Source organism: Ahaetulla prasina, chromosome 6 (genome assembly GCF_028640845.1).
Source record: "Ahaetulla prasina isolate Xishuangbanna chromosome 6, ASM2864084v1, whole genome shotgun sequence".
NCBI lineage: Eukaryota > Metazoa > Chordata > Lepidosauria > Squamata > Colubridae > Ahaetulla > Ahaetulla prasina.
In genome coordinates this window covers 33,009,689-33,153,867 of record NC_080544.1, presented here as the reverse complement: position 1 = coordinate 33,153,867, position 144,179 = coordinate 33,009,689, and the positions used below count along the sequence as shown (strand labels likewise).

Sequence of the window (144,179 nt, the reverse complement as noted above, 5' to 3'; positions counted from 1 at the left end):
AATGGGGCAAAACCCACTTAAGCAATTTCTCACTTAGCAGCATACATTCTGGGCTCAATTGTGGTCGTAAGTCAAGGACTACCCGTAGATAACCTGGAAGTCCTGTTCATTAGAACAGCCTTAAATTTCAAGCACTTCAGCTTTTTCTTCGAAGAAGAATTCCAGGGCAACATGTTGCAAATCTGCAATATAACATATAACGTTGTCACTGGTGGTAGAAAAATACGTTAATAAAAAACATAAATAGTCACTCATTTTGTGAGGTAGATGGCTATGTAAATTTGAAAAATAAATAAACATGAAGTTAATTATTGACTTGTGGCTAAGGCTCAGTGGCTAAGATGCTGAACTTGTCGATCGAAAGGTCGGCAGTTCAGCGGTTCGAATCGCTAGTGCAGGGGTCGGCAACCTTAAACACTCCAAGAGCCATTTGGACCTATTTCCCACAGAAAAGAAAACACAAAACCTTTTTGACATCTAAAATGAAGATAACACTGCATATATTGTTTTTTACCTTTATGCTATGTATAAAAAAACGATAGTGTGTTGCATTTATGAAATCAATGAACTGCTACAGAGAAAACAATTTTTTTATTTCTGCATGCAACAAAAACATTTTGAACTCCTAAAAAAAGATGGGTTGAAAACCTCAATAAATCGCATGCTAGCAGGTATCTCACATTGGCAGTTGTGACGCATATTTTAAGCGACAGGGAGCCGCAGCAGAGGAATGAAAGAGCCACACGCCGCTCCAGAGCCACAGATTGCAGACCCCTGCCCTAGTGCCATGTAACGGGGTGAGCTCCCGTTACTTGTCCCAGCTTCTGACAACCTAGGAGTTCGAAAGCACATAAAAAATGCAAGTAAAAAAATAGGGACCACCTTTGGTAGGAAGGTAACAGTGTTCCATGCGCCTTTGGCATTTAGTCATGCCGGCCACATGACCACAGGAGACTTCTTCGGACAGCGCTGGCTCTTCGGCTTTGAAACAGATGAGCACCGCCCCCTAGAATCGGGAACAACTAGCACATATGTCCAAGGGGAACCTTTACCTTTAAGGCTACAGTATGATAGAAACTGCTGAATCTGCATGGCTTATGTATAGAAATCATTGTTGCAGATAGAAACAAAGTGGGTTTCATTTGATAGATGTGTGTCGCTTAAATTTCTACTGGGAAGAATTGCTTTTTGAAACCTGTGCAACCCTGATGAATATAAATTCAAAAAAAAAAATTCTGACTGGCTTCACAATATGTTAGTTCTTTTAGCAACCTTAACTATCACAGCATAATGTTTTACTGTCACATTAGATATCATGTATCCCGTCTTAATTGACTTTTGTCTTCAATAATCAAGATATGTACAAGTTCTGTTCAAACAAAGTGAGAAAAGCTTTGACAAACTGCCCCTAGCCTTTTATTAATATTTATTTTTGTTAAAATATCAAATATCTAACTAAATAAATATACTTTTATCTTCCCTGTCAGACATAAAATACAAAACATGAAGCATGCATGTTAAACAAAACAGCGGCATTAGAAGCTTATATTTACTACCCCACTATGCTGGTCAGTATTTAAGAAAGCAGCATGAAATCGGCAGAACCTGTTGTCTCTCTCAAAATAAACCTGTCAGTGCTCTTCTTTTTTCTACTTTGTATTTTTATTCAAATTGGATTGCATGGAAGCTTTTTCAAATCACCTTTTGACTAAGGATGAGGTGGAGGGAAAAATATTGCTTTGTATTTTGATAGAAAGCAATTTCACTGACAAATCCCAAATTAAAATCCCAAGCTAGAATCCATTTAGTCTTTGGTTTACACACCTGTCTAAATGTCGTGATGCAGTTATAAGATCAAAAAAGGCACAACAGACATGGGCAAATTTTCAGTTTTATTTGCAAGTGAGGAGGAAAATGTGTTCCTCCTGAGTAAGAAAAAAAAACATTATAGAAAGCAAAACATGCCTTGTTTTCATTGCTATGAGCTAATAACTGAAGACTAATATACATACATACCTGGTCTCTGTGAAGAACAGAAAATAAACAGAGGTCACAAAATTATGTGTTGTCCACAAGGAGAATTAGCTTGCTGGCTAGGGAATTCAGGGAGTTGACGTCTACCCATTTTAAAGATACCATGATTGAGAAATACTGGACAGGACTAAGGTTAATTAAAGAAAATACAACAACCCTTCAACACAACTGCCTATAGTAGTGATCTCTCGATCTCTCTCTCTCTCTCCCACTCCTTCCCTCCCTCCCTCCCTCCTTCTGCCGCTCTCCATTTAAGAGTTACTTTCAAATTTAATAAAATTTGAAAAAAATAAAAATAAATTTAATAAAAATTTAATAAAATAATAAAATGAATATGATGACTTAACTCATATAGATTTCACAGAAGATAACGTTGAAAAATCTCTTCATAACTTGAAACCATCGCTATCTATTGGACCTGATGGACTATGTGCATATTTCTTAAAAAAACTTTCTACTAATATAGCAGAACCCCTAAGCATAATCTTTGACAAAGCTTTCACTACCAGTTCCCTTCCCAAACTTTGGTCACTAGCCACAGTCATCCCTATCTTCAAAAAAGGAGACCCCAGCTTAGTTGAAAATTACAGACCGATCTCTCTGTGCTGCGTCACCTGCAAAGTCATGGAATCAATCATCAACCAATCCATTACCTCACACTTAGAAACTAACAACCTACTCTCCAATAAACAATTTGGTTTCAGGAAAAAATTATCATGCAACTTACAACTTCTCCACTGTAAAAACATATGGACTACAAATCTTGATCAAGGCAAAACAATAGTTGCAATCTACATAGACTTCTGCAAAGCTTTTGACTCAGTAGTACATGATAAACTTCTCCTAAAACAAAAATCCTATGGCATTTCAGGACCCCTTCACAAATGGTTATCTGCTTTTCTGTCTAACAGACAACAAGTGGTCAAAATTGGCAATGCTCTATCAAATCCTGTTCCTGTCAAGAGTGACGTTCCTCAAGGCACTGTCCTTGGACCAACACTCTTCATACTATACATTAATGATCTTTGTGACCATATCGCAAGTAATTGTGTTCTCTTTGCTGACGATGTCAAACTATTTAACACCACAGACAATGCATCTATCATGCAAAAAGACCTTGATCATCTAACCACTTGGTCTAAAACTTGGCAACTCCAAATCTCAACTAGCAAATGCTCAGTCTTACATATTGGAAAAAAGAACCCAAACACTAAGTACATACTTGATGGACATTACCTTACAGATGACCCCCACCCCGTTAAAGACCTTGGAGTTTTCATGTCAAATGATCTAAGTGCCAAAGCCCACTGTAACTACATAGCAAAAAAGGCTCTAAGAGTTGTAAACCTAATCTTGCATAGCTTCTTTTCCAAAAACACTACACTACTAACCAGAGCATATAAAACATTTGCTAGACCAATTCTAGAATACAGCTCGCCTGTTTGGAATCCTCATCACATCTCTGACATCAATACAATTGAACGAGTTCAGAAATATTTTACAAGAAGAGTTCTCCATTCCTCTGAAAACAACAAAATACCTTATCCCACCAGACTTGAAATCCTAGGCTTAGAAAACTTGGAACTCCGTCGCCTTCGACAAGACCTAAGTTTAACTCATAGAATCATCTATTGTAATGTCCTTCCTATTAAAGACTACTTAAGCTTTAATTGCAATAATACAAGAGCAACCAACAGATTTAAACTTAATGTTAACCGCTTTAATCTAGATTGCAGAAAATACGACTTCTGTAACAGAATCATCAGTGCTTGGAATACTTTACCTGACTCTGTGGTCTCTTCCCATAATCCTAAAAGCTTTAACCAAAAACTTTCTACTATTGACCTCACCCCATTCCTAAGAGGACCATAAGGGGCGTGCATAAGCGCACAAACGTGCCTACCGTTCCTGTCCTATTGTGTTTCTTTTCTTATATATATATAAGAAAATATAATACCTCCTAATATTTACTCATATATATGTTTATATACTATATAATTTTTTTATATGATGTTGTGACAAAATAAATAAATAAATAAAATAAAAAAGTACATTATTTAACAATGATTTCTGCTTCAACGTTTTCTGTAGTTTGGGATTTGGAGTGATATTTTTATTTTTAACCTAAATTCAATGACTGTTTTTTCTTCTGAAGTTGAGCTGTCCAACTACTCTGATGTGGGTTCCTGAAATACTTTCATCAATATACATACACAAGTATGTAGTGATTTCAAACAGGCACATAGCCTTTAGAACAGGTTTTCCATTATTGGTCTTTTTTATTGTTCTTTTTATTGGTCCATTATTGTCCTTTTAAAATCTGCTTCAACCTGTTCTTTTCTTTTCTTTTCTTTTCTCTTCTCTTCTTTCACAAACAGATGAAGATGATGTTCAGTCATTGCCCTTCCCTTTATGACCAATATGATGGGTAAATGTGAGACAGTTTACTAAAAGGCCTCTTTGACAGCTCTCATTCCTCAAAAGAAAATGTTTGTGTACATATATGAAAAATTACTATGAATGATTGATTTTCAAACTGCTTTAAACAATGATTTCAGTTGGTGTGCAGCAAAGCAAGAACATACATAAAAACAACAATAAACTAACCAGACATGGCCCATCTGACTGAGCATGGTGTCAGCCTTACCAGGGAGACAAGAGAGGAAACATGATCAGATAAGCTAATTCTACTTTATTGTAAAGCTATATTAGTAGAATCTTGCAAGTCTGAAAAGATGAACTTCCTGCATCTCCTTTACAGTCTGATAACTTAGAGAAAGTCCCTCCTGGGCCTCTTGCTATGCCCACTATGAAGCTGGGGGATATGATGTCTCTTATCTGGCCATCTGTATTATCTGATCATTCCAGAGGAAGCTGTTGTGGTCTGCCAGCAGCCTGTGAAGCTAGCAGCAGAGTCGGACAGTGAGGAGGCTGGGGAGGAACATGAGCCAGTCCTGGAATTCTGGGAAGGCCCGGACGAGGGGTCTGCGTCGGAGGCAGATATGGGGCCAGGGCCATCTGGGAGTGATGCACAGACTCCGGAGCTCCCAGAGTCAGACAGCAGAGAGGCAGAGGAACAGGAGGAGCCTGTTCCTAGTGCACGCATGCGCAGAGCTGCCAGCAAGAGCAGCTATAGCAAAAAAGAGGACTCGGGAATAAGGCCAGGAGATGATTGGCTCCCTCCCATAAGGCTTAAAAGAGAAACAAAGGCACTTAAGCCTTTTGCAAGAAAGCAATGTTGCTAATTCTGTTTCCGGTTGGCATCTCTTGTTTGAACTTTGTGGGGCTTCGCCAAGTAAGGCCTTTGGCAGGGTGTCAAAGAAGATAAAGGTTGATGGTTATCTCGAAGGATTTCTTCCGAAGGATTTTTTTTGCAACTAATTGGGATTCAGCTGGGAATGATCGTACTTCTCAGCTGTTACATTAAAATATGGATTTTTGGGGACTAATTGTGTATCAACTGCAGTGATTCACTTCACAAATGTGACAAGAAAGGTCGTAAAATGGGGCAACATTCATTTAGCAGATGTCTCACTTAGTAAGGGAAATGTTGGGCTCAATTGTGGTCGTAAGTCAAGGACTACCCATACTTTCTTTTGCTACTAATAGAATTCAACTATGGGTTGAACAGCAACATTTGCTATTAATAGAATTCAACTCAAGTCCGAACCAGCCATGAAAGCTGAGAAGATGACTTTGAGCCAAATACTAGCTTTCAGCTCAGCCAAATTCTCCGATTTTTGTAGTGGCGGGTAGAGTTTTAAGTATACTTCCTTGGATTGGTGGAAAAGAAAAGGACACAGCAGTGTTGCATTTTTTTTCCCTGTGAGTTTTGCCAAAGTTCTGACTTACGTAACATGGTGAAATGTTTTTGTCCTTTTGTTTTAAATGTATTCCAAAAATTCCATGGCTCTGAGACTTTGAAAATAGGTAAATGCAGTTTTGAGCATGCAGATAAAATAAAATAACATTGTAAAACAAACAAACAAACCAGGAAGTAGAATGCAGGAGCATGAGATAAAGATAAGAACAGGAAGCAGCATGCAAGAATGTAGAAAGAAGGAGGAAGATGAAAATATCTATGTGACTTACTAAATTTATTCCATTTGGATATGTGGTTTTTAATTGATGCTGCCAGATTGGTTTTTTTTTAATGACCACGAGTAGTTTTCATTCACAAAGTCTGTGAGAGGAAATTGAGAAATAATGAATGTGCTCATTATTTCATATTGCTTCAAAGACCTGTGACATCTGCCATTTATGAAGAAATTGATGGGTTGCGGTCTGTTCTTTAAAGTGTTGCAATGCCATTCTTTCTTGCAATACTGTTTGTTCATTTTTCTAGCCAAACCTTTTGCAGTAGTAGTAAGTTGCTCAGGAATTTGAAGAGCAAAGGATTACTTATAGGGATGAGCTTTAATAACTTTTCATAAAGTTCAGTTCTTTGCTGCTGTTGTTATTATTCATTATGTTATAGGTTGCTAAGCAGCATGGTGGGTTGTGTTACGGGTTGGAGGTTAGCAAGCCTGTGTTTGAGACCTGAGTGCTTCTGTGGGATGGGGTTGAGTTCCTGTCCTTCGCTCCAGCTCCTGCCCGGGACTGTCAAGTTTCCAGAAAAACCTCTTCTGCATGAAAAAAACTCTGAAGCCATTGTCTTTTAAAGTTCTTTACTAGCATAAGGAAACTGGCACACGATGAGTGAAATTCCAAAACTGAAACTTCCAGATTCTTTTCCCAGTTATACAAACCCCAAGAGTCCCACCCCCCTAAACCCTTTGCTGGTCACATGGTCCAACGTTCTTCCACTTTATTCGAAACCTCTTCTTGCCACTCCTTCTGCAGATGCGAACACAATCCGACCTTGACCGCTTGAAGAATGTTACCATACCCATCAACCCCCCTTCTTCCCCTCAGGGGAGAAATGTGGCAGCGTCTGGAAACCTACGGCCTAGTATGGTTTCCAGGCCTGACAGGGGACATGAAAGGAGCCCCTTACTGGGCATCAACCTTGGCAACAGTGATGCGACTGGATAATCTTTTCAAGAAGGAAGTGACTCGGTGCTTCTGACACAAGTGCTATGCTTTGTGATGAAAATGGCTCTTTGAATATGTGGATATTAGTATACATTTGTGACTCTCATTTCAGTTTACATTTTTTATTAGTTTACATCAGAGGCATCAAACTCGATTTCATTGAGGGCCATGCATCAGGTTTGTGTTTGACCTTGGGGGTCCAGGCTGGGTGTGGACAGGGTGGGCATGGCCAGCTCGATGTCACTCATGTTGGGGTGCCTGTGGTGGCCCGAGCGCTGTGCCACTGAAAATGGGCTCCCAATGGGTGAAATGCTACTGGTTTGGGCTGGTTCATCTGAACCGGTAGTAAAAAATGCTACCGGTTCACCGAACCAGTAGTAAAAAAATGTAAAAAAAAAGTTCCAACGATCGCGGTTGCTCAGCTGATCTTCGGAACTTTTATTTTTTACTTTCTAAGCATTGTTTTACTACCGGTTCTCAATCTGCAGTCTTGTGAACAAAATTTGGGCATTTGGCAATGTACCTTTCCCTTATGACCAACTGCAGGGACACTGCAGCTGCCCCCACCTGCCTATGTCCCCCCAGCTGGTTCAGTGCCTGGAGCTTATCTAATATCTGGCTTGGTCCCCACCCCAAACTTGGGCCTGCTTCTTGCCCCACTGAGTCCCACATCCTTGGGCCTACTCCCACCCCTATCACATCTTGCCATACTTGCCTTTCCTGAAGATTGCCTCTGGAAAGGAGAACCAGCAAATCCGTGGTGTGGCCTTCCTATACAAATAGCACTGGCACTTAAACTTATATACTGCTTTATAGTGCTTTACAGCCCTCTCTAAGCAGTTTACAGAGTCAGCATATTGCCCGCAGCAATCTGGGTCCTCATTTTACCGACCTCGGAAGGATGGAAGGCAAATGCCGCATAGTGCCATCCCAGAAGCAGACGCCATTTTGGAAGCCTCTGCAATTCTCACCATTTTGGGAATGGCAGAGGCCATTTCATGCTGACCCAAACAGGGCTTCACCTTGGGAATTTATATTTTGGTGGTTCTTCAGCACATCTTCAGCATCTTCAGGCAGCAGATGTGAGATATGGAGAGAAGCAACTGTAGCAGTGGCGAAGAGCAGTGGAGAATGCTAATCTGTCCTGCACACTCTGTGTTTCTCAACCTCAGCAACTTTAAGATATTGGACATCTACTCCCAGAATTCCCCAGCCAGAGTTTGCTATTTTGGAAGTAGATGTCCACACATCTTTAAGTTGTTGACGTTGAGAAACACTGCTCTAACAAAACCTTCTCCATAAATGGTGAAGGACCAATTCCTTGTCCTAAGAGAGAAGGCTCCTATGCTATTTGAATACAGAAATGGGAAGGACACCCATAGAATAGAATAGAATAGAATAGAATAGAATAGAATAGAATAGAATAGAATAGAATAGAATAGAATAACAGAGTTGGAAGGGACCTTGGAGGTCTTCTAGTCCAACCTCCTGCTTAGGCAGGAAACCCTACACCACTTCAGACAAATGGTTATCCAACATCTTCTTAAAAACTTCCAGTGTTGGAGCATTCACAACTTCTGCAGGCAAATTGTTCCACTGATTAATTATTATGTCAGGAAATTTCTCCTTAGTTCTAAGTTGCTTCTCTCCTTGATTGGTTTCTATCCATTGTTTCTTGTCCTACCCTCAAGTGCTTTGGAGAATAGCTTGACTCTCTCTTTGTGGAAATCCCTGAGATATTGGAACACTGCTACCATATCTCCCCTAGTCCTTCTTTTCATTAAACTATACCCAGTTCCTGCAACCGTTCTTCATGTTTTAGCCTCCAGTCCACTAATCATCTTTGTTGCTCTTCTCTGCACTCTTTCTAGAGTCTCAACATCTTTTTTACATTGTGGCGACCAAAACCGGATACAGTATTCCAAGTGTGGCCTTACCAAGGCATTATAAAGTGGTATATTAACACTTCACATGATCTTGATTCTATCCCTCTGTTTATGCAGCCTAGAACTGTGTTGGCTTTTTTGGCAGCTGCTAGCTCATATCTAAATGGTTGTCCACTAGGACTCCAAGATCCCTCTCACAGTTATTACTATTGAACAAAGTACCACAAATATGGTACCTGTGCATTTTATTTTTCTTGCCTAACAAAGCTGCAATGAAATACTTGTTTCTTTGATTTGCATTCCACCTTTTATTCAGGAACTCTCTTCATATTTTCCTCCATAACAACATTTCTCTTTTTCTTCAGTCACTCCCCGTTCTGATGCAATCCAGATTAAACAGGACCATCTGCTCCTTGGAAAGGTTCTCTGTGTATGGAGCAAACAAATACCTTTAAGAAATGACTTATATAACCAGATTTATGGTGGCAGAATGAACTGGGAATAATTGTCTGTGTTTAAAGTCCAAAGATACTTACACACACACAAAAAAAAGACTTATGACCATTTTTCACATTTATAACAATTGCAGCATCAATCCCAACAGTACGGAAATTTATGGTAATAATTATGATCATTACTACTAATAGAGTAGGCTTCTCATCTGTGAGCAGGTCTGAAATCTCATTTGTCATCTAATGCACTTTTGGCTTTAATGGACACACCTTCCCTCCATTAGAGCCCAAAGAACTAAGAACGACATGTGGAGTTACTGTTGAATAAGTCTTTATTGTTGTTCGCCTACAAACAGAATCTTGCCAATGAAGCAACTATCTGCATAACTATTAGAAATACTCTGTGAATTGCTAGGGAGGGTCCACTTTCGACCTCTTCCTGCCTAGCAGACCTTCCCAGCTCTCTCCCTCCCTCCTGGACTACAATCTACTACAATTAGTCTATTAAATTGGGGGTTTACAGTATATGGATTTGAATTATCCTTTGTTGAACCTGACTTTCACTCTTTCACAGTTTCTTTGGGGCATAAAATAATCAGAAAAAAAGTTTGATAAGCTTCTCGCCAACTTCAAGGCCTAATGCAGTGTTAATATTCCAAAAATATTAAATATGGACTGTTTTTTTGAAGTTTGGTTGCCCTTTACTCATATGGAATTAAATCTATAATGTCAAATATGATAATGCTTTGTAGATGAATATGGAAGGTATATAAATATTAACGCAATGGAAAGAAAATTACATGCTTTGAACAACAAACGAATAAGTGGAACGACTTGCCTGCAGAAGTTGTGAATGCTCCAACACTGGAAATTTTTAAGAAAATGTTGGATAACCATCTGACTGAGATGGTGTAGGGTTTCCTGCCTGGGCAGGGGGTTGGACTAGAAGGCCTCCAAGGTCCCTTCCAACTCTGTTGTTATATTATATTATATTATATTATATTATATTATATTATATTATATTATATTATATTATATTATATTATATTATATTATATTATATTATATTATATTATATTATAAGAATATGTATTTTTATTTCACAAGAGTGAATTTTTAAGAAGACAAAAAAAAATTAAGAAAAGATCTAGTTTGCTTCATGTTTCCTTTTGAAATAAAGAACAAATCTCCTGAGTTTATGAAACACTTAATAGTACAACAGATGATCTGTGTTAGAACAGAAAAATGTTGATTTGAAGGTAACTGCCTTGCAAATAATACTATAAATGAATGGTATTCCAAGGCATATTTTCAGTTGAAGTCAGTTTGGGGTAGCAGTTAAGCTACCAAACTAGAAACTGGGAGACTGTGAGTTCTAGTTCTACCTTAGAAACGAAGCAAGCCGAGTGACCATGGGCCAGTCACTCTCTCTTAACCCTAGGAAGAAGACAATGGAAAACACTTCTGAAATCTTGCCAAGAAAACTTCAGGAACTAATCCAGAGTCACCAGAGATCAATGCACACACAGATATATTTTTGGTTGAGACATTTCAGGAAATATTCTTTGATTATTTTATCCAATGGAATATGCTGATGCTCATGTAAGAGCCAGGGCCAAGAAAGTTAATAACCTAAAGTTTATTTTCTGTCTATCAGAAAATGTCTTGTAGCAATCTGGTAACTTCATATTTTTGATATATTCTAATTCTCCCCCTCTGATCATTTTTTCTCCATGAGTAGCCCAGAGTAACTTTTGATGCTCTACAATTATACCATCAAATCTGTGGTATTTACAATGTCCTCGATCCTCAGTTATAGTTCTATTTTTGTTTCTGTGTGAACTGGCCAAGATAAGTTCCTGATTTCCACTTTGGGAAGATCTTTTTTTTTGGCTGAAATCATAGGCACATGTCACACAATCTGTTATTAATATTAAATGGAATGCTTTAGGAAATCTGTCTTACTCATAAGACAAACTACAAATTAATCTGATGAAGATGGAGAGCAATGTTGACGATTTTCAGCATTGTGTTGTGCTCAGAATATGCATCGTTGCCCTCTGCAGGATTTTCAAGGAATTATCCATTCAACAAATGGCAAACTACGAAGCCAGCACACTTTCTATGATCAGATCCAATGTGGGTTGGTCACTGGGAACAGAGGTTTTGTCTTCTGAGCTTTCGGATTTGTGCTGGAGCCCATCTTTGGGGAATTTTTCTCTGGCAGAGTTTGTGCTGTTCTGTGTGTGATATTTACTTGGTGCCTGTTGTATGTAGCTTCTTAGATTTTGATTGGGGTGTGTTGATGGCTGGCTATTAAGTTATTGGTTGTTGTTTGCTTGTGCTGCCCAGCCCTTACCTTCTAAGTAATACTACACACAAAATAGCACACACACTGCTGGAGAGAAGTTCCCTGAAGATGGACTCCAGAACAACTCCAAAAGCTCGGAAGACAAAACCTCTGGACCAACCCAGATTGGATCCTACAGCATTATCGTGGGATATGTATATTACACTTTATATTATTCATATTGAACTGAATCTTTTCAATTCTGATGCATAGAAGAACTCATGTAATACACTAGTGGCCAAAATTGTGGAAACCTTTTGGGAAAAGTGTATTTTTTAGGTTTGATGGTTAATAACACCACTTTTTTGGCGTAGTACCATAAAATTATACATCAATGGAAAGATAATTTAATCAAGAATGTAATGCAACAAAGTTTCTTCAATTATCTTTATTCTATAAAAAGTTATAGCCAAATAACCAGAAAAAGGAAGTACAACTTGCTTAGGTTGATCTCAGGTAGCTTTCCTTCATCTGATTGTAGCCAATGAGCATGATGAGTATTTAGAGAGCCAATCAGGTCTCATCTTGTTTTGGCAATGAGTCAATCAGATCACAGTAGGATTCAGTTATTGATGTCATATATTGAAGCTGAGAGGAGGACATTTGTCAGTGTGTTTTGTGATCACTATCAAGTTGGTTGGGGTTTTTTGTGTTCTTTCATTTAGTGAGCTTGTCAAATGTAATAAAATTAAAATAATGGTGCAAAGAGTTGACTGGCTGTCTCAAAAGCGATGTAAAGTAGTATTATTAAGTGAACAAGGCTACAGTTATAAAGAAATTAGAAGAAAAATCGGTGGAAACTTAACCAAAGGTGGTATAAGGAGACTCGGTCACTACAAAACCATACTGGTAAAGGCAGAAAAAGGTGCACAACAACAAGTGATGATAGAAGAATTAAGAGACTGTGCCTACGTGACAGAATAGAATAGAATAGAATAGAATAGAATTTTATTGGCCAAGTGTGATTGGACACACAAGGAATTTGTCTTGGTGCATATACTCTCAGTGTACATAAAAGAAAAGATACGTTCATCAAGGTACAACATTTACAACACAATTGATGGTCAATATATCAATATAAATCATAAGGATTGCCAGCAACAAGTTATAGTCATACAGTCATAAGTGGAAAGAGATTGGTGATGGGAACTATGAGATGATTAATAGTAGTGCAGATTCAATAAATAGTTTGACAGTGTTGATGGAATTATTTGTTTAGCAGAGTGATGGCCTTCGGGAAAAAACTGTTCTTGTGTCTAGTTGTTCTGTTTTGCAGTGCTCTATAGTGTCGTTTTGAGGGTAGGAGTTGAAACAGTTTATGTCCAGGATGCGAGGGGTCTGTAAATATTTTCATGGCCCTCTTCTTGATTCGTGCAGTATACAATGGAAGGCAGGTTGGTAGCAATTATTTTTTCTGCAGTTCTAATTATCCTCTGAAGTCTGTGTTTTTCTTGTTGGGTTACAGAACCGAACCAGACAGTTATAGAGGTGCAAATGACAGACTCAATAATTCTTCTGTAGAACTGAATCAGCAGCTCCTTGGGCAGTTTGAGCTTACTGAGTTGGCGCAGAAAGAACATTCTTTGTTGTCCTTTTTTAATGATGTTTTTGATGTTAGCTGTCCATTTTAGATCTTGCGATATGATAGAACCTAGAAATTTGAAGGTTTCTACTGTTGATACTGTGTTGTCTAGTATTGTGAGAGGTGGAAGTATGGAAGGGTTTCTCCTAAAGCCTACCACCATTTCTACGGTTTTGAGTGTGTTCAGTTCCAGATTGTTTTGGTTGCACCACAAGGCTAGTCGTTCGACCTCTTGTCTGTATGCAGATTCGTCATTGTCTCGAATGAGACCAATCACTGTTGTGTCATCTGCGAATTTCAGTAGCTTAACAGATGGATCGTTGGAGTTGCAGTCATTGGTATACAGAGAGAAGAGAAGTGGGGAGAGCACACAGCCTTGGGGGGGCCCTGTGCTAATTGTACAGGTATTTGATGTGATCTTGCTTAGCTTCACCTGCTGCTTCCTGTTTGTTAGGAAGCTTGTGATCCACTTACAAGTCTGTTCCTGTACCTGTAGCTGGTTTAGCTTAGTTAGAAGAATGTCTGGAATGATGGTATTGAATGCTGAACTAAAGTCTACAAAAAGGACCCTTGCATAGGTCTTTGGAGACTCAAGATGTTGTAGGATGTAGTGCAGAGCCATATTAATAGCATCATCTGTTGATCTATTTGCTCGGTATGCAAATTGCAAGGGGTCTAACAGTGGATCCGTGATGGTTTTCAGGTAGGAAAGCACTAGCCTTTCAAAGGTTTTCATGACTACAGATGTTAAAGCAACTGGTCTGTAGTCATTCAGTTCCTTGATGGTGGGCTTCTTCGGCACTGGGATGATGGTAGGCGTTTGAAGCAAGAAGGAACATAACACATCTCTAGTGATTTATTGAAAATATGGGTGAAGATGGGGCCAATTGGTCAGCACAGACTTTTAAGCAAGAAGGAGTTATCTTGTCTGGGCCTGGAGCTTTTTCTGGCTTTTGTCTGTGAAATAGGTCCTGCACTTCCTTTTCTGTGATCACTAGGGGTTGTGAACCCAATGAAATGGGGTCAGTTGTAGGAGGCTTGGCTGTTGTTGGTGTGTCTGAGATGAGGGTTGTGGAGATAGGTGGCTGTAGTTTCCTTTCAAACCTGCAGTAAAACTCATTCAGGTCATCTGCCAGTTGTTGATTACCTTCAGCCTGGGAAGGAGGTTTGCCATAGCCGGTGATATTTTTAAGAGTTTTCCACATGTTTGCTGGTTCATTTGCTGAAAACTGATTCTTTAGCTTTTCAGAGTAGCTTCTTTTTGCGGCTCTGATCTCCCTTGTTAGTGCATTTCTGGCCTGATTGTACAGCATTTTATCACCTTTTCTGTAGGCTTCCCCTTTGGAATGTCGTAGCTGCTTAAGTTTAGGTGTAAACCAAGGTTTGTTGTTACTGTATATTCGCAAGTTCCTTGTAGGTACACATAGGTCTTCACAGAAGCTGACATATGATGTTACAGTATCTGTGAGTTCATCCAGGTCTGCAGAGGTATCTTTAAAAATATTCCAATCAGTTTTTTTTCCTTTTTTCTTTTTTTCTAGATTTTAATTGTAATTCCCCCTTTTCCATACAAAGAAGTTCTTTATAAGTAACTACCTCCATCTTTTGATATAAAAAAGATGGGGGAAGAAGGGAAAAATTATACATGGTTCCAATATGGACAACTACAAGCTAGATGGAAATTAGATCAAAAAATAGGTGTTAAGCAAATTGAGGATAATTTGTTAAAACAAATGAGAGATCAAGGTCAACAGCATATTAAGAGGTTGTATAATGTATTAGTAGAAATAGATTCAGAGACTGATTTGGTTAAGGATTGTATGATTAAGTGGGCACAAAATTTTCAGCAACCAATAATGTTGGAAACTTGGGAAAGAATTTGGGTGAGGAATGTTAAATTTACACAAGCGCAAAATATGAGAGAAAATTTTTATAAGATGTTTTATAGATGGCATTTAGACCCCAAAAAATTGTCATGTATGTATCCTAATGTACAGGCTAAATGCTGGAGATGTGATTGTGAAGATGCTACTTATTATCATATATGGTGGACTTGTAAAAAAGTTAAAGCATTTTGGATTAAAGTATGGTGGATCATGCAGAATATTTTGAAAAAGAAGATTAAGTTTACCCCGCAGTTCTTTTTACTAGGAATAATTATGGATTGTACAGCTATAGAGACTAAATTGATTCTGAACTTAATAACAGCCGCAAGACTTTTGATTGCTCAATATTGGAAGAAAGAAGAATTACCTACAATTGAAGAATGGACTTTTAAAGTATCAAATCTGGCAGAAATGGCAAAAATCTCTGCTTACTTGAAAGACTATACACAAGAAAAATATATTTTAGAATGGAAAATGTGGATTGATTATATTCAAAATAAGTATCAGATAAAAAAATATCAAATAGCATATGAGTAAATTTAGGAAATAATTTGTATTAGATATATTTTTGAAGGAGAGGGGAATTGAGAGTGTGAATAAGCGTGGAGAGACTAGAGATTATAATTTAGGAATTATTTTAGATTATGATTGTTAGTTTTGATACCCTGCATTTTGTTCTGGGAAGTCGGGGTGGGGGGGGGGGGGAAGGGGGGAGGGGAGTGGGGGGGTTGAGGTTAGTGATGGAGTGATGGTTAATGTACAGGGATTATTGAAGATGTATAAATATAATTAATGTAGGGTCGGGTCTGACCAGTTGCCATTTTAGAACGGTGGGGAGGGAAAAAAGAGAGTAGGAGGTAGGAAAGAGGAGAAGAGGAAGGAAGAGGGGTAGAAGAGGGAGAAGAGTGTAGGGTGGAGGGAGGAGAGGAGGTAGATAAGAGAAGGAGAGGAAGGTTTGGAAAGTAAAAGAAGGTAGAAGAGGGAAGAAGGTTAAAAAGGGGGGTGGTGACTGGGCAGGCCCGACTAATTGTATATAACTGTACATCGGATGAATTATTTGATATGATTGTAAAAATAAAACTTTTTTATACAAAAAAAAAAAAATATTCCAATCAGTGCAGTCAAAACATGCCTGTAGCTTTAATTTTGATTCCTCCGTCCAGGTCTTCACTGATTTAATTATTGGTTTTGTGGCTTTAAGTCTTTGCCTGTAAGCAGGTACAAGGTGAATCATGCAGTGATCAGAGTGTCCTACAGCTGCACGTGGTAAAGACCGATAAGCATCTTTAGTGTTGTGTAGCAATGGTCTAGAGTATTCTTGCCTCTGGTGGGACAATTGACATGCTGAAAGTATTTTGGTAGCTCTTTCCTTAAGTTTGCCTTGTTTAGATCTCCCAAAACAATGGCCAGTGAATCAGGGTGTTTGGCTTCAGCCTCCATGATTTGGTCAGCTAGAGTTCGTAATGCCTTGTTTACACAGGCTTGTGGTGGGACATAAACAGCAATTAGAAGAAATGAGGAAAATTCACGAGGCGAATAGTAAGGTTTGCAGTTGATAATTAAAGTCTCTAAACTGTTGTCACAGAATTTGTAAATTATTTTAAAATCTTGACACCAGTTTTTATTAATATATAGACATAAGCCTCCTCCTTTCTTTTTACTAGATGTTTCTGGAATCCTGTCTGATCGTTCAATCTGAAATCCTGGAATGTTCAGGCTGCTATTTTCAATTGATTCATTTAACCAGGTTTCAGAGAAGCATAGGACTGCTGAATTGCGAAAATCAGAATAGTATTTGTTTAAGAGGAGTATTTCATCCATCTTATTTGCAAGTGAGTGTATATTTGTTAGGAAAATTAAAGGCAGAGGAGTTTTAATGTGATTTCTTAGCCTGATTAAGATCCCAGATTATTTACCTCTCTTCTTTCTCTTCCGTCGTTTGGTTTTTTTAGTAGTCCATAGCTCCGTGGGAACTGCCTCCTCCTGTGTTAGAATCTCCTCTGTGTTTGTAAAGACAGGCAGAGGTGAGATCAAAGAAAGCTGCTCCTTAAACAAATGTTCCTTAATTTTTAGCAGATGGTCTCGTGAGTAGGAAATCCATAGTGAGTCACAGAGAACAATTAGAAATAAAGAAACAATTAGAGAGCATTTCACCGAGGCAGCCTTCGTCGGTGCCATCTTGGCTTTTCCATCTTGGCTTTTAGAAGAAAATCATCTGAATGTATATAAGATGAAATGGCACAATACAATGTGAAGTTGAGTGCAAGGACTTTTCAGTGCAGACTGCAGGAATTTGGCCTAGAAATTCCACGAAAAAAGCCACTTTTATCTCTCAAACAAAGGTTGAAAAGTATTACATTCTTGATTAAATTATCTTTCCATTGATATATAATTTTATGGTACTACTCCCCCCAAAAAAGTGGTGTTATTAGCCATCAAACTTCAAAAATACACTTTTCTCAAAAGGTTTCCACAATTTTGGCCACTATTGTATATCCCTGATTTAGAAATATAAACTGGTCACTTCATCATTAAAAGCTTGGTGAGAAATAGGAAGAGTTGGAGGAAACAATAACAGATCCTCTTGTCTTCAGAGATTACTATATATTTGAGTTTTCTCCAAGCATAAAATTCAAGAACATCACTACTTTTTCTATCCTGCTTCTTCTAAGTCCAATTTTAATGAATATAACAATTGCCTGTACACTTCTGATCTTTTTAGGTATGGATGCATTACAACCGCGGTGTGGCTCAGGCTGTAAGAAACCTGTTATTAAAACACAGCTGCCTGCAATTACTGCAGGTTCTAGTCCCACCAGGCCCAAGGTTGACTCAGCCTTCCATCCTTTATAAGGTAGATAAAATGAGGACCCAGATTGTTGTGGGGGCAATAAGTTGACTTTGTAAATATACAAATAGAATGAGATTATTGCCTTACACACTGTAAGCCACCCTGAGTCTTCGGAGAAGGGCGGGATATAAATGTAAATAAATTAAAAAAAAACCCCAGCTTAATATGTTTTCCAAAATTTTTATGGCTACCCTATCAAGTGTTTGTGGTGTGTTTATTGCCTGCTAGTTCTTACACTGTGGATAGCTGGTCTTAAAAGGCAGAACTTTTAATATCTATATTGTAAATTCTAAGGCTGGTTGCTTTGCCTATTGTCATCAGTTTGCTCTGGATATTTAATCTTAGTCTCACTTTTTCACTGGGTTCCTCAACTTTCATTATTACAGCTTTCAGTTCATTTGCATTTTTATCACTCAGAGTATGTCATCAGCGTAGTGTAAGTTATTGATGTTTCTTGCTTTAATTTTAAAACTGCGCTCATCATTTTCCAATTTAGCCCCCATCGTATATTCAGGGTATAGACTGAATAAGGAGAAATTATGCATCATTCTTCCTTGTCCTTTGTGGGTTTGGAGCCAGTTTTTTCCCCCCCACTATCTTCTGGCTGTACTGTGGCTTCTGATTTACATGAGAAAACCTATATATAAATGAGAAAAGGAAACGCAATGGCTCAGCGGTTAAAGATGCTGAGCTTGTCAGCTGGAGAGCTGACAGCCTGGGTTCCAGACCCCGTCTTTCAGCAAGAGGGTGAGCTCCCATTACTTGCCTCACCTCCAGCCCAACTAGCAGTTTGAAAGCATGTAGATTAATAGGTACCACTTTGGTGAGAAGATAACAGTCTTCCATGTGCCTTTGGTGTGTAGCCATGCTGGTCACATGACCATGGAAATTGTCTTTGGACAATGCTGGCTCCCTCAGTCAAGAAATGGAGAGTCAGGCAGGAGTGACAGGGAAATCTTTACCTTCTCCTCCTCCCCCTCCCCTCCTCCTCCTCCTCCTCCTCCTCCTCCTCCTCCTCCTCCTCCTCCTTCTTTACATGAAAACACTACAAATAGGAATTCCTGTTTTCAAAGAACGTTCCACAGCTTACCAATCAAAATCTAGGATATTCTTTTGTTTTCTCAGTTATCCAGCAGTCATCAACAATAATATGTCTTGTTCCTCAGCCTTTTCTAAAATCAGCTTGAACATCTGGCATCTTAACAAAACATAACATAATAATAGAGTTGGAAGGGACCTTGGAGGTCTTCTAGTCCAACCCCCTGCCCAGGCAGGAAACTCTACACCATTTCAGACAAATGGCTATCCAACATTTTCTTAAAAATTTCCAGTGTTGGAGCATTCACAACTTCTGCAGCAAGTTGTTCCACTTATTGATTGTTCTAACTGTCAGGAAATTTCTCCTCAGTTCTAAGTTGCTTCTCTCCTTGATTAGTTTCCACCCATTGCTTCTTGTTCTACCCTCAGGTGCTTTGGAGAATAGTTTGACTCCCTCTTCTTTGTGCCCAGAACTGTGTTGGCTTTTTTGGCAGCTGGTAGCTCATATCTAAATGGTTGTCCACTAGGACTCCAAGATCCCTCTCACAGTTACTACTATTGAGCAAGGTACCACATATACGGTACCTGTGCATTTTTTTTTTTTTGCCTAAATGTAGAACCTTAATTTTTTCACTGTTGAATTTCATTTTGTTAGTTAGCACCCAATGTTCAAGTCTGTCAGGATCCTTCTGTATCTTGAGCCTATCTTTGGGAATGTTGGCTATTTCTGCCAGCTTGGTGTCATCTGCAAATTTGATGAGTTCCCCATCTATGCCCTTGTCCAAGTCATTGAGGAAGATGTTGAAGAGTACTGGACCTAAAACAGAGCCTTGGGGTACTCCACTGCATACTTCCCTCCATGTGGATGTAGTTCCATTGAGGACTCCACGTTGAGTGCGGTTGGTCAGCCAGTTGCAAATCCATCTGGTGGTGGTGCTAACCCACATTTTTCTATTTTATCTAGTAGTAGGTTATGGTCTACTTTATCAAATGCTTTGCTGAAGTCCAAGTAAATTATATCGACAGCATTCCTCTGGTCCATTAATTTTGTCATTTTGTCAAAGAATGCAATGAGATTAGCCTGGCATGATCTGTTTTTGACAAACCCATGTTGGCTTTTGGTTATTACTTTGTTTGCTTCTAGGTTTTCAATGATTCGTTCCTTGATTATCTTTTCCAGAATCTTCCCTGGTATTGAGGTCAGGCTGATAGGTCTGTAGTTTCCTGGATCTGTTTTTTTTCCCTTTTTTGAAGATGGGAACTACATCAGCTCTTTTCCAGTCCTCTGGCAGTTCCCCTGTGCTCTTTTTTCTATGTAGGGCTCAAATCTGCATTGATTGATCCTTAGTATTATTTTGATAGTCCATATGAATAACAGAGTTGGAAGGGACCTTGAAGGTCTTCTAGTCCAACCCCCTGCTCAAGCAGGAAACCCTATATCATTTCAGACAAATGGTTGTCCAATCTCTTTTTAAAAACTTCCAGTGGTGGAGCACAACTTCTGGAGGCAAGTCGTTCCACTGATCAATTGTTCTAAATGTCAGTGTAAAATGTAAATTTCTCTTTAGTTCTAGATTGCTTCTCTCCTTGATTACTTTCCATCCATTGCTTCTTGTCCTGTCCTCAGGTGCTTTGGAGAAAAGCTTGACCCCTGCTTCTTTGTGGCAACCCCTGAGATATTGGAACATTACTATCCTGTGATCTCTTGTCTTTCTTTTCATTAAACTAGACATACCCAATTCCAGCAACCGTTCTTTATATGTTTTAGGCTCCGGTCCCCTAATCATCTTTGTTGCTCTTCTCTGCACATGAAAAGAAATTCCTAATGAAATTAGAAATATTTGTATGATAATTTATGCATTCAGTTATGTCTCCTTTTTTGGTACTGGTATGTAAATTGACTTCTTCTAATCTATTGGCCACTGTGTCATTATTTAATTTTGCTGACATAGCTTGATTACAACTTTTATTGATTCTTCTTCTTTTATTTGCCATATTTTTGGGAATATTCCATTAATTCTTATAGCCTTCTGAGTGGGTAATGATCAGTCTGTTCTTCTACTCTATTTTTTAGTATCAGAGATTCCTGCAAATAGGGAACATCTTGTAATTTTTAACAGCTTTCTGAAATTCTTAATCAAGTTCCTTCTTGAGATACTTATTTTTCTTGACTTTGCTTCTTTTATCTTTTTGCAATTTTAACCATTTATTCTGACAAACATTTTGGGGGGGGGATGTTTCTTGGTTTTTGGCAGGATCTGTAAATGCATTTGATAAATAAAAATGGTAGATTTGCCAAAATAGGAGAATATGTATGTACATAGAGCAGAGGTGGCACAGTGGCTACAGTGCAGCACTGCAGGCTACTTCATCTGACTGGTAGCTGCAGTTCGGCAGTTCAAATCTCACCAGCTCAAGGTTGACTCAGCCTTCCATCCTTCCGAGGTTGGTAAAATAAGGACCCAGATTGCTGAGGGCAATATGCTAATTCTGTAAACCACTTAGAGACAGCTGTAAAAGCACTATGAAGAGGTATATAAGTCTAAGTGCTATTGCTATTTATCAGCAACCATGGATTTAGCAAAATTAAATAAGCGAATATGCACTATTATTTCATTTCCACAATATTAAAGATTCTAGAACTAACAACTTTTTTCAAAATAGCTTTTATTTTTTTATCAATGTATAAAATATAAAGGAAAACAAAAAAATAGGAAAGGAAGGGAAGGAAAAAGAAAGGGGAAAAGAAAATATGACGTACAAGGGGAGAAAGAAAAAGGTGTTAACTTCCAATTCTTTTTAGCACAGTACAAGATAACATTACAACCTCAACTTTTTACTTTTACACATTAGTATATAACTAGCATAGGGACGTGGTGGTTTAGTGGCTAAGATGCTGAGCTTGTCGATCAGAAGGTCAGCAGTTCGAATCCCTTGAGCCGTTTAACAGGGTGAGCTCCCGTTACTTGCCCCAGCTTCTGCCAACCTAGCAGTTCGAAAGCACATAAAAAATGCAAGTAGAAAAATAGGGACCACTTTGGTGGGAAGGTAACAGCGCTTCTTGCACCTTCGGAGTTGAGTCATGCCGGCCACATGACCACGGAGATGCCTTCGGACGGTGCTGCCTCTTCAGCTTAGAAACGGAGATGAGCATCTCCCCTAGAGCTGGAAATGACTAGCAGGGGAACCTTTACCTTTACCTTATATAACTAGCCATTTCTATAACAACAAATCTATCTACCTGGCAAAACCAAAGTCATATACTGTATGTTTACATATATTTGCACTTAGTAATCTTTACAAATTACCACCATTTATGTTAGCAAAATTCACTGTATTCTTTCAGATTCTTTAACCTTAAAGGGGAAAAAGATTCATCCATTTTAAAGCACTAAGCTTTTCTTTAAAAACGTTTCTAAAATTAAAACATTCTAATACATCCTTTTTTAAAACTTCCTCTTACAATACATACTTTAAAGTTCACTTTCAGAGCAATACCATTTCAACTAACTCCAATTAACTCACTGAAGTTAGATGTTCTTGATGAACTTCATATTTTCTTTTTATCTACCCCAAATTTCTAATAGATAAAACTGTTTTGCAGCTATTTCATATAATCGATGTCCTAATATTTTTGTCCCACTTCAAAAAGCAGCCTTGCCTTCTCATAAAAGAGATCAAACACCTTCCTTTCCTTAGACATTCCCACCTGTCTAAATTTAATTTGGATATGAAATTTATCAGATATCCCACTTTGATGTATATGAAGGGTATTGCGGATAAGTCACATGGAATTTACCAAGTACAGATACGCAGGTTAATTGAGTGGATCTTATACTACAACTTCAACATTAATTGTTTATATGCTGTATTCCTTTGTTGAGGCTGTGAGAATTGAAATTCTCCTTTGCTCAAAATAATCCCCAATTTTTCTTTCTCATGAGTAGGAATCTGGGCTAGCTGACTTGCTCCATCCAGACTGCCAACTATGAGCATTTTCAGTACATACTGTCACTTCTATTTTGCAGATTTGGGAGATGACCCATGAGGTTGGAAGTGAGTAATTGAGATCAGCCAAATATCTTTGGTTTATTCATTGTGTTTATTCAATATTTATTTGGTGTGACCTGCTGCAGTTGGACATCTCCCTGGGGGCGTCAACTGGCTGTCAACACCCTCCGATTCCATTTGATCCCATAATGTGTCCTGCTCTTTCTTCTTCCACTCCTTCTTTTGGGAGGGAGATGTGATGAGACAAAACTCTAAGCATTCAGATTAACTGCAGTGAAACCAAAGGATGGAAGCAGGTCAGAAAGATTGGCATGACATTAGAAGAGCAAATATATCCCAAATAGCCTATTTTCATAGCTAACAGCAGGTGCAAGAGAAATTTGTATCATTCATATTTAATTTTGCATGTTCAAAGCAATGCACAAATCAAAGCTCAATTATTCTTTAAAATTTGAAGGTCTCTGAATTCTGCAATTCAGTTCAGCGAAATGAACAGCAAAATGAACAGTGTAGATATATATATGCATATGCATATGCATTTTACACGGGAGAAAACCCGAACAACCAAAGACCTCTCTCTCTCTCTCTCTCTCTCTCTCTCTCTCTATATATATATATATATATATATGTAGGTCTTTGGTTATTCGGGTTTTCTCCCACGTAAAATTGGAAGTGTCTTGGCAACGTTTCGACGAAGTCTCATTCGTCATCTTCAGGCTTCAGCTTCGTGCTTCTGGGAGCAATGTGTGATTGCAGCTGTTTCTTCCTTTTTAACTGCTAGTAGGGGTTTGAACTGATTGGGTGGGAGCTTGGCTGTGCTCTGATTGGATGGGGTTTTTTTGTGCTCTGATTGGATGGGGGTGTGTCCTGTTTGGGTGGGGGCTTGGTTGTGCTCAGATTAATTTGAGTTGCGGGGGGATTTGAGCTGGTGAGCTGCATTGTTGTTGTTTGGCTTCGTGTTCGTGTTCGTGCTACATCTTCATAGTGGGTGTCAGTCTGCTGCATGTATGGATTGGAGGTGATACCTCCCACCTACCAGCCATTTGGAAACCCGCCCTTATTGACAAACGAGTCCCTAACACGAGGAATGACACCAGACCCACACTCACGAGGTCCACACAGGATGTCACCACCACACATCCACCCAGAAAGCAGACCCAAACCCACACTGATCATGAAGCACGACCAAGGACCAGAAGCCAGACCGCAGCTGCAACATTAGTCATTTCAAAACCCTCCAATCCATACACACAAACCGCTATCTGCATGCACTCTCACACCACCACCCAGCACAGATCAACTCCGTAGCCAAGACACTCATCTCTAGAACTGTTTAGCTGACGAACAACACCTAAAAACCGAACTACACACTCTCACAAATGAACTAACATCCAATGGATTCCAGAGAAATAAGATTACCAAACTAATCCAAAAAGAACCCCCCCACTAAAATCGAACACAGAGAACAAGAAAACGGCACAGCCCTCCTCCCATATATAAAAGGCACCACAGACAGAATCAGTAAGATCCTCCACAAACATAACATCAAGACAGCATTCTGCACAAACCAAAAAATATCCACCATCCTAAGAAACCCCAAAGACAAAATTGAGTTAGAAAATCAAGGAGTATATGAAATCCCATGCACCGCCTGCCCCACCACATACATCGGACAAACCAACAGAAGAATAAGTGCACGCATTGAAGAACACAAGAACTCAGTCAAAAAAGAGGAACCAACTTCTTCCCTGGTCCAACACCTTAAAGCCACAGGACACGATATTGACTTTAAAAAGACCAGAACTATCGCCAGAACTGAACACTTTAACAACAGAATAATCAGAGAAGCCATCGAGATAGAAAATGCCCACAGCATGAACAAACGAGATGATACCTCCCACCTACCAGCCATTTGGAAACCGCCCTTATTGACAAACGAGTCCCTAACACGAGGAATGACACCAGACCCACACTCATGAGGTCCACACAGGATGTCACCACCACATCCACCCAGAAAGCAGACCCAAACCCACACTGATCAGGAAGCACGACCAAGGACCAGAAGCCAGACCGCAGCTGCAACATTAGCCATTTCAAAACCCTCCAATCCATACATGCAGCAGACTGACACCCACTATGAAGATGTAGCACGACCACAAACACGAAGCCAAACAACAGCAATGCAACGCACCAGTTCAAATCCCCCTGCAACTCACATTAATCTGAGCACAACCAAGCCCCCACCCAAACAGGACACACCCCCAGCCAATCAGAGCACAAAAAACCCCCCATCCAATCAGAGCACAGCCAAGCTCCCACCCAATCAGTTCAAACCCCCACTAGCAGTTAAAAAGGAAGAAACAGCTGCAATCACACATTGCTCCCAGAAGCACGAAGCTGAAGCCTGAAGATGACGAATGAGACTTCGTCGAAACGTCACCAAGACACTTCCAATTTTACGCGGGAGAAAACCCGAATAACCAAAGACCTACATATATATATATATATATATATATGTGTATATGTATATGTATATGTATATGTATATATATATATATGTATATGTATCAGGGTGGTTTCTACTTACCTTTACTACCAGTTTTTATCATGCCTGCACATGCGCAGAAGAATTTTTGATGATGTTTGGGTCAGTGGGTGGAGCCTCCTGCTGGTTTTACTACCGGTTCTATAGAACAGGTCCAAACTGGGGGCAACCCACCATTGGTATGTATGTATGTGTGTATGTATGTATGTATGTATGTATGTATGTATGTATGTATGTATATATGTATACAGTTTAGGATTACAATTTTAAGAAAAATTGAAAACAAAAATTTGGAGATACATGTATGGTGTGTGTGCATTTTGTTTTAATAGCATAAACTAAATGTACACATAATGAAATGAAAAACTAAAGCTGCAATCAACAGATTTATCCATTCCATTATTTAACTCTTGAATAACATTCTACAAATTTGAGAGGTTTTCAATCATCTACAAAATTGCTAGAATTTTTAGATCAATATTTTTTTCTTTTAAATTAGAAATGTCACTGTTCAAACTCCCCCCCCCCATTTAGTCAATATGCGCACATCCATTAATCAGAAGTTCACATTACTTGCGAATTTGCTGGCATCTATAATGTCCAGGATAACCTTTTACTTTATCCTTCCACTTTTTCATCTAAATCCCTAAACTTTCTTTAAAAAAAAAAAGTATCATAATAATTATGGAGGCTAATTTCATTTTTGTAGGAGGAATGCTCTGTACCAATTTCTAATGCAATTAAGGAACAGCAAGATGATCCTGTCAAGCTGTAAGATGAAATAGCATCACTAATTGGATGCTAATAGTCCAGCAGAAGTTGGACAAATTGTATTGTAGGTGAAGGCTGGGGAAAATGAATGAATGTGTCACATGTTCATATTAATGGAATCTGCATGAGAACCAAAGTTTTCCCCTTGATGAAAGTCCTTGTTGGGATCAAATGTTCATCTATGAAAATAAATAGCAACTTCTCTTGGTCATAAGGCTTTGTATATAGGTAGCCCTTAAGTTACAACCGTAATGGAGCCTCCCCACTATGATCATAAATTGTGATGGTTGTAAAACAGATTGGTCAGTTAAGCAAATATCATAGATGTTAAGCAAACCAATGGTTTACTATGGGCGTGGTTTTTCTGAAAACTGGAGTAAGTGCAAAACCATCATAAAACATACTGTATTTTTCAGAGTATAAGACACACCAGAGTATAAGGCACACCTTAGTTTTTGGGGAGGAAAATAGGAAAAAGCTGATTGGCAGGTGGATCGGCCTCCTGGAATACCCCCAATCAGCTGTTCCCAGAGGGAATTTTAGCAACAGATTCCTTGGTTGTGAGCTCTGTGCCTTGCTTTTCTCTCTCTCTCTGAAACTTCTGAAATTCCGTTTCAGAAAAAACTTTTTTTTCTGCCTCTGAAAGTCTCCGAAACAGCTTCATAAAAAAAGCCTCTGAAGCTCTGTTTGGAGGGTTTTTTTCTAAGGCTCTGTTCGGGGACTTCACCTCTGCCTCTGACGCAGAGCCCTCATCCAGGCCTTCCCAACCTCCAGGACTGGCCCATGCTCTTCCTCAGCCTCATCGCTGTCTGACTCCATTGCCACCTCCGCAGGCTGCTCGCGGACCACAACAATAAGCTTGTTCCGCTTGAGCAGAAAGAAAACCATCCAAACAGCAGAGGGATAAAAAATCAATTCCTAATTGACAAGACAATTTTGGAAAACCGCAAGAGAAAGAAGACCAACTTGAATGGAAGAGACAATTTTTTTAAAGAAGACTCATTTTCAAGGAGACTCATTATCACTACTGCTGGCTCAGTGGCAGCTTGTCAGCTGGAAAGCTGACAGTCCAGGTTGGAGACGCCACCACGTGATGGGGCGAGCTCCTGTGACTCGCCCCAGCTCCTGCCCACCTAGCAGTTCAAAAGCATGCAAATGTGAGTAGATAAATAGGTAGCACTTTGGTGGGAGGTAACAGTGTTCTGTGTGCCTCGGCTTATAGTTATGCTGGCCAAATGACCATGAAATGTCTTCAGACAACACTGGCTCCCTCGATTAAGAAATGGAGATGAGTATCATTCCTTAGAGTTGGACACGACTGGACAGGGTGTTCTGTCCCCCCCCCACCTCAGTCCGGGAGACACGTGAACTGACTCAATTAGCTAGCAATTTAGTCCACGACAGCTATCAGCTCTGGCAGCAAACCAGTGATCATCTGCCAAGGTTTTCTTTATCTTCCCTGATGCCAGCGTCACAGAAGCTCATTACCGGAGCAGCCAGGAAGTCAGGAACAAACAGCAATCCAGGCCAAATGCTCAGTCAAATAGTTCAGCTCAAGTTTTCTCCAGTCAGTTTATTTTGTCCGTCATGAAGTAGTAGAGCAGCCCCTCCTGCTTTTATACCCTTCAGGGTGTGACTCCATGACTCAGCACTCTCTAGGCCTGCCCCACCCCTTCTTTTGTTGTTCCCGCCTCTCTTGTCTACAAAACCTGGGATCTAACCAGGACTGATTGTCTGGGTCTGGAAGCATTGCCTGGGCGGGGGGAGATACAGGAGACAGAGACCTCGTCACCTCTTCCACCTGGCCTGCCTCTGGCTCCTGGACCTGAGCCAGAGAGGCCGGCCCTGCAGAGGGGAACCCTGACGGTCCTTCCTCCTCACTCTCTGAGTCACTTTCTGGCAGGGGGCCAGGCCCGGGGGGTGGGGGCTGGGCTGGAGCCACAACAAGGAGAAACCTTTACCTTTACTTTTAATGCATTTGTTTCCTTTTTACTACTTGGCCTCTGAGGACTAGGAATGATTAACTGTCATCAGAAACTTAAAACCTCTTGGAATAAAATGCAGATTGCTCCATCATCATTGTGGAATTTTTTTTTTGGTAGCAGTATTTCCACTGCATCTCCTGATTTCTTCATTTTCCAGAACAGCAGACAATTTAGTCAACTTTTTTTTCCCAGTCATTTTTATTACTGTCTTAAAAGGTAGGTGAAAAAATGTAGACTTCTTTATTGCTGCAGTAAAAGGATTTTTATTATACGTTGAATGCTCACTTTTCACTCATCTTTCAGTGTATCCATTGACAATGCCACCTGGCATACTCATAAGATTCAGCAGTAAGTCATTCATTTTGGCATATCATTTTACGGACTTGACACATTTCCAAAAAGTGGGTTGGGAGAGTTGAAGGACCTGAGTGAAATTTTATGCCTGTGAAGGAAGATAAATACTAAGCCTTCTCCATGAAAAATTGATTTTCTTTGGGAATAGTCTTTGTGAAACCTGAACAGGATAAAGGCCAAAAAATTTATTAGGCTATTTTGGAATATCGAATCACCTGTATTATTACTCTTATAGGACTTTGAATAGAAGATAGAAGAAACAAAACTTTAATTTGCCAAATTGGGCATGGGAATCATACAGAGTAACTTTTTGGGGCAAAAGTGGAAGGAGAGAATAAATGTACGTATTTATATTTAAAATGCTTATGTTTATACCCACATTATGAACCACAATCCTAGGTGACTCATAAAACAACAAAAAACAAAGAACCACAATAAAAACTTCTGGTATCCTGAAGCAACGCTTTCTCCCAATTTGGTATTTTGATATTTTACACACTTAAGTTGCAATTATTTCATTGTTATTCTTTTTCTTTTTGCATCATTAGCATGGATCCCACTTTATAGAGCATTGAGAAAGATTAAAGGAGACCATCCAACCTGAAGGAGCTTATACTGTTAAAACCAACATACAGGAAGGAGAAAGAATTAAAAGCAGATACAACAATATTGCCTCTCTATAGCAGTATACCTCAACCTTGGCAATATGAACATGTATGAACTTCAACTCCCAGAATTCCTCCAGCATGCTGGCTGAGGATTTCTGGGAGTTGAAGTCCACGCATCTTCACATTGCCAAGGTTAAGAAACACTGCTCTGTAATATAGTTGGGTCATTTGGAGAAGCAGTTAAAAGAAGCTGAAGAAGGGACATGTGAGGGCATGTTAAAAAGTCAAAATTAAAGCTTCCTACCTGAGTATGTCACCTACAAACAAAGGATGGAGCTTCTATTGCCATCTTGACTGTTTCGGTACCCCGCACCATCCGATACCCCTTTGTGGGAACAGGAGGACTGTGTTCAAGGAAAAATAGGGTTATGAGGAAGAAAACAAAATAGATAACACCATGCAATTATTGCAGAAGTCAGTTTAAGACATCAAGAACAAGAAAATATTAGCTGTTGATTCTGGGAGTTGAGTTCCATGAAACATTGTGGGGTTGGGAGAGCAGTGCATGAAATAGGGGAGTGTTGTGTCTTCGGCTCCCGAGCCTGGCTTCTTGGCAGAGAGTGACTCAGAGAGTGAGGGGGAAGAGCCGACAGGGCTTCCCTCTGCAGGACCTTCCTCTCTGGCTCCGCTCCAGGATCCAGAGAGAGGCCAGGTGGAGGATATGATGAGGCCTCTTTCTTCCGCACCTTCCCCCTCCCAGGAAATGCCTCATTAAATCCCAGGCATCGCAGAAAGAAGAGGCGGGAACAACAAAACAAGGGGTGGGGCAGGCCTAGAGAGTGCTGAGTCACGGAGCCACATCCCACAGGATATAAAAGCAGGAGGAGCTGCTCTATAGCTTCTTGTGATGGACAAAAACTGACTCTTGGAAACTTTGGCTGCAATATTTGAGACTAAGACTTTGGCTTCTGGATTTCTGTTTATTTCTGAACTGCAGTTATGCTGGTCTGAGAAGATAAGAGAACTTGACAGGCAATCGCAGGTTCGTTGCCAGAACTGATATCTGTTGTATGAGTAAATTGCTGGCAGATATAGTCAGCTCGCGTGTCTTCTTGGTTGTGGTTGTGGTTGTGGTTGTGGGGGACAGAATAGGGAGATCTAATATTGTACCGTATTGCTGAGGCCCCTCTCAGCATGGTAGCCATTAAATTAGGATTTTCTGTGTAAACGCTGAATTTGGGATTGGAGTGTTAAACGAGGAATAAAGAGAGCAGAGTTCACATTCCCACCAACTTTCTGCTCCCTGGGTGTATTTACATTGCTTGCTTTCCCTCAGCCTGTCTTTCTTTCCAAGCTTTAATAAAATGCTGCGAATTTATAAACACGGAATGGTGAACCACATGCAAAACATTAAACCAGTAATAGACGGTTCTTACATCACACTAAGCCAACCTTCCCTACCTTACAATTGTATGAATTGCAACTCCCAGACCTCTTAGCCAGCATGACCACTGCTGAGAATTAAAGTCTAATATCTTCCAAACACCCAATATGGGGAAAGGTCCACTAAGTACCTAACAATTCTCATTAAAACCAGTATATTTTCTATCCATTATGTTACGTTAAGCTGCTTGTTTTTACTGTTTAAAAGCGTCTCTGAAATGGATGGAAGGCCAAAGGGTTTATTGTACTAAATTTAATGTTCTGCACTATTATTTCTATTTGAAATGGCATTATTTTAGGAAAATACCCTGCCTTCTTCTGCTCTTTTCTTCCTTATTTCAGCTGAATGTTGCTGCTCCTACTGGTAATCTAAGGGTTTTGTTGTTGTTATTTAAAAATGGAGAAAATACAACTCTTTGTACCCTTGTACACATTTGGGTCATTTCTTGACTTTTACATGGCTTTTTGTTGTTGTTCTAGATTTTTCTTTTTCACATTTTGTCCCCTTACTCTTCTTTTACTGTCTCTGCTATTGACAAATCTTCTTAAAAGATATTTGGTTTTGGCAAAGTAAAATCAACATAACCTAGAACAGTGGACTTACAGCAATATACAGGAAGGAAAACATTTAAATTAGGAAAGCAATATATTTATTTTTCCCCTGAACAGTTTTGGGCACATTTTTACCCTGGCATAAATAAATGCAATTTCTCAAACCGGTTTCCTTTTATAGTTGTACTATTTGAAGATTAGAGCTCATATGCTCATCTCTTTTCCCTGGCTTTTTTTAGCTAAGCAAGAACCCTGTACACAAGGCGTTCATAACATTTCACAGATCTTGCTGTTGCTATGGAAATTGGTCCTTTTAAAAATCGATGGGCAAATTCAGGCCCTGCCAACTGTCTCTCGAAGCAAAAGGTGTGCGTCACTCAAATTATTTGTTCTGCATTATTCCATCATGACCTTGTCGGCATCATGGGGAGGAAAGGATTATTATTAACATCTGCCTACCATCAAGAGAGAATTTGCAAGTAAAACAAAAAGAACCAAGCCAAGAGGACATTGCCAAGCGTATTTCCTGTGTCACATACATCATTTCTTCAGGGTTGTTTGCTGGGCTGACTTTTTAAAAATAAATATTTCCTTTCATTAGGGTTTTTTTTGTCCCTACATTGAATCTCTCTCCCTCCCTCCCTCTCTCTCTCTCTCTCACACACACACTATTTAATGTCCTTTTAGTAGTTTCTTCCTTCTGGGGAAAATATGTTTACATTTACTTAATTACAATGATATTGATTAAGTCAGCAACATCCTAAACCAGAAGAGGTGGGAACATTAATATAGCAAAACATTTGATAATCTCTTCAGAAATTAACCATTCAAACTAAAAAGAAAATTAGTTTGTTGAGGCTTCACAATGAATTCATACTTCTATTCTCTCTCTCTCTCTCTCCTCCCCCCTCAATCCTCGTATGCAACACTCAGCAGCTAATCTTTCTGGCAGAGATAGTTAACAAACAGTTACATAAGGTACCAAATCCACATATATTTTGCATATTTGCTCAGGCAGAGTTTGCTCAGCGATTCTTTTCAGCTAAGTCTAAGTAATTTTTTCCAGGGTCCATTTTAATGAATCACCCACAAATGTAAAACAGCTGATAGTTATTAAGAAGAGTTGAACTGCATTCCTATGAGTAGGATTACTCTATGTCCCAGACTGACTGGAATTGTACTTGAGTCGGGACAACTTGATTGGTTTCATAAAAAATGTCTTGGACAAATAAAATGGTAAAGATCCACCATGGAAAACTGCAGATTTTACAAGAGTGCTAAACCCAGCATATTTGCCTTCCCCCTGCATTCAATGCTTAAAAGTATGGTAAATGTATATATGAAGTAAACAAACAAATCAATCATGAACTGAAGCATTTAGTCAGGACTGGAAAAATAATATGATGATCAGCATTTGCATTTCCTTTTCAAGAAAGCAAAAAAGCACTTGGATTATGGAAGTGAAATGGAAGATTATAAGGGATGAAAATTTGTTCAGGTCAGCTTTTGATAAGAACTGACTACATTTTCACAAGTTTTTTTTTTCCCCCAGAAACCAGAAAACTTTTGTTTTTCAATCTGAATGTAAAAAAAAAAAATAGCAATAGCAATAGCACTTAGACTTATATACTGCTTCACAGAGCTTTTATAGCCCTCTCTAAGCGGTTTACAGAGTCAGCCTATTGCCCCCAACAATCTGAGTCCTCATTTTACCGACTTCAGAAGGATGGAAGACTGAGTCAACCTTGAACCTGGTGAGATTCGAACTGATAAATGGCAGGCAGCCGGCAGTCAGCAGAAGTAGCCTGCAGTACTGCACTTTAACCATTGTGCCACAGTGGCCAAAAAGCAGAAACTGGTACATTCATCTCTTCTGCAACCATAGTTTTAATCTTTGGATATTAAAGATCTGAATTTGGATCTGTAATCTATTCAATCTTGTTGCTGGTATAGAGAGAGGTCTGAGGTGCTTTTTTTATGCTTCTTCACCCACAGCAGGTAGATTCAATGTAGTTTCTGAAGAATGTTCCCCTTGAATCTGGCCCACGCAGATGGAATTACATTAGATTTATTGATGCTGAAAATATGAATTTATCCTACCCAACCATTTCTTCAAAAAAATTGAACAAAATAACTTTACATTTGAAGAATATACTGTCACAAGAATGTTTATGACATACGTAATTTGTTCAGTGGCCAAATTTCACTTAGCAAGATGATCTCTAAGTGAAATTGCAACTATGCTTATGAACTTTTTTACGCTTTTTTGGCGGGGTTTTTTTTTACAAATTTGTAAAGGTCATAAATGTGAGGGTTGGTCATAAAGGTACTTTTTCGTCATTGTCATAACAGCATTGTCGCTATATAAAGCAGTCTCCAAATGTGTACCTGTACACAAATTATGTCATCTATATTATTGGCATTTGTCTATTTAGATTTCTATCCTGCAAATGATTTTTCCCAGATGTCATCAATCACAATTGAAGTTGCCTGCATGACAAATACATTAAATTAAGCTCTTTATACTGTGCAAACTAATTATGAGGTTGGTACTTTGGGATTTATTAATCCCATATAAAAACATTAGTAGCTGAGTCTAGGAAGCAATGGTTTGACTAAAGCTAACTATTCATTTCTGTCAGGGCAAAGATCTGTCATAAAGACCTTTTCCAGGGTTTAGACATCTTACGACACCAGTTCTCCTTTTAGTAGCTTTATAAATTGACTTCATGTCTCTGAGTATGCTATAGGGTGATTTGTTTCCTTCTACTTTAAAGTGACATTTAACCCAGCCACTGGAGGAAGCATTAATCTGTAGCCTTGGTCAATTTATGATCTCCTATATAACTAGGGGGCCTCACCAATGGGCCATTCTCTTCTGCTGTCACAGATTCTGCTGTCACAGTCTTCTGCTTTGTGGTGAAGGTTGTTGAGAGTGTGGTGGCATGGCAGATTCCCCGGTACCTGGAGGAAACTGTCTATCTAGACCCGTACCAGTCCGGCTTCAAGTCTGGGTATAGCACGGAGACGGCTTTGGTCGCATTGGTTGATGATCTCTGGAGGGCACGGGACAGGGGTTGTTCCTCTGTCCTTGTCCTGCTGGATCTGTCAGCGGCTTTTGATACCATCGACCATGGTATCTTGCTGCGATGGTTGGAGGGTTTGGGAGTGGGGGGCACCATTTTTCGGTGGTTCTCCTCCTACCTCTCCGACCGTTCGCAGACGGTGTTGACAGGAGGCAGAGGTCGACTGCTAGGCAACTCACTTGTGGGGTTCCGCAGGGGTCGATCCTCTCGCCTCTCCTGTTCAACATCTATATGAAGCCGCTGGGAGAGATCATCCGTGGTTTCGGGGTGAGTTGTCAACTGTATGCTGATGACACTCAGCTGTACATTTCCACCCCGAACCACCCCAACGAAGCCGTTGATGTGATGACCCGGTGCCTTGAGGCCATTCGGGTCTGGATGGGGACGAACAGACTCTGACTCAACCCATCCAAGACAGAGTGGCTGTGGATACCGGCGGCCCGGCACAGTCAATTAACTCCATCTTTGACTGTGGGGGGCGAATCGCTGGCCCCCAGGGAATTGGTGCACAATTTAGGCGTTATCCTGGATGCATGGCTGTCTTTAGAAAACCATCTGATGGCCATCGCCAGGGGAGCTTTTTATCAGGTTCGCCTGATTTGCCAATTGCGCCCTTTCCTGGATCGGGACTCGTTATGTACAGTCACTCATGCCCTTGTTACTTCCCGTCTGGATTACTGCAATGCTCTCTACATGGGGCTCCCCTTGAAGAGCACCAGGAAGCTCCAACTGGTACAGAATGTGGCCGCGCGGGGGATTGAGGGAGCTCCTCATAGCTCCCATGTAACATCTCTCCTGCGCAGGCTGCATTGGTTGCCGGTGGTCTTCCGGGTGCAATTCAAGGTTCTGGTGATCACCTTTAAAGCACTCCATGGCATGGGACCGGGATATTTACGGGACCGCCTACTGCTGTCAGTGACCTCCCATCAACCTGTGCGTTCCCACAGAGAGGGCCTCCTCAGGGTGCCATCGGCCAGACAATGTCGGCTGGCGACCCCCAGGGGGAGAGCATTCTCTGTGGGAGCTCCGGCCCTGTGGAATGAATTACCCGTGGGGCTACGCCTTCTCCCTGATCTTCGGACCTTTAAGCGCGAGCTCAAAACCTTTTTTCACCAAGCAGGGCTGGCCTAATGATACAGTTTTAAATTGAATGTTTTAATGGGATTTTAAGGGAATTAATTTTATTTACTATTTTTACTCAGATATTTTTAATTCTTTGGCTTATTGAATTAGATTTTTAATTGTTTATTGTATTTTAAAGTTTTTGATATTGATGTTTTATTTCTGCTGTACACCGCCCTGAGTCTTCGGAGAAGGGCGGTATAAAAATTCGAATAATGAATGAATGAATGAATAAATAAATAAATAAATAAATAAATAAATAAATAAATAAAAATAAAAAATAAAGATTAGAACTGACACAAGAGATAGTTTTGCAGCTGAAGACGCAACACGGGCAGTTTCCCATTGGTGAGTTTTCGCCTGATTCTCCTTCAGTTCTCCATGGCATGTCTATGGAGATTCTCAGTTTTCCAAGTCATAGTTGTCCCAAAGGTGCTTTTTCACTTCACAAGCTCTTCATAAGCACATGGCACAATATAGGAGAACAAACACATCGGGACTAGATTCAGCAGTCCAACTGCATTGAAAAGACACAAGCAACTCATTTGAAGACAGCAAAGTCCACATTTTGGACAGAGAGGACCGCTGGTTTAAAAGAGGGATTAAAGAGGTAATCTATGTCAAAATTGAACAGCCGCCTCTCAACAGAGGGGGAGGGAATACGTCATCTATCGCCAATCTCCAATACAGTCCTTTTAACAGTTCCAAGAAAGCTCCACACCCATTTGCACCACTCAGGTCACCCTGATGACACAGATAAATCTCCAGGTGACCCTAACGACTGGCTAAAAGAATGCAAATGACCAGCTGTCTGCAAGGAGTATAAATCCTTCCATTCCCCACCATCCAGTCAGAGCTGGAAAAACTTCTTGGATAAGAAGCGTCTTCAAGGAGAAACCAGAAAGTACAGTTGCCTCTTGAAAAAAGCACCTTTGGGTTCTCCATGGCATCTTCAAGCACCTTCATAGCTTTTGAATAGAATAGAATAGAATAGAATAGAATAGAATAGAATAGAATAGAATAGAATAGAATAGAATAGAATAGAATTTTTATTCGACAAGTATGATTGGATACACAAGGAATTTGTCTTGGTGCATACGCTCTCAGTGTACATAAAAGAAAAGATACCTTCATCAAGGTACAACTTTTACAACACAAATGATGGTCATAGGGTACAATTTAACAGTTAATGATACAACACTTAATGATAATCATAGGATACAAATAAGCAATCGGGAACAATCAATATCAATATAAATCATAAGGATTGCCAGCAACAAAGTTACAGTCATACAGTCATAAGTGGAAGGAGATGGGTGATGGGAACGATGAGAAGATTAATAGTAGTGCAGATTTTGTAAATAGTTTGACAGTGTTGAGGGAATTATTTGTTTAGCAGAGTGATGGCCTTCGGGAAAAAACTGTTCTTGTGTCTAGTTGTTCTGGTGTGCTAGTTGTTCTGAACCATTTTGCATGCATTTGATATGAAAAACTACCCTGTTTCCCCGAAAATAAGACATCCCCTGATAATAAGCCCAATCTGGCTTTTGAGCGCTTGCGCTAAAATAAGCCTCCCCCTGAAAATAAGCCCTCCCCAAAAATATTTAAAAACAGAGCTGGAAATCAGATAAGACGGCAAGAGGAGCCCCATCTTGCTCCATGTGCCCCAAAATAATAAGACCTCCTTGAAAATAAGATCAAGCGCTTATTTCAGGGTTCGAAAAAATATAAGACAGGGTCTTATTTTCGGGGAAACTCGATACTTTTGGTGTCAGTTTTTCCTTTGCTGTGAAAAAAAAAACAAACATCAGGAGGTGATGGTGAAAGTCGTTAGCTTGTGGCCTACTTGAGTTGGCTTGGTGCTGATTTTTGGACTCCTCCCCATATCAGCTAGAGAAAGTCCTGTCATGCCATATCATAAAGAACACTGCACATTGCAAGGCAGGTGGAAAGCTCTCATTAAACAATGTAAAAATGTCACTGACAGTTTGGGGATAGGTGAAACTTCTGTCTATGTAAGAAGTGCCCAGGTTTTAGGATGGCGGACTACTGAGAGCTGCCACTATCCACTGAATTGCTCATATAATATTGCATCATGTGATTCTTCTGAGACCTTTTCTTTTGACAGGATATTTTGAGGAAAAGCGTAACAAATTTTATGACATCATAAAACCAAGAAATACATCGCTGTAAGATTTTGAAGATTCTAGCCTAAGGATTTTATAAAATGGATTACTGTACACAAAGACTTGTGTTAGAGGTGGCAGCCATGCGTTTTGGACTATAAATTCCACAATCTTTTTGTCACAGCTATTCTCTAATCACAATGAAGGTTGGAATCCAAACACCTTGGAAACTCCTGAATGTTGATTTGTGGCTTACTTAATTAGTTTTGAAGTTCCAAAAAAACCTCTGTGGGCTAATATTCTGGAAATTCTGAGACACAGATTAACAAGCAAACAAAAAAGGTAGGAAGTATAAAGTTATACTATACAAGGTATAAAGTACCTTGATGAACGTATCTTTTCTTTTATGTACACTGAGAGCATATGCACCAAGACAAATTCCTTGTGTGTCCAATCACACTTGGCCAATAAAATTCTATTCTATTCTATTCTATTCTATTAATCACTGTAACTTGGTTGCAACCTTCAAGTGCTGTACTTCATGTTACACTCTCAAATCAACTTTGCTTCTGCTCCAGCCTGATTTTGAACCCAGAATTTTCTTCTAACATCACCCAAATTGTTTTTACTTGTGATGAAGATGGGAAGTAACTTCTGTATGTATTTATTTTCTTTTTGTTTACTATATCCTTGTTGTTTTTTCTTTTCGCTTTCTTTTTTCTTTTTCCTTCTTGTTCCTTTTTTAAAGTTTGGATGAGTTTTTACTGTTTACCTAAAAGATTAGTTTAATTTTAATCTTATGAATGAAGGCGAATATACATGTTCTGCTAGAGAAAAGTTCCTTGAAGACAAACCCTCTGGTCCCAGCAACCCACCCAGATTGGATCCTGCAATTTTAATCTTTAATAAAATTGTTATAAAAGAACTAGGAACAATAATTTTGCCAAGTGTATATTACACTCCTTGTGGTGAGACAAACGAGAATAAGCACCCAGATTATTTTTTAGCTCAAGATTTAAACTCCTAATCATACTTTTGTTCATACAATTTAAATGTTTTCCTATGCTGAGAAATAATATAGTGATATTGTAGAGGAAGAAGTGGCAGAATCTGGGGCGGAGTTAAAAGAGGGATCAGCCTAGAATCTCTATTTAGCCACAAGCTGATTATTGTATTTTTCAGAGTATAAGACACACATTAGTTTTTGGGGAGGAAAACAAGAAAAAAAAAATCTGCCTCTGCCTACCAGCATCCATTGGTATTCATCTGGCTAGCGTCCTTGCAGCACATAGCAAACAACCTGATCAGCTTCAGCAGGTTAGCGCAGCCTTATTCAGCACACGCAGCTGATTGGCGGTTGGATTGGCCTCCCGGAATACTGCCAATCAGCTGTTCCAGGCTGCAGGGATTGCCACAGCCCATCACCCCCTCCGCGCATCGCATTTTTGGCCTCCACACGTGCTGTTTTTGGCCTCCACATGTCGCATTTTCTACCAGTTCCAGGAAACAGGGATTGTCGCCACTGCCACTCCCCACCTCCTAGAACTGGCCAAAAATGCAATGCATGGAGGTAAAAAATGGGGTGTGCGGAGGCCAAAAATGCGACATGCAGAGGCTGAAAACGCAATGTGCGGAGGTGGAGATTGGCAGCAATGTGGTGTGGTGATCCCTGCAGCCTGGAACAGGTCTAAAATGGAATGTGCAGAGCCCAAAAACGCGATGCATGGAGGCTGAAAACAGCCGAAGGGTAGGGGCTGGCGGGTGGGTGGGGCTTCAGCAACATTTGGTGTATAAGATGCACCACAATTTTTACCCACTTTTAGGGAGGGGGGAAGTGCGTCTTATATTCTGAAAAGTACGGTAAGTCCAACCCTTGTTGAATTCGGTGGTTCCTTATTTACCTCCGAGCAGCTGCTAACCATTAGTTGAGAAGATTCTTATTCATAGCCTATTTAGCAATACATCAGTTTAATTGAACCTACAGTCGTTGACCTAGTGTGTTATTTATTTCCAATAGTATCATAATTATAGGGCACTAAAACAGTGTTAGTTTTCATCTTTTTTGTCATAGAGATGTGTTAGGAAAACTGGCATTTTCTGCCTGCTTTGTGATCTGTTGGGATGAAAATGAAAGTCTTCATAATTATAGTTAGCTCTCATGGCAGGAATTTTGGAAGCTGTAATTTCAATACTTCTAAAAGCACTAGATTAGAGATTCAAACCTAAAACTTTGGATACTTTGGTTCTCACAAATAGCTAATAAGATAGTATAGCTATTTTCTCAATGATACCCTCTCATATTGTCAATGGAAGCCAATATGGCTGAGACAAGGCACTTTTAAAAAAGGTTTGTATGTGTGTGGTCCTTCCTTCCTTCCTTCCTTCCTTCCTTCCTTCCTTCCTTCCTTCCTTCCTTCCTTCCTTCCTTCCTTATCATTCAATCACGGTCTGCATCAAAATAATTGGTTAGGAATGTTCTGCAAAAATGGATATAGCACTGATGAATATTCTGGGGGGAAAAATGTGCACATACATGGTGGAGGTTATTTTGGAAATCTAGGATATTCTTCAACGATTTTGGAATGCTAAGTGAGCATCTATTTGTCTTCATGGTGGTAATCGTTTTGGTTAGGTATTTTCACTGAGTGTAATTTGTTATGGGATTTGCTCAAATTGTAGCATGTGTTTCTTCTTCAGAGCAATCTAATTTATGTGTATGCATGTGTAACAAAATCACTTATCCTCATTTGTCCTAATATGCTCATAGCAAGATGAATATATTTGAATAATACCTACTTTTTAAAAGTCTTTATTGACTTCATTTTCATTTAAAGAGATGGCAGAGGAGCTACACATAGCATTCCTTTTATCTTTACCACTATCCTGAGGTTAACTTTTTAAATGAAGCTTTATGGAGAGATATTAGAAGCAATTGTTACCTGATCTTTCCTGGGCTTTAGTTAACTATGAGCGCTAAATGAATGTAAGAAAAAGCCACTTTCAACATCCCTGAATGCCTGGCACTTCTGAAGGCCCTTAACTCTGCAGGCATATTGAACAGGCTCACATCAAAAGCTGTCATCATCAAATGCATTAGGTAGGGGAAAACCTGGCAGAACCTCCCCAATTAAATTTAATCTCACCTCTGTGCACAGGATGAACTACTTCAGAGGACTTTATTTCACACATAAAAGAAATCTGGACCAAGGTAAGTCTAAGATAAAGGTAAAGATAAAAGTTTCCCCTATCTAGTCATTTCTGACTCTAGAGGACAGTACTCATCTCCATTTCTTTCTTAAGGGAGCCAGCATTGACCAAAGACATTTCCGTGTTCATGTGGCTGTACACTGAGTGCACAGAACACTGTTACCTTCCCACTGAAGTGGTACCTACTCACATTTGCATGCTTTCAAGCTGCTAGGTGGGCAGGAGCTGGAGCACGTAATGGGACCTCGCTCCTTTTTGCAGCACTCGGGTCTTGAACTCAGATTGTCATATTTCCATCTGACAAGCTCAGCTGGATAGTGTGTGTGTGTGTGTGTGTGTGTGTGTGTGTGTGTGTGTGTGTGTAGGTCAGAGGTGGGTTTCAGCAGGTTCTGACCAGTTCTGGAGAACCCGTAGCGGAAATTTTGAGTAGTTCGGAGAACCGGTAGTAAAAATTCTGACTGACCTTGCCCCCATCTACTCTCTGCCTCCCAAGTCCCAGCTGATCGGGAAGAAATGGGGATTTTGCAGTAACCTTCCCCTGGATTGGGGAGGGAATGGGGATTTTACAGTATCCTTCCCCTGCCATGCCCACCAAGCCACACCCACAGAACCGGTAATAAAAATTTTTGAAACCCACCACTGGTATAGGTATAGGTATAGTGTGTGTGTGTGTGTGTGTGTGTGTGTAGTGTGTGTGTGTGTGTGTGTATGTATAGTGTGTGTGTATGTGTGTGTGTATACACACATACATTTGAAAGACATTTAATACTGATTTTGCTTGTTTAAAGGAACTTTAACTTTTGCCTTTAAAAAAATCTACAGTGTTATTAATTAAAAAAACAATCACTGAACGTTGTGTTCTGATACTAATAGAACAAATAAGGGAGGAATCTATTTTTAGAACAGAAGTCACAGGTGGATGCAAAGTGTATTTAAAAATTCTACAATTTAAATATTTGCCATCTGTCCCCAAGGGGTTTATCACTTTAGCTGAGCGCCACTTGCAAATTAAAAAAAAACACTATTGGGAAATATCAGTACAGGAACAAAGAGCTCATATCTCCTAAAAGACTTAGGGACATAACTCCTTACCTGATGTAGATGATATAGGGAGGAAATGGGGGGGGGGGCTCTGTGCCTGAACAAACACCTCTGCCTCAGTCACTTTCAATTTGGCCTTTTATCAGCTGTGCAGCTTTGGATCATAGGGTCTCCCTTATGTTTGCGTAAGATCCATCAGTCTGCCAAATTGCTTCTGACATCCACGAATAAACCGAGCTGCTAAGAACTGCTCGATCAGATAATATATTTGGCTCTCGTGCAGCTTCTCATCACTATCCTTTTAAAGAGCACCATCTGGTCCAAGGTCTTCCCATCTAGACTGAAACCTGGAATTTCATTTGGAAAGAATTATATCACCCTGAGATGAGGCGGTTCTTGTGGTCCAGGGATTAAACGTAAGAAATTTTGAAGGAAGTTTCTTTTTCATGCTAGTTATCAAGTTACAAGAACAAAACCGTCATCAGGAGAGCAAGGCCATGTGACTATTTGGCAGCCATATACATCTTATAAATGACTAAACATAATTATTGTCAATATAAGGACCACACAATTTAGTCTATAAAGTTTTGGAAAGAGAAGGCTTAACAGGAAAGCAAGGACAGAAAAAGGTAGCAGTGATGAGAATTATTAATCTCATGGTTTTGTGCTGTTTAAAATGTAGGCAAAGAGTTCAGAGCAGTGGTGAAATGTAAAAGTTGTTACTACTGGTTCTGTGGGCGTGGCTTGGGGTGGGTAATGTGACTGGGTGGGTGTGGCCAACTTTTTTTTTTTCCACTTTTAAAAGCATTTTTTTTCTACAACCTCTTCGGCCAAAGGGGTTGTAAAAAAAAATGCTTTAATAGCCTCTGACAATCAGGCAACTCAGCTGGGACAGAGGAACCTTTTAAAAGCATTTTTTTCTACAACCTCTTCGGCCAAAGGGGTTGTAAAAAAAAATGCTTTAATAGCCTCTGACAATCAGGCAACTCAGCTGGGACAGAGGAACCTTTTAAAAGCATTTTTTTCTACAACCTCTTCGGCCGAAGAAAAAATGCTTTTAAAAGTTAAAAAAAAAAAAACTTCTGATGATCGTGCGGATCAGCTAGGCGTGGGAGCGGGGAAGGGATTTTTGCTACCAGTTCTCCAAACTGCCTGCCGCCATCGCTACCAGATTGGACAATCCGGTCTGAATCAGGAGCATTTCAACCCTAGTTTAGAGTATATTTTAGAATATTAGCCATCCCCATTGCTATTAGCCTGTAAACTATAAAGTGGACTGGGATAGTCCCTTTACACGACAGAAAATATCTTGGTATTAAATTTAAAAATTCCTCTAGGATATCGGCATGGATTGCTAGTGAATTGAGCTGTTCCCTTCTTCTCCCTGGCTTCATGCCTAAGGCTGGACTAGAATATAGGATCTCCTTTTTATGTAGCCTGGTGTCTTAACCACTGCACCAATTTGGCCATCCTTAATGAATATTTTCTCAAAAAAATCAGGCCTCAAGGGAAACAAATAAAAAATTAGAACTCTATTCTGAATATTAAGAAAATGCTTTGGTGAAATTTTGGTGGGGTACAATCTGGTGATACCCATTGTAATAGCAAAAGTGAAATAATTCTGGCCTTCCTTGAAAGCAAATTTGAAGAACTTCAAAAAATAGTTGCAAGATCTATTGCACACAGTCTATTGCATTGATCCCCCACCCCCCGCTCATACTGTGTAGTTTATTCTTTCAGGGGACGAAATCTAGAATGCAGAAATCTAAGATGAAATATATTACCATGTTTCCCCGAAAATAAGACCCTGTCTTATATTTTTTTGAACCCTGAAATAAGCACTTGGCCTTATTTTCGGGGAGGTCTTATTATTTTGGGGCGTGTGGAGCAAGATGGGCTTCTCTTGCATCTTACCTGATTTCCAGCTCTGCATTTAAATATTTTTAGGGAGGGCTTATTTTGTGGGAGGGGGGAGACTTATTTTCGTCCCTGTGCTCAAAAGCTCGATGGGGCTTATTATCAGGGGATGTCTTATTTTCGGGGAAACAGGGTATCAGGACCCATAGTTCCTTCGATCATTTACCTCATCGTGTAGTCATGAAATCTTGGCCTTAGCACTGAAAAGACATATATATGTGGATAGAAACTTGAGGTGCTGCTCTGTCAACGAACATTATCTTCTGCGGTTATATCAGTTCATTGTCTTCTGATGCCAGTTCTCAAGATTTCTGCATATTTATTTCCTTTTTGTTGTTGTTCACTAATTCATTTCATTAAATTCTTCACATAAATTCGTTTTGCCAGGATTGTCTGTCAAGAGCTGTTTTTTTTTTTGTGATCTTATAATATGATATCGGTGTCATCAGCGATGGCATCTGGTCATCATGTTCTTTAGTTGGTCTCTTTTTTTATTGTCATTGATTTTTCCTAGCAGTAGAGTCTTTGAAAATGACTTTTGCCTTCACATTATGTGTCTAAACTCCTAAAGTTTCACTTCTTAATTTATGTTTTTAAGAAACTGACTAGTTTTATTTCTCTGGTACTGAATGATTTGCTCTTGAAGTCCAAGGTTTTTTTTTTATATTTGTCATATAAGATAACAGATAAAGTGTTAAGTTTGGGCAATAACGAGGCAGGAGACCAGGGTAGTGACAACAGCTCTTTAATATATAGTGAACCCAGCAACCAGTACTGGGGCAAACCTCTCTTTATATACAGTTCGGCCGGTGGCCTCAACCAATCAGCAACGTGCTAATTCCCGCCAAAACTTTTAAAGATACATTACACTCCTTCCCTCCCAGAAAACACTTTACTCATATTTGCATACATTTAGCATATTATTTCTCTACGTAGTCGCGCAGGTACGCTGGGCGTTTCCTAACTCTCCCGGACCTGCGCAGTTCATTATCTGGGAGTGAGTCGAGCTGACGGGAGGGACTGCTCGTTCCTCTCAGCTCCTCCTCCGGCCCATCCGGCCTTGGATTACTTGCCGAGTCGTGCCCGCTGTCCTCAGGAAGGACCTGATGGTGTCGTTGGACCTCGTCTGAGCCAGATAAGTCCCCCATTTTTTCTCGGCTTGAGTCAGCTGCGGGTTCAATCAATGAGTAGTCAGGGCCCGTCCCATCTATCTCTGGTCTAGTGTTAATTCTATTTCTCAGCTGATCTATGTGGCGTCTCCACACCCGGCCGTCCTCTATCTCCACGAGGTACGACTTGGGCCCCGTGGTGTCTATGATTGTTCCCTTTAGCCAGTTTGGGCCATCACCGTAATTGTGTGCCCATACATAGCTTCCTATGGCCAGTTCTCTTGTTTTGCCTGGTGTTGTTTTGTACCCGTCTGGCGTGTAATTCGGGTTTAAACGGTCTAATGGGCATCTTAGTTTTCGTCCCATCAGTAGTTCTGCTGGGCTGCGGCCAGTGGCCACACAAGGGGTTCTGTGTTGTACCGTTAGGAATGCATCAATTTGTGATTGCCAATCGCCTGGGCCACTTCTGGACAATGCCTCTTTCGCGCTCCGGACGAAACGTTCAGCAAGGCCGTTCGTCGCAGGGTGGAAAGGCGCCGAGAGGGCATGTCGGATGCCCTCTTCGGCCAAGTACCCCTCAAAAAGTGTCGCAGTGAACTGTGGCCCATTGTCTGACACTAGAGTGTCTGGCAACCCATGCGTTGCGAAAAGGTGCCTTAGTGCTGAAATGACAGCTTCAGCGGTTGTGGATTTCATTAGGATGATCTCCAACCATTTGGAGAATGCATCCACCACTATTAGAAACGTTTGGCCGTGGAAGGGGCCGGCGAAGTCTATATGTATACGGGACCATGGGCCTTGGGGTTTCTCCCACTCCCGGATTGGGGCCGTAGGTGGTAGTGGTCTGGACTCCTGGCACACTTGGCATCTGCCAACCTTGTCGCTAATCTCGTTGTCCATTAGGGGCCACCACACATAGCTCCTAGCTAAACCCTTCATTCTCACGATCCCAGGGTGACCTTCGTGCAGAAGTTCCAGAACTTTTCCCCTCAGTTTCTCTGGAACAACCACCCTATCTCCCCAGAGCAGGCAACCCCCTTGCACTGATAATTCCCCGCTTTTCTTAACAAATTCTTTGAAACGCCGCTCGCAGCGGCCACCCTCTTGAACCCAACCAATTACAGTTCTCAAAGTAATGTCCGGTATGAAGCCGAGCCACCTCCTTAGGCGTGACTGGGCCAGAGTCCAGAGAGTCAATTAACAGTATGGGTGTCCCGGAGTGGGGTCCTCGATCGCCCCTGGCAGTGGGCATCTGCTTAATGCGTCCGCATGCCCCAACTCCTTTCCTGGCCGATGCCGCAGTTTATAGGAGTAGGCAGCTAGAAAGATAGTCCATCGGGTCAATCGGGGCGAGAGTGCCACGGGTGTTGGCCGGTCGCCAGCCAGCAACCCTAATAGTGGTCTATGGTCTGTAATAATTTCAAAGTCTCGACCAAAAACGTATTCGTGAAATTTTTTCACTCCTGAAACTATGGCTAGGGCTTCCCTATCCAACTGACTATAGTTCCTCTCTGCCGAGGACATCGTTCTGGAGTAGAAGGCTATTGGGGCTTCTGTGCCATTCGGGAGTCTATGGCTGAGCACAGCCCCCACCCCATAGGGGGATGCGTCGCAAACTAACACCACTGGCATTGTGCTATTGTACTGGATCAGTAAACTATCGTTCGATAGTAGGTTTTTTACTGCCTCGAATGCTCTAGCTTCTGCCTTTCCCCAAGACCAAACAGCATTCTTTCCCAGTAACTTATGTAGCGGCTCGGCAACAGTTGCCTTATTTTTTAAAAAGACCGCGTAAAAGTTCAATAGACCCAAAAACGCCTGTAGCTCTGTTTTGTTTCTGGGGGCTGGGGCCTTTTTTATTGCCTTGATTTTGCTCTCTGTGGGGTGAATTCCTTCCTTGTCTATTCGGTAGCCCAAGAAATCTACGGATTCTACCCCTATTTGGCATTTGTTCATTTTAGCTTTTAGACCGGCTGACCGGAAAATGCCCAAAACTTTTCTCAAACGCTCCCCTAGTTCTTCCAAATTCTCGGCGGATACCAACACATCATCAAAATATGGTACCACCCCCGGGAGCCCTTGCAGAAGTCGCTCCATTAAGTTTTGAAAAAGGCCAGGTGCCACACTTACCCCAAACTGTAATCTGGTATATTTAAAGGCACCTCTGTGTGTTACAATTGTCTGGGCTTCGGCTGTGTTGGCATCTACGGGCAGCTGTTGATAGGCTTGGGCCAAATCTAATTTGGCAAAAATGTGCCCTTGCCCCAGCGAGTGCAGCAAATGCTGCACCACTGGAACCGGGTAAGCGCTTTTTTGCAAGGCTTTGTTTAAGGTCGCCTTGTAGTCAGCGCAAATTTGAACTGACCCATCTGGTTTTACTGGGGTGACGATTGGCGTCTCCCATTTCGCATGGTCGACTGGTACTAGTATCCCTTGACTGACTAGTTTGTCTATTTCCCGGTCGATCTTGGGCTTAAGGGCGAAAGGAACCCTCCTCGCTTTTAACCGTATGGGGGCTACCTGAGGATCTAAGTTGAAAGAAATAGGGGTCCCCTTGTACTTGCCCAGGCAGTCTTTGAAAACATCTTCGAATTCTTCCATGAGGGCGTCCTTTAGGTTAAAGTCGTTTCTGTAGATGCCAGTCACTCCCATGCCCAATGCTCGAAACCAGTCTAGTCCCAACAAGCTTGGCAGGGTCCCCTCGACTATCGTGATGGGCAGGGTTTTCTTGTGTGGTCCGTACTCGACGCGGACGGATGTTGTCCCTCGAACAGGGATGCGATTCCCTTGGTAGTCTTGAACTTTTAGCCGCTGTGTTCGCAGTTTGCGCTTGGCGATGTTCGGCAAAGCTTTCGCAAAAGTGTCCCAGGACATGATTGTGATCGCTGACCCTGTGTCCACCTCCAGTCGGCACGGCACTCCTTCGATTTTCGGTTTTGTGAAGATTTTCTTCTCTACACGGGTCGCTGCACGACCCACTATCACGGTCGTTCGATTTGATTTTGCGCCATTTTTGTTTTGACCAATCACGGGTCGCCTTGCCGATCCCGCGCTCTGATTGGTTGGTTTGAATTTTTGGCGGGAAGGTTGGGGTGCTCGACAGACTTGAGCCAGGTGCCCCTTCTTCTCGCACCGCCGACATGTAGCGTCCTTGAACTTGCATTGTTGACGCTGGTGTTGCCCTCCGCAACTTCCGCAGTCATCCCGGTCTTCTTTTCTCGGTCTCCCGGTGTGGAAAACTCCTTCCTCGTCCTCGCCGTCTGATTCGGTCTGGATTTCTTCGTTGTGGACCGGAGTTGATTTTGCGCTCGCCATTGGTGTGAGCGGCTTTTGTAGGGTTTCCGCTGCTTGGGTGGACATCTCATGAGCTCTGGCTTCGTCCAGAGCGTTTGCCAGCGTTAGGTTGCTCTTGGATAGCAGCCGCCTCCATAACGAATGTCCCTGACCCCACGGATGAGTTGCTCCAACAGTTCCTCATCCAAATCTCGGTACCCACAATATTTAGAAGCTTTCCTTAGGGCGGCCATGTATTCGCTGATGGACTCGCCCTCTTGCTGTCTGCGCTCTCCAAATTCAAAACGTTGCACGTATTTGGACGGTGTTGGTGCGAAATGGTTCTTCAATAGGTTCTGCAGAGTTTGCCACGATACCGATTGTACCGGCGTTGGCTCTGCCAGGGCTTCTGCGATGTCGATGACCTCGGGACTGCAGTGGCTCAGGAAATATGCCCTTTTTCTGTTGTCTGGAACTCCTTGCAGTTCGTTCGCCTCGAGGAAACTCTCGAAACGGGTCATGTATGTCCCCCATTTCTCCTTGGATGGGTCAAACGGCGCGGGCGGTGTGTAGCCGGCCATCGCTGCGTTTCCGCCCTGAATTTGCTGGGTTCGGTCCTTGTCGTGCGTTCAGCTCTTTCCTGGTGCTTTTAGCCTCGGGATCCCACCTTCGTCGCCAGTGTTAAGTTTGGGCAATAACGAGGCAGGAGACCAGGGTAGTGACAACAGCTCTTTAATATATAGTGAACCCAGCAACCAGTACTGGGGCAAACCTCTCTTTATATACAGTTCGGCCGGTGGCCTCAACCAATCAGCAACGTGCTAATTCCCGCCAAAACTTTTAAAGATACATTACATAAAGTATTCTCAGAATTTCTCTCCTGCATCAATTTCTCTTTCTAATTTGCCAAAAGTCTACATCAGTGGTTTCTCAGCCTCAGCCATTTTAAGATGTGTGGACTTCAACTCCCAGAATTCTGCCGGCTAGGGAATTCTGGTAGTTGAAGTCCTCACGTCTTAAAATGGCTGAGGTTGAGAAACCACTGATACATGATCCAATTCACTGTTTTCTTTTTTTTTTTTTATTGAAAGAGTTTTAAAAAACAAAAACATTTCCCCCCCTTTTTCCCCCCTCCCTCCCCAAAAACAAAACAAACCCCCCCCCCGGCTTCCCGGGTCAATCACAAGGTATTGTTATACATAAACCAAGCATAGAATAAAATTTTCCCTTCCAATCCAAATAACCACATCCAAAGCCTCTCATCTCCCAACCCCTCCCATTACATAAAATAACTTTCTAATTATTCAAAGGCAATCTGATATTTCTTAATCTGATATCTGTTTTGTAGATAATCAATCCATTTTTTCCATTCAATTAAATATCTTTCCTGCGTATTGTCTTTTAAAAACGCTGAGATTTTAGCCATCTCAGCCAAATTAATAACTTTCAATATCCATTCTTCTATTGTAGGTATCTCTTCTTTCTTCCAGTATTGTCCAATCAACAGTCTTGCTGCTGTTATTAAATTCAGAATCAATTTAGTCTCAATCCCTGTACAATCCGTTATAATTCCCAAAAGGAAAAATTGTGGCAGGAACTTTATCTTCTTCTTCAGTACATTTTGAATAATCCACCAAATTCTTATCCAAAAGACCTTAATTTTCTTGCAAGTCCACCAAATATGAAAATATGTAGCATCATCACAATCACACCTCCAACATTTCGCTTGGATATTAGGATACATACATGATAATTTTTTGGGATCTAAGTGCCATCTATAAAACATCTTATAAAAATTTTCCTTAAATTCTGTGCTTGTGTAAACTTAACATTTCTAACCCAAATTTTCTCCCATGTTTCCAACATTATTGGTTCCTGAATATTCTGTGCCCATTTTATCATACAATCCTTTACCAAATCCTTTTCCGAATCTATTTCAAGCAACACATTATACAATCTCTTTATATGCTCCTGGGTCTGATTTCTAATTTGCTTTATTAAATTTTCCTCCTTTGCATTATACCAATTTTTTGATCTTCTTTCCATCTAGCACTTATTTGCCCATATTGAAACCAAGTATAATTCCTCCCTTCTTCATTTAATACCTGTAATGATTTTAATTGCAATCTACCTCCTTCAACATACAAAAGTTCTTTATAAGTAATCATTTCCTGTTTCTGTTCTATATTTATATTCTCTATTGCATGTCTAGGGCTCATATAGGAATCTTGTATTCTAATTTATAGGAATATTTTTCCAGACCAAAAGAGCACTTCTCAACACATGATTCTTAAAAGCCCTATCCACTTTTTTTTCATAAAATAAGTACGCATGCCATCCATATAACAAGTCATAACCTTCTATATTCAAAATTCTTTCCTCTGTTAAGTTAAACCAGTCACTTATTACTGAAAGGGCTACTGCTTCATAATATAATTTAAAGTTAGGCATTCTTAAACCACCTCTTTCCCGTGAGTCCTGTATTATTTTCATTTTAACCCTCGCCTTTTTACCCTGCCATATAAATTTGTTAATCCCAATCTGCCAGTCTTCCAAATTTTTATCCTTTTTATCAATTCACTGTTTTCATGGCTCTTCATTTTTTCAACTCTAAGATTCATCAGGTCTTCATTTCTTCACTCAGCTACCACATAAATTTTGGTTTGTTTTTCTTTGCCACCACTACTTTATACAAACTTTATTAATCTCTGGTTTATCTGCCACATGTTACACTGACCTGTTAGCAAAGTCTTCTCTTCGTAGATTAGCTTTCCTCAATTTGATGCTTCCTAGATATTAGTATCCAGAATTCACAACAGCAAGCTGGCTAAGAATGCTGAAAATCCTATACATTTGAGGATTCCCAGGTAAGGAAGGTTGGGAGAGAAAATCCTTACATCAGATTTGAACTGAAGGGATGTTAAGTATGGAGCTTTGTTTGCTGTCTCAATAAATGTGAGATTCTAGAAAGAGTGCAGAGAAGAGCAACAAAGATGATTAGGGGACTGCAGGCTAAAACATATCAAGAACGGTTGCTGGAACTGGATATATCTAGTCATGAAAAGGATGACTAAGGGTGACTGTCAGGGTTCCAAGTAAAATCAACGAAATCAAACTCCGAGGCTTGCATTTCCTCAAAGCTAACTTTTATTAGTGATGTCATATTGGCACATCTGGGAAAACTCGAATCTTAGAGCATCCAAGTTTTCCACACCCAAAAGAAAGTTCAAGACCTTGCCCCTCTCCCACATGTCCACCACACATCCAATCAATTACTCTCCAGAACAGACGATACCTCCTCATTCTTCTCCACACAGCTGCAGGGCCCCATGGCCTTGACTTTCTATAAAGAATTTTATTATGACTACGTATCTTCTCCTCTCTATGCAATCCCCCCTCCCAATTTCCCACAATAGGATTTGTGCAGGGGTGAAATCTAAAAATTTTCCCTACCGGTTCTGTGGGCGTGGCTTAATTGGTGGGCGTGTCTTGTTGGTCAGATGACTGAGTGGGCATGGTCAATAACAATAAATAATAAAAATAATAAACAAAGTATAAAAAACAATAAGAGATATCAAAAACCAACTTTCACACTTTACACACACACAACACAACACAACACAACACAACTGACTCACACACAATGTAAAAGCAGCTGCACTTCACACGTCACACAGCCACAAAAAGCTCAAAAACCAACTTCACACTTTACACACACACAACGCACACACACACTCACTCACAAAATGCCATATACAGCTTTCTGAGATTTTGTGTGTTTGTGTAGTTAGAGTGAAACACTACAGAAACACACCAAATCTCAGAAAGCTGCGCAAATATTTTTTTCTTTTCTTTTATTTTATTGTGGACTTCAAATCCCAGAGTTCCTCAGCCAGCAAAGCAGGAAGTCAAAGCAATGCTTTTTCCTTCAGTAGCTGAAGAAAACATGCTGTTACCAGCCCGAAAGAGCAGTAATTATAGGTAAGTGAGGAAGGGGAATTGGCTGGGCTTGGGTGGGGGCTCTTGTAAGTGGGGGCTGTTAAAAAGTGAGTTTAAAAGCCTGTGAGGATCAGGAAACTCCTCTGGGATCGCCAGAGGAGGCTTTTAAAACCTCGGGTTTTTTTCTTTTTTCTTTTCCCCTTCTGCTGAAGAGGGTTTTTTTAAAAAAATTTTTTTAAAGTGTTCTGATGATCTCTGCTCAGCCCTGGGATCATCAAAGGTTGTTTTTTTTTAAACTTTTCAAGGCATGTTTCAGCTGAAGAAAAACTTTTAAAAGTTAAAAAAAAAAACACTTCTGCTGATGGTGCGGCTCAGCAGAGGCAGAGAGGCGGGGTCAGGGATTTTTGCTACCGGTCCTCCGAACCAGCAGCTGCCATCGCTACCTAATCGGGGGAGCCGGTGTGAACCGGGAGCATTTCACCCCTGGATTTGTGGCAGGCCTGAAGCCTGAAGGCACAAAGGTAGAAATATGGCTTCCAGGTCTGACAATGAGACATGATAGCAGTGTTCCGATATCTCAGGGGCTGCCACAAAGAAGAGGGAGTCAAACTATTCTCCAAAGCATCTGAGGGAAGGATAAGAAGCAATGGGTGGAAACTAATCAAGGAGAGAAGCAACCTAGAACTAAGGAGAAATTTCCTGACAGTTAGAACAATTAATCAGTGAAACAACTTGTCTCCAGAAGTTGTGAATGCTCCAACACTGGACGTTTTTAAGAATAGGTTGGATAACCACCTGTCTGAAGTGGTGTAGGGTTTCCTGCCTAAGCAGGGGGTTGGACTAGAAGACCTCCAAGGTCCCATCCAACTCTGTTATCCTAAGAATTCTAAGAAACTCTGTTGAGGATAAAACTTGCTGGCAAAGCTAAATGATTTTGATGTCTTGATGTCAGAATATCGTAATCTCCGTAATGAGATTTTATGCTGAATTCTCTTAGATTGACAAAGCATTGTTATAGGAGGCCAATTGATATGAATTTTGCTGCATTGCTGATTTAACTATATTCTTGTGAATGTTTTCTTGCTATATTAGAGCAATTTTCATCCTGATCTGACTATATCCAAAGGCCAATTGTATTTGTCAGCTGAGACATTACTGTTTAATGGCAGTTGATAAACAATAACTGAAATCAAGTTAAATTTAGTTTTAGAAGTTGAGAGATTATGACATTTCATATTCAGAAAACAAAAGAATCCAAAGCTTTCAAATATTAGCAGTCAAAAGAAACTTGTATTCCAAATCCAAAATTTGATTTCCAGTTTGAAATTTCAGGTCTGCTATTTTAAAACTTGCTCAAAGTAGTACACCTAAAATAACCAGACCTCAGAAGAGCTCCATCTCAGTTTCTTATCACAAAGAGGCAGACATCACAGTCTGAAGCGCATAAAGTTCACACTGTGGCAAATATGCGGAGGGCAGGATTGTCCCTGGGTGACATGAAAGCCAACCCTGTAAACAGCATACAAGTTTTAGCAATCAGATATCTATTACGAATCCCCAACAGCTGCAGCTGGGAGCATTTTGAAGGATGATGTATTTGCATTCTGTATGTATGGGCAGGTTATAAGAGAAAATGAGAGTAAAAAAAAGAGAGAGAGAGAACGGAAGAATATGGTTTGACAATTGCTTTGGTTTGCTCAGTCAAATCCTTTCATTCTACAGATAATCCTTGACTATAATTGAGCCCAAAATTTATCTTGCCAAGCGAGACAGATGTTAAGTGGGTTTTGCTCCACTTTGTGACCTTTCTTGACAGCTGTTAAGTGAATCACTGCAGTTGTTAAGTTAGTAACCTGGTTGTTAAGTGAATCTGGCTTCCCCATTGACTTTGCTTGCCAGAAGGTTGCAAAAGGGAATCACATGACCCCAGGAAAATGCAACTGTCATAAATAGGAGTCAGTTATCAGGCGTCTGAATTTTGATCACATAGCATGGGGATGTATGTCGTAAGTGTGAAAAACAGCCATAAGTCACTTTTTTCAGTGCCGTGATAACTTCAAATGGTCACAATATGAACTGTGGTAAGCCAAGGACTAGCTGTACAATAGTCTTTGACTGAATGTGCACTAGTTCAAACTAGGGTGTCAACGTGTTTATTTTTCTCCAGGATGGTTGGGTGATTTTTAGCTCAATGTTGTGATGCTTTTTCAAGAGGAAACAGCAGCACTTTTGATTTTTCTTTGAAGACATTTCGCTTCTCATCCAAGAAGCTTCTTCAGCTCTGATTGGATGGTGGGGAATGGAAGAATTTATACTACTTGTAGACAGCTGGTCATTTACATTCTTTTAGGGAGTCGATGAGGCCACCTGGAAGTTTATCCAGTGGTGAAATCCAAATTTTTTTACTACTGGTTCTGTGGGTGTAGCTTGGTGGGCGTGGCAGGGGAAGGGTACTGCAAAATCTCCATTCCCACCCCACTCCAGGGGAAGGATACTGCAAAATCTCCATTCCCACCCCAGCCAGGCCCAGCCAGAGGTGGTATTTGCCAGTTCTCTGAATTACTCAAGATTTCTGCTACTGGTTCTCCGAACTGCTCAAAATTTCTGCTACTGGTTCTCCAGAACCTGTCAAAACCTGCTGGATTTCACCCCTGGGTTTATCTGAGTAGTGCAAATGGCTGTGGAACAGTGGTGGGTTGCCCCCAGTTTGGACAGGTTTGCAAGAACTGGTAGTAAAACCGGCCAGGAAGCTTCTGCGCATGCGGAGAAACACGCACACAAGTGAAGCAAGTGTGCGGCCCTGTTGCGAACCGGTAGTAAAGGCAAGTAGAACCCACCCCTGCTGTGGAGCCTTCTTGGAACTGTTGAAAGGACTGTGCTGTAGATTGGAGATAGATGATGTTGTATCCCTCTCCCTCTTTTGAGGGAGGGCTGCTCAATTCTGACATAGATGGCCTCTTTGAGCCCTCTTTTAAACCAGTGGTCCTTTCCTTTCAAAATGTGGACTCTGCCATCTTCAAAAGAGTAACCTTTGTCTTTTAAATGCAGATGGATTGCTGAATCTGCTCCGGATGAGTTTGTTCTCAAAGAAAACTCAAAAGAAAGAAAACTCAAAAAGTCCAGTTGCGCCTTGAAATCTCTCACACCTTCAGGACAACCATGACCTGGATGACTGAGAATGTCCATAGACACATCTGGGATAAAAAAATCCAAACAACCACTAGATGGCAGCAAAGAAACACAGGTAAAAAGCATGTCCCTAATCTTGACCAGAACTTTTCAGAATTTAGCTTTTGCTCCACTGAGGCATTGTACTGTGGTATAATGTTTATTCATTTATGCAATTGTGTGGGGTTTTTTTTCTCTAAACCATAGAAGATAGAGTCAAGATGGCAGCTGCAATGATGTGATGGAACTGACATGCATTTTAAAAAAACAAACAGGCAGGGCTTTCCTCACCCCTTGCAGCCATATTGGCAGCCCCAGTAGAATTTGTATGTGGCTTAGCAGCATCTCAATTTTCAAAATGTCTATTTCTTTGCTGCCATCTAGAGGTTGGACTGATCTTGCACCCAGATCTGATTGTTTTCTCTTAAAGGAAAAGTGTTAGCCAGCCTCTGTTCACCCTGCAATTGACATCCTTTCTTCCCCTTCTTTTTCTTTTATTTTTTTCCCCACATATACAAAAAAGTAAAAATAAACTACCAGAGTATATGTAATACAGATAGACACAATACAGATAGTTGCCACTTACAACCGTTTGTTTAGTTCTGGGGTCTCCAACCTTGGCAACTTTAAGACTTGAAGAATTAGGAGTTGAAGTCTACAAGTCTTAAAGTTGCCAAGGTTGGAGATCCCTGATTTTAGTGCCTGTTCGAAATTACAGGGCACTGAAAAAAGTGATTTACACCCAATCTTTGCACTTCTGCCCATCATAGCATCCTTATGGTCACATGATGAAAATTTGGGTTGCTTGGCAACCAGAATGTATTAATGATGATTGATGCATCCTGGGGTCATGTGATTGTCATTTGCGATCTTTCCAGTCAGCTACTGACAAGCAAAATCAATGAGGACCTCTATTTATCTTCTTTATATACGATCTTTCTCCCAACTTTCTTCTTCTTTCTGAGGTCACCTCTTAAACTAAAACAAAAAACAGACATTTGTAATACTATTTCTGTCTGGAAGCACCTTAAATTAGCATTAGAACTCCCCTTTTCATTGATGAGTTCTGAAGAATAAATAGCATGAATACATAAATGTATTTATGTATTCGTACCTTGATGAACGTATCTTTTCTTTTATGTACACTGAGAGCATATGCACCAAGACAAATTCCTTGTGTGTCCAATCACACTTGGCCAATAAAAAATTCTATTCTATTCTATTCTATTCTATTCTAAATAAAAACATGGTCGCCTGAGGCAACTCTATGATGTTAATTGAAGTTGATGCAGAACCTTCTAATTTTTGTAAATATCCTTCAGGCTGAGGAAAATGTGGGGTGGCCCTTTTGTAAATAAATAGAAGGATTAAACAAATTTAGGGCTGATAAGCCCTTCAATATTTCTCAATAACGGTAAGAAAACAAAATCTTGAAATTCAGAAGCAGTATAATATATTCTAGAGATGAGTAGAATTGATAGGATGTGAGTTCTTTTCCAATAATATTTTGTTGATTATAAATGGCAACAGAACAATGGAGTCTAGAAATGGTTTGAACCAGGGGTGAAATCCAGCAGGTTCTAACAGGTTCTTGAGAATCGGTAGTGGAAATTTTGAATAGTTTGGAAACCGGGCAAATACCACCTCTGGCTGGCCCCAGAGTGGGGTGGGAATGGAGATTTTGCAATATCATTCCCCCAGAAGTTGGGGGGGGGAGGAGTATTTTGCAGTATCCTTCCCCTGGAGTGGGGAGGGAATGGAGATTTTGCAATATCCTTCCCCTGCCACACCCACCAAGCCATGCCCATAGAACTGGTAGGGAAAAATTTTGGATTTCACCCCTGGTTTGAACATCTCAGTCTTATGAACACACTTTATATCTTATATAATTTATAGAATATTTTCCAACATGCTTTAATGCAGTAAGATTGTACTCTAACATAGAAGCATATGGATGAAGTTTGCCTTGAAATTTATTAGAAGGGATGAGAGAATTCTGTAGCGACTGTTCTGATTAAACATTGGCGGGATGAAAGAGAATTTGGCCTATTTCCCGGCCCATTACTACCATTACAAAAATGTGCAGTGCTTAACTTGCTAATATCTAGTGCTTTAAATACTTGCTTTTGGCTGGCAGACAGCTGATCTATAAAGGCTTAGTGGCACCAGTAAAAGTGGAAAGACTGAGAAGGCATTAATTGCGAGATTGCAAATGAGGAAACCTAACAAGAATTATTTTTGACACTGGAATCAAGAGTATTCATTCAATCCAAGCAGATGCAGCAGCCTTTGGGGGAAAAAAAAAATTAAGGGACTTTTAAAGGATTACATCAGAAGGCTTCACCCGCTGATTTTTGCTTAGTTAGAATGTTCCAGTGGAAACAAAGCTGTTGGGATAACTCAGGGATGGGCTTCAAACATTTTAGCAAGGGGGTCTCTGCCGAGTTGCTGGGAGGGCGTGCCCTAGTCGGCTTCCTGCACCACGGCAAGCGGGGGGCATTTTTGTCCTTCCCAGGCTTCAGCCTTGAGCCTCCAGGAGGGTGAAAATGACCTCCCCAGACTCCGGAGACCCTTTGGGGGCCCTTTGGAGACCCTTCCTGAACTTCTGGTAGGCCCATTTTTCCGCTCCCCAGCCTCCATATGTGCCCTGCACTTACCTGATTCCAAAACAGGCCGCATGGGGACTCCTAGGAGGGCGGGGTGGGGTGGGAAGGGCCAGCCAGGAGTGGGATTTGGGGGGGGGGGTTTCTCCAAACTGCACAGAATCTTAGCTAGAGGTTCTCCTGAACCCCTGCAAACCCCCAACAGCCCATCCCTGGGATAACTGCAATCCCTCTTCTTTCAGAAAAGACTGCCATAATGGGACTTCCACGGACTTCCACAGAAGGTGTGGCAAACTAAACATATCCCTGAAAAAGGCGGAGACAATGACTGCAGCAAAGGCTGAGGATTCAGTGAGTAGATGGTTCTTTATTCCCTCTCTGGATAAGGAGAGGACGGGAGATCACCCACAAATGCTCTGGACAGCTGCTTCTTGTGAGTAGACTGGGAGAATCTCGGTGTTTTTGTCTCAGTGTTATTGTCTGAAAGACTATTATTAATAGAGCCTAACAAGGTGTTAGATGTCTATGGAGATTCTCAGCCATCCAGGTCATGGTTGTCCCAAAGGTGTTTTTTTCAAGAAGCAACTAGAGTTTCTGGTTTTTCTTTGAAGACGCTTCCCTTCTCATGCAAGAAGCTTCTTCAGCTCTGACTGGATGGTGGGGAATGGATGGATTTACATTCCTTGCAGACACTGATCATTTGCATTCTTTTAGGGAGTCGTTAAGGCCACCTGGAGGTTTATCTATGTCATCAGAGACACCTGAGTGGTGTGGAGCCTTCTTGGAACTGTTGGTGTGGAGCCTTCTTGGAACTGGTGTGGAGCCTTCTTGGAACTGTTGAAGGGACTGTGTTGCAGACTGGAGATAGAAGATGTCATATCCCTCACCTGTTGTGTCTCATCCGATCTCACCACAGCCAGGGCCTTCTTATCTGCTTCTGAACACAGAGGAATGTCCTAGTATGCCTCCCGGCCCCAGCCCTGGCTCCATGCCCAGACAAACGGAGCGACTAGACCCCTCCCTCTCCTCCACAGCATATGAGCCTGAGGGAGGTCAATTGCCAACAGCTGCAGATTGGAGTGACCCTCGCGTCAGAAGACTTGATAGACGGAGGCAACAGAAGGAAGGGAGAGGCAGGCCTGGATAAGTGCTGAGTCATGGAGCCACACCCCATGGCCTATATAAAGGACCTGCTTTCTGGCATTCTCTGAGTCGGGCAAAGTCTAAACATACCTTGCTGAAGTCACTTTCTGGTCTCCTGCCTGCCCTGAGGACTTTGCTAGGACTTTGGCAGAGCTGCAGAGGCACACCTGATTTGGATTTCCCTGACCCGGCCGTCAGCGGAGAAGTGGGACACGACATCACCCTCTATTCTAATGTGTCGTCTCTCAACAGATTTGTTTGTTACTACGGTTCTGTGGGCGTGGTTGGTGGTATGGGGTAATGTGACTGGGTGGACGTGACCAACTTTTTAAAAAAACTTTTAAAAGCATTATTTCTACAACCTCATTAAAAAATGCTTTTAAAAGCCTTTGATGATCAGGCAACTCAGCTGGAAAAATGTGGTAGGTTCAAGAGATCTGGTTTCTCAGATCATGATGAACCACAAATGACAAAATAGGTCACATCTCACAAAGACTAGTAAAAATGTATTTGGCTAAAGCACAGTGAGCTTGATTCAGAAGCCTTAAAACTAAATCTTGTGAGAAATAAGAGAAGAAAACCCTGAAGTAAGGGCCTAAGATGAAAACGTACATGCTGTAAGAAGTACGTGACAATATAACTGTAAGGGGACTTATTAAACTACTCGGTGAAAAATCTGAAAAAACATGCTCTCATAAAAATCATAGTCTTTACCCATCTACACATAAATTCACTAAATAAACAAAATTGGTTTGAACTCTTAGCCCAAGAAAACAAATATGATTGTATAGCTATAATGGAAACCTGAGGGGAATGACTTCCATGATTGGAATATAGCAGCTAAAAAGAATACAATTCATTCAAAAGGGAACAGAAGCAAAAGAAAGGAAAGAGAAGTTGCAATATATGCTCAGAAATCCAAGTAAATGAACTTGGCAAAACTGTAAAAAGCATCCAGCTAAATGAAGGAATGGATAAATGCATTATTATTGTTGGTGTTCACTATTGCTTGCCTAATCAAGGGGAAGATGTAGAAGATGCCTTCCAAAATCAAACTGGATATTTTTCAAAGAGGTCTGAAGGGGTAGTGATGGAAAAATTTAATTATGCCATCATCTGCTAATTCTATCAAGCTTAGTCCTTCTAGGAAATTGTCTAGCTATTTTGGTGATAATTTGCTCCTCAGAAAGTGATGGCCAGCAGATGTGAATCAGCTTTTCTTAACTTGACACTAACCATTGTTGTTGTTAGTTGCGAAGTCATATCCAACCCATTGCGACCCCATGGACAACATTCCTCCAGGCCTTCCTGTCCTCTACCATCCTCTGGAGACCATTTAAGCTCATGCTGACTGCTTCAGTGACTCCATCCAGCCACCTCATTCTCTGTCATCCCCTTCTTCTTTTGCCCTCAATCTTTCCCAGCATTAGGCTCTTCTCCAGTGAGTCCTTCTTTCTCATTAGGTTGCCAAAGTATTTGAGTTTCATCTTCAGGATCTGGCCTTCTAAAGAGCAGTCAGGGTTGATCTCTCCAGGACTGACCAGTTGGATCGCTTTGCAGTCCAAGGGACTCGCAGGAGTCTTCTCCAGCACCATAGTTCAAAGGCCTCAATTCTTTGGTGCTCAGCCTTCCTTATGGTCCAACTTTCACAACTATACATTGCAACTGGGAAAACCATAGCCTTAACTATATACCATTTTGTTGGCAGGGTGATGTCTCTGCTTTTTAGTATGCTTTAGTATTAGTTAGTTATCTAATTAATTAGAAAGGGCTTAATCAAGGAAATGTAAGTAGCAAGATTGGGAGATGTGATCATGCAATGCTGGTGTTCTTCATTTCAAGGGATATTAAAGCTACATTTTCAAACGTGAAGTGCCTGCATATGCAGTCATATGGAAAGATATATTATGAGCAGCTTCCTAATTTTTCTAACCTGAGAAAAGTGGCATCTGCTTAAATGTTTCAGAGAATAGAAGCTTCCAATTGTGTTTTAAAGAATTTAAGAAGCCCATTAAAATATGCTCCAGGCAGAGAGATGTACTTTCAGACTTGCAAGACTGATATCAGTCTTCTGCAGTAGATTGGACAGGAAACATGAACAGATGATATAAATGTACTTTATTGCAAAAAATATATTAACATCTTGAGAGACTAAAGCGGGGGTGTCAAACTCACATCCTCATGGAGGCATCACGTGACATATCAGAACTCCCCCCCCTTCGCTAAACCGGGTGGGGGATGTGGCCAGCACATGACGCATCTGGCCCAGTGGCCGGGAGTTTGACAGCCCTGGTCTAAAGTCTTTGTTGTGTCTGCGCCCCCTGAGCCGGCCCTCCTGCCAGAAAGTGACTTGGAGCTGGGCCTGCTGCCAGAAAATGACTTGGACAGTGAGGGGGAAGGGCCATCAGGACTTACCTCGGGGGCACTGGCTTTCCTGGCTCAGCTCCAGGAGCCAGAAGCAGGCCAGGTGGAAGAGATAACAAGGCCTCCATCCCCTGACTCTTTCCTCCCCCCAGGCCACGCCTGCAGACCCAGCTGACAGCAACCAGGCTTGGTTGAATCCTAGGTTTCGTAGCAGGAGAGGAGGGAACAACAGAGGCAAGGGTGGGGCAGGCCTAGGAAGTGCTGAGTCATGGAGCTACACCCCACAGGATATAAAAGGCAGCGAGAGCTGATGTGTCTCTTTGTAACAGGCAAATCCACTGATTGACTAGAGTTGAAGTTTGTGACTCACCAGCGTTGTGGAAGATAACGAGGGCTCTTGGCAGACGCTGGCTCTTTTGCTGCAAGAGCTGATAGTGCCAGCTAAGTAAGCCATCATTCGGACGGAGGCGGAGGAGGACAGAACAGTCTTCCACATCTCCTTTACAACCCCGAAACTGGGGAGGGTCCCTTCTAAGACTCCTGCCCCATCCACATTCCTGCTGCAGGCTCAGTTGCCATTTATCTGACAATTCTCTTGGTTGCATCTCTTTGTCTTGTCCCCTGAAGACATGCCTATATACCATTATATCCATCAGTTCCAGATTCAGTGTCATCAGTATGGCAATGATAGCCAATTATATATTTCAATTCTAAGTTGACAGCCAAGTGATGCTGTTGAGGTCCTGCCCTCTGTACCAGTATGTATCTGGTTGCGAAAAAAACTCAGCTCTGATTTAATTCTGCTAAATGGCTGTGGATATTAACCCTCTACTCCACCCCCTGGGATCTAAGAATTTTTCATCTTTAATATTTTTGGAGGCCGCACTTCCTTTCAAGAATAGTGTGCAATCTGGAAAGTCTTTCTTGGATTCACCACTCCTATTTGAAAAACAAGAAGCAGCTGTAGCCAAGTGAGAACTTTCTGTGTGACAGTCACATTCTTTCCTGGACTATGAGGCCTTTTACACAGTTACTCATGCCCTAATCATCTCATAGTTCAACTATTCTAATGTGCTCTCCTTGAAAACTACTTGGAAATTTCCATTGGGCCAAACACAGCAGGTTTTTTGTATATCTTTATATTGAGTGGCCAGTTGCCATTTTGTGTATTTATAGGGTACTGCATTTGCATCATGTTTTCTACTTGATTGTAAGCTATCCTGAGTTGTTTTGGAGCAATGTGGTACCAAAAATCCACTAGAGAGATAAATAGAACCTGTAGAGTACTTATTGGTGACAAAACTGGCAAAATAGAGCTGGCAGAACCCAGCTGTCTGGTTTAAAAATCGTATTTTGGATAAGGGAGGAAATGGGGAAAACACTACTGTAATGAATGGCTGAACCTATAAGGTAGAAAGCTGGAGATCTCAAACTTCTCAGAAGTCCTTTGGGTCTTCACACTCTAGCCCACTCCTGCTTTAGGGCAGATGCTTGGTAATTCCAGCTGACACTGCCTATTTTCCATGGAGTATCTACATCCTAACCTAGTATTAAAAGAAATATACCACAAATTCCCTTACTGACAATTAAAAGATCAAAAAGCAAACTGAAACAACTGTTCTAGTGCTACTTACTCTCCATATAGTGTAAAGATATTTGGTCTTTCTCCCCATCTTCATCGGAGAAAATTGACAAATCTCAGAAGAGAAATGATAAAGTTATTATTATTCAAAGCTAAAATTAAAACATAAAATTAAAATTAACCCTCCTTTTAACTTAAAGAGTAAAATGCAAACATTCAGTATTTTAGAACTGTTCAGATCATAGAATATAGCAGCTGCAGAGAAATCAAATAATATTCCCTTACAAGACAAGGCTGCAGGCAGACCACAAGATGGCGCTGGTCTGCTACAAATGAGTGTTTTTTTAGTAGAATCTTAGAATACATATTTAGAGAGTTTAAAATTATTATTCAGATCATGGGATTATTTTATAGAAAAGAATAATATGAAGAAGGGGTTGCCTTCAGTATGCATGAAGATTGGAGTTACGTACAATTCCTTATTTTATAGAGAAATGAACGAATGAGCCACTGAGGCTTTGCCTCCCTTGAATTAACATCTGGCATAAATACCTAAATAGGATAACTTTATTTCTATAGAAAGAGAAATCTTGTGGGAAAGATATCTCCTCTGCATCAATTATCTGGGTTACTTTCAACTTTAGGGGAGATTCTAGAAGTTACTGAGCAATGGTAAACCTTATTCCTTTTCTTACACAGACCTGCCCCCAGGTTTTGCTTTTTTTAAAGACTCAACTTTTTCTACTTTCATCGGTAGAAAGGGTATTTGATTTTCTGTGTATATGACAAAGAACATTTCTCCTTTATGGAGGTGTGTATTCTTTGTCTGGTTTGCAGTCCAAAGAATTGTGAATGTCTGGCAAGCAGGTTTTATTCCGAAATTTAGCTTAAAACTTGAACAGGACTTGATAAACTGCTGGGAATAATTTCCAGTTTAGTTTCCCATTCACATGCTCTGATTCGGATATAGAAGTAGACATTTCCAGTCTCCTCCTATATCTGAATCAGAGCAAGCATATCCACCACTCAGTTCAGATAGTAAAAATAGCTTGATTTTATTATTAAGCATCAGCAAAACGTCAAAAAGTATAAAAGGCAATAGCAGATAAAAGGAAAGCAAGACATGAACCAGAGGGGAAGAGATAAAAGGGTGATTTAAAAAAAAAAAAGAATAACAGAACTGCTTCTTCTATGTACCTAAAAGGGTTCAAAGGAAGGGACTTTTCGTTGTTCAAGATTTAACCCTTTTAGGTACATAAAAGAAACAGAAGGAGATGGAAAGTAGGAAACCTGGTAGCTCCTCCTGTATTTCTAATATTAAATGGAACAGTTTTTTGGCTGGAGGATGAGGTATCTGATAATATCTTGATATATTATACTCTCCCCTATGGCTATTGAACCATATGTGGGCTTGTGGTGGACCTGGCCTAAGATTAGAAAATTTTGGTGCAAGATAAGAAAATGGGTCGAAGAGATAACCGAACAGAGGATAGAAATGAAACCGGAACTATTTCTTTTGGGCATTTTTGAAGGGAAATTGGAGAAAAAAATTCAGTATATAACTTTACATGTATTAACTGCTAGTAGAATTGTCATAACACAAAATTGGAAACAATCAGATATTCCTCCAGACCAAATTATAATAAAAAAATTATAGGACTGTGCAGAAATGGATGGACTGTCTTTGGAAATGAAGGAGAGGGAAAAGACGGAGTACTATCAAATTTGGAACAGATGTTACTCCTGGCTTGAGAGTAAACGCAAAACCTAAGGGATAATTTGTTAAATATTATATGGAGAATGTAAAATTGTATAGGAACATAGAATATGAAACCGAATTGCGCTCCCACAGAGAGGGACTCCTCAGGGTGCCGTCCGCCAAACAATGTCGGCTGGCGGCCCTCAGGAGTAGGGCCTTCTCTGTGGGGGCTCCCACCCTCTGGAATGAACTTCCCCCAGGACTTCGCCAACTTCCGGACCTTTGAACCTTTCGCCGTGAGCTGAAGACATATTTATTCATCCGCGCAGGACTGGCATAGGGTTTTTAGTTTTTTATTTGGTTTTTGTTAAGTTCTCGCAGCTACGTCCTGTCTGCCACAGCCAATCTGCTTACCAACATGCTGATTGGCTGCGGCAGACTTAACAGTTTTAATTCTAGTGGGTTTTACTTTTTATAGATTTTAACTTGGGCCAAATCGAATAAGTTTTTTAAATAGTATTTTATTCTGTATTTATTATATCTGTTTTGTTTTTATTTGGCTGTAAACCGCCCTGAGTCCTTTGGGAGAAGGGCGGTATAAAAGTTTGATTAAATAAATAAATAAATAAATAAATAAATAAATAAATAAATAAATAAATAAATAGATATTACTATAATTTAAATAAGAATGTAATTCAAGATAGAGATGTATAGAATTATAATCTTTGTAAATATGTTTGTTATGATAGAGATACCGATATGGAAAAGCTGCCATTAGTGTTAAATTTTTGCAGTGTCTTTTTCTCTGTTTTTTTTTTCCTTTTGCTGTGTTTTTTGTATTTGGTGTTTTAATATGTTGGAAATTTAATAAATATCATTATGTATCTTTTGTCAAGATAGAGGAAGTCATTGGATCAGGAGAATTTGGAGAGGTGTGTTTTGGCCGCCTGAAGCCTCCAGGGAAGCTTGAATACATGGTGGCTATTAAACCCTGAAGGCCGGCTACACCGATGAGCAGTGGCGGGATTCCTAAGCGAGGCCAGCATCATGGAACAATTTGAGCACCCAAATGTCATCCGCCTTGAAGGTGTGGTCACCAAGAGCCGCCCCGTCACGATTGTCACCAAGTTCATGGAGAATGATAACCTTTATATGCTGTTGTTGCTCTCTAGCCCCATCTTGTGGCTGGAGGGACAAATACCAATTATATTGTTTTGAAGCTGACCCAACCCCTTTACCCATCTGCCTGTACTCTCAAAACAAGTGCACGCTGGGAAGCTAGACTGCAGTTTCCTTTAGCATTTGGAGAAGGCCGAAGCACAAAGAGGAATCCATCCCACACACAGAACATTGCTGGTGAGATTTAGGTTACCTATATTTATTAATTGTTATATTCGGCAATAACTCAGTGCTGCCTATCTTGTATTTGGTTCTCATTGTATGTATTCCTATTTTTCCCAGTTTCACCATATCCTGTTCTTTTGTTAAAGCATCCAGATCTACACATACGGTCTGTTTTATTGGGGGATAGGTGGGTTTAGCTGCACCAAGACAAATTCCTTGTGTGTCCAATCACACTTGGCCAATAAATTCAATTCAATGTCGAGCAGCACACAGAGCAATGAGTAATGAGAACAGAACAATATATATTTTCTGGCAACTTCCATATTAAGAACTGGATGGATAGATCACTTGCTGCCAATGATGCTGATCCCTTGCACCGCTAGAGAGTTACGGAAAACTCTTGTTATCATTTGCTTCTTCCTGCTTCACTCACATCTCCTGCCTTAGCTGGTACTTGTCAGCCAAGCTGCCTTCACACAAATTTGGCATTCCTTCAGGAGAATACTCTACCCTCTATCAATTCTTGACAGGCAATTATACCACAAAGCAAGATCCTCACAGAAGCTTCTTCTACTAGATTTATTGGGAGGGTTAGAGACTACAATAAGTGATTTGTTTTCATTTTCAGAAGCCGGCCTGCAAAGGAGAGGAACTTTTGCACCGTCTTCACCTCAACCTGTGTGTACACTGAGGAAGTTGCTCTTTTCTTCAACTAATAAGAGAATAAGGTAACTATGTGCAGAACGACAATTTCTTTTAGATTCTGAACATCCCATCCCATTCATGTGTAAGAGTAACAGGAAGGGTTTAAGCCAAGTAAAAGCATTGGAATATCCTGTTGTATTTTTCCTGATCCTCCCCTTATGAGTGGAGTGGAGTGGAGCAGGGGTGAAATGCTCCCGGTTTGGACCGGATCGGCTGATCCGGTAGCTATGGCGGCGGGTGGTTCGGAGAACTGGTAGCAAAAATCCCTGGCTCCCCGCCCATGCCCACCCAATCGCCCGGTCGGCCTCTTCTCCGCTTGCCACTTCTTTTAAAAAATACTTTTAAAAGGTAAAGGCTCTGATGATCCCAGTTGAGCTGCGCAATTGTCAGAGCCTTTTTTTTAATTTTTAAAAGCATTTTTTTACAACCTCATCGGCCGAAGAGGTTGAAAAAAAATGCTTTTAAAAGTAAAAAAAAAAGATCATGCGCCACAGCAGATCACTCCCCCCCCCCGCGCTGTTCTACTTACCCCATGCCTTCTTTTGGCATGCACTGCGCGCGCGTACTGGTAGTAAAGCAGTTCAGATTTCACCAATGGAATGGAATGGAATGATTGGATGCACAACAAATTTGTCCCTGGTACATATGCTCTCAGTGTACTTGCAAGCAACGAAGTGATAAATCATAAGATACAAGAAACAAAGTGATAGTCATAAGATACCAACAGGAGTAGGTAATAGGAAAGATGAAAAAAATAATAGTAATAATAATAACTACCTGCAACCCATTACTTAAGAAAGATATTAGGTAAAACTCCTAGGCCTAGGTTGAAAAATGGTTAATTCTCTGTACCAGATACCAATCTATACTTGTCCAACCCTACATTAGAGAGAGGAGTATCCTCTTCCTCAATACTGTAGCTGGTGACACTTGATAGGAGAGAAGCAACCCACTACTTTCCTTAAATTAAGATCATCTCCCTTCTCCAGCACTGTTATTCTAGAAGAGTAAGGACTGTCAACAGGGGCAACCAATTTACAGTAGCATGATTTTCTTATGGTGTAAGGACTGCTGGTAGATAGTACTAATTCAGCCCAAAGGAAGAACCTAAAGGACAGGTAACTGATTTAAATTGTATTCATTTTTATTCAAAAGAACTTATGTTTGTAGCAGGGCTAAAACAAAATCTGTCCAGAAACCTTCAATATTCCTTAACACTATCTCCAGAGGGCTGATATATTTTACTTCATTTTTAGTAGCTTAATTTTTAGTAGTTTTAGTAGCTTAAGTGATTATGATATATGACATATAGTGCTACATAACTGCCCTTAATATTTGGCAAGTATGCTCTAACTCTGGAAGTGTTTAATAAGTTGACATATAATTGCTGACATATCTTGTGGGTATATCAGTTTGAATAATCTTAATGCAGCATATGTAAATATTAATCCTTTCCTTATTCATGATGCCACGACAAGGGTGTTTGTTGAACTTCTCACACGTTAGCATGAGTGCTTATGACATTATGGAATGTGATGAAGATAAGAGTCCCTAATCTTTTGGAACTCACAGTTTCTTTGGATTGCTTTCACATTGTTCCTGCCTGGTGCTATGAGAAAAGTTATTTATGCACCAGGGATTTATGGATTTCAGAAAGAAGAACCAAAAGTTGTAGTTTGGATTATTTCAGAGCTCTCTGGTAAAGCATTATTGAGAGTGTTGAAAATCAACAGGCATGCAGAATGAGTCTGTGATCTCCAACTGCACTCTTGGATGGTGTACATGGCATGTAGACCTTGCCCAGACATCTGTGTAAACATCTGGGTGGACCATCTATGATGCATGAGGCTCCAGGTCCTTTTTAAGAGTCCCACAGTCTTTTCTCACTATGATACATGAGAATTGGTGGGCTGGTTCTTTTCCATTTTGATATAGGTGAATGTGTGTCGGTAATAAAATGCTCCAGAAGAGTGATGGAAATGGAAGTCTACAAATCATAAAGTTGTTAAATTGAGAAACATTACTCTAGAATAGGGGTGTCAAACTCAAGGCCCGTGGGCCAGATGCAGCCCACTGGTGCTTAGATCTGGCCTGTGAGCTGCCCTGGTTCGCAGTGCCTCTGCCAGTGAAAACAGAGCTCGGGAGGGCTGCACGTGGTCCACCCAAGCTCCGTTTTTGGCTGCGACGACCTCATGCAGCCCTCTCCGTTTTCACTGGCAGAACGCTCGGGCTGCAACAGGTGCCTCCAACACGAGTGACGTTGAGCTGGCCATGCCCCCTGCTTGCCCCCCCACCCCCCGAGGTCAAACACAACCCTGATGTGGCCCTCAATGAAATCAAGTTTGACACAGAGGTGGGCTGCTGCTGGTTCCTACCAATTTGGGCAAACTGGTAGTTCCAACCCTGGTGCTATCCCATCCTATATAATTTTTTCGATGCCGCGCATACTCACATTTTTGGTTCTGGGCGAACTGGTTGTTACAGTATGTGACGCTCACCTCTGGTTTGACACCCCTGCCCTAAAATATCATCCTCCATGAAATTCTGGTGATGTTGGCTGCTACGGCTTTTAGATACTGTTGAAGTTCTATTTCTTCAGCTCGTCTTTCCCTCTGTGAATGTCAGGTAAATAGTTCCTCCCCCCTGCCCTTTCAATGAGTATATTAGTATGATTTTAATACATTGCTTTTGTTGCTGTTTTAATGTAATTTTGAAAAAAATACATTAAATAAAGAAATGTCACTAATATTTCGATGCATGCTCATGGAAATTGAATACTTGTTCAAACAAGTTTTGTTTTCAGAAGCAATATCCTCTGAATTAGCTGACAAAATGGAAAGCCAGCAGGTTTTCCACCTATGGAGCAGGTTATTGTCTAATGTATTAACCAACATTGGATGCTTGGAAAAGCAATGTTCTTTCAGAACCTGTCAGACCGTTAAATGCTCCATTCTGCCAACAGCTTCTGCTTGTAATTTTCTCTTCCTGGGTGCTGTTTATGTTTATCTGGTGGTTTCATAGCAACCTGCATGAGATTAATTCAGGTGGCAGCATTATCACCTAGTTTTCTTCTGGGCTGAATACATTGTCATTCATATGTACCGAATGCGTATAAAATGTGTCCAAGGAAATAATGCAGCTCTTTTCCCCAGGATGGTTATAGAGCAAACATTGCTGTTTTTATTTCTCTCTTGCCTCATCCTTTTCAGACCATGTTGCATCCCTACAAATAGCTTCACAATTTTGTTGATATTATGTACACAATTTGTGATGTTTCTTATCCTCTTCCACACTGTTCAGGATCCTCATTTGGCTATCATAGGAACCCAGTCAGGAAGAGTCAGGTAGACAAATATCAGCCACAATGGGCGTTTGAGCCAGTCATCCAATCACCTTTTTCTGGAATGTTAGCCAAATAAAGGTTATGTATCCCTCCATGGCAGAAAAAAAATGCAATGGTAATAAATTTACCAATTTAATAACTTTGTAGGGTGAATATAGCTGGACTGCAAAAATCCAGATGATCAATAGTTGGTAGCAAAGACTTAGAATATGGAGTGCCTCTTTGCTGCCCCTAGGGGTCATCTGCATCTTTGCTGTCCAGACATAGCAGTGTGGCCTTTTGCAGTGGTGGGTTTTATTTACCTTTGCTACTAGTTCGCACACACACACACACACACACACACACTTGCTTCACTTGCTCGTGCGACACTTCTGCACATGTGCAGAAGCTTCTGAGCATGCGCAGAGGGTATTTGATGACATCTGGGCGGGTGGGCAGAGTCTCCCACCACCGCTACTACCAGTTCACCCGAACTGGGGCGACCGGTAGCAACCCACTGTTATGTATTAACAGTTGTACCTTTAAATATTTGAGCGGGAAATCAGCACGTTGCTGATTGGACGAAGCCTCCAGCAGAACTGTATAAAAGGAGAGGTTTTTCCCCCAGCCTGTTGCTGGGTTCACCCTATATTAAAGAGCTGTTGTCACTACCCTGGTCTCCAGCCTCGTTACTTCCAGAACTTAACATTGGCGACGAGGATGGGATCTCGAGGCTGAGGAGAACCAGAACCGAGCTGAAGCACGATAGACCCGAACCCAGCAAATCCAGGGCAGAAAAGGCGAGATGGCCAGTTACACTCCACCCGCACCGTTCGACCCGGCTAAGGAGAAATGGGGGACGTATATGACCCGTTTCGAAAGTTTCCTAGAAGTCAACGAACTGCGGAGTTCAGACAACCGAAAAGGGCTTATTTCTTAAGCCACTGCGGACGGGAGGTCATTGACATCGCGGAAGCCCTGGCAGAGCCAACACCGTTGCAGACGGTGCCGTGGCCAACCTTACAGACTTTGCTAAGGAACCACTTCGCCCCAACACCGTCTAAATATGTGCGGCGGTTTGAATTCGGAGGCGAAGACAGATGGAGGCGAGTCTATCGGTGATTACATGGCCGCCCTGAGAAGGCGTCCAAGGACTGCGGATACCGTGATCTAGGCGAGGTGCTCCTCGAGCAACTCATCCGAGGTCAAAGACATCCGTTCTGGCGGCGGCTGCTAGCAAAGAGCAACCTGCGCTGGCCAACGCTCTGGGCGAAGCCAGAGCACATGAAATGTCATCCCAAGCGGCAGAGACGCTGCAGAAGCCGGTTCCACAAAAGGCGGCGCGAAGGCAGCGGTGCACCAGGAGGAGGTTCAGACCGAATCCGGCGGTGAAGACGAGGAAGGGTCTGCCGCGCAGCGACAAAGGGGACCGAGACGAATGCGGAAGCTGCGGGGTCAACACCAGCGCCAACGCTGCAAATTTAAAGATGCGACATGTCGGCGGTGTGGGAAGAAAGGGCACCTAGCTCAAGTTTGTCGGCGGCCCAACCTTCCGCCGAAAATTCAAATCGGCCAATCAGGCGGAATCGGCAAGGCGACCAGCGATTGGCTCAAACAAAAAGCGCAGTTCAACCAAACAACGGTGGTCATAGGCCGCGCCTCGACCAAAGTGGAGAAGAAGATCTTCACCAGGCCAAAAATAGAGGGAGTGCGGTGCCGGCTTGAAGTAGACACGGGATCAGCGATCACCATCATGTCCTGGGACACTTTGGCGAAGTCGCTGCCGTCCGTCGCGAAGCGCCACCTGCAAGCACAACGACTACGAGTCCACGACTACCAGGGGAATCGCATCCCTGTTCGAGGGACCACCTCCGTCCGAGTCGAGTACGGCCCTCACAAGAAGACCCTGCCCATCACGATCGTCGAAGGAACTCTGCCCAGTCTGTTGGGACTAGACTGGTTTCGTGCCCTGGGCATGGGAGTGACTGGCATCTACAGAAGTGACTGCAATTTGAAAGACATTCTCTTTAACGAGTTCGAAGATGTCTTCAAGGACTGCCTGGGCAAGTACAAGGGGACCCCTATTTCCTTCAACCTAGACCCCCAGGTAGCCCCCATTAGGCTTAAGGCGAGGAGAGTCCCTTTTGCCCTAAAACCAAAAATCGATAAGGAGCTGGACAAGCTCATAAATCAGGGCATTTTGGTGCCACTCGATCACGCAAAGTGGGAGGCAATCGTCACCCCCATCAAACCGGACGGGTCAATTAGAATTTGCGCTGACTACAAGGCGACGCTTAACAAAGCCTTACAGAAAAGCGCGTACCCGGTTCCCGTAGTGCAACACTTATTGCACTCTTTGGGGCAAGGGCAAGTCTTTGCAAAGTTAGACTTGGCCCAAGCCTACCAACAACTGCCAGTAGACGCCCGCACAGCTGAAGCCCAAACGATTGTGGCGCACAGGGGGGCCTTCAAGTGCACCGATTGCAATTTGGGGTTAGTGTGGCACCAGGGCTGTTCCAAAACCTGATGGAACGACTACTGCAAGGGCTCCCAGGGGTAGTTCCCTACTTCGATGATGTCCTAATTTCAGGGGAAAACATGGAGGAATTGGGGGAGCGTTTAAGAAAGGTCTTGAGCATTTTCCGGACAGCCGGGTTAAAAGTCAAGACAAATAAATGCCAGATAGGGGTCGAATCGGTCGATTTCTTGGGCTACCGGATAGACAAGAAAGGAATTCACCCTACTGAGAGCAAGGTTAAGGCAATTAGGAAGGCTCCAGCGCCCAAAAACAAAGCAGAGCTGCAGGCATTCCTGGGATTGGTTAATTTTACGCGGTCTTTTAAAGAACAAAGCAACCGTTCTTGAACCGCTGCATAGGCTCTTAGGAAAAATACTGTTTGGTCTTGGCAAAGTCAGAAAATAGGGCTTTTGAAGCAGTAAAGAACCTGCTCTCAAGTGATAGCCTGCTCATCCAATATCACGACTCACTACCACTAGTGCTGGTTTGCGATGCATCCCCTTATGGGGTGGGGGCTGTACTCAGCCATAGACTTCCAAACGGCACAGAAGCCCCTATAGCGTTCTACTCCAGAACGATGTCCTCCCCAGAGAGGAACTACAGCCAATTAGACAAAGAAGCACTAGCCATTGTATCAGGGGTCAAAAAATTCCATGAGTATGTCTTTGGGCGGAATTTTGAAATCGTGACTGACCACAGACCGCTACTAGGATTACTGGCTGGCGACCGCCCAACGCCTGTGGCACTTTCGCCACGCTTGACCCGATGGACTATATTTTTAGCCGCTTATTCGTACAAGCTGCAGCATCGACCGGGAAAGGAAGTGGGGCATGCAGACGCGTTGAGCCGATGCCCACTGCCAGGGGCGACCGAAGACCCCACTCCGGGGACACCCATCCTCCTTATTGACTCGTTGGACTCTGGCCCAGTCACATCGAAGGAAGTGGCTCGGGCATCATACCGGGACATTGTGCTAAGGACTGTACTCGGTTGGGTACAGAGAGGGTGGCCCGCTGCGCCGGGCGAGCAGTTCAAAGAATTTGTTAAGAAAGCGAGATGAGCTCTCGGCTCAAGGGGTGCCTGTTATGGGGTGATCGTGTAATAATTCCTGTTAAGTTAAGGGGCAAGGTATTGGACCTCCTCCACGAGGTCACCCAGGCATCGTAAGGATGAAGGGTTAGCTAGAAGCTATGTATGGTGGCCACACATGGGCAGAGATTGCTGAGAGGGTAGGAAATGCCAAGCTTGCCAAGAGTCCAGACCGCTACCCCAACAGCCCCAGTCAGAGAATGGGAAAAGCCCCAAGGGCCTTGGTCAAGAATCCACATTGACTTTGCTGGCCCTTTCACGGCCAAAGCGTTCCTAGTGGTGGTGGGCGCATTTTCCAAATGGTTGGAGATCATACTCATGAAGTCCACCACGGCCGAAGCAGTAATCGCAACCCTCGCCACCTATTCGCAACTCACGGGTTGCGGACACTCTGGTGTCCGACAATGGGCCCCAATTCACGGCAGCCCAGTTTGAAGAGTACCTGGCAGAGGAAGGCATCCGACATGCCCTCTCTGCGCCTTTCCACCCTGCGTCGAATGGCCTTGCAGAGCGTTCCGTCCGGAGCGCTAAGGAGGCATTGTCCAGGCTCAAGCCAGGTGACTGGCAAACAAAAATAGACTTTTTCCTAGCCGTCCAGCACAGAACCCCAAGCACAGCCACTGGAAAAAGCCCAGCCGAATTGCTAATGGGACGGAAACTCCGGTGCCCACTTGACCGTTTGAACCCCCATTACACGCCCGAGGGTTACAAGGGGGAACTAGAAAAGACAAGGGAAATGAGCATAGGCGACCGGGTATGGGCCCGAAACTATGGGGACGGCCCGAGTTGGGTCGCAGGACAAGTAACAAAGATAACAGGCCCAAAATCGTACGTGGTAGAGCTACCAGACAACCGAGTGTGGCGGCGCCACATAGATCAGTTAAGGAAACGAATAACTGACCAAACCAAACCAATAGAGACAGGTAATGACCAATACCACTTTGAATATCTACGGGACCGCCTACTGCGACCAGATACCTCTCACCGACCCGTGCGCTCTCACAGGGAGGGACTCCTCAGGGTGCCGTCAGCTAGGCAGTGTCGTCTGGCGACGCCCAGGGGAAGGGCCTTCTCTGTGGGGGCTCCCGCCCTCTGGAACGAGCTCCCCCCAGGACTCCGTCAACTTCCGGACCTTCGTACCTTCCGTCGCGAGCTCAAGACACATTTATTCATCTGTGCAGGACTGGCTTAGATTTTAAATTCTATAGGGGTTTTAATTGATTTTAATATTTATATTTCTATTTTTAATGATAGGGCATTGGAATAAGTTTTTTAAAGATTATTTTAATTTTATGTATCGATGTTTTATATGCCTGTGAACCGCCCTGAGTCCTTTGGGAGATAGGGCGGTATATAAATTTAAATAATAAATAAAATAAATAAATAAATGAATCCACAGCTGACAATGACCCGGGGGAGGCGCAAGACTTAGCTGAGGTCCCAGAGTTCCAGCGACGCCATCAGGTTCCCGAGGGAAGCAGCAGGGAAAATTTCAAAATTAATCCAAGGCCGGATGGCCAAGAAAAAGAGTCGGCCAATAATCCGGAGCCCGATGGCCCAGAGAAAGAGCTGGGAGGAGAAAACAGCCCCTCCGACCAGCTCAAAACACCACCCAGAACTGAACCGCGCAGGTCAGAAAGAACTAGGAGACGCCCAGGTTATTTGCGTGACTACGTCGAAAAATAACATGTAAATAAATATGTAAATAGAGACAAAGTGTTTTCTGGGAGGGGAGGAGTGTTATGTATTAACAGTTGTACCTTTAAATATTTGAGCGGGAAATCAGCACGTTGCTGATTGGACGAAGCCTCCAGCAGAACTGTATAAAAGGAGAGGTTTTTCCCCCAGCCTGTTGCTGGGTTCACCCTATATTAAAGAGCTGTTGTCACTACCCTGGTCTCCAGCCTCGTTACTTCCAGAACTTAACACCCACCACTGGCCTTTTGTGAAGCAGTTGTCTAATGGTAGGGTTGGGTTTATGACTATCCTCTCCTGCTTCTGCTTTATACTGTAATTATTTTTTTTTAAACTAACTCTCCTTTTATGCTTTTAATAGTGTCCAAGCCATGTGGAATATTAAACCTTGAATTTAGTTAATAAAACAGAATGTACTTTGAATGAAGGATGTTGTTTCTGATTTTAATGGAAGAAGTCAGGTTATGTGAAAGAGAAGGATTATAATTGTGTTAGATTTTAAAAATTTAATGTTTGTTTATTGAACTATACTTTGTGTTTGCTCCGGGAAGTCCGGGGGGAGGAGGGGTTTTTTGGAGGGAGCGGGGAAGGAGGGGGGAGGGGGGATGGGAGGGGAAAAATTTAATTGTTGTTGTAAAACTTTTTCAATTTAAAAAAAAAAAACCAGAATGTGGATGTTCCTATAATATGGAATGAATTCACAAATAAACCATATTATGTCTTCATGTGGTGACCTGGTTTGCACAACATGTTAAAATGGTGGCTGGATTTGCACCATATGCTAAACTATATTCCCCACATTTGTGCTTTAGTTTACACTGGTTTGATTAGCTAATTAGCTATTACAATAGCATTCCAATAAAAGGAAATTCTTAAAGCTATGGCAGAAACAGACACACACAATTTCTAAAATCTTGGTTACCTGTTTCTTAAAAGCCAAAAGAAAATGATGCAACTTCAAGTGAGTCATCTCTATTTCAAGGGATCTGATGCAAGAAGAAACAGATGCTCCAAACAGATGTGCGTGTGCCAGATTATGTGTTTTCATGGTTGTTAATGTGCAGCCATTCAAATCTGAAGTGGAAAAAGGGATTCAGAAGAATGGTGGTTGCACTCGCTGCAGCTGTCATTGAACCCATTCCTCCTCCTCCTCTTCCTCCTCCTCCCCCCCCCATCCTAAATCCAAATGTGTGTGTTTCTTGGGAACATGCAGCTATCAGGCAAGCTCCAAAAGTCTCAACTTATTTAAGGAGGTGCTAAGAGCTGCAATGAGCCTACCTATGCTAGAACCAAATAGCAAAAGCATTTAGACTTATATACCACTTTACAGTGCTTTACAGCCCTCTCTAAGCAGTTTACAGAGTCAGCATCTTGCCCCCAACAGTCTGGGTCCACATTTTACCCACCTCGGAAGGATGGAAGGCTGAATCAACCTTGAACCTGGCGAGATTCAAACTGCCAAATTGCAGGCAGCTGGCAATCAGCAGAAGTAACCTGCAGTACTCCATTCTAACCACTTTGGATCCTCAACCTCACTCACACATTGATTCATTTAACAAGCTCCAGTAAAATCCCAGGGATTGGTTAATAACATTATATTGGTTAATAAAATTGTAATATGCCCAATAATAAAACAGCCATAGTAAGTAAAACAGTAAAACATCCACAGTTAACAAGTCAGTAAAAAAAAACAACTAATAATAAAAAGCCAACTAGAAGCATAGCAAAATAATGAAGAAATCAAAGATCCTGCTGCTGAGAAGCACTCTATTTGAACCTCAACCTTCTTTCCTTCACAGAAGTTGGAAACAACTCTAACTTTTCCCAGGACAGACTGTTAAGACTCTTAGTGCTCTCTGAGTTTGCTCGTTTTCTTGTAGACGTTTCATTACCCTAACTGGGTAACATCATCAGTGCTAGTGATGATAGATGATAGTCTGGCTGGAGAATGCAGTCCTGGATGCCAATCCAGGAAAAGCTGTATAAAACAAAGTAGAAACTTTGAACTGCATCTGTAAGCCCATTGGAAACTACCCCAGTAGTGTATAATGTCTTCCTGATGATATGTGGTAGCTATTAAATAAGGTTCTGTATTTTATACCAACTGCAGTTTCTGGATGGTCTGAAAAAACAAGATCCATGTGCATTGCGAGTGGTGATAAACGTGAATTACTGTGGCAAAGTCTCATGCCAGGTAGAGCTTCAACTAGCGTACCAATGGAAGCTGAGCAAAGGACTCTCTGCCATGGTCTCTCCCTGCCCAATTTGCAATAGCTACGGTATGAGTTCAGGAGGATCCCAAAATTCTCCCATCAAGAGGACAAGAATCTGACAAGAACCTCAGTGCAGAAACAGTAGCTCTGTTTGGCTTGGGTTCAATGTTAAGTGCACGTCCTCAGGTGCTATATAATACATTTTATGATCCATGATAGCAGGGGTGAAATCCAGCAGGTTCTGACAGGTTCTGGAGAACTGGTAGCGGAAATTTTGAGCAGTTCAGAGAATTGGTAGCGGAAATTTTGATTAGTTTGGAGAACCGGCAAATACCATCTCTGGCGGGGAGAGTGGGGAGGGAATGGAGATTTTGCAGTATCCTTCCCCTGGCGTGAGGTGGGAATGGAAATTTTGCAGTATCCTTCCCCTGACACACCCACCAAACCATAACCACCAAGCCACAGCACACCCACCAAGCCACGCCCACAGAACCGGTAGGAAAAAAAATTGGATTTCACCACTGCATGATAGGATATATAGGTGTAGGTAAAGATTCCCCTCACACATATGTGCTAGTTGTTCTTTCAAAGTCAAAGAGCCATGTCCAAAGATGTCTCCATGGCATGACTAAATGCCAAAGGCATACGGAATGCTATTACCTTCCCACCAAAGGTGGTCCCTATTTTTCTACTTGGATTTTTTACGTGCTTTCGAATTGCTAGGTTGGCAGAAGCTGGGACAAGTAATGGGAGCTCACCTTGTTATGCGGCACTAGGGATTCGAACCGCTGAACTGCCGACCTTTCGATCAACAAGTTCAGCATCTTAGGTACTGAGCCACCGCGCCCCTGTGATAGGCTATATAATAGGATACTATTTATATTACAAATTGGTATCATTAATCATTTGTTTTATTGGCTTGAGTACACAGTATTGAGTACTAAAGACAAATTCAGCATCCTCTCAAAAGATGCTGAACCACGTCTAGGGTTGATAGCGTTGCATACATTTCGAAGGGAGCTTCTCATCCCTCCCTTTCCTCCGGGAGATATTTACAGATGGTGCAGTTTCAACTTGGGTTGGCAACTCGTATCCTGTATCCCACCAACTTGAATGTAAGCTAGAGCACCAGTGCTGCAAGAGGCAAAGGAAGGCATGGGACATTTGATGCATCATTAAATCTTTATCCAAATCATATGAAAGATATCATTCTTCTCATTGGTGCAATGACACCATGACATATAAGACATCATCACTGAAAACCTATTTGGTAACAGGAGAATAGCATTTCCCAGACTCTAGAATTTCTGGCCATGGAAAGTCAAGATTAATGGGTTGCTGTCTGCTCTCAAGTAATTCTATTCTCTTGACTGGCTCAGGGCTGACGCAGCCTTTCAAATGAGGACCCAGATTGTTGAAGGGCAATATGCTGACATTGTAAACTGCTTAGGGCTGTAAAACATTGTGAAGCAGTATATAGGTCTAAGTGCTATTGCTATATTCAGGTAGAATTTGAACATTCAAGTAGCCTTATTGTGGGGAGGCAAATGTAATTGGTGCCGGGAATTGTTTCTTGTCGTATTATTTGACTTGGTGTCAAATAATAAGTGATGATGTCTACAATGATGAGGTAAATCAGGTCTACCAATTTTTTAGTTTTTAATTATAATACAGTAGATTTATTTCTACTGTAATTTGTTTTTTATTATGGGGAGATTGTGATTTTATAATTTGTGTGCTCTTATGGGGAGTTAGGCAAGATTTAAATCTAAAAATAAGTAAGTAAAACTACCCAAATTTATTTTGTAAGCTTTCTGTCTCCAAATTGAACTGGTGTATGTGATCTAAAGCCTGTTAATGTAAATCAAATTCAAATGTCATGATATCGATTCAGATTATTGTTGTTAGTTGCGAAGTCGTGTCTGACCCATCATGACCCCATGGACAATGTTCCTCCAGGCCTTCCTGTCCTCTACCATCCTCTGGAGTCCAGTTAAGCTCAGGCCTACTGCTTCAGTGACTCTAACCAACCACCTCATTCTCTGTCATCTCCTTCTTTTGCCCTCAATCTTTCCCAGCATTAGGCTCTTCTCCAGTGAGTCCTTCCTTCTCATTAAGCGGCCAAAGTATTTCAGTTTCATCTTCGGGATCTGGCCTTCTAAAGAGCAGTCAGGGTTGATCTCCTCATCGATTCAGATTGCTGGTGTGAAAGTCATCTTCCCCCCTCAAACTGTTTACAAGACCTTTCCCCCTCCTTCAAATTATCTAGTTGTGTGACTCCAACTATTTACTCTAAAAGGACATCTCTTATGTCCCTCTTCCTCTCTCCACAATGTTTGGTTCTTGTCATATTTGTGATGCTTGTGAGGCTCGATGCTTCCTCAAATTGAGAAATACTTAATCCACCAATAGCATCAGATTGAATCATCATCTGTCTCCATCTTTGAGGTTCATGAAAGTGTTAACAGCTTTAGGAGATTTCTGAGAAGCAGGCTAGCATGTCACTTCAGGCAAAGCTCCGCCGCTCTACAGCAGCTGAGAATGTCAGCCCTGCTCCATCAAGAGACAGTCCACCGAGTTAATCTTGCACTGAGAATAAAAAGCCAAATTGAGGTCCATTGGCTCTAAATTCATCTTTTAAAAAGAAATGAATTCTTATAGGGGAGCAAAATCCCCTCAGTTTTCATCATAAAACTAGCTGTGTGTTTATTAATTAATTTATTTATTGGCTAGATTTTTTTATCCCATTTCATTCAGCATCGTAAGATAAGTGTATATAGGGATGTCTTCTCCCATTTCTCTATGAGGTAGGGTGGGCTGAGAAAAATAGAGATGCTAATAAACCCCAAGGCACTCAGAGAATTGTTCATGGATATAGGGGATATGAACTTGTTTCCCTGGCACCATAGGTCAGGGGTCCCCAAACTGTGGGCCGTGAGGGGTTTGCAACCGGGCTGCAGAAATGGCCGGGGAGCACGCGTGCATGTATGTGGTCACTTGTGCGAGCAGCAGAGGAGCGTGCATGCCTACTCCGTGTAAGTGGCTGGAAGGTGCACATGGAAGCTACTTGCACGAATGGAGCTGCAGACATGTGTGCTTACCAGCTGCTCCCACGGAACCATCCCCTCTCACACACCCCCACTGGTCCACAAAGCCAGAAACGTTGGGAAACTCTGCTCTGGGTAGTCCTCAACTTACAACCATCATAGAAACTGGAAAAATTGTTGTAAGGTGAGGCATCACATGACTGTATCCAATTTTACAATCTTATTTTGCTGTGGCCATTACGTGAGTACAACCTGTGATCTTCAGGTTTCTATCAGGTTCGCCTGATGCGCCAGTTGCGCCCCTTTCTGGACTGGGCTTCCTTATGCACAGTCATTCACGCCCTTGTCACATCCCGCCTGGACTACTGCAATGCTCTCTACATGGGGCTCCCCTTGAAGGGTACCCGGAGGCTTCAACTGGTCCAGAATGCGGCTGCGTGGGTGATAGAGGGAGCACCTCGTGGCTCCCATGTTACACCTCTCCTGCGCAGTCTGCACTGGCTCCCGGTGGTCTTCTGGGTCCAATTCAAGGTACTTGTTATCACCTTTAAAGGGCTCCATGGCTTAGGACCGGGGTACTTACGAGACCATCTATTGCCACCAGTAGCCTCACACCAACCAGTGCGCTCTCACAGAGAGGGCCTCCTTCGGATACCATCAGCCAAACAATGTCGACTGGCGACCTCCAGGGGGAGGGCCTTCTCTGTGGGGGCTCCTGCCCTCTGGAACGAACTGCCTCCGGGGCTCCGTCAACTCCCCAACCTCCAGACCTTCCGCCGCGAGCTGAAGACATTGCTGTTTCGACATGCAGGACTAGCTTGAACATAGTTTTAAATCGGGGTTTTAAATTGGGGTTTTATATGGGGTTTTAATTGTATTTAAAAAAATTTAGGCCATTCATCAAATTAGTTTTTTATACTGTTTTTAATTTGTATTATATGTATTTTGGTTTTTATTGGCTGTGAACCGCCCTTCGGGAGAAGGGTGGTATACAAATATAATAAATAAATAAATAAATAAATAAATAAATAAATAAATAAATAAATAAATAAATAAATAAATATAATCTTTCCTTCTGCCTTCCCTGTTGATGTTGCTTGTCAGGAGCTGCACTGAAAATGCCTGATGGCGGCTAAGCGCCTGACACATCATCACCCAACTGCATATATGCTGTGGTGCTTGTAAATCAAGCACTGGTCATTACTCAAAATCACAGCAAAGGTTTTCATAACATTGTACGGTCACTAAGCAAATGGTGATAAATTGAGAATTACTTGTAGTCTAATACATTATACATCAAGCAGTAGGGCTACCCGATAGAGCCTGCAACAATCTGGACAGCCAGGAAATGTTACTGAAGAGTTAGAGTGTTCTATATTCATCTAGTGGTCAGTTGGATTTTGTAGTCCAGGTTCTCGACTTATGACCACAATTGAGCCCAAAATGTTTGTTGCTAAATATTTGAAATATATTTTCAAAATTTGTTACTGAAATATTTGTTACGTGAGTTTTGCCCTGTTTCGCGACCTTTTGTGATACAGTTGTTAAGTGGATCACAGCAGTTGTTAAGTTATTAATGTGGTGGTTAAGTGAATCTGGCTGCCCCATTGATTTTGCTTGTAAGAAGGTCACTAAAGCAGATCACGTGACCCCGGAACACTGCCACTGTCCTAAATATGAGTCGGTTGCCAAGGGTCTGAATTTTGTTCACGTGACTATGGGGATACTGCAATGGTTGTAAGTATGAACATGGTGAAAAGTGCTGTTGTAACTTTGAATGAACACTAAATGAACTGGTGTAAGTTGAGAACTACCTGTAGTCTGTCAAGTCTGTCAGTCAATGAATCCATCAATGGAACAGAAGTTGCCTTCAGAGGTTGTGGGAGCTTCATCACTGGAAGCTTTCCAGAAGAGACTGGACTGCCATCTGTCAGAAATGGTGTAGGGCCTCCTGCTTGGGTGGGGGGTTGAACTAGTTGACCTACAAGGTCCCTTCCAACTCTGTTAATCTGTAATCTGTAAAGAGACTGCCTCAGGTAACAAATGCTGATATGGATGGGCAGAATGAATGTAAGAACTCTCCCTTCTGGATTTTTCTCCTGGTTATTCTCTTAATTGGAGATGAGAGCTAGGTGTGTCATAGCTCTGGTATCCTGTGCCGTTTAGCATGTCACTATCTAAGGCCAATGAAGGGATGTTACTCCACTGCCAGTGTTGAAAGAAGGTTCAACTGGAAGTCCAGTCATCTTATGTATGTGTCATGTATTTGTATGGGAATACCTTTTATCCTGTCTCAGGCAGCAAGAATATCTTGGCCACTCTGTCATTTCCCCATTGTGGACAAGCAGCAAGTATAAGGCAACACTATTTATCCCATCCAACAATGAAAGTAGATAGCTCGAGCTTCAGGGAGAGATTCCAAACCTACATACAAAGACTCTAAAAGTGTGTGACTATCACACCTTCCTGTCCCAGCATCTCTAAACCTGTCCAATAGACGAGTCTGCATTGACTTTGGAGCTCTCAGAGGTCTTCCTCATATATTTGGATACACAGAAATACATAGAAATTTATTTATAGAAAAAATACATAGAAATACATAGAAGCATCTATCCCAGGGGTGTCAAATTCAAGGCCCGTGGGCTGTATCCGGCCCACGGGGTACTCAGATCTGGCCCATGAGGTTGACCTGGAAACAGCGAAGGACCAGCCTGTGGTGCCTCTGCCAGGGAAAATGGAACTCGGGAGGGCCATGAGCTCTGTTTTCGCTGGCAGAGGGTTGCAGGAGACCATTGCAGCTGGAAATGGAGCTTGGGAGCCCGTTTTTTTCTGAAAGAGCGCTCGGGCCACCACAAGCTCCCTTGACATGAGTGACGTCCAGCTGGCCAGACCTACCCTGGCCATGCCCACCTTGCCCCCCCCCCCAAGGTCAAACACAACCCTGATGCGGCCCTCAGTGAAATCGAGTTTGACCCCCCTAATCTATCCAAACAGGGCCTATGCGTTCAAATATTGTCCCACTCAAATGACCAGGCAGAATCTCAGATAGGGTTGCAGACTAAGCATTGAGCATCGATGTGTCATTGTGTTGTCCTTTATTGACCATACCACTTTTCTTCCATTCTGTGATTTTTAGTCCAAGTGGACATTATATCACCCTTCCTCAAACTTTTTCTGGAGCATAGGTCATGATTGAGAACATGCAAGGATATAATTTAAGAATTATTGGGCAGGACAAAACATTAAATTAAAATAAATGTATATTTAAATTAGCACTAAATGCTATGAATATGATTTTTCTCCAGCTGTCTATTTAACAACATCCTCTTTCTATTAGTTAAAAAATTGCAATGAATTTGTTAGCAGACTTGGGAAACCGTGCCTAAACCTTTTGATTGGGTTCCAAGTTGCATACCATTACAATAAAGTATAAACCAAACATGGCCATTCTACCATTCTCTTGGTCATTGACCAGTCTTTGGTTGGATTGGGGAGAAATAACATCATCTTGTTTGGCCCATCGCATCATTAATCTGAAATTCCATTATGAAAATAAGATAGGTTGAGACATTTGCAAATCCTGCCAGCTGACTAATCGAATAACAAAATATATGTACATTTAAACAAACTCCTACCTTTCACTTTTCCCAAGCCTTTCTTGGAATAGTTTTACTGTTCTAATCTATACTAAAGGGTTTTTTTTGTGGGTGATTACAAAAATTTGGAATTGTTCCAACGTTTGTAGTATGTTAGTTTTGTAAATATTTTAGTCTTTTGATATATGAAAGCTGCTTTGGGAATGGGTTTTCAGGAAGCATAAAAATATTCTACAAAAATGTATCTTTTGCCTCTTATTTTTTTGAATTCTGAAGGAAGCCATATTAAGCGGTCTTTAATTTAAGCCAATGCGATATAGTAAATATAGTGGACACAACAAAATAATTATGAAGAGAAAGAGACAGTAACAAAGCGAATACTCCCGTAATCTTCCTAGCTGAATGTCTATAAAAACAAATCCAGCAATATATTCATTCTGATAATTGTACATAGAATAGGTTAGTATTTATGGGTTCTATGAACTTAATGCTTTGAGGATCAGCAGACAGCTGCTATTTATGCAGAAGCTCAAAGAACTAAATAATCAGCCTTTCGAAAATGCCTTAAGATCAGCAAGTTAACAAAGATTTCTAAAAGGTTTGGCAGGAAGTTTATTTAATAGAGTAGTCAATGATACGATCAATTTAAACTATTATGGAGTCTATAAAATTTTAATGGAATTCTGAGGGTCATTCTGCACTGCCTCCAACATTCTAGTAGGATACGAATACACATTTACACATGCATACTAACCTACATGCTGTCAAAGTGCTGTCCCGGTGCCTGGAGGCCGTACGGGTCTGGATGGGGAGAAACAGGCTCAATCTCAATCCCTTCAAGACAGAGTGGCTGTGGATGCCGGCACCCCGGTACAGTCAGCTGCAACTGCGGCTGACTGTTGGGGGCGAGTCATTGGCCCCAATGGAAAGGGTGCGCAACTTGGACGTTCTCCTGGATGGACGGCTGTCCTTTGAAGACCATTTGACGGCCGTCTCCAGGAGACCCTTCCTGGACCGGGATGCCTTATGCACGGTCACTCATGCTCTCGTGACATCTCGCCTGGATTACTGCAATGCTCTCTACATGGGGCTTCCCTTGAGGAGCACCCGGAGGCTCCAGTTAGTCCAGAATGCGGCTGCGCGGGTGATAGAGGGAGCCCCTCATGGCTCCCGTGTTACACCACTCCTGCGCAGACTGCACTGGCTGCCTGTGGCCTTCCGGGTGCGCTTCAAGGTTTTGGTAACTATCTTCAAAGCGCTCCATGGCTTAGGGCCGGGCTACTTGCGGGACTGTCTGCTGCCACAGACTGCCTCCCACCGACCCGTACGCTCTCACAGGGAGGGTCTCCTTAGGGTGCCGTCTGCCAGGCAGTGCCGACTGGCGACGCCCAGGGGAAGGGCCTTCTCTGTGGGAGCTCCCACCCTCTGGAATGAACTTCCCCCAGGACTTCGTCAACTTCCGGACATTCGAACCTTCCGCTGCGAGCTTAAAACACATCTATTTATTTGTGCAGGACTGGACTAGAATTTTAATTTTAAATTTAATTTTAATGGGGTTTTACTATTTTAATTGTAATTTTAAATTTTGGCCTATTTAAATAAGTTTTTTAATTAGTTTTTATCTTGTATTATATTTGTTATCGTGTATTTTTGTATTTTTATCGGGCTGTAAACCGCCCTGAGTCCTTCGGGAGATAGGGCGGTATAAAAATTTGATTAAATAAATAAATAAATAAATAAATAAATACTTCTTGGTGGGAGTGAGGACAGTTGCATTGTAAGGAAAGAAAGGCATCCTTGAATAGCCTCCGATGACTAATTTCAGTACGAGATCAGAGATGGATTTTAGCAGGTTCTGACCAGTTCTGAAGAACCATTAGCGGAAATTTTGAGTAGTTCGGAGAACCGGTAGTAAAAATTCTGACTGGCCCCGCCCCCATCTATTCTCTGCCTCCCGAGTCTCAGCTGATTGGGAGGAAATGGGGATTTTGTAATATCGTTCTCCTGGAGTGGGGAGGGAATGGAGATTTTATAGTATCCTTCCCTGGAGTGGGGTGGGAATGGAGATTTTACAGTATCCTTCCCCTGCCACACTCATAAGCCACGCCCACCATGCTACATCCACAGAACCAGTAGTAAAGAATTTTGAAACCCACCACTGTACAAGATGGCTACATTTGAAGGTCACTTTTGGGCAGGCCAAATTTTTTTTTTCTTGAATAAATATTTCATTGTCATTTGATGCATTTTAGTTATCCCTTGGACATCATTCAACATTCAGCTAGACATCATTCAACATTCAGCTAGAAGATATAGCAAAGTGGATTATATGGATTGCTTTTTAAAAATTTCCATCCTGGCTTCTCACAAATAACTGAAGTAATATAAGAATCATAGAATCAAAAAAGAGCCATTGTGTCCAGCCCTCTGACCATTGCAGGAATCCAAATTAAAGCATCTTCCAAAGATGACCATCTAGCTTTTACTTAAACATTTCCAGTGAGGAAACCTGCTATCCTCCCTAGGAAATTGGTTCTATTATCAAATTGCTCCAGTGGTGGGATTCAAATTTTTTTACTACCGGTTCTGTGAGCATGGCTTGGTGGGCGTGGCTTGGTGGGTGTGGCAGGGGAAAGATACTGTAAAATCTCCATTCCCTCACCATTCCAGGGGAAGGTTACTGCAAAATCTCCATTTCCTCCTTATCACCTGGGACTCGGGGGCCAGTCAGAGATGGTATTTACCGGTTCTCCGAATTACTTAAAATTTCTGCTACCGGTTCTCCAGAACTGGTCAGAACCTGCTGAATACCACCACTGAATTGCTCATATTATCACCAAGCTTTCAAAATATGTTATTACATATCTTGTCCTCTGAAACTATTCGAAACAAATCACGGTCTTTTTCTATGTGACATTCCATTAAGTACTGAACCATGCTTCCATAAGCTAGGTAGACATATGACTCAAATAAGCAAGTAAATATTATTTCCCTGATCCCAGCCATCTTTTCTCAGAGCAAAACATATTGAACTCCTTCATTTTGACTTCAAAGGACTTTAGTTTCCAGTCCCCAATCATCCTCAATGCCTTTAATAGGCCAAATTTATTTTCCCTGACCCTTAAATCTGATGTTCAGGGTCTGTCACTATACTTGAAGTGGGATTTAACCAGTGCACTATGGATACAGTGGAATTATTTGTTTGATTTGGAAACCAGTGTTACTATCTCTTTGGTTCAACCTAAAAGAATGATTGATCATATATTAATTTCACAATGAATTACAATTTAAAATTGATTTCAGAAGTATTATTACTAACCTATATCTCTGCAATTGTTTGCATGTCTTTAACTCAAGGCACTTTCAGCTCATTTCTTTAACTTATCAAATATTCTTGAATTTTGTTTCTACCTTCTAAAGCATTAACAATCTCAACTACTTATGTCATCTACACCTTTGACAAACATTCCATTCCAGATTTCATCCCTGGAAAATCTTTAGTCTGAAACTCTGAGAACAACTATCAATCAGTCAGACACTGCAATACAGGAAAGGCCAGGCTAAGCAGTTTCTCATATTTCCTGCTTTTTTATGACAAATGATGTGCAGCTGTCACATTTATGGGGAAAAAGATTATTATTCAAGAAATATTATTCAACTTCACACAGAGAAATGGACAGTTTTGTGCACAAAGTACATGAACATTTTATATTTCCTCCCTTCCTCCTCCTCCTCCTCCTCCTCCTCCTCCTCCTCTTTAGAGGAGATTTTGGCACTAAGCTCAAAGTTTTATATTCTTTTTTATACCATAAACAGTGGTGGGTTTGAAATTTTTTTACTACTGGTTCTGTGGGCATGGCTTGATGGGCATGACAGGGGAAGATTACTGTAAAATCTCCATTCCCTCCCCAATCCAGGGGAAGGTTACTGCAAAGTCCCCATTTCCTCTCAATCAGCTGGGACTTGGGAGGAAGAGAATAGATGGGGGCGGGGCCAGTCAGAATTTTTACTACCGGTTCTCCGAACTACTCAAAATTTCCGCTACCGGTTCTCCAGAATTGGTCTGAACCTGCTGAAACCCATCTCTGACCATAAAGTAACTCAATGCACTGTACCTTGTTAATGTTTAATTAATCTTTTTTAAATATTATATTGAGGACTAATTGTAAAGCTTTAATAATTCTTTATTCACTTATCAACATTATTTCTTGATATTGTGTCTCTGTTGCAAATTAATAAATCCATAAAAAGACTTCACCCCTACTGGTGAGTTCTGTTAAGGCCATGTCCATGTTCTAACTAACCGCTGTGTAATATTAGCCCAGCCTCTGTTTCTCTGCCACTCAATGTCCTCCAATATTTTTCTAAAGGATAAAATGCCATTTCCGCCTTTTGCCCTTGACTTTGCTCCTCTTTTCGTAGGCAACCACTTTAAGCACATCTACTGATTCCTTCCCTACTTCCCTATTTAATTTAATTTTTAATTTTTTTTGGCTTTTATTATTTTATTTATGTATAAAATACATAAATAGAAATGGGAAATTAGGGGAAGGAAAAAGAAAAGGAGAAAAGAAAATGTAAGGTACAAGGGGAAAAAAAAGTGGGGGGAACAAGGTGTTGATTTCCGACTCTTTTTAGCACAGCGCAAGATTAAAAACACTCCAGCCTCAACTTTTCGCTTTTACACATTAATATGTAACTAGCCATTTCTATAACGACAAATCTATCTAAATCGACAAAACCAAAGTCAAAGTTTCTTTTTTTTTTTCATCATAAGCACAAAATCCGGAAGTGATATCCAAATGAAAAACATACTTAAATATATTCTCTTTGAATAAAATAATCAAGTTCTGTTAAGGCCATGTCCATGTTCTAATTAGCCCTGTGTAATATTACCCCAGCATCTGTTTCTCTGCCATAGAATGTCCTCCAATATTTTCCTGAAGGATAAAATGCCATTTCTTCCCTTTGCCCTTGACTTTGCTCCTCCTTTAAGCACATCTTCTGCCTCCCTCCCTATTTCAATTTATTTCCTCCTGAGAGTATGTCTGGCAAGAAAATGGCTATCCGAAGAATATTTTATATTGCAATGTTACATAGTAGTGCAGTAAAGTTGGACCTGAATACAGAGGATATTCATTTGAAATTACTGCTGCTAATATGACTATTGATTTTAATAGGATATTTCTTTCTCTTTACTAGATCTCTATTTTATACTTTGATTTTCTTTTAAGGATAGGAAGTTTTTTTTTTAAGCTACACGTTGCCTAGGGCACTTGGAGATAGTATATGGTTTCAGAATCCAATACATGAACTTTTGAATTGGCTTTTAGTGAGGACTGATTAATCAGATCAGGATATTGTCGATTTCCTGCATCTTTTATATTTCCTTAGGGCCAAAATTCCAATGCCCACCATCAATTCCTCATTAAAAGACATACCTTGGACAAGAGTTAGATTTAATATATATATATATTATACGTCGCCAAGACACTTCCAATTTTACGCGGGAGAAAACCCGAATAACCAAAGATCTACATACAAACACCCGCGAAAACCTCAGAAAACAAATATATATATATATTGTCTTTTCGTTGCAAGTCTTTATCTAAAGACTAAATTGCAGTTTCACCTTCCTGCCCCTTGAAATCAGAGCTCATAATCCCTGTTTATAAGCAGTGACAGATTCCAGAGAAAATGAAAAGCAGGCGAGTTTTGCGTTCTTATCTTGATGGTAACTTAACATGTCACCCAGTCCTTTTAGCACCAGAGACATCACCCTGGCTTCATAATCCCCTCAGAAAATTCTTCTTGACAAATATAGACAAGTGACATCATGATAAGTGTGTGTGTATATGAGAGAGACTGGGGTGGGGGTGGGGGCAAGGGGAAGAATATATTTCCCTACAGAACGATTTATAAACCCTAGGACATACTATCGCCAAAATAATTATTTTTCCATCAGTTGACCTACTTCTTTGTTTATCCACAAAACGAGGGCTGCCTTGTCTCCCCCCCCCTCCTGGTGTCTGTTGATCATGTGGGAGCCAGTTATGATAAGGGTGGTATCTGTAGACAGCTGTCTTAATGGACACCGGGCAGCCAGCATGGTTAGCATTGCTGAGCTATGTAGTCACTGCCATTGGAATGAAGCTCTTGTATTTCATACTGATTCAGATATTTGGTGCCGTTAAACACCGCAGGACTTTTCCTCTTCCCCTCACCCTCCCTCAACCCACCCACCCCCCTCCAATTCCTATCCTCGACACTGGATCTGGCTAGTTAATATGCCTGGAATGTGAAAACACCTATTGCTGAACTGTTTGGATTCCCAGGTTGGAAGATTATCTCACGCAGAAGAAGTTTTTGCAAAGATATATAAACTAACGGGGATTGGCATGCCTCAGTCAAGTTGCCTTGGACAGTAAAGGCATCTTTCTTGAGAGGAATACTCCACTGTACCATCAGCTTTTGATCAGCCACCAGCCAGGATGATGATGCTACTGGTAGAAGACCTGGTAAGTATCGAACTACCTTGTGTGATAATTTTTTTAAAGGTGGGCATCACTTCCAGTTCAATAGCATGTGGGCTGACCACCATGTCAAAGGAATGGTTATCGCTAAGACCAAATTGTTTCTTTTGATTGAAGTTGGTACCTAAAGGAAAATTATATTGGAATGAAAATGTCATTGGGGAATGGGTGTGGTCCTTTTAAGCAAACAGGACAAAGAGACAAAATCTACTATCTGAATTTCGATTCACGTATGAATATGGCTTTAGCTTAGCTGATGTCCCATAGGTTTTTATCACTAGCAACTTTTAAGACAGTAATGATATTCTCCCATGTTTAAAGATTATTATGAAGATGAATGAATGGGGAAAGGGTTATTTATTGCTGAAATTGTTACTGAAAACATTATCTTTCATATAAATACATGTTATACATCTAATAACAATAGTTTATGTAGCAATACATTGTACTGTAGTTTAGCTTGCAAACTATTTTTTTTTAAAAAAAAAAAGCTTGGTCTTATTTAAGTGTCAACAAAATTTTCAAAAGAGGATATTTATTATATGCCATCTTTTGCCATATTGAGACTTTCCAGATCCGTTCACAAGAAAATACAGCAAAACCAGTAGGAGTGTGATGGGTTCACAGCTATTAAAACAGCCCTTGTGATTCAAAGTATTCTCAACTACGCTTATAGTATGCCAGGCACACAAGTCTGGCTCCAACTCCCATTCCAGACAACATAATAAAGAATTAAAACAGGACTTAAATGACCCAGCTTTAATAGGCCTCTAGTCACCTCTGCTGTTTATGACTGGGTTATTAATGGCAGCAAATGACAGTGAAGGAATGGAAAGAAAATAGAAGTGATTCTGAAATAGTTGCTTATCTCAAACACTTTAGCTGTAATGATAGCACAACATTTTTGTACTGGCAAATAAGCAAACCCTTTAGCTATTCCACCCCTCTGAGCTTAATTTGTCATTGCATATGGGTATGACAATCTGGATTGTTGTTTATTAGGTCTAGAAAATAAAAAGTGAAAGTATATGGGTAAACCCTTTGTAATTTCCTGTGTGATTTATTATTGAATTTAATTGGATGGACTGTAGTGGGTCTTTTTCATGGACTACTCTGGTTTGATCACAAAGAGATTTTATTTTATGAAATCTCTTTCATAAAATGTGGATTTCTGTGCTTTCAATGTAGACATAGTTTGTTAGCAACTCGCAGACAAAGCTGGTGTGAACGAACTCAGGATCAACATGGCAAGTTTTGGGTAGCCCAGGAGATTTTTCTATTTCTCAATAGCAAGACCCCAAGTCTCTTTAAGCTTCTTCTAAGCCAGAAAGGATTTCAAAAGCAGATGGAATAGGAGTCTGTCAGTCTATAGAGAGTAGGGAGGAACAAGGGAGTAGGATATTTAAAAACAAAAAACCAAAAAACATGCCCCATTGCATTCTTGGATGGATTCTCCACCATTTCTTTTCATCCCGCTAAACATAGTCGTGACTAAAACCCACTGGAAGCGTTGGGATTTATAGAAGTCACGCTGAGTTGTTTCGGTGATTTCAGTGAGATGTAGCAATCTCTAACTTTAGCTGCTTGCATACTGTGAACTGTTGCAGACTTGATTTTAAATTTAATTGAATGTATTAAGCGCACACATCCTTCAGTGTAAGATATTCTGTATCTGAGCTCATCAGCATCCAAATCTTTCAATGTATTGCCATCCTTCGACGTGTTAAATTTAATTCAAGCTCATTCTCTTTTCTGTCTGTTCGTTCTGAGGCCAGTGCTTAGTTAGAAGTGGCTAGTAATCAGATCATTAGGGCAACAATTGCTTGGTTGCAGGCAACTACAGGTAGTCCTCAACTTACAATAGTTCTTCACTGACCGTTCAAAGTTACAACAGCACTGAAAGAAGTGACTTACTTACTTTTATTTATTTATTTATTTTGTCAAACACAACAGTATATATAAGTATAAGCATGAAATAACCATACAAATTGGATACAATCAAGAGGAACATTAGGACAGGAACGGTAGGCACGCTGGTGCTCTTATGCACGCCCCTTACAGACCTCTTAGGAATGGGGTGAGGTCAATAGTAGATAGTCTTTGATCTTATTCACATACACTGGTGAATATTAGTAAAAAACTAATCTTACAGTTTTAGGGACTTGGTGGCTCAGTGGCTAAGACGCTGATCTTGTCGATCGAAAGGTCGGCAGTTCAGCAGTTCGGATCCCTAGTGCCGTGTAACGGGGTGAGCTCCTGTTACTTGTCCCAGCTTCTGCCAACCTAGCAGTTCGAAAGCATGTTAAAAAATGCAAGTAGAAAAATAGGGACCACCTTTGGTGGGAAGGTAACAGCGTTCTGTGCACCTTTGGCATATAGTCATGCTGGCCACATGACCACGGAGACGTCTTCGGACAGCGCTGGTTCTTTGGCTTTGAAACAGAGATGAGCACTGCTCCCTGGAGTCGGGAACGACTAGCACATATGCGCGAGAGGAACCGTTACCTTTACCTTTTAATCTTACAATACAGGTATTCCCTGACTTACAACAGTTCATTTAGTGACTATCTGAAATTACAACGGCACTGAAAAAAGTGACTTATGATCGTTTTTCACACTTACTGTATAACTATTACAGCATCCCCATGGTCACGTGATCAAAATCCAGACACTTGCCAACTGGCTCATATTTATGATGGCTGCAGTGTCCTGGGGTCATGTGATCACCTTTTGCAACCTTCTTCACAAGCAAAATCAATGGGGAAGCCGGATTCACTTAACAACCAGATTACTAATTTAGCCACTGCAGTGATTCACTTAACGGCTGTGGCAAGAAAGGTGGTAAAACGGGGCAAAACTCAACATATGTCGAGTCACTTAGCAACAGAAACGTTGGGTGTTCCACTGTGTTCATAAGTCCAGGACAACCTGTAGTATTCCTGGTATTAACTGATGACCAGCTGCTCACAGCTAAGCAATTGTATGGCTAATTCCCATTAATATATAAGAATCTTTCCTGACATCCTTCAGCACTTCTGGGCTTTCATTGTCGCAGGTCATACTGTTGTTACGATGGCAAACGTCCTAATGCGAGTGTCAGATGTTGCAACCCAATACATTCACGGTCCACAGTAGCAGTCAGTTTACAGTTTCCTTAGTCAGTCTACTGTCCTATCTCCAGCCCTTCCCTTTGTGGGTGAGGGAGAACCATAAGGTAGTTTTCTTCTGGGCTTCTCTATTTCACTGTATCTGTTGACTTTGTTTCTCAAATTGCTGCAAAACTTCACTATTTTTCTCAAACCGCTTAGTCTCTTGATAACTATCCTACTAGTGCTATTTTGTCCTACCTCCCAACAGAATTAAGCACGCTATTCTTAAGGAATAATGATAGTCTTCTCGCTTTGTTTTTTTTCATTCTGGCTCTTTCCAAGCCTCAGTATCACCTACTTTTCCTTCAGGTTTTTATTTTGCAATCTATTGCCTCTACTGTCTATGGAGATGCTCAGTCATCCAGGTCATAGTTGTCCCAAAGGTGCTTTTTCAAGAGGCAACTGGGCTTTCTGTTTTTTCTTTGAAGATGTTTCGCTTCTCATCCAAGAAGCTTCTTCAGCTTCCCGCCATCCAGTCAGAAGCTTCTTGGATGAGAAGTGAAATATCTTCAAAGAAAAAAACAGAAAGTCCAGTTACCTCTTGAAAGAAGCACCTTTGGGATGTTGCCTCTACTGCTTCCTTTTTTCCCCCAGCCTCCTTGCTTCTGAATATCCGGATGGTTAATCTTTTCCACAGGTTCTGAATATCCAGATGGTTAATCTTTTCCACAATTATTTAATTGCAAACATGCTGTTGCCCTCAGCTATACTGTACAGCTCATGGTTTCTTATCAGTTCATTTGGGACATTGATTTCACTTTTTGTTTGTTTGTTTGTTTTTGGTCAACAAGTTCTTTCTGTGGTTATACAATCTGTTTTTTTTATAAGTTTCCTCCATGTCTTGGTTTCTCAGGGACAACCTTTTGAAACCCTAATCTTAAGAACATGTTTTCTTTGACAGATGACAGGAAAAAAGACAGAAGGTAGAGAAACAGGGGATTTCCTTCCGGTGGACTTCAAAGATGGGGAATATGAAGCTACAGTGAGATTAGAGAAGCAAGAAGACCTGAAGACGGTCATTGATCCCTCAGTAACACAGCGCACTCTGACTTACCAAGAAGAGAAGGAGCTGCAAGCTGAGGTAAAATAACGAGTTTTTATGTATCTTCTGGGAATATTTATTTTATTTATTTATTTATTTTATTAAATTTTTATACCGCCCTTCTCCCGAAGGACTCAGGGCAGTGTACAGCCAAAATAAAATACAGAATATATACAATTAAAAGAATTTAAAATGAACTACTACTAAACGGCCGATAATTTAAAAAATTTAAAAATTTAAAATATTACTAAAACCCCAATTTAAAATCAACTATTTATGCCAGTCCTGCTTGAATGAATAAATATGTTTATTCATATCGCCAATGTTTTGATTTGCTGTTGTCTTCTACTGTGATCATATTAGAACAAGCCTGCATAATCTGGTAGGACTATGCTGAGGATCAGGAAAAAAATGTTCAGTCAAAACTTAATTATAACCAGAAAACCAGGAACTTGAGATTTAAAACAAATTAAAAGGATGAAGCTATTAAGAATCCTTGGGGAGTGCTTAATCTTTGCATTCATGATTTAACACAATTTCACTTTCAAGCAAATTCTAGCTGGGGAATGAAGTTGGGGAAATTTTATTTTGAAAAGCTGGACAATGTCAACTACTCAAGGAGCAATAGACAAAATTGACCACAGAAACTACATGATACTGGTTCCTATGAGTATCATTCAAACAAGTTTCTCAGATACTATAGGTGGTGGCAGGTTATTTGCTTTCTCATCTATTTACCTATAAAAATGAATATCAGATTAGAAAACTCAAAGCAGCCAACTTGCTGTGAGACAATTCGCTATGGCCAACTCGCTGCGGGGCAAAAGTTACACTAATGTCAAAGAAATGGTGGAATAGAATCATTGAAGAAAGGATGCCAAAGGAGGTGCAAAAATGAAATGTGAAGGGCAAAAAATTAAAATAATGTTTATTTATTTTAAATAATTAAATTGGATTGTTAAATTGCCCCCTGGCAAGTTGCCCCGCTGTGGGTTGGCCATGGTGAGTTGTCCCGCATTGAGATGACCGTGGTGAATTGGCTGCTGCAAGATGGCTGTGGTGAGTTGGCCGTAGTGAGTTGGCTGCAACGATTTGGCTGCGGTGAGTTGTCCCATTCTGGCTAGATCAGTGGTCACCAACTGATGGTCTGTGGACCACTGGTGGTCCGCGAGAAAATTTTGGTGGTCCCCAGAAAAATTATTTGCATTTTTTTATATTGCAGTAAATCAGGGGTCCTCAAACTACGTCCCCTGGACCAGATATGTGCAATGAACACTTGTGTTGCTGCAAAGAGTCTCCCCCTTTGGGGTCTTTTTGTGTGGGTTGGGGTCTGTTTGGCCTCCTGGTGCGGGGCTTTGGGCAAAGACTGGAGGGAAGTGCTGCTGGTGGCGAAGAGCTGGAGGACTTATTCCAGTGGGACTGCATCATGGCCTGGAACTGACTGACTATCTCAGCCCGCTGAGCCTCCAGGCACTGGTACCTGGCCTTGCACTCCTGCAGGTCTTCCCTCTGCTTGGAAAGCTTATGCTCCTAGTCCTCAGTGAGGTGCTTCTGCTGAACCTCCTTCTCGGTCAGATCCAATTTGAACTGATCCAGCTGTTTTGCCAACTCTTTCTCGTGGTGGCAGCTTAGCTCCAACAACTGCTTCCTATTGGGGCCCTAAGGAGCCTGGGCAGCAGGGGAGAAGTGACTGGGAGGGGAGGGGCAAATAGAGGCTGGGGAGGCACCCCTTGATGTGAGTGACATCAAGTTGGTCATGCCTACCCAGTCACATGACCACCTAGCCATACCCACCCGGCCGGTGATTAAGCAGATCATATTAGTGGTCCGTGGGATTTAAAATTATGAATTTAGCGGTCCTTGAGGTCTGAAAGGTTGGGGACCCCTGGGCTAGATGATACTCTTTAGATGAGAAGACCCAGAGCAGATTTTCTCAAGTAGGCAAACTTTTTCAGAAACAGGTCCCCCTTGCAAGCAATCAGGCCTTGTGCCATGAAGGACTTTCTGTGTTACATTACATATTAATACCATAGTGACAGCAGAACAAATTGAGAAATGGATTGATTCAGCCAAATGAGCTAGACATTTGCTAGAGCTAGAACATGCTCCTGAAATTCTCCTGCTTAGTCCTTCAAAGGTAAGATCTGTAGACGAGTAAGCGGCAACAATCTGTTACATGATGCATTTATGAGTTACTTGAGAACCGTTTAGGAGTATGTTGCCTCTGCTTTAAATACAAGCTGACACATCTTTTGTACAGGGTAGCAGCTCAAGTGACTTTTCACGAGGTGTTAATGAGTGCGACATCAAGTGACAACGTATTCCATAATGTATAATAGTTATTGCACCAACAGCCCCTTTGCATCTTTTCTTTTGGAAGGGATTCTTGATCAACTAAATGCATCTTTACTACAATCTCTCTCCTTCTCCCCACTCCTTCCAACCAGTCGTGATTTCTCATGGCTACATGGACAAGTCCACACAATTTACTCAGCAGCATTTTCGGAATTGCTTTATTCTTATGACTTGGAGAGAAGGACTGCCCAAAGTCACTCAGCTGGCTTTGTGCCTAAGGCAGGATTAGTCCACAGGAGTCTCTCTGGCTTTATAGCGTAACACCTTTAACCAATAAATCAAACTGACTCTCGGCTCTCCTTTTAGATTCCCTCAAAAAGATACTCTTATCACAACTTTTTATACAGCGAGTTTACCCATGCAATCAAGTATTCAACCTCCTAATGTATTTAGGGGCATAATGATTAGCAGTACAGATGTACAAATATAACTATTGCGCAATACCTTTTGTCCAATATTTTCTTTACTGAGTTCTCAGGAGGAAAGGGACTTGCAGAAAATCCATAAATATTTTCTACTTCTCAAGGCTATTTTCTCTGCACGCCTACTGATAACAAAACTTTTAAAATCAGCACTGAGTGGGTCCTTGGTGCTCTCTGTTTTCTTGCAGACCTTTCATTAACCTAACTAGATAACATCATCAGTGCTAGTAAGGAATGCTGTTTGCTGTCAGTTGACTTGCCTGTCTGTATGGGTGGAGGCGGCCTTAGAGATTCTTTGGTTGGGCTGTTTACTGATGGCTCTTGGGCAGTTTTTGGATTGGGGCATTGTTTACTTGATCGTTGGTCTGATATTAACCTTGGAGTTAATCTATGCTGATCTGGAATAGCCAACACTCCAGAAGATAGGCTCAAATTACAGAAAGATCTTGACAAACTTGAACATTGGGCGCTATCTAACAAAATGAAATTCAACAGTGAAAAAAGTAAGGTTCTACATTTAGGCAAAAAAAAAACAAAATGCACCGGTACCGTATATGTGGTACCTTGCTCAATAGTAGTACCTGTGAGAGGGATCTTGGAGTCCTAGTGGATAACCATTTAGATATGAGCCAGCAGTGTGCAGCAGCTGTTAAAAAAGCCAACACAGTTCTGGGCTGCATAAACAGAGGGATAAAATCAAGATCACGAGAAGTGTTAGTGCCACTTTATAATGCCTTGGTAAGGCCACACTTGGAATATTGCATCCAGTTTTGGTCTCCACGATGTAAAAAAGATGTTGAGACTCTAGAAAGAGTGCAGAGAAGAGCAACAAAGATGATTAGAGGACTGGAGGCTAAAACATATGAAGAACGGTTGCAGGAACTGGGTATGTCTAGTTTAATAAGAAGAAGGACTAGGGGAGACATGATAGCTGTGTTCCAATATCTCAGGGGTTGCCACAAGGAAGAGGGAGTCGGGCTGTTCTCCAAAGCACCTGAGGGTAGAACAAGAAGCAATGGGTGGAAACTGATCAAAGAAAGAAGCAACTTAGAACTAAGGAGAAATTTCCTGACAGTTAGAACAATTAATAAGTGGAACGACTTGCCTGCAGAAGTTGTGAATGCTCCAACACTGGAAATTTTTAAGAAAATGTTGGATAACCATCTGACTGAGATGGTGCCTAGGCAGGGGGTTGGACTAGAAGGCCTCCAAGGTCCCTTCCAACTCTGTTGTTATGTTATGTTATGTTATGGTTGCTGATCACTGGTGGAGAGGTGCTGGAGTCTTTTTTTGTTCTCTTTTGGGCTGGTTGATTGTCTCTTTTGCATAGTCTGTAGATGTTGTTAATGTCTATGTGTCTATTGATGGCTAATTTGTCAGAGTGCCAGGCTTCTGCACTCCTGCACATCAGCTGGACACCTAAGGATATGACTACTGAGCTTAAAAAACAAATAAAAACCCCAGTAATTCCACCGGTCAAGACACAATTAAAACTGATGCAATCATGGGATTCCTTTAGAGCCATGATGGCGAACCTATGGCAGGTGTGCCACAGGTGGCATGCGGAGCCATATCTGTGGGCATGTGAGTGTTGCCTATAATGACCAGACGTCCCGCTTTTTAATAATTTGTCCCGCGTCCCGCGGCAATTCCAAAAAATCCTGATTTTTTTTTGTTTCACTCCCATTCTGAAAATGGGAGGTGGCAACGCAAGAGGAGGAGGCGGAGAAGGGGGAGTGGCAGAGAAGGGGGCACGAGAGGGAGGAGAGACGCCGCTTGACTTCACCCGAGAGGAAGAGAAGAGCCAAGAGGAGAGCCGAGCCTGCCTGGAAGAGCCAAGAGGAGAGCTGAGCCTGCCTGGAAGTGCGGAGAAGCAGCAGCCACTCCTCCTCCTTCAGGCAGATGGCAAGACTCAGCACGCATGCGCAGCCACCCCCCTCCCCGGTCAATGATGCCCCGCTTTGCCATCGCTGAAATCTGGTCACTTTAGTGTTGCCCTAGCTCAGCTCCAGCGCGCATGTGCGTGCTGGCCAGCTGATATTCGGGCCTTCCAGGTCCACCAGAAGTTGGGAAATGGGCAGTTTCCAGCCTCCAGAGGGCCTCCGGGGGGGGGTAGTGGAGGCTGTTTTCGCCCTCCCCAGGCTCCAAGAAAGCCTCTGGAGCCTGGGGAGGGTGAAAAACAGGCCTTTCGGGCTCATAGGAAGTTGGGAAATGGGCCTCCAGAGGGCCTCTGGGGTGGGGGAAGGCTGTTTTTGCCCTCTGGGGGGTGGGGGAGGGCAAAAAATGGGCCTACTGGGCCCACCAGTAGCCTTTTTGCTGTTGCGTGCCAAAAGCAGGGGAAGTCTGGTGGGGGTCGCACATGCATGCGCTAGAGGTGGGGCACAGGGAGATTGAATTATGGGTGTCGGCAGATGCGCAACCTCCCCCCCCCGCGTGACCCCCGCTTTTGGCATGCAACAGCAAAAAGGTTAGCCATCACTGCTTTAGAGAAATATGCTCATTGAACACTATGAGACTTAATTGCTGTACACTGCCCTGAAGCATCAGTGAGGTGCAGGAGAGATAGGCACAGTAAAAAGCTACAGACCTGGGGATGAAGATGTTCCTCTTTTTTTATTATTATTTCTTTTTTTCTTTTTTTTATTTCTTTTCTTTTTAACATGGATGGTAATGCTTGAGATTCCTTGAGAGTCACATGTTAATAATACTATATTTATTTCGGGTCAGCCATATCCAAACCATCTTACTGTATTGTTCATTTCTTTTGTCCAGCTCAAGAAAAAGAAACTAGAGGCAAGAACAAAGCTTGACAATTTGGAAGACCTTGAAAAAATCATCACTCTGAAGAAAAGGAAAAAAGTGAAGAAGGTCAAAATCCCAGTTGAGAAGGAGCCTGAGCAAGAAGTTATAGTACGTTCAAGCGACGAAGTGTTTTAATTTCTTCTGTTCTGCCTTTAATGGCATCTCCCAATAATGATGAGCTCTTTCTATTCTATATATCAGACAGGACCTGTAGATGTTTCCACGTTTTTAAAAGCTGCCTTGGAGAACAAAATGCCAGTGATTGAAAAGTATTTAGCAGACAAAGGAGATCCAGATGCTTGTGATGAGGTACATTGGCCTTGACTGATTTCTGTACTATTTGTTTGATCCTAATTGAGCAGTTTCCTCCAAAGGATACTAGAAGCTGCAGCTCAATGAATCGTTTCTTTTGAAACATCCTAAGCATTCTACCTCCAGTTTCCAGGTTTTTCTGGGAGGGGAGGCAACAACTTTCAAAATAGTTTTAGAGTGTCATTTTCTTAGAGTGTAATCCAGTCTTTCTTCCACCAATACTTGTGGAAAAACAGAAGTCTGACTTAAGTGTTACATCCAGGAGCAGTTCAGTAGTTCCAAGAAGTTCCACACCCATTTGCACTATTCAGGTGACCTTGAGGGCCCAGATCAGGGGTCGGCAACCTTAAACCCTCAAAGATCCACAAAGGTCCTAACCAGAAGTCCCCCTGTTCAATTCTGGAGCCAACTGCAAGTCCAGTTCCCCCACTATAGTCTCCTCCTAGTGTGGTGTCCTTTTTCCTCTACCTGTCCTAACCAAAAACCCTATCATTTGTGGAGCCAACTGGAAAACCTATCCCTTGCCACAGAGTCTCCTCTTGGCATGCCCCACCCCCAATCGAAAACTTCTCTCAAAACTGGTGCCGACCAGCGACAGGGAGCCGCAGCAGAGGCATGAAAGAGCCACATGCGGCTCCAGAACCGCAGGTTGCTGATCCCTGGCCCAGATAAACCTTCAAATGGCCTCACCGGCTTTCAAAAAGAGTGCTAACAACCGGATGACTGCAAATCCTTCCATTCCCCAATATTCAGTTAGAACTAAAGAAGCTTCTTGGATGAGAAATGAGACATCTTCAAGGAAAAACAAAGAAAGTCCACTTACCTCTTGAAAAAACACCTTAGCAACTGCGTCCGTAGACATTTATATCCAATACTTAATATTTTTTTCTCATCTCTCTCTCTCTTTCTCTCTCTCCCTCCCTCTCCTCTCCTTCTTGGTGATCATATTGGCCAAATCGCTCCACATCTTCCAATGCTGCACTTCTTCTTTAAGTTATTCTATGCTGTGGCTGGTGTCATACATATAAACACACAATCTAGATCAGGGGTCCCCAACCTTTTGGACCTCAGGGACCACTAAATTCATAATTTTAAATCCTATGGACCACTAATATGATCTGCCTAATGACCAGCTGAGTGGGTGTGGCTAAGTGGTCATGTGACTGGGCAGGTGTGGCCAACTCAATGTCATATTGAGAGGCACCTCGCCAGCCTGTACTCACCCCTCCCCTCTCAGCCCCTCCTTGCCTCCCTGCCTGGGGTCCTTAGGGCCCCAGCAGGAAGCAGTTGTTGGAGCTAAGCAGCCATCATGAGAAAGAGTTGGCCAAACAGCTGGCTCAGTTCAAATTGGATCTGGCTGAGAAGGAGGCTCAGCAGAAGCACCTCACTGAGGACTACAAGCATAGGCTTTCCAAGTAGAGGGAAGACCTGTGGGAGTGCAAGGCCAGGTACCAGCGCCTGAAGGCTCAGTGGGCTGAGATAGTCAGTCAGTTCCGGGCCATGATGCAGTCCCACCGGAATAAGGTCCTCCAGCTCTTCGCCACCAGCAGCACTTCCCTCCAGTCTTCACCCAAACCCTTGCACCAGAGGCCAAAGCAAACCCCAAGTCGGAATTCTCCCCCCCTCAAACCCATACAAAAAGACCCTGACTCTCTGCATCAACTCAAGCATTTATTGCATATATCCAGCCCAGGGCCATAGTTTGAGGACCCCTGATTTAGTGCAAGATAAAAAATGCAAATAATTTTTCTGTGGACCACCAAAATTTTCTCACAGACCACCAGTGGTCCATGGACCACCAGTTGGTGACCACTGATCTAGATGGCAATACTTAAGTTAATATCAGGCTCATCAAGAAAGCTAAACAGTGTCACCTCTGCTAGTACTTACATGACCACCAGGAAATCTGAAGGCTATAGATTAGAAAATCACCAAGAGAAAGAGGGAGGGAGAAATAATGCTTTAAAAATTAAAAAAAAAAGGCAGTTGTTTATTTATTTATTGTGCTATCTGTCTTCCCACTGACAGTACAAGCGTACAGCCTTGCACAGGGCATGCTCACAAGGACATCTGGAAATTGTGGAAAAGTTAGTAGCAGCTGGGGCTCAGCTTGAATTCCAAGATATGGTAAGCAAAAACTGTGCACACTTATACTGGTCTTCAGACTGATTCTCACAAACATGCAAAGCACCTGAAAGAATTATGAGAAAGAGACGGAGCCATTATTATTTTTAATAAGTAAAGGTAGAGGTTCCCCTCGCGCATATGTGCTAGTCATTCTTGACTCTAGGGGCCGGTGCTCATCTCTGTTTTAAAGCCAAAGAGCCAGCGCTATCCGAAGACATCTCCATGGTCATGTGGCCGGCATGACTAAATGCCAAAGGCACACCGAACGCTGTTAACCTTCCCGCCAAAGGTGGTCCCTATTTTTCTACTTTCATTTTTTATTTGCTTTCGAACCGCTAGGTTGGCAGAAGCTGGGACAAGTAACGGGAGTTCACCCCATTATGCAGCACTAAGGATTCAAACTGCTGAACTGCCGACCTAACAAGCTCAGCGTCTTAACCACTAAGCCACCGCGTACCTTTTTTATCCCTTTTTAAATTTTTAAAGGAGTATGCTAACACAAGGAAAGAGACAGAATTAACATGCCATCTCATACACATGCCTGGTCTCCTTGTGCCATACGGTGGTGGTGGAGGTGTCTTTAAAATTAACTTGACTATGAAAAATATATTTTAGAATGGAAAATGTGGATTGATTATATTCAAAATAAGTATCAGATAAAAAAATATCGAATAGCATATGAGTAAATTTAGGAAATATTTTGTATTAGATATATTTTTGAAGGAGAGGGGAATTGAGAGTGTGATTATGTGTGGAGTGACTAGAGATTATAATTTAAGATTTATTTTGGATTATGATTGTTAGTTTTGATACCCTGCATTTTGTTCTGGGAAGTCGGGGGGGGGGTAAGGGGGAGGGGAACTGGGGGGGGGATGAGAGTAGAGGATGGAGTAAAAAGAAAAAAAAAGGAAAAAAATAACTTGACTATGAATGAAGCCACATCAAGAATCTGCTTCATTCATATTCTCAATCACATCAAGCAAAGTTTTGTAGACAACAAGCCCTCCACTCAGGTTGACTTTCCAATTGACATGAAGAAGAGAGCAGGATAATAGGGGTGTGAGTTGTTTGGAGTGGGGCCAGCAGATAAGGCTCCGCCCCCTGTTATTCATGTTAGCAATGCATGCCTCTGGTCAGATGTAATTGCTTAAGGAGGCTGTTGTTGACTGCACTGTACAATTCATAAAAGGGACTTCGTGATAAGTTGCCTTCTATGGGTATGCTTCTGCTGCAACAATACACACATGACTTTCTCAGACTCTATGCCAAGTTATGTCCTTCTGGTCAAGAGGTAGGGCTTTCTGACCTACTGCCTCTGTGATTAAATTAGTCCAAGAGGAGTTGAACATATCCAGAGAGCACCAAAGGGGGACTGCAGCTTAATAATAAAATGTATGTTTTAAATAGAGAACTAGACCGAGAAAGGCATTTGGGTTTGACACTAGGAACTAATACAGCTTATAACAGTTCGCTTAGTGACCGTTTGAAGGCACTGAAAATGTGGCTTATGACCATTTTTCACATTTATGACCGTTGCACCATCCCTATGGTTACATGATTTATAGTTGGATGCTTGACAACTGACAACTGTTCTGGGGTCATGTGATCACCTTTTGCAATTTTCTGACAAGCAAAGTCAATGGGGAATCCAGATTCACTTAACAAATGAATTACTAATTTAAGAATGGCAGCAATTCACTTAACAAATGCGGTGAGAAAAGTCGTAAAAAAAGGGGCAAAATTTAACACTTCATTTCTGATCAAAACAGAAAATAATAACCCGGAATAAAGCTCTGCTTATGTTCCTCAATGAACACAACTTAATCAAGTCCTGGTCACTACCATAGGAATTACTGTTTATATTCAGGAGCCACCATAATCTTAGATTGGCTTGAATTTTAATTTCAATTTTTAGCTGATTTTATGGGGTTTTAATTTTATATTAATTTTTAGTGTTACTTGTATTTTAATATTAGGCCAAATTTAATAAGTTTTTTAATGTCTGTTTTTAATATTGTATGTATTGCTGTATTTTTATTCTGGCTGTAAACCGCCCTGAGTCCTTCGGGAGAAGGGCGGTATACAAATTAAAATATTATTATTATTATTTAGATCATCTCCTTTGTCTTCACTTGTTGGCTTGTATCCAGAAAAATCTGGATCTTTTATTGAAAGATCTTTCAGCTTTAGTTAACCTCTGAGTCCAGGAACCTGAAAAGTTTTTGCCAATAGAAAGGATGACCAGCCAAGAGCCTGAAAACTTTTAAAACATGTCTTTGCTTTCATTATTCCTACATTATTGTAATCTCCTGGTCTTTTGTTTTGCTTCTTCTGATGTAGCTCGAATCAACGGCTATTCATTGGACGTGTCGAGGTGGAAACGTAGAAGTCCTGAAATTCCTCTTAAACAAAGGGATAAACAGAAACGCCAAAGACAAGGTATTTTATGATAATTGTCCCCAAAATTTGATTTACGGAAGATGTGAATCTGGAACCTGCTTGTATGAAATTCTTTTCTCCATCCAAGTTTATTATCTACAGTTATGGATGATGGTTTCCCCCCACTTTTTCCTTTCCATTAGTTGCTCAGCAGTCCTTTGCATGTGGCAGTAAGGACAGGCCAGTATGAGTGTGGAGAACATCTCATTGCATGTGAAGCAGATCTGAATGCCAAAGACAGAGTAAGTATATCATCTCCTTCCTTGGTAACGGATAGAGTAGGTGGCGTTAGGAGGCAATATTGAACAGGGAGGACCTGGTGTAATGGTGGCTTTTTGTGCTTGTGAAAGTGGACCAAAATGACTCAAATATAGTGGAAGAGAAGATTCTCATACTACTGAATAGTGTCCCATGAATACCATGAATAGAGGTGACCATCAACCAGACATAACCACTTTCTATATTTTATGCCAAAGCCGTACAAGTAAACTTACAACCGTAACTGAAGACAGAATTGTGATTGTAAATCATTGTGATTGTAAGGCAAGGGACCTACTATCATGTCACTAAATCTGTTGAATAAGGGACTAAATGTCTGAAAGTGAAGATGTCCACCAGTGGTGGGTTTCAATTTTTTTTACTACTGGTTCTGTGGGTGTGGCTTGGTGGGCGTGGTGTGGCTTGGTGGGCGTGGCAGGGGAAGGATACTGTAAAATCTCCATTCCCTCCCCAATCCAGGGGAAGGTTCCTGCAAAATTCCCATTTCCTCCTGATTAGCTGGGACCTGGGAGGCAGAGAATAGATGGGGGTGGGGCCAGTCAGAATGTTTACTACCGGTTCTCCGAACTACTCAAAATTTCCGCTACCAGTTCTCCAGAACTGCTCAGAACCTGCTGAAACCCACTTCTGATGTTCACCCATATCTCAGTCTGCAGCCTGACCCAAGCCCATATCCCTCCAAAAGTTGTAGCACACCCATAATAGTACAGGAACTGAGCTTATAAACCAATTTATTTTTTTTAGATTTAGAAAATATTCCCTTAGCTCTTTGTCTAGATTACCAGCCATTAGTGAATAACTCATAATTTATGAAGCTAATCTTAGTTTACCCAGAGAGCATTTAGCATAGTGATACAGGCTAAGTAAGGGCATATTTACACCTGCATACTTGTTTCCTCCCTATAGGAATTCTATATACTTTTTTTATTTTTTATTTTTTTTATCTGCATTTATATCCCGCCCTTCTCCGAAGACTCAGGGCGGCTTACACTATATCAAGCAATAGTCTTCATCCATTTGTATATTATATACAAAGTCAATTTATTTCCCCCAACAATCTGGGTCCTCATTTTACCTACCTTATAAAGGATGGAAGGCTGAGTCAACCCTGGCCCTGGTGGGGCTTGAACCTGCAGTAATTGCAAGCAGCTGCTGTTAATAACAGACTGACTTACCAGTCTGAGCCACAGAGGCCCTTAAGGCCCTCTTAAGGAATGGCAGTGTTCTTTTTTAATCAGGATAGCAACAGTGTTTAGGATGCCTTCTATCCATTCAATCCCACTCAATGCCATGATTTCATACCTCTTAAAAAAACACTTAGAATAACAAAGTTGGAAGAGACCTAGCAGGTGAACTAATCCAACTCAAGCAAGAGACCCTATAGCAAGACTGTCAAACTCGCAGCCGGATGTGTCACACACTGGTCACACCCACATCCAGTTTAGCGAAGGGGAAAAAAGTCATGACGTTTTACGTGGCAACATGAGTTTGACACCCCTGCCCTCTACCATTTCTGACAAGTGGTTGTCCAGTCTCTTCTTCAAAGCCTCCAGTGAATTAGCACCCACCAACTTCTGAAGGCAAGCTGTTCCATTGGTTGATTGGTTGATCTCACTGTCAGAAAATTTCTCCTTATTTGTGTAGGTTAAATCTCTCCTTGATCGGTTTCCATTCATTGTTCCTTGTCTGGCCTTCAGGTACTTTGGAAAATAGGGTGCCCGTGTCCATCTCTTCTCTGTGACAACCCCTCAAATATTGGAACACTGCTATCATGCCACCTCTGGTCCTTCTCTTCACTTACATTAGATAACAGCTTTTGGTTGCAACATGTTGATATCCTTCGTTGAGCATTGTCAATATTTTGCATGACCAGCCTCCAAGACTGTCATATTCAATTTTCTCTCCTTCTCCTAGGAAGGTGATGCTCCAATGCACGATGCAGTGAGATTAAATCGATATAAAATGATTCGACTCCTGATTCTCTATGGGGCTAACCTGAACGTAAAGAACATTGTAAGTGACTCCATTTGCATTTCCCCCCCTCCCCCATTGTTGTGAAACTGAAGTCACATAGGAGCGCTGAGTTGAAATCAGACAATGTAGATGCATTGAAATCAATGTTATTTATAGTAACTGTGATTCAATTTAGTCACATGGATTTTACTGTGTCTATTTTAAATATGATGGATCAAGCCCACAAACTGCAAATTACATGTCAGATCATACTCATTACTAACAAACTGCAAAATGCATTACAAGGCTCCCCCCCCCCACAAAAAAAGAAACAACAACACCCCATCTTCCTACTGTTTTAAAATATATTTTTCGGTTGATTTTCTTTTGTTCAGCTGATTCTAATGTTATATTCAGAAAAGACAACTTAATACAGGCTATTTTAAAGATGGGATTCAATGCATAGCCTTCAACCTACAACCACAATTGAGCCCATGATTTCTGTGGCTAAGCGAGACAGTTAAGTGAGTTTTGCCCCATTTTATGACCTTTCTGGCCACAGTTTCACACTGCAGCTGTGAAATTAATGTGGCGTTTGTTAGGGCTACAGATTTTATCCAGAATATACTACCCAAAGCAGAACTTTGGATCTTTAAACTCATTAATAAGCCTAAAAACATCTCATAGAAATTGATCCTAACACGAATTGAAATAGTTTCCTATATACCATATTTTTCGGAGTATAAGATGCACCGGAGTATAAGACGCACCTTAGTTTTTGGGGAGGGAAATAAGAAAAAAGCTGATTGGCAGGTGGATTGGCCTCCTGGAATACCCCCAATCAGCTGTTCCCAGAGGTGAATTTTAGCAACGGGTTCCTTGGTTGTGAGCTCTGTGCCGTGCTTTTTTTCTTCTTCTTTTTTCTGCCTCTGAAACTTTTGAAACTCTGTTTCAGAAAAAAACTTTATTCCTGCCTCTGAAAGCCTCCGAAACAGCTTCAGAAAAAAAAGCCTCTGAAACTCTGTTTCTGAGCCTTTTTTTCCTGATGCTCTGTTTGGGGGCTTTTTTTCTGAAGCTTTTTTTCTGAAGCTTCTTTCAGCCTCTGAAACCTCCGTTTGAGAAGCTGGGCAGGGCTACATTTGGAGTATAAGATGCACCCAGATTTTCACCCTCTTTTTTGGGGGAAAAAGATGCATCTTATACTCCCGAAAAACACCGTACCTTTGTTGCTGATACCACTTTTTAGATATGCATTGATAGAATTGATTGGGTTATATTATTTTTTGGACTTCAGACAGAGCCAAGGTAAAATAAAATGAGTAAAGGAAGTCATTTTTTTGTCCCTATTTGATGTTCTTCCATATTTCAGCGCCTGTCTTTCCAAATTTGAGCATTTATGCAAGTGGCTCTAGCTTTATGGGGCAAATATAGGCCACTGAACAAAATAGTTTTTAAACATGATTAAGTAGGCAGTTTTATGAGAAAACAATTACAGATTTTCTGCTGGATATCATCGGTAGGATCTGAGTTGGCCATCTGGAACAGAAGATACTCTTTGTGGTGTTTTGGTTTGCTGTAATAAAGATACTATATTTATTGTGGATTTTGGCTGAAGTACATGTAATAGATGGAATAAGAATTTATGGCAAAGCTACAACACATACTACTATATATGCTGGAAGCACATTCATTGTTCACAGTCATGAATTCCACAATAGCATGAATTCTAGAAGTGCGAAACACTTAATCTTCTTGAACATGTTTATTCAAACAATGCGACCAGACAGCTCTCCCTCATTTTGCCCCACAAGAAATCGATCAAGTAAAATAAAATCAAAAGATAGCAAAAATCACAAGAAGCATAATCCCGTTTTCTTGACTGTCTTTGCATAGGAAGGGAAAACTCCGATGGATCTTGTTCTGCAGTGGCAAAACGGCACTAAGGAAATCTTCAACAACTTGAAAGAGAATGCCTATAAGAATTCTCCAATAGATACGTTCTGAAAACCAGATCGAGAGCTTCAGGGAATGACCATTTCTTTGCAGGTGGCACCATTATCAGCGTAAAGAACAATGTGAAGAGCAGTTCCTGGATACTGATGCCGCCTTTGCCTCAAGCTAGCCTTTGGAATAAGTCTGAGGACAAAAAGTTCAAAGGCACAGCTTGAGTATTACAATTCCACTGGTTTCAAGTTGTTTTTTTTTTAATTTATTCCTATTTATATCTTGTATTCCATTCTTCCCTTTTTCTTGGATGAAGTTTCTTTGACTGTTGTTTCTCTGGTGATCTTTCAAAACCTCCTGTTGATACTAGAATTGTAGAAGGTTACTGAAGTGATAATTAGCCAAGAGCATTTAAACAAGACAATCACGTTTCTGAATGTATTAGCAGCTTCACAACAAGCTTCTCTCCTCCCAACTTAAACCCAACATAATTAATTTTTAGGTGTCACCCAACATTTCTGCTGAATTGCTATTATCAGAGTAAACTGTTAAAGCCAAAGAATGGGGGGTGGAGAACAGAGGTACGGAAAGCATTAGAAAGGAACAGCGGAAGTAGAATGAAAAAAGGAACAGATCTGGTTTATTTTAAAGTAGACCAGTTTTACTCAAAATAGTGGACAATGAACTACAAAGTTCAAAGCGGAACGTTACGTAAAGGAAGGTGTTGAAGTGAAGTAGAAGAAAATGCAATTATTTTTACATGCTCAGTAATGGAAGAAAAGTTCTGTATATTTGTATGGCTTTTTATGTACATTTTGTATTAAATTCCCTTTAAGATTTAAATAAGAGTATGGCTTGTTCTGCCTGAATACTTTTACTTATTTGTCTGAAGATTGTTATGTTCCATCAGCTAACAAAAAAATGCTTGCCAATTCTCAGATAAGCATTAGAGGTTATAAATAAACTTTGAAAAATCTTTACCTTCTCAAATCAGGTGGCCAATACTTAAATTGTTGACACTGACTGGATCAATATTTTGCACCAAAGTATGATGCCATTTGTTTAGCTCTGGCTTAGTATTTGAGGTAAATTGTGGTACCATACCATCATTACTGGCTTGAGAAAGTTACATGAACAAAGCCAATGGTGGTGCATTCATAATTAAAGTTTAAACAAACCATGGCTAGCCACCATGGAAGGCTACTAAATATTGGTGTGTGTGTCTCATAATGAGTGGTAAAAACCCACAGTTTTGAATGGGTGATGAATGAAAGCAGATTGAATACAAGGTGAGTGGCCAGTAACCAATGTGAAAGCAGCATGTTGAGATGGTTTGGCCATATAGAAGGAATGAATGAATTGCATTTGAATGAATGTGTCAGTTGAGATGACCAATAAAAGGAGCCATGGTGACGCAGTGGTTATAATGCCATATTGCAGGCTAACTCTGCCGGTTGCAAGCAGTTCGATCAAGGTTGACTCAGCTTTCCATCCTTCTGAGGTCAGTAAAATGAGGACCCAGATTGCAGGGGGCAATATGCTGACTATAAACCGCTTGGAGAGCTGTAAAGCACTGTGAAGCGGCATATAAGTCTAAGTGCTATTGCTAAAAGTGGCAGCTATATGAACTTGGATGAGATCCTCAAAAAGGAGTAAAAGCAATGTGTGATGGTGGAAGAAAAGATGGTTTGTGATGATCAAAACATATAGCGATGTTGGTATAAACTAGAGTTAACTTTCCTTATATCTCCTGTTGTTTCTTTGGCAATTTCTAATTCTTCAGCATTTTATGTGACATAGCTTATCCCAAAAGAAAATAGCACAAATGCGTCATTGCACGGACATAGAAACAATAAAGCTCTAATTCAAATTTTATGGAACAACTTCAATGTTTACCTGAAATGTTTCGGAAGCAGGAAACATGAAATCAAATTACAAGCCACTTCGCCCACATTGCAATTACTACCGAGAGATTGCTGGTTTCAGGGTTAGAACCACCCAATGGCCTCAACATTGGCAAACCTGGATCCTGAACAAACGCGCCATGCTTTCCACAAGCTTGTTGTCAAGATCTAATTACATTTGCCAACAGCACAATCTTTGTGCTGTAGATTACGTGCAATGTTCTGATCAGGTAGAGAGCCAGAAAGTTGAAGGAGCAATTTAGAGGAGAGAGGCTAGAGGTATTGGGGTGCTGAACCCTCTATCCCAGCTTTGGTTTCCTGATATGCTGGATATGTATCTTCCTTCTACCCAACATTCTTTGAACAGAACCATCTTTTAGCTCATATCTGAGGTCTACTGTATATACTGCATCCTTGAACACAGAACTATTACTGGGATATCTATTTAAGATTCTTCATTCAGTGCAGGGGTACCAAACTCGATTTCATCGAGGGCCGCATCAGGGTTGTGTTTGACCTTGAAGGGGAGGGGCGTGGCCAGGGTGGGTGTGGCCAGCTCAATGTCACTTCTGTTGGGGGCGCCTGTGGTGGCCCGAGTGCTCTGCCAGCAAAAACAGGCTCCCAAGCTCAGTTTTCGGCTGCCCTGGCCTCCTGCAACTTTCTGCCAGTGAAAATGGAGCTCCGGAGGGCCACACTTCTACAACACTTGTTTTATTGTCATCTTGCCGGGAAGTGATAAAACCATTAGAATGGGAATTGAAGACCTATATGCAACATTCCTAAAATGAGATGGAAATGGGCAAACAAGTCTTACAAACGTATATGTTTATTGCCTTGCTTCAGACAAATACACATTGTCCCTGACCTAATCTCATCTTGTCTCATACTACAAGTGGCAAGGCATGGTTACTTCTCAACGCAGTATAGGGCAGTTCTCCTAGTTAAATCACACAAATAATCTGGATGTTCCACTATTATAGCTGTGAGTAATGTGACAGAAACTTTGTTCATAGCTCAAGATGCAATTTCTTCAAATGATTATCAACGGTATGCTGCATTAAGAACTCTACAATCAGGAACTCAAATGTGGAATTCTTGTAACGTTATAATCCTGTGATGACATTACAGTATTGTAATGATTTTCGGCATGCAAATGTAGTCAGATTAATAAAAGCCAACACAATTTTTTTTTAAAAAAAATCTAGGTTGCTTATGTAGAATGTCAATTCTTGTTTTGATCATGGGCAAACAGATAGTGAAAGTTGCATTTGATAAGATATATTTATTATAAAAGACAGAACAGCTATATACAAGTTCTTCCGCTTCTTTCAAATGTTGTATTGCCATGTTTCACCAGTCAATATTCAAGGAGCATCATCTATTTCTCCTAAAGTCTATATAGCGAATTCACCTAAGTAGATACTCATGTCAACTTAGTGATAAGAGATTCCTCCTCTTCATCAGGTAAAGTAAGACAGCATAGGAGGTTTGGGCTGATGATGGATGTCAGAGAGGTAAATTTGTAATTCACAAATCTGTTTTGGCTTTTTTACTGAGGGGAGCACCATCATCATCATCATCATCTTCTTCTTCCTCTTCTTCTGGAGGTTGAAGTTTCTTCACTGTATACACCACTCCACAGGCGGTCTTCCTGGCTTCTGAAATTAAAGAAGAATGTTTTTACAAACCACACCAATGGAAAAGTATGACGATATGTGTGATATAAGAACCAGGTCTACTGCAGACAATCTAGCCCACGGGTGTCAAACACTCTGTGTTACGTTGCCATCATATGACGTATGGTGACGTTTTTCCCCCTTTGCGGAGCTGTGGTGGGCGTGGCCTACATATGGATGCATCCAGCCCACATATCACCAGTCTGCCACCCCTGATCTAGCCAATGCAACATTGAATTGAATTACCCATTGCAATATTATGGGGCCAAATAGCAGTCTTATGTAAATGAAAAGAAAGTTCAGCATCTCATGCAATGTGGTATTAAGTCATAATGAATCCAGTTCTCTTCTATATAAGCTGCCCTAAAATAGAAACTGTGGGTTAGGGTAGATTATCTCATTCTAACCGTGAAGTTGCCCCAGAAGCTAGTTTGGTACAAATCACTCCATTATCTTCTTGATTATCTACAACTTATATGGTGAAGGACTATAGTTAATCCAAGATGCTTACAAATCAAATGCCTGTTCAGAACAATAGGAAAAGACAACATTTTTCAACCTAGAATCCTCCAAATGAGGATAAATACAAGTTTCTTGCAATCAAAGACCATATAAAACAAACAAATCATAATGGAATAAAATAACAATTGAAAACCAACAGTATAAAACTTATCTTCAGAAAGAAAAGTGGTTTTTTTTTTCCTCTGGAGGTGGCAGGTGGAACAAATAAGGGAAATGCTCATCATCCCATCTTTGTATTATACATCTGTCAATATTGGTAATGCACTAATCTTAGAATACAGGTAGTCCTTGACTTACAACAGTTTCATTTAGTGACCATCGGAAATGACAATGGCACTGAAAAAAGGGACTTATGACTGTTTCTCACACTTGACCATCACATGGTCACGTGATCAAAATTCAGACTCTTGACAAATGATTCATATTTATGACGGTTCCAGTGTCCCAGGGTCGTGGGAGCACCTTTTGCGATCTTCCGACAAGCAAAGTCAGTGGGGAAGCCAGATTCATTTAACAACTGGGTTACTAACTTAACAGCTGCAGTGATTCACTTAACGACTGCGGTCAGAAAGTTCATAAAACTCACTTAACAACTGAAATTGTGGTTGTACGTTGAGGACTATCTGTTCCTCACTCTTTGGACTCACCTCCATGCAGAAGGACAGCTCGGCTGTTGGTTGAAACAGCTGCCTTGCCATTGCTTTCTGAAAGGCCGAACAACCAACCTCTGCAACTTTCATTAAGGATTCCTCATGTTCTCAAAAGATAAACATGCTTTTCATCAGTGGATAAGAGTGAATGCAATTCAGGGGAAAAGAAAGAAAGAACTCAGCCTTTAATACAGGGGTCTCCAACCTTAGTAACTTTAAGGTTCGTGGACTTCAACTCCCAGAGTTCTTCAGCCAGCTTTGCTGGCTGAGGAACTCTGGGAGTTGAAGTCCACAAACCTTAGTTACTGAGGTTGGAGACCCCTGCTTTAATACATGCACATCCTCTTCTGACCAGCCTAGCTATCTGTGCTGGAATAAGAGGGTGGGAGAAAAAAAACGAGCTCAAAAATCTTGGCCAACGGAATGATTCATCTCATTACATCCTTTCCTTGGCCATAAAAAAAATAAAGGTAAAGGTTCCCCTCGCACATATGTGCTAGTCGTTCCTGACTCTAGGAGGTGGTGCTCATCTCCGTCTCAAAGCCGAAGAGCCAGCGCTGTCCGAAGACGTCTCCGTGGTCATGTGGCCGGCATGACTAAACGCCAAAGGTGCATCGAACGCTGTTACCTTCCCACCAAAGGTGATCCCTATTTTTCTACTTGCATTTTTTACTTGCTTTCGAACTCCTAGGTTGGCAGAAGCTGGGACAAGTAACGGGAGCTCACTGTCAAGGTTCCAGAAAAACCTCTTCTGCATAAAAAAAACTCAGAAGCCATTGTCTTTCAGAGTTCTTTACTAGCATGAGGAAACTGGCACACGATGAGTGAAATTCCAAAACTGAACTTCCAGATTCTTTTCCCAGTTATACAAACCCCAAGAGTCCCATCCCCCTGACCTCTTTGCTGGTCACATGGTCCCACATTCTCCCAGTTCATTCGAATATCTTCTCGCCACTCTTCCTGCAGATGTGAACACCATCCGACCTTGACCGCTTGAAGAATGTTACCATACCCCTCAACCCACCTTCTTCCCCCAGGGGAAAAATGTGGCAGCGTCTGGAACCCTAAAGTCTAGTATGGTTTCCAGGCCTGACACTCACCCTGTCACGCTGCACTAGGGATTCGAACCGCTAAACTGCCGACCTTTTGAGTGACAAGCTCAGCATCTTAGCCACTGTGCCACCGCATCCCTTTTTCTTGACCACAGGCATTTGGTATTAAATGTATCTGATATCTGGCAGAAAATCCAGGTTTTATTTCTCCGATCCTTTTTCACTCTAAACTGAGTCAGTATTTACGCACTTGAGGGCAAATCTCTGCAGATTCTATTGTTCAAACCAAGGCAGATTCTATTTTTTTCTAGCCTGTTTTTGCTGACGTATCAGTAATGCCATGGTCTAGTATCCTGCTGGCCGTGTTTTGTATGCCATTTCCTTTCCAAAACTTTTACATCACTCAAGGACGAGATGCTATTCTGTGCCCGATTGTCCCTTTTTTTCAGATACACATCATAGCATATTTCACAGTTCAGGGATTTATCGATTCATTTTAAAAGGATACAAATTAGCCACATCATACGGACTTCGCAATTGGATAGGCTATAAAAGAAGTGGAAGAGGAGAGAAAGAGATGGATACAGATGCAGATCATAAATTGTAATTGCATACTTGAGAATTAAAGCACTGCATTCTGAGTCTCAATAATTTGGACCATACAAGAGAAGCCTTCTTCCTACAACCATCGAACAGTTCATTAATTTTGATGGGAGACAAGCTGGATCATGTAATTACCATTCAAATGGTCAAGATTTTATAATAATAATAACAACAACAGAGTTGGAAGGGACCTTGGAGGCCTTCTAGTCCAACCCCTGCCCAGGCAGGAAACCCTACACCATCTCAGACAGATGGTTATCCAACATTTTCTTAAAAATTTCCAGTGTTGGAGCATTCACAACTTCTGCAGGCAAGTCGTTCCACTTATTGTTCTGTCAGGAAATTTCTCCTTAGTTCTAAGTTGCTTCTTTCCTTGATCAGTTCCACCTGTTGCTTCTTGTTCAACCCCCGAGATATTGAAACACAGCTATCATATCTCCCCTAGTCCTTCTTTTTGTTAAACTAGACATACCCAGTTCCTGCAACCGTTCTTCATATGTTCTAGCCTCCAGTCCCCTAATCATCTTTGTTGCTCTTCTCTGCAATTAGTTATGTAACAACTCAGCTTTCTCTCAGATAAAGAAATATTCAATTTTTTGCCAAAGTATTTGTAATAGAATCTGAACTAATAATCTGAACTGGTCTCTCCACATGTCGTCCTTAGTGAACTGTGCAAACTAGCTCCTGCATTTCCTGCATTGGATGAGAAGAGCACATCTTTCTCCTTCTGTCCTGGCCACTTTCTACAGAGGCACAATTGAGAGCATTTTAACAAAAACGCATCACTGTCTGGTTTGGTGGCAGCAGACAGAAAGTCCATTCAGAGAGTGGTAAGGACAGCCGAGATTATAGGAAGCTTGATTGGATACTGCTATGTGCTTAGCAGTATGTGCTTAGAGCTCAAAGCATTGTTAGAGACCCACCACTTTACAGTCTGTTTCTGTTTCTGTTTCTGTTGCTCCCCTCTTGGAGGAGGTTTTGAAGTATTTCTACTAGGACTACCCAATTCTGTTAATAGCATTTTTCCCTATGCCATCCGTCTGGTAAACTCTCAAGATTCATTCTTCTTGCCATAAACATGTATACATCCGAAATAGACTGTGTTGTTTCTCTGTGTCATATAATATATGTGGATATCTACATAATTTTTTATTTATTTAGTTATGTTTATGAAGTGTATATTGGAGGTGGTGACCCTTTGAGACTATATGTAACAAAATTTCATTTTAATGTATGCTAATTAGCGTGCATTCAAAGTGACAATAAAGTTATGATTCCATTCCATTCTTTTGTTATCGTATTGTATTGTATCGTATCCTCTTTCTTCCAACTCAAGTACACTTAACCAACCCCTCCTATTTTTCTTGGGCATCTCATGAACCCCTTAGGATTCTCTCTTTTTTTTTTTGTTTACATTTATATCCCGCCCTTCTCCGAAGACTCAGGGCGGCTTACAGTGTATAAGGCAATAGTCTCATTCTATTTGTATATTTTTTACAAAGTCAACTTATTGCCCCCCCAACAATCTGGGTCTTCATTTTACCTACCTTATAAAGGATGGAAGGCTGAGTCAACCTTGGGCCGGGCTTGAACCTGCAGTAATTGCAGGCTACTGTGTTCTAATAACAGGCTTCTTAACAGCCTGAGCTATCCTGGCCCAGCAAGTATTTTGCCTGTCTTCACTAATGAAATTTTGGGTGTCAAAGGCTGGATGCAGAATTAGCCACTGGAGAAGATAGACAGACATGCCTGTCTTCCCTCTGTTCACATCCATACTCCTCCCATCTAGCCAGATGGATGCGGTGACATTCATGGGTGGATATATGTGTGGGTGCCACAAAGTCAAAAAGGTGGTCATGTCAAAGCAATATTGACACGTCCAAAAGGGGAGGTCTTTGAATGCACTGTCATGACCACCATCTTGGATTTTTTGACACACCCACCTGGGCTGGAATGTGATGATGGGAAAAGAGAGATCAGAAAACCTGACCGACTCATCTACATCTACTAATCCCTGATCTACTAATCCCTGATTAGGCTACAGGGATTTAATATTAAATACATATGATGTTCGGCAAGTAGGAACCATATTTTCCTCCTGATTTCTTTCATATCTACATTGAGTCAGTATTTACGGACGGATGGCCAAACTCTAAGTTCCAGTGGAGTTTTTGACAAGTCACTGGATAAAAAGAGTAATTATCCGCTAGGACAGGGGTCTGCAAACTTGGCTCTTTTAAGACTTGTGGACCAACTCCCAGAACTCTGGGAGTTGAAGTCCACAAGTCTTAAAAGAGCCAAGTTTGCAGACCCCTGCACTAGGAGGTACAGAGGATCCCTTGACTTTGTGAGGGAAGGAAGCAGAGAATTTTGGGTATCTGAATGAGCCACAGAAAATCAAATATGGGTCGGCTGAATCAAATACCGGCTGCTTTAAATAGAGGCGGCATCCGTTCAAACAATTGCTGATCCTTAAAAGAATCAGAGTGACACCTAAACCCATCCTTACCTTTTCAGCTCCACTGGACAGAACGATATTCTAGGAAAGAAGAACAATGCAAGTGTCATTTTATTTTAGGCACTGAATCCACATAATTGGACCAAAGTGCTGGAGCACCACATCCTCAGAAAACGTTCTCATCGGACCAAATGTCAGGATGTTCGTTTTGGGAGGAAAAAGAGCTAAAACACTGCCCTCTCTGTGTGAAATGAACTGGAGAATGAAAAGAAAAAAACTCATCATTTTTCATCTCTCACTGTCTAGAAGCTTTCTTTTCTTCTTGTATTTATTGCTTACTTTAATGGGAAAAGGAGGGAGGGAGGGAGGGAGGGAAGGAAGGAAGGAAGGAAAGGAGGAAGGAAGGAAGGAAGGAAGGAAAGGAGGAAGAAAGGAAGGAAAGGAGGACGGAAGGAAGGAAAGGAGGAAGGAAGGAAGGAAAGGAGGAAGGAAGGAAGGAAGGAAAGGAGGAAGGAAGGAAAGAAGGAAGGAAGGAAAGAAGGAAGGAAAGGAGGAAAGGAGCAGAGGTGGGTTTCAACAGGTTCTGACCAGTTCTGGAGAACCGGTAGCAGAAATTTTGAGTAGTTCGGAGAACCGGTAGTAAAAATTCTGACTGGCCCAGCCCCCATTTATACTCTGCCTCCCGAGTCCCAGCTGATCGGGAGGGAATGGGGATTTTGCAGTATCCTTCCCCTGGAGTGGGGAGGGAATGGAGATTTTACAGTATCCTTCCCCTGCCACACCCACCAAGCCACGCCCACCAAGCCACACCCACAGAACCAGTAGTAAAAAAATTTGAAACCCATCACTGGGAGGGAGGGAGGGACATTCCTTGCCATCAAGCTTAAATCTAGAAGACCGAGCACAAGGTAAAAGGATGAAGGTGACTCAAACATCAGTCTTTAAAAAGGATTAATGTATATCTAGCTTTTGAGTGGAGTGGCAGCGGTAGCTTCCAAGGCCAAATCAAAGTGGATATGTCTGGCGGAAAAATATCCCATTTTAAAACAAGTATTAAAACGTCATTATATGTTTACATTCATATAACACTTAAAACACACAAGTGTTTCCATGGGTAAGTACCGCCAAATTGTACTTTATACTTTATTTTTGTTTTTTATGCGCCTACTCTCATCTTAACTTGTTTTTTTTCGTTATTTCTTTTTCTCCTTCCTTCCTTCCTTTTTCGTTTTAATGTTGTGTCCGTTTCATTAAAAGAAACTACAAAACCTAAATCTGGTAAGCCATCCCATTCAATGTTAAATTAAAACAATCGCATTCATGAGACTGGTATTCATACTCCTCAAGCATTTCAGAAGTTTCCCCTTCTCCCCCCTACCCCTTAAAATGTAAGGTAAGGTTTTTTCTTCCTTTCTCAGTTTGTATTTGTATTTTTTTAAATTTTCTTTAAGATTACAGATTGTCTTGTTGTGTATATGTAAACATAATAATTTAGTAAAGTTCTGGCAATTCATTTTAACCCCAATGCAGGAAATCAGGGTGATTTTCTTGGAAGAGAAACGAATTCTTTATTCCTTTTTCAGAAATTTCTAGCAGCATTCCTGAGGAGATTGGGGGCATGCCCATATTTATACAAGCACGGGCACCAATTGCAACCCTCCCTTTTTTCGGTAGCAAGTGGTCAAGGCTGCCTCAGCACCTTGTGTTCTGCCAAAAGGCCCTGTACGCAGCTCACTGCTTAGATATTTTCTTTGATTTCTTTCCCAAAGACACTTTTCAAAAGGCAACTGGGCTTTCTTGGTTTTCCTTCCTTGAAAATATGCTTCACACACCCCCGCCCCGTTTCGGGCTTGGAAAGCCTCCCGCATTAAACTTTGCCGGTGCGAACGGCTTGCCAGCCAGTCTTTCTTCCCTCAATCCTTTCCCCTCCTCCTCAAGTGAAGAGTATGGAAGGGGGTCTTGAAGAAGGGATAAAGTTTGCTTATTTAAAGAGGACACGCCTCTGGTGCGAACGTCACACCCCCTGGAAGGCTTGGTCGCTTTCTTAGAGTGGGCTGCCTGCAAACAGTTTAGATAATTTTGAAAAGATCTTCGAAGCCTGCCCTTCAGTTGTTTTCAAGTTTGGAAAAATGTTTAACAGAATATCAGACAGCCAGAGCTCTGGCTTTCTTCCCTCGATCCTCTCCCCTCCTCCTTCGTGCACGTGTCAACACATTAGAATGGCTGAGCCTTTGGCTAAATGGTCTGGCTGCCATTTTGACTTTTTCAAATCCCCCACCTCTGCATCACTCAGCGTTCCAAAATATAGGGGTAAGCAACCTATGTTCCATCAATTCAAACCAGATAATTGGGAACTCTAGTGATAGAAGACATGGGGCGAACATTCCTTGTTTTTTGATCTCACCTTTCCACGGCAGATCTGCATCAGGCTGAAGGCGTTCGAGATTGTATACCGTCGCATTGTGGAGTCTTTGATGGCAGGAACGTAAATAAGTTCGAAGTAGACACCTCGCTCTATTGCCTTTACAAAAAAAAGGAAAAAAATCATCAGTTGAATTAAATGGGGGCGGATAGGGAAAAAAAAGAGGAGCCCCTGGGATGAAGTGATTGCCTCAAATATGACATCAGACCGGCTCCAGTAACTTGGATAACAAGTCACAAACAAAACAAGCCAGAACTTGTAAGCTACAAGAAGTCCTGGCTACTAAATGTAGTTAGCTATTGAAAATACCATGCAATTTATTCCAAGGTGTGGTGTTGAATTTAACATGTGTGAATCTGACTAAATCACAACAAGGTTTACTGTTATATGTGAAAGCAGCCAATAATGTGTCAGTTTCTATCCACCTCATAACCCGCAAAGAGAAATGTCAAGACGTTTATTAAAGGGCCCCCTTACCACATTGACAGACGGTCTCTTGATGAAGAAGGGCAGCTTTTCTGTCACATCAACACACACCAAGTCTACATCTAAAGTTGTGCATGCCACCTAAATTATCATTAGGAAAGCATATGGTCAGACAATACACTCCAAAAGAAACTATTCCATGCAGAAATGACTGTGTTTCCAACATGAGCAGCACAATATTTAGCAGGACAATATAGAAAGACCAAGTTATATTGCACAAAGTTGGAGTCTCAAATCTTCTACTGCAAAACAGGCTATAAACCATCCAGCTTCCATCAGCTAGCCAGCCACATCCAACCCGTTGCACTTGTTGTCTTGACTTTTATGATACTTCCTCCTATATATTCCTGTGTGAAGGCAGTTAAATTCACTAAAAAATGGTAGAAAGTTGCACACAGGATTAGCCCAGAAATTTGTGATCAGTGGTAGGGCCTAGTTTACAAGTCACATGATAAAAAAAAAATCCTTTCCTAATCAGCAATCTAATCTAGGGAAAATATATTTTTAGTGGTTGCTATTGTTAGCTACGATTGGAAAAAAAACTTTCTTGGTTCCCCCCGTGAGTCACTTAGAACTTTATAAAGTAGATTGCCATGTACGTTTTGCCATTCTCTGACATTTTATCAGCATCATTCTTCAAAAAGAGAATTTAAAAAAAAATCAACACAGAAAAACAGAGCCAGTCTTCTGAAAGGTTTTTTAGAAATAGTAAAAAGCTCCCACCAAAAACAAAACTGTAACCCAATGTTCACCAAGATCAAATATGCTGTGAAAGCTTTTGGGGGACAAAAGCCCTAATTTTTTTCTCTCCATATCCTGCAGAAATATAAACAATGGATTTAGCAGAAAGAAAGGGAAGGATTCTTTATTACTATTACGAGACGTATATGACAATTTTCAGTCTCCATAATCAAAGCAAGAGTGCCATCTGCTGAAGAGTGGATTGTTAGCTGTAGGATAGATGCTATGCAAAAGCCCCAACTTTCTGGCAAAACAGAACAGAACAGGAATAGGAACAGAATAGAATAATAAAGAATAGAATGGAGAATAGAATAGAAATTTGAATAAATAAAAAAAAAGAAAGAAAGAATGGAATGGAATAGAATACCATAGAATAGAATAGAATAGAATAGGAGTGTCCAAGTGTGATTGGACACACAAGGAATTTGTCTTCGGCGCATAAGCTCTCAGTGTACATAAAAAATACATTGTGATAATTCTCCCAGAAGGCAGTTACTCTGTGTGTGTGTGTGTGTTTTAAAGATTTAACAACCACAGTTAGACATGATAGGATTTGTATAATTAGGAACTCCGGGGAAGTTCTTTTTAAAGCTTCAAGCAAATGGAAAAGAAGTGGTCCTACCTATGGTTGCAGCTCGTTGTCTGCCATCTTGCAAAATTTATATGCACCATCACCGATACTTTCCCCTCCAACGCCCTGGGATCTCGAGATAATTAACATGGAGCGCAATTGTATTAACAATATTTAATTGCCATGCAAATTGCAAAGCAATTTTCAATGGAAGTGCAATGAAAAAAATATGTAAATTTTGTTCCACTTGCTACATACCGGCATTATTTTATTTTATTTAATCATATTTAATCATATTTAGTGAATAATTAGCATAATTAGTGCAGAAAGACTTCCCTATCCTACCTAGAAAGCCAACCATTCCCTTCAAGGAATAATTTTGCAAAAGTTCTGGAGAACTTCATTCTACTTGAGGACAAGAGCTTGGAACCCTATAGGTCAGGGGTGTCAAACACACAGTGTCACATGACATATCACGACTCTTTGCTAAAATGGAAGTGGGCGTGGCCAGCGCGTGATGCATCTGGCCTGTGGGCCGCGAGTTTGACAGCCCAGCTATAGGTGACTTGCAAACAAGGTTTCAATGGATGCTGGTGTTGTGGTCCTCCAGCAGCCTGTGGACCTGGCAGCGGAGTCGGACAGTGAGGAGGCTGGGGAGGATGATGGGCCAGTCCTGAAGTCAGGGGAAGGCCCGGACGAGGGCTCTGCATCAGGGGCAGAGATGGGGCCAGGGCCATCTGGGAGCAATGCGTGGACTCTGGAGCCTTCAGAGGCGGACAGCAGAGAGGCAGAGGAACAGGAGAAGCCTGTTCCTAGTGCACGCATGAGAAAAGCTGCCAGAAGGCAAGAGCAGCTGAAGCAAAAAGGACAACTTGGGAGTAAGGCCAGAAGATGATTGGCCACTCCCATAAGGCTTAAAAGAGCAGCAACCAGCCATTGGGTTCTTTGTGGAAAAGCAACGTTGCTTCTTGTCAGTGTCTCTTGAACTTTGTGGGGGGTTTGCCAAGAAAAGCCTATGGCAGGTTACCAAAGACAACAAAGTTTGGTGATAAGGCCAAAGGACTGTTTATGAAGAATTTGTTTTGGACTAAGCCGAGAATGAATTAATTCTCAGCTGTTTTATTAAAATAAGTTTGTTCTGAATTGTGTTTGGTAATCACTACTTGGGCCTCGGTCACAACAGCTGGTATTCCACTTGAAGAAGTATCTATGGATACAGGTAATCCTCAGGCAATGACCATTTGTATAGAGGTGAACAAATGAGAAGTTATGACTGGTTCTTGACATTCTGGCCACTGCAGTGTCCCCACAGTCATGTGACCAAACTTTGGGTGCTTGGTGATCAGCCAGTCAAGTTCTCCTGCCTTGGGCAAACTACCACCTACTTTCTCCCCATCTCTGCCCTTTGAACACCCTGCAATCCACCATCCTCAAGCAGTGGGAGGAAGAGGGAGTCTTCCTCCCACTGCTGGCCTGGGATTCAGGCACTGGATGAAGATGCAGCCCCAGAATGCCCAAGGCATTCGCGAAGCAAGGTAGCAAAGCCTCTTCTGACCAAGGAAGCTCATCAGGGGCTGGCCAGAGAATTGGCAGCAGGATGGAGTTGGCGAAGGCAGGTTGGTGGTATAAGCAGAGGAGCCTCATTTCCTGATGCCAGCACAAGACTCTATCTTGCAGACCAGGGGTCTCCAACCTTGGTCCCTTTAAGACTTGTGGACTTCAACTCCCAGAGCAAAGCTGGCTGAGGGACTCTGGGAGTTGAAGTCCACAAGTCTTAAAGGGACCAAGGTTGGAGACCCCTGTTGCAGAGCATAGAGAGTGCAATGGGATGGAGAGACAGCATCTCTCTGGGTAAAAGTGGTGAGAGTAGGACAGGTGCTATTTGGGGTGGCGTCAAAGTTGGAGGAAGTGGAGGGATGAATGCTTCCTGGAAGCCAAACATAAGCTCTGCAACTCATGGTGGAAGCTGCTAGGCCCTGCAGGAGGAGTTGAGCCGGATAGGCCCTGTTAGTGCTACTCACCTCCACTCCTCCAATTCTCCAGAAGCAGCCATGTGAGGTTTTGCTTAATGACCGTTTTGCTTAGTAGTGGAAATTCCGGCCACAATTAGGATCGTAACCCAAAGGCTTACTTGTACTTGGTATTAGCAAGCAAACTTTCACTCTATCTTTCTTCCTTTGCCCTCTCGTTTACATTTTAGTTCCCATGCCAGGGAAAGGCCCACTTACGTGAAAGAGTTTCGCATTCTTAGGAAATACAGCAAAGATGTCATAATATTTGATATTTGTGGATGTCGCTCTCTGGGTATAGAAAAACAAAAAACCAAAACAAAATATAACCTGTTACCAGATTAAAAATGAAGAACACTTGTGGCTTATGTAGCACACACAAATATTGAGTAATTCAGTGGCCAAACAACAGACTGCATTTATAAGCTGTTCCATTCAATATCAAAGCTGTTGCTAGCACTGTGAAATCAATCAAATGGAACAAAGACTCTTTGTCAAACTCTTAGGATTTCAATTACTCAAAATAAACCCAGAACATCTTTAATAGGTCACTATCTTGAGTTATTTATAAAAAAATAAAGATGTGATAAAAAAAGGTTATAAAAAATTACTGAAGCAACATGAAGCAGCCGCAGATTAGGGACTACATTTTTTAAAACTCACTATATGGAGCAAAGATAAATTGATGATAGTAAATATTACAGATCGATCATAAAACAATTCTTCTTCATCACCAAGTTGCTCAAAAATTAATTTGTATGAGGAAGATGTTACGTTAATTTTAGAAGCTGCACATAAGGAATTGCTAAATGAATAAAAAATTCACCACAAAATGACTTGATATAATTTTTATATGAACACTTGCAAAAGTATTATTTCCTATCTTACTAACATACCTGATATATTACTTGTGCCTTACTTATGATTTTAAAAAAACAACTGTGAAAGTGCTTATGTGTCCAAACTATAGGTTCAGAGATTATAGGTGAGCACATAGAAAACACTGTATAATAAAGAAATGTTTAGGATTCATACAATATAATTAATTATTCAAAACAATGTTTTGAGAAATAAAATTAACAAGTTTAAAATGGAAAAATATTTCCAAAGAGCTCTATCAGAGGTTCTTTACATTATTTCATCTATTTACTTTTATCCCACTTTTTATTATTGTTATAAATAACTCAAGGCAACAATCATACCTAATACTCCTTCCTCATCCTCTTTTCCCACCAGAAGCAGTCCTGTGAGGTAGGTTGGGCTGAGAGAGAATGACTGAGCCAATGTCACCCAACCAGCCTTCATATCTGAGGCAGGACTAGAATATGATTAATCCAATCATCATCATCATCATCATCATCCCTTGGAGCAATACCAAAAGGACTGCCTGGATACATGGAAATTTTAAACTTATTGGACCTGAATATCCTGACTTAGCAAAAAACTACCATACTCGGAACTGCCTATATCTACTCAGATGCTACTTAGGTCCTTGGTTAGAACTTGAACTGATTTTAAGTCCCAGACCGTGAATCGAATTGAAGATTAACCATAACCATAATAATAACAACAGCAACAACAATTATAATAATGAATTACATTTTACCCTTTCCTATTTCTAGTGGAATAGAGTTCCACTGGTCACCCTTACAAGAAAGTGAAAACAGCCTTCAGCTATTTCCTCTTATTACCAAGTAGCAAGACAAATCCCACACCCCTTCCTTAACAAAGGATTGTGAAGCAAAACAGCTTGCAAAAACTGCTTTAGAAACTTACCAGAACGTTGCAGTGGGATGGATCAGAAACCACTAGTGTCAGTCTTGATAAAATCTTAACTGGCTTGGATTTCCCCTGTGAAGAAAAAACCTGTGAGAAAAGAAACCTAGGCAACAAGACACCTACTCATTATTGAAGGAGGATACCTTATTCTCAGTAGAAGCCTACACAAATCTTCATCACCACAGAGACGTGTCCTTTCCTTAATTCAGAAAACCTACGGCACCTCCTGTCTCTTCTAGGATTCTTAATCAGACAGCCCACCTTGAAAGCAAACAGGGTTCTATGTGTTACTTTACTCAATGTAAAGTAAGACAAGAAAGTCCACAACTTTCCTGTCTTACTTTACAACTTCAATTCGTTTGGATGCCACAGCTAGGAAAGTACCACTAAGCCATCTCATTTGTGAGCAGGGGTGGGCTCTACTTACCTTTACTACCGGTTCGCACCATGCCCGCGCTCGCACCATGCTCGCGCTTGCTCTGCTCGCGCGCATTCTTCTGCACATGTGCAGAAAAGTTTTGATGACGTTTGGGTCAGTGGGTGGCGCCTCCCACTGATTTTACTACCGGTTCTATAGAACCGATCCGAACTGGGGGCAACCCACCACTGTTTGTGAGATGAGGAGACTATATAAACTTGATAAATAAGTAAATCAATATTATTCAGTTGTAGTAAGTTATTTTTAATAAGGCTGGTGGGGTTTGACATTTTAATTACTTTAGGGTTTATTTTGTTTCATTTTCCGCATTATCACTTACTACCGTACTTTTCAATTTGTTTTCCACTCCTGTTATTCGGTAAATATATGAAGAGTGTATCTGTGTGTGTAAGATAAACATTCCTTAAAGCTGCTCTGTTCATTAGTGTTTTCTGGAGAGCTCAAGATGATGCTGACAACATAGCTGCGCCCCTTTTTATACGTCACACTTGAGCACATATAAAAAGGGGTGTGGTTTAATAACACAGTTATCTCCCATCTTCACTCCCACCTTTGAGTTCTAAGTGGTCATTCCTATATATTTACTGAATCCATTTGACACCAATCTTGCCATAGGGCTGCTCTGGACAGCTTTCAACGGTAAAACAAAATTAATAAATAAAACAAAATGCAAAAATAATAGTAAAGCAACAAAACAACAAAAATAAACAATAAACATACGATAATTAAAAAGATGGGCACAGGGAGTAAATGCAGCGGGGAGATGGGTGCAGTAGTGGAATTCAACTTTTTTTTACTACCGGTTCTGTGAGCTTGGCTTGGTGGGCCTGGTGTGGCTTGATGGGCATGGCAGGGGAAGGATACTACAAAATCTCCATTCCCCCCCCCACTTCTGGGGGGAAAGATATTGCAAAATCTCCATTCCCACCCTACTCTGGGACCAGCCAGATGTGGTATTTGCCGGTTTTCCGAACTACTTAAAATTTCCGCTACCAGTTCTCCAGAACCTGTCAGAACCTACTGAATAGCATCCCTGGGTGGGTGTGAGAGAGTGAATGACTGAGTGAGAGAGAGAGACAGTGTGTGTGTGTGTCTGTATGTGTGTGTGAGAGAGAGATACTCAACTTGCTTCCCTTCTCCTAAGTTTGCAGTCACTCTCAAAAGTTCAGTTTGTCCTCCAATCGCCTGAGTAGATCCTTCTAAGAGAAGAGTTCACTGGCTTTGTTGGAGTTTGAGTGAGAATGAGTTTCCACATTTACATTTTGCCTCAGTTCTAATGGATTCTGGCCACATAACATTAGAGTAAAACGTACAAGACAAAACCAAATAAATGTTGAAGACCTCCCAGGATCTGGAAGTACAAATTCAGAGTCTTGCAAGAATCCTCCTTAGAATGTGACCAAAGAGGGGAATATCAAATAAATCAGGAATAATAGTAGCAGCCACAGGTCATTTTGTTTAATATCAATAAAATTTATATTCAAATTAAAATGTCCTAAATATTGTCTCTACTACTTATGGGAAACAGTTCTGGCATCTTGGGGACTAACAGCCTAAAATGGATTATGTACTTTAGTGAACTCAAAGACTCCCTGGAGTTGCTTTGCTCGGGTATGATTTAATTTGCAAAACATTTACACAGTTCCCCATCATGACCCTAAACATACATCTGACAAAAACACTGCAATGTCTCTGAAAGCAGTAATTCAAAAAATGCATTGCAGAAGGGAAACATCCACTGGAAGGCGGGACTTAGTTGCTTTCCACCAGTAGGATGGATGCTCACCTAGGGAAAAAGCGGCCAATCACGCATGCTGTTGGCCCTACAAGGTAGTACAAGCAAGAAGTACAAGCAGGCATACTACCTCTATCTTTATTGTAAGATTACATTAAAACAGAGATGGGGAACTATGGTCCCTTTATGACTTGTGGACTTCAATTCCCAGAATTCCTGATCTGGCATGGCTGGCTCAGGAATTCTGGGAGTTGAAGTCCACAAGTCATAAATGGGCCATCATTCCCCACCCCTGCATTAAAAGAACCTTGAATGATTGAAATTATGTTTCCCCTCTCCTCCTCTTCCTTTCTTTAAAATATGGGGGGGGGTCCCTTCTGAAACATTTCTCACACCCTCTATCCTTCTGAGGGCTGAGATTTCTTTTACTTGCCAGTTGTCCGCTCAATGGCTCTTCCTCCTGCCTCTCAGGGACATTCCCACATACCATTCCAATGCTCACCAATCCTTTTGGAAATTATGGTTGCTTTCATTGTTCAAGGAAAGATGTTTTCCTTGTGCTCACACACTAGGCATAAAACCTCTTTCAAATAATTTGTGCAGCTGTACTATACAGGCTGCAGAATGAAGTTATATGAAATGGTGATGTGGATTGGACTGCATTCAAGTATAAGCTGAACTGAAAAAAAATTCTTTTTTAAAAAACAACTACCTCCATACATAGAATAATTTATTGGCCAAGTGTGATTGGATACACAAGGAATTTGTCTCCGGTGCATAAGCTCTCAGTGTTCAAACAAGCAACAAATAATAAATCAGGAACAATACAATAGGGGACCAACTAACCTAGGATCGTCTCAGATGGTTAAGTTTGGATTTTCAGGGATTTTTAAATAAAGCAATTTGCTTATTCTGAATGCTTCCATAGCACTTCAATCACAATAACTCTGAGAATTTTTTTTAAAGGCATATCTTCCACATTCTAATCACATTCAGCTCATTCCACCTGTTTGTTGTATGCAACCAGACCATTATTCCTGGGCATGAATGTTCAATGGGATTTCTTTCAAGGAAGCAAAATAATGTCACAGTCTCAATGAAGTCTACCAGGTGATATCTGCTTTTCAGAATACAATGGTTTAAAATCATAAGCATACCTGGACAAGAGGCAAGGATGAAAACAGTTCTGCGGGAGTCATTGGCTTGACAATTTCCTAGGAACAGATATAAAGAAAAAAAAATCACAAATATATCCATCAAATTACAAATATATCCATCAACAGAAAAAAAAAACCACAGATAACTTATATGCAAAGCTATATTGAAAAAAAGGTTTGTGAAATAAACAACAAAAAAGCCAACTGACACAAAGAGCTATTTCCATAGTCTACACTTTCTTTTCATAGCCATCAATTAATCAATTCTGCAAACCACTGAATAGTTGTTTAATTATAGGACAGATAAGCGAGAGAAAATGCTTTCTTTTACAGCTGAATTCTATCCACATCTATGAAGGCCTGGAGTGAATGCATTGGACTTTCCAAGGAAATATTAATAACCCACAATGGGCAATCTACTAACCAACATTCATGAATCTGGAATCTCACAAAACTCAGCTGTTCCCTTACTTTTTTTTTTCACTGCAACCAGCAAGACTGAAAAAATGCTGATGAACCAAGCATGCTCACCATATGACTTTGTTTTTTAGTTTTACTGTCCTATTTGCCAAGGTAGATATTTGTGAATTCTTAAAAGCCTAAAACGCAGCTCAGCTGCCACCCCAGTTTGAAATTATGTGGAATCTTATGATTCAAGCATTTGGATGAAGCAGATACTCAGTCCGTTAACTGGCTGGCTCTTCTTCAAATTAGTGCCCTCCGAATGTCCTGAAGTTCATCTTCCATCATCTCTAGCTGAGATGAATTCTATCACGTCAATGTTATGGGTATGCATGTGTATCTAGGTAACAGATTCTGTACAGATTGTCCTCAACTTACAACTTAATTGAGCCAGGAATTATAGTGGTAAATTGTGGCAGGTACCACATGACCATGGAGGATTTTATGAACTTTGTTTGTGGTAGTCATTAAACAAATATCACAGTCGTTAAGCAAACACTGTAGTTGTTACGTGAATCTGTTTTTTCCAGTGGTTGCTTTTTTGTTTTTGTTTTTTGCTAAAAAAAAAAAAAAGGAAGTAAATATCAGGAAAAATTGTGCTTACTGTAAATGGCTAGAAATGCAAGCCCCAAATCCAATCCATGTGGCCACAGGCCCTCGGAACTTAGAAAACTGGTTGTAGGTAGCTCTGGGGAGGTCCATTGTTATCTTCGAATGGTTGATTGGCAAGAAGTATCTGTACAGAGCCTGTTTTTCAAACCTGGCAACTTTAAAATATGTGAGCTTCAATTCCCAGAATTCCCCACACAGAATTCTGAGAGTTGAAGTCCACACATTTTAAAATTGCCAAGTTTGAAAAACACTGGAATAAAGGCTGTATACAAAGCAAAGTTGTGCGAATTCTTTGAAAGGAGGGTGGGCTTTATATTTATTTTTTCCCGAAGGCCATCACCCTGCTAAACAAATAATTCCCTCAACACTGTCAAACTATTTACTAAATCTACACTACTATTCATCTTCTCATCGTTTTCATCACCAATCTCTTTCCACTTATGACTGTATGACTGTAACTTTTTGTTGCTATCATTAAGGGTTAAATTGCAACCTATGACCATCATTTGTGTGGTAAATGTTGTACCTTTGATGAAGGTATTTTTTTTCTTTTTCTTTTATGTACACTGAGAGCATATGCACCAAAACAAATTCCTTGTGTGTCCAATCACACTCAGCCAATAAATTCAATTCTATTCTATTCTATTCTATTCTATTCTATTCTATTCTATTCTATTCTATTCTATTCTATTCTATTCTATTCTTCTATTCTATTCTATTCTATTCTATTCTATTCTATTCTATTCAGAACACCTTAGTCATTATTATTAGTGGCTGTTTCTTTCCCTGGATTTTCAAGACTGGTTCAGAGACTAATTCCAACTTTCCCCACACTCATTTTGCTGCCACACAAAGATTTATCACTGCCAAGACACAAGTATTACACCATCTTCTGTCCAGTTTTTAAAAAAACCGAGCCCAGCTTCTTAAGAAATATGGTTAAGAAATATGAAACGGAAATAAAAAAAATAAAAACCCATCAAGTATGCCTGATCAATTTTCTAGCCATTCAAAGAAGATGCATTTTTTTGTGAAATAAAGTAAAGCAAACTGATTATCTAATGCACAGAAATCATTCTACTCTTGTTGCGTTTGCTCAGCTCTAGGACTCTTTATCCTTGTAGAAGGAAGTCATGCTTACAGCTTGCAAAGGCATCAAACACATAAGGTCATAAAGAATACTTGTTTCATAAAGACGACTTACTTTTTTCTTTTCTTCATAGTTGACAACGTAATTGATTGCTACAGTTGAATAGCCAACTTAAAAAAGAAAACATAATAGAGTTAATCAAGAGAAGCAGGATATTCAAAAAGAAAAAAAGCATTTTAGTTGATGCAGCTGGAAGCTACCCTTATGCTACTTTCCATGTATATCAGATGATTTTCTCTGACTTATTCTGAATTGCAATTACACTATTTAGGAATATGAATTTATGAAGTTTGCATATTCTCAGGCACCAAAAGAAATTGAGACTTTGGACCAGTGGTGGGATTCAGCCAGTTCGCACCACTTCAGGAGAACCGGTTGTTAACTTTCTGAGCAATTTGATGAACTGATTGTTGGAAGAAATCATTAGGGCAGAGAACCGGTTGTTAAATTATCTGAATCCCACCACTGCTTTGGACTGAATTATACACAATTGTAAACAAAATTATTTCCATCTGAAGACCCAAGAGTCTTAAGATAAATTTCACTATCATTTTGCAGATTGTCAAAAACAAGTTAGTAATTAAACTAAAAGAGCCCTGAACAATATACTTGGTATTTTCCTGTTGTTCAATTCTCAAGTCATGTCTGACTCTTTGCGACCCCAAATATTGCATTTCTGTTCTGATTTTATTCCAACAAATGATAAAAAGTTAAAACAAAAACTGTTGAGATTGTTAAAGGGGTACCAGGCTAAACCCAGGAGATTTGGAGTTGTAATTTTGCCTTAGGCATCAGTCAGTCTCTCAGCCCAACCTATCTCCCAGATTAATTGTTATGGGGAAACTAGGAGGAGGAAGGAATATTAGGTATGTGAGGTGTCTCGAGTTATTTATTAAAAAAATAATAAAGGCAGGATGAAAATAATACATGAAATAGTTAACACAATCTTCAAAATATTATATACACATACATGCACACACATTATCATATCGCAAGATCTCAAATGGACAGCTAACATCAAAAACATCATTAAAAAAGGACAACAAAGAATGTTCTTTCTGCGCCAACTCAGTAAGCTCAAACTGCCCAAGGAGCTGCTGATCCAATTCTACAGAGGAATTATTGAGTCTGTCATTTGCACCTCTATAACTGTCTGGTTCGGTTTTGCAACCCAACAAGAAAAACACAGACTTCAGAGAATAATTAGAACTGCAGAAAAAATAATTGCTACCAACCTGCCTTCCATTGAGGACCTGTATACTGCACGAATCAAGAAGAGGGCCGTGAAAATATTTGCAGATCCCTCGCATCCTGGACATAAACTGTTTCAACTCCTACCCTCAAAACGACGCTATAGAGCACTGCACACCAGAACAACTAGACACAAGAACAGTTTTTCCCCCGAAGGCCATCACTCTGCTAATAATTCCCTCAACACTGTCAGACTATTTACTGAATCTGCACTACTATTAATCGTTTCATAGTTCCCATCACCAATCTTTTTCCACTTATGACTGTATGACTATAACTTGTTGCTGGCAATCCTTATGATTTATATTGATATATTGATCATCAATTGTGTTGTAAATGTTGTACCTTGATGAACGTATCTTTTCTTTTATGTACACTGAGAGCATATGCACCAAGACAAATTCCTTGTGTGTCCAATCACACTTGGCCAATAAAATTCTATTCTATTCTAAAAATACTTTAAATTACAGCATTTGGATTTGTTCATATCTACCTTTTTCTTACGTTTTTACTATATATATTCAAATCTTCACAAATTCAATGGACATGCCTGAGGCTATTCTAACTTACATTAGATCTTAAGAGCTGTGATTTTCGTTTTTTGTAGTAATAACTTTTTAAAAAATCAATGCGGCATTGTGATTCTTGAGCACATCCAGAGTATTTATTATTTTAAGGATGAGAATTTAACCCCCTATGCAACCATCTCACTTCAGTCTGTGAAAACAGCAACAATGGGGAAATAAATAGGCAGCAATGGGTAATAATCAGAAGCATTTCACATACAGTACGTTTTATTTCAAGAGTCTTTACTCCTCTTGGCCCAATCTTCCAAAAGGGATGCCATTTGTGCCATTTGATGCCATTTGTGCCATCAATGTTGTACCTTGATGAAGGTATCTTTTCTTTTATGTACACTGAGAGCATATGCACCAAGACAAATTCCTTGTGTGTCCAATCACACTTGGCCAATAAAAATTCTATTCTATTCTATTCTATTCTATTTAGATTGAAAGCAGATTTTCCTTCTTGACCTACCCTAGGTCCTAGTCTACACAACCATTCGCACAATCCGAAGGTGGCGAGATTGAATGGCAGAAAGGAAATCCACAATCTCCAATTCAGGCTAGTTCATGGATGTCGATTAAACTCGGAACTAGCGGAGCCGTCTCCGGCCGCCCTCGCCTTTATGGAAAGCATCGATCTAAACTCACGGTGCGCTGCAGCCTCCACCAACTTCTGCAAGGCTTCTTTCTCCGGCAAGTAGAAGATATTCAAGTCCGCAAACGCGGCCATCTTCTATCCACGTGGGGACTGCCGGAGCAAAACGAAAACAAGTCTTGCGCCTTTAACATGCTTTGCATGTTGGGAAATGTAGTTTTTCTACGAACTTAGTTTGCCCGGAGTTTGGCTAGGAGTCAGTGTTCGTTTTTCCGCAGAACGCGAAAGGAAGCAGCGCACGTGCGATGTTCAGAGCTAGGGCTTTAAATTATTGGTTTGTTTAAAAGGAAAGGAAGAAGAAAAATGTTATTTTTGTATTTGTATATTCTTCAGGAAATCGGCAGTTGTTTTCCGTCTTTAATGGCGTGACAAACAGAGTTTTATTGTTACATGCTAGCCTGTAAAGAAAATATGTTGTATGTAGATTTCTAATCTCATGAGCTAGGCTGAAGTTTGAGAATTGTATGCAGGAAGGCCTCTGCTGGGATAGTTATTCTAGAGACAACCCCTGGGAGCTAGGAGTTTAAAAAAGATTAAGAAATCAATAAAGAGGGGTTGATGGGAATTTGTCATATGCAAACAAAACTGAGTCAGTATTGTTTCTAAAATAAATGTTTGCTACGTGTTGTAGGAAGTTAGCATCCATCCCTCTCCTAGAAGAATGAAATATTTTAGGTAAAAATAAAGTTTACCCTCGCACATACATGCTAGTTGTTCCCGATTCTAGGGGGCGGTGCTCATCGTTTCAAAGCCGAAGAGCCAGCATTGTCTCAAGACGTCTCCGTAGTCATGTGGCCGGCATGACTCAACACCAAAGGTGCATGGAACGCTGTTACCTTCCCACCAAAGGTGGTCCCTATTTTTCTACTTGCATTTTTTACGTTCTTTCGAACTGGCAGAAGCTGGGACAAGTAACGGGAACTCACCCCATTACGTGGCACTAGGGATTTGAACCGCTGAACTGCCAACCCTTCGATTGACAAGCTCAGCGTCTTACCCACTAAGCCACCGTGTCCCTTTTAGGAAATATTAAAAAGGCAGAATATATTTCCCTGGATGAGAAATTGAGAGACATGTTTTAAAGACCAAGCAGCTCCCACCTTCCTGTCTTCCCTCCGCCACCTTTGTCAATGGGCCAGAGGTAGAAACCCAATACCCCACCCCACCTTTGCGAATGGACCATCATCTGCAACATAATAGGTCCCATCAAGCAACAGAAATTCCCCACATGGCGCCTGGGAAGATTACATCAGCCAGCAAGGCTAGCTAAGACCCCCACCCCCTGGGAGTCTGACAACCAATCAGGATACTCTTCCTGTGCCCCTGGAAGTTCAAAGCTCAGAGAGGGCATAAAACCAAGGCACACTCAGCATCTTGCCCTGTTTTCTGTTCAGGAACTCAAACCATGTGAACCTGTCCACCATTAAACTATCTTTCCAAGCAGTCTCCATGTTTCCAGTGTCTTTTCCCCCACTTGGAACTAAACCCAGATGGATATTTTTTCCAACTGTGTTAAATGGAACTATTACAAGCTGTTTTGAAGCAAGGCAGCTCTTCACAAGCCCTCCATCAATTGCAAGGCTAAAACCAGAAGCCTCGCAAGCTACATACCAACTGAAACCCCAAGCAGAGGATGGATGTACAAGAATAGTAGAGCTCATGCTAAGCAAGAAGTAGGTTACGGTTCACATTTATGGAAGGATTCCAAAAGTGCTTTTTCAGGGTGCAACTGGACTTCTTTGTTTTTTTTCTTTTGAGGACATTTTGCTTCTCATCCAAGAAGCTTCTTCAGCTCTTGATAGGATAGTGGGGAGTGGAAGGATTTATATTCCTTGCAGACAGCTGGTCATTTGCATCCTTTTACAGCACGGGTGGCTGCGTCACGTTGCCATCATGTGACATTTTGCGACTTTTTCCCACTTGCTGAGCTGGGGCGGGCGTGACCTGCGCATGACGCATCCGCCCCACGGACTGCCAGTTTGACACCCCTGTTTTAGAGGGTCATTGAAGCACTTGGAAGTTTATTTGTGTCCTCAGGGTCACCTGAGTAGCGCTCCTGGTTCCTGTAGTCTGCCATTTTTCCTCTGGAAATCCATTCCTACTCCTACCCCATTCAAAGGGTGTTCATCCCAAATTGTATACAGTAGCTAAATGTCTGCATGTCTACAGTAGTTAAATATTTTTTCCTTTTGGAACCACCTGCCTGCAAGGAATATAAATCCTTCCATTCCCACTATCCTGGCAGAGCTGAAAGAAGCTTCTTGGATGAGAAGCCAAGAGTCTTCAAAAGAAAAAACAAGAAAGTCCAGTTGCCTCCTGAAAAAAGCACCTTTGGGACAACCATGACCTGGATGACTGAGAATCTCTACAGACTTATAGATGGAGGGGGCTTTTAGGGGAAATAAATGCCACAAAAAGTAAATGTTTTTGATAGGATGCTGTGCCAAAAAGGGGAAGTGGGCGGTGAATCTGTAAGGGGATAAAAAGCTGATGAATGCTTCATTCTGTGTCCACCTTTTGCATACCCATGTTTGCAAATAGGTGAATAAATTTCTCTGCTGCTTTCAAATTATTGTCTCGGGTAGTTCCAATGGTTTTTTCTGCAGTTCTAATTATCCTCTGAAGTCTGTGTCTGTTTTGTTGGGTTCCAGAACCAAATCAGACAGATACAGAGGTGCAGATGACAGACTCAATAATTCCTCTGCAGAACTGGATCAACAGCTCCTTGGGCAGTTTGAGCTTTCTGAGTTGGCACAGAAAGAACATTCTTTGCTGTGCTTTTTGATGACGTTTTTGATGTTAGCTGTCCATTTTAGATCTTGCAATATGGTAGAACCTAGAAATTTAAAGGTCTCTACTGTTGATACTGTGTTGTCTAATATTATAAGAGGTGGAAGTATGAAAGGATTTCTCCTAAAGTCTACCACCATTTCTACGGTTTTGAGTGTGTTCAGTTCCAGATTTTTCCGGTCGTACCATGAGGCTTGTTGTTCAACCTCCCGTCTGTATGCAGATTCATCATTGTCTCGAATGAGACCAATCACTGTTGTGTCATCTCGAACTTCAGTAGTTTAACAGATGGATCATTAGAGATGCAGTCATTGATATACAGAGAGAAGTGGGGAGAGCACACAGCCTTGGGGGGCCCTATGCTAATTGTAGAATAGAATAGAATAGAATTTTATTGGCCAAGTGTGATTGGACACACAAGGAATTTGTCTTGGTGCATATGCTCTCAGTGTACATAAAAGAAAAGATACCTTCATCAAGGTACAACATTTACAACACAATTGATGGTCAAGATATCAATATAAATCATAAGGATTGCCAGCAACAAGTTATAGTCATACAGTCATAAGTGGAAAGAGATTGGTGATGGGAACTATGAGACGATTAATAGTAGTGCAGATTCAGTAAATAGTCTGACAGTGTTGATGGAATTATTTGTTTAGCAGAGTGATGGCCTTCGGGAAAAAACTGTTCTTGTGTCTAGTTGTTCTGGTGTGCAGTGCTCTATAGCGTCATTTTGAGGGTAGGAGTTGAAACAGTTTATGTCCAGGATGCGAGGGATCTGCAAATATTTTCACGGCCCTCTTCTTGATTCGTGCAGTATACAGGTCCTCAATGGAAGGCAGGTTGGTAGCAATTATTTTTTCTGCAGTTCTAATTATCCTCTGAAGTCTGTGTTTTTCTTGTTGGGTTGCAGAACCGAACCAGACAGTTATAGAGGTGCAAATGACAGACTCAATAATTCCTCTGTACTGAACTGAATCAGCAGCTCCTTGGGCAGTTTGAGCTTACTGAGTTGGCGCAGAAAGAACATTCTTTGCTGTCCTTTTTTAATGATGTTTTTGATGTTAGCTGTCCATTTTAGATCTTGCGATATGATAGAACCTAGAAATTTGAAGGTTTCTACTGTTGATACTGCGTTGTCAAGTATTGTGAGAGGTGGAAGTATGGAAGGGTTTCTCCTAAAGTCTACCACCATTTCTACGGTTTTGAGTGTGTTCAGTTCCAGATTGTTTTGGTTGCACCACAAGGCTAGTCGTTGTACAGGTATCTGATGTAATTCTGCTAAGCTTCACCTGCTGCTTCCTGTTTGTTAGGAGGTGAGGACTACCTGTGTATTTGTTTCTTTTCCTAGAGGCAGCTTATTGACAATTTTACAGCAATTAGTTTGGCCAAATCTGGTGAGAAACTGACGTGACACTTGTACCAATTAAAATAAAGATCATTGTAGCACTTTAAAGGTGGGTTCTAGTTGGCCTGCTTATTGAAATCATCTTTCCTCCTTTGTTCCAACAACCAATATGAAAGGTGTTGTTGAGCTTTTAAAATTACCTTCACACATTTCTGTTGTGCGTGGCCAAGGTAAAGATGCACCAGCAATTTACAATCCATATAAAACCCAAACAAAATATTCACAACCACAGATGGTGTTATTGCCCTTGGGGGAGAGTGGACTAGTTGTTTCCCTAGAACAGGTTCTTGATAATGATTGAGAGTGATTTTTTCAGTACATGAAATGGCCTTTCCTGTAAAACCCAGAAACGGAGTACAAATTGTTGTTGCTTTCCTCAGTGCTACACTGACATTGTGATATGTCATGGGTTTTTCATTAATCAATGATTTCATATTTATTTATGCCTTGGTATTATATTTTGGGCGAAATACATAATAAATCAAATAATTATAATACAGCAATGATAGAACAACTAGAAAAATGTACACAATGATGAGGAACATTTATTTATTTATTCATTCATTACATTTGTACATTGCCTGACTCCCAGTGACTGGATGGTTCCAGTTTAAACAGAAAAGAAAAAAAAACCTATTCCAAGGAACAAAAGATAGCAAAAATAAGAAGCAGCTGCACACTGCCCAGAAGAGGCTTAAAATATCCTAGCGAAGAGTCTGGCTCAAGAGCCAGGTATTGAGGTTCTGATTTTGAAACTTAATTAAAAGCAATCCATATAAAATTAATACAGAATTAGTTTAATATTTAACATATTATTTCTAGAATGTGTAGGCTGCCCAGTCCTGCACAGCTGGCAAGACCAAGGAAACAAGAATGACTGTTCTGACCTAGGCTTCCTCAGAAAGCATAAATCGCAGTCTTAATCCCAAAAACCTCTTTTATTGAGAGGGCTGTGAATTACGGTCATTTACAGCCCGTAATGATTCACAAACAGTCTGTGCAGATTCCGACAGAGGTCTGCTCGAGTTGAAACGCTGACAGAGGCCTAATTGTCAATTGGTTTTGCAAGGCCAAACAGAGCACAGAGTCAAACGGACTTCTCAGAACTTGAATTGACTATATGAACTAATCACTTCCTTCAAAGGCTCACGTCCTTTTGCTCCTCTTTTACGTCTTGTGGGAGGGGCCAATCAACTCCAAGCCTTATTTCTGAGCCATCCTTTTTTTCCTTAATTGTTCTTGTCTTCTGGCAGCTTTGTGCATGTACACACTAGGAACAGGCTCACACTGTTCTTCTGCCTCGCTGATGTCCAATTCTGGAGGCACCACATAACTACCAGATGGCCCTGGCCCCCTCTCTGCCTCCAACGCAGAGCGCTCGTCAGAACCTTCCCCAGACTCCAGGACTGGCCCATGTTCCTCCCCAACCTCCTCACTGTCCGACTCTGCTGCCAGCTCTGCAGGCTGCCGGCAGACCACAACAATGACATAGATTTCAGGAAGATGTGTTTGATCTTTTTTTTTTTGGTGGTGGTACCTTCATGTCAATGTTCATTCCTGGCTGGATTAATATCTGCAATACTTTGAAGCTAGTCTGCAGTAAATACAGAATCTTGAAGATTAGAAGAGGAATTCCTGTGGCATGGTGACATCCCTGCTTGACATGCTTAATTTCATTATCAGATGAGCAGTGGAACACGTGAGGCATGTAGAGTTTAGCAACTTTGATGTGCCCTTGGGTGATGTTGCACTTGGAGCAGCTCAGCGGTGCTTGGTCACCTTACAGCCATGGACCTCACCCAAATGACTGTGGACCCAATACATACTAAGAGTCACACATTAGACCTGGCTTTTGACTCCAAGTAATTGTGATACGATAGGTTGGTAAAGGACTTTACCGTTGGTCCTTTGCAGTGGTCTAGTCAATCTCTGTTTTTAGGCTTATCTGCACTGCTTCCCATTCCACCCATAGTAATGCAGCAAGAATTATTAGCAAAGTTCACCCTAGGCCGGGATGTCAAACTTGAGGCCCGGGGGCCAGTTCCGGCCCATGGGGTGCTTACATCTGGCCTGTGGGGCCCCCCTGGAAACAGCAAAGGACTGGCCCACTGTGCCTCTGCCTGCGAAAACAGAGCTCACGAGGGCTGCATTGCAGCCAAAAACGGAGCTTGGGAACCTGTTTTCGCTTGCAGAGCACTCGGGCCACCACAGCCCCCCCCAACATGAGTGACGTCAAGCTGGCCACGCCCACCCCAGCTCCCTGAGGTCAAACACATCCCTGATGCGGCCCTCAATGAAATTGAGTCTGATACCCCTGCTAAATGATGGGGTGTGACAGGTCCTAGAGGGTTCTCTGAATATCTGGTAGGTTGACTGAGATTTAGTTCCTGTGTGGAATGAACATGCCTTGGATTAATGCCTCACTGTGCAATGATCCTTGTTGTGTTCGTCTAAGGAACTTCAAAAGATGAAACATCAGCAGAGATTCCAAGACCACTGTTAGAAGAAAAAGAAGAGTGAATCAGACAAGCACAAATATGAGCCCACATTAGGGATTATATCAGTGGTGGGTTCTAACTGGTGTTTCCACCAGTTCGCTTCGCGCATGCGCAAGCACAAGCACATTGACTTGCTGTATAGCTGAGGCATTGCAATCTGCTCTGCCGTAGCTTTCAGCTGGGCTAACAACGGAGGAATAAAGGTAGTATAGCGCAGGGGTGGGTGGGCAGGCGGGCCCAGATGATGGTCGGAGCGAACCGGTTCGCTGTCACTTCAACATCTCTGCTACCGGCTCTCCCGAACTGGGGAGAACCAGTAGTAACCCACCTCTGGATTAACCCTAACCCAAACTACCACCCAACCATCTATACAACCATCTATTGTCCACAACCCCCAACCTACTAACACCCAAATCTAGGTATGCACGCCCCTTACCTCTTCAACACCAATCATATCAGATCTCAAATGCAAATTGATAAATGCAAGAAGCATAGTCAACAAATTACCTGAATTTATCCTCTTATTAAACAGTGGCACATTTGATATCATTTTTGTTTGTGAAACATGGCTGAATTCATCCCTTCCTGACTCCATTATCTCAAACAAAGAATATCAAGTCTATCGATCAGATCGGGAAAACCGAAGAGGTGGTGGAGTGGCTATCTTTTACAAAAAAACACTGAATCTAAAAAATATCCAAGTAGCACATAAACTCTCTTCCTGAAACTATAGTATCGACCTATCCCTTGACACTACTCTTGATTCTTACTATGCTACAGAGCCCCCGACTATGACATTACCCACGCAAATATGCTAACCTCAATGCTAACATGGACTACCTCTTGCCCATACCCTCTTATCTTCCTGGGTGACTTAAATCTACCTCTCATTAACTGGACAACCAATGAATGTTCAACTGACCCAATCCATACTACACTATACAACGCTGTTACAAACCTAGGTCTTGAACAACTTGTAACTAACAATACAAGACTCAACAACTGCCTTGACCTCATCTTCTGCAACAATCCAAACTCAATTTACGGACTACAAATTAAAGAACCTTTTTCAAACAGTGACCACTGCATGATTGATTTTCGTCTCAATATCGTCCATACTTAAATCGTCATAACACCAGAACTCCCAACTACAACTTCAAGAAAGCCAATTACGACCTTATAAACAACGATCTTTCACTTCTGAACTGGCAAAATCTGTTTGCAACCTGCATAACCGCTGATGACCTCTATAGAATCTTCCTACTTGAAATCAATAGAGTCATTAAATTATATGTACCACGAATGACTACCATGTCCAAGAAAAACAAACTACCCATATCAATAAAAAAGCTTCAATCAAAAAAATCCTCTGGAAAAGAAACAAAAAGGCTATGTTACAAACTTCAGAAACCGTTACAGAAACATATGCAACCAAATAAAACTGAATGCACAAATTACCACACCAAGCAAGAAGAAAACCTTCTACGCACAAATTCCAATCGTGCCTTTTATAATTTTGTCAACAGTAAACTTAAAGATTCAAGATCCATCCCACCACTAAAAGATTCTAACAACAAAGAATGCAATGACGAAACAGTCAAAGCAAACCTCTTCAACATTTTCTTTGGCTCAGTTTTTGTTAACTCCGATAACACATATCCAACATTCCACAAACGAACCAGCAATGACTATGATGATTTAACTCATATAGATTTCACAGAAGACAACGTTGGTAAAGCTCTTCACAACTTAAAACCATCGCTTTCTATTGGACCTGATGGTCTATGTGCATATTTCTTAAAAAAACTTTCCATTAATATAGCTGAACCCCTAAGTATTATCTTTGATAAAGCTTTCACTACCAGTTCTCTTCCCAAACTTTGGTCACTAGCCACAGTCATCCCCATCTTCAAAAAAGGAGACCCCAGCTTAGTCGAAAACTACAGACCGATCTCCCTTTGCTGCGTCACCTGCAAAGTCATGGAATCTATCATCAATCAATCCATTACCTCACACTTAGAAACTAACAACCTACTCTCCAACAAACAATTTGGTTTCAGGAAAAAGTTATCATGTAACTTACAACTTCTCCACTGCAAAAACATATGGACTTCAAATCTAGATCAAGGCAAATCAATAGATGCAATCTACATAGACTTCTGCAAAGCTTTTGACTCAGTAGTACACGATAAACTTCTCCTTAAACTAACATCCTATGGCATCTCAGGACCCCTCCACAAATGGATATCTGCTTTTCTGTCTAACAGACAACAAGTGGTCAAAATTGGCAATGCTTTATCAAATCCTGTTCCTGTCAAGAGTGGCGTTCCTCAAGGCAGCGTCCTTGGACCAACACTCTTTATTCTATACATTAATGATCTTTGTGACCATATCTCAAGTAATTGTGTTCTCTTTGCTGACGATGTCAAACTATTTAACACCACAGACAACACTTCTATCATTCAAAACGACCTTGACCATCTAACCGCTTGGTCTAAAAATTGGCAGCTCCAAATTTCAACCAGCAAATGCTCAGTCTTACATATAGGAAAAAAGAACTCTAAAACTAAGTACATACTAGATGGACATTACCTTACAGATGACCCCCATCCCGTTAAAGACCTTGGAGTTTTCATGTCAAATGATCTAAGTGCCAAAGCCCACTGCAACTACATAGCAAAAAAAGCTCTAAGAGTTGTAAACCTAATTTTGGGTAGCTTCTTTTCCAAAAACACCACACTACTAACCAGAGCATATAAAACATTTGCTAGACCAATTCTAGAATACAGCTCACCTGTTTGGAACCCTCACCACATCTCTGACATCAATACAATTGAACGTGTCCAGAAATATTTTACAAGAAGAGTTCTCCATTCCTCTGAAAACAACAAAATACCTTATCCCACCAGACTTGAAATCCTAGGCTTAGAAAA

The 144,179-nt window shown here is 41.2% G+C and overlaps 2 protein-coding genes across 3 annotated transcripts; one reads left to right on the top strand and one right to left on the bottom strand.

The window, feature by feature from the left end:
* Window positions 1–90,649: 90,649 nt before the first annotated feature.
* ANKRD1 (ankyrin repeat domain 1) lies at window positions 90,650–110,495 on the top strand. The gene is made up of 9 exons (XM_058189493.1): window positions 90,650–90,808; window positions 94,874–95,053; window positions 100,564–100,701; window positions 100,795–100,902; window positions 102,934–103,032; window positions 105,373–105,471; window positions 105,615–105,713; window positions 107,665–107,763; window positions 109,597–110,495. Exons 1-9 carry the CDS (start codon window positions 90,782–90,784, stop codon window positions 109,705–109,707), a joined length of 960 nt encoding a protein of 319 aa, XP_058045476.1. The 5' UTR covers window positions 90,650–90,781; the 3' UTR covers window positions 109,708–110,495.
* A 1,864-nt stretch (window positions 110,496–112,359) lies between these two features.
* RPP30 (ribonuclease P/MRP subunit p30) lies at window positions 112,360–134,654 on the bottom strand. Of its 2 annotated transcripts, none has more exons than XM_058189494.1 (11): window positions 134,541–134,654; window positions 132,130–132,185; window positions 129,852–129,908; window positions 126,518–126,592; window positions 124,961–125,032; window positions 121,412–121,501; window positions 120,917–121,033; window positions 118,564–118,593; window positions 115,960–115,997; window positions 114,397–114,476; window positions 112,360–113,209 (listed from the first exon to the last, which is right to left on the bottom strand). In XM_058189494.1, exons 1-11 carry the CDS (start codon window positions 134,620–134,622, stop codon window positions 113,079–113,081), a joined length of 828 nt encoding a protein of 275 aa, XP_058045477.1. In that variant the 5' UTR covers window positions 134,623–134,654; the 3' UTR covers window positions 112,360–113,078. The 2 variants fall into 2 exon arrangements, with proteins under 2 accessions (XP_058045477.1, XP_058045478.1); XM_058189495.1 differs by lacking the exon at window positions 134,541–134,654 and adding an exon at window positions 134,365–134,494.
* Window positions 134,655–144,179: the final 9,525 nt, after the last annotated feature.

What these genes read in the sequence shown, in the direction of transcription:
- ANKRD1 (XM_058189493.1), top strand. Translation starts at nt 90,782, where the DNA reads ATGATGATGCTACTGGTAGAAGACCTG. An exon ending in ATCCAGATGCTTGTGATGAG is followed by an intron (nt 100,903 to 102,933) that starts GTACATTGGCCT and finishes TCCCACTGACAG; the next exon opens with TACAAGCGTACAGCCTTGCA. An exon ending in AGCTTGAATTCCAAGATATG is followed by an intron (nt 103,033 to 105,372) that starts GTAAGCAAAAAC and finishes CTTCTGATGTAG; the next exon opens with CTCGAATCAACGGCTATTCA.
- RPP30 (XM_058189494.1), bottom strand. Translation starts at nt 134,622, where the DNA reads ATGGCCGCGTTTGCGGACTTGAATATCTTCTACTTGCCGGAGAAAGAA. An exon ending in ACTATGAAGAAAAGAAAAAA is followed by an intron (nt 129,909 to 132,129) that starts GTAAGTCGTCTT and finishes ATCTGTTCCTAG; the next exon opens with GAAATTGTCAAGCCAATGAC. An exon ending in CCGTATGATGTGGCTAATTT is followed by an intron (nt 114,477 to 115,959) that starts GTATCCTTTTAA and finishes TGAAAGTTGCAG; the next exon opens with AGGTTGGTTGTTCGGCCTTT.